The 131,039-nt window shown below is 33.7% G+C and overlaps 2 protein-coding genes and 1 long non-coding RNA gene across 3 annotated transcripts; 1 reads left to right on the forward strand and 2 right to left on the reverse strand.

The window, feature by feature from the left end:
* Nucleotides 1–826: 826 nt before the first annotated feature.
* On the reverse strand, nucleotides 827–3,759 carry LOC139501640 (G-protein coupled receptor 157-like). Its single transcript, XM_071290770.1, has 3 exons — nucleotides 3,029–3,759; nucleotides 1,869–2,074; nucleotides 827–1,251 (listed from the first exon to the last, which is right to left on the reverse strand). The coding sequence occupies exons 1-3, from the start codon at nucleotides 3,519–3,521 to the stop codon at nucleotides 892–894; spliced, it is 1,059 nt and encodes a 352-aa protein (XP_071146871.1). The 5' UTR covers nucleotides 3,522–3,759; the 3' UTR covers nucleotides 827–891.
* Nucleotides 3,760–24,939: 21,180 nt separating this feature from the next.
* On the forward strand, nucleotides 24,940–35,452 carry LOC139500627 (uncharacterized). The gene is made up of 3 exons (XR_011658322.1): nucleotides 24,940–25,858; nucleotides 31,650–31,855; nucleotides 34,009–35,452. It is a non-coding gene; the product is annotated as an uncharacterized lncRNA (long non-coding RNA).
* A 27,820-nt stretch (nucleotides 35,453–63,272) lies between these two features.
* LOC139501637 (uncharacterized) lies at nucleotides 63,273–121,099 on the reverse strand. Its single transcript, XM_071290764.1, has 14 exons — nucleotides 120,812–121,099; nucleotides 117,859–117,923; nucleotides 110,697–110,868; nucleotides 109,861–110,166; nucleotides 105,230–105,284; nucleotides 104,784–104,854; nucleotides 90,670–90,723; nucleotides 86,263–86,319; nucleotides 84,655–84,909; nucleotides 79,206–79,796; nucleotides 78,086–78,210; nucleotides 72,210–73,400; nucleotides 67,848–67,905; nucleotides 63,273–65,556 (listed from the first exon to the last, which is right to left on the reverse strand). Exons 2-14 carry the CDS (start codon nucleotides 117,889–117,891, stop codon nucleotides 64,727–64,729), a joined length of 3,798 nt encoding a protein of 1,265 aa, XP_071146865.1. The 5' UTR covers nucleotides 117,892–117,923; nucleotides 120,812–121,099; the 3' UTR covers nucleotides 63,273–64,726.
* Between the last annotated feature and the right edge of the window lie 9,940 nt (nucleotides 121,100–131,039).

Consider the following 131,039-nt stretch of genomic DNA (forward strand, 5'->3'; position numbering starts at 1 on the left):
GGTAATGCTTAATCAACAATAAAACTTAGAAATATTTATACGAATAAGACTAATTTTCAAAATTTATGTAGAAAAAAATCCAGTGTCTATGATGGGATTCGAACTCAAGACCTTCATCATATCAAACAACGATTCAAACTCCTACACCAGGACGACTGGATACGAATTTACTGTTAATTTAACTTACTTAAACATTTGTCCGGGGCTCATTAAAGGTATATAATATATAATGATATATACATATAAAAAGAAGATGTGGTATGATTGCCAATGAGACAACTATCCACAAAAGACCAAAATGACACAGACATTAACTATAGGTCACCGTACGGCCTTCAACAATGAGCAAAGCCCATACCACATAGTCAGCTATAAAAGGCCCCGATAAGACAATGTAAAACAATTCAAACGAGAAAACTAACGGCCTTATTTATATAAAAAAAAATGAACGAAAAACAAATATGTAACACATAAACAAACGACAACCACTGAATATACAGGCTGCTGACTTGGGACAGGCACATACATAAATAATGTGGCGGGGTTAAACATGTTTGCGGGATCCCAACCCTCCCCCTAACCTGGGACAGTGGTATAACAGTACAACATAAGAACGTAATTATATATTTATAAGGATTGTGTGGCGTAATAAACTCGATTTTGTGAAGTGTAAATGTTTTTTTTTACTAATCTAGAACAGCTGGGATGTAAAAAAAAACGTTTATCTGTTGTAAGTGCTTCGCAAGTCATAATATTAATGTAGTGGTATTAATCACCAATGTCAGTCGAGTCACAAAGATGGCATACTCTATTGTCTCTAAACAAATATGATGCTAAATTTTATTAATGTTTGTACCTGTCTGGTTCAAAGTAAAACTACATTTGGCAGTGTTAATTAAAAGTATTATTTGGTTCCGCATTTAAACTTTGTAGAATTTTCTCATAACCACGCCCTCTGTAGCATATTTTGTTCATTAGAATTTGTCTGGTTGTTTTGTCAGCAATGCAAAATAAAATAAATGTAAAAAATGCCTTCGAACTGTCACCCAAACTTTCTAAATGCACTAGTGCAAAATTTATGTCCGCGTAAGGTTTGACATTCGAGGAATTTCCAGTCACAAATAAAAAGAAGCGCAGCGTCCCCCATATCCTGAGAAGATATCCAATCAGCCATAAGTAGAGATAGTTTTCGTCTTCAGCCCTCAGTCGAAGAGATACGTCGTTAAATCGATGTTGATTGAATCTTCTTCTCTGAAATATAAAGCTAAATATCTGTATATTGAAAAAATATATATAAATACCGAAATAACTTTTTTGAAAGAGATAATATCCTGACCATATCAAACGAAAAAAATATTGCTCTATTCAGTTAGAAATTTTATTATCGGAACACCTTGGTTTGATTAGCCATAAAAACAATATTTGTTGCCAACAAGTAGGAGATTTGGTTTAACAATCGGACATTTTTTATTAGACGTTGTTCCATTGTTTCAATTAGTGTTCGTTTGTGCATGTTGGAAAATGTTGCCCAATTCTCTGGTATATGCATGTTTCCTTACTCGATTCAATATACGAAACTTGATTATGCGAAATGGGGATTCATCATTAAAGAAATCGTTGATATATCTAAAACGATTATCAATAGCTTCACTTATTCCTCCAAATGAATCGATTAACTATCAATAACTTAAAACCGAATAAGTTGACGGTAAATTTCAGGTGCGGATGCGGCCAATTTGAATATAGGGTTTTAACCGCAAGAACACAACGAAACGTTATCTTATTAAAAGAGTCGAAAAGGGGGATTTCCAACCCCGGAACAGCCCCGGATTCGCCAATGAATTTTGTGAACTGTTTATTATGCATACCTGACGCCACATGTATCCTTTCAGATAAAGAAACATTATACATGTCACAAAATACGAAACTAACTCCCATCCTTTACCGGAAATTATCATCCATAAAATCCGGTCGCTCCTTGACAATGACGATTTAATCCAACACCAGGTACCAGTTACTTGAGCGAAATCTTCACCTAAAACTTCACATTTGGCAGCCGCTATTGCTACGGAAACTACAATTCAAAAAAGCGAACAATGTTTAAAAAAAGGAATAGCCATATGAATTGAATTAATGAAAACAAATTAAGGTATCTAATATCGTCTTAAGCTAATGTAATGATCATGATGATTATGAAACATGAGTCTTTACCTAAATATTCAGATTTGTTGTAGCTGCTACATGTATATAAACTATAATTTAAAAAATAACTACTGCTTAATGAAGACTTGTTATAAATAAATCCGTTGAAGACCGTACAATGACTTAAAACTGCTTACCTTTACAAATTGTGACTTGGGTGGATGATTGTCTCATTGGCACTTATACCACCTTATATCTACCGACAAAATAAATAAGTGTGTGGATGTATGAATATTTTGCTTTGCCCGGTCTGTGTTTTTGTTAGACATGTTAGATATATTTCTGCTTTGTATCTATCTTAGTTGAATAAAATTGAGAATGGAAATGGGGAATGTGTCAAAGAGACAACAACCCGACCAAATAAAAAAAACAACAGCAGAAGGTCACCAACAGGTCTTCAATGTAGCGAGAAATTCCCGCACCCGGAGGCGTCCTTCAGCTGGCCCCTAAACAAATATATACTAGTTCAGTGATAATGAACGCCATACTAATTTCCAAATTGTACACAAGAAACTAAAATTAAAATAATACAAGACTAACAAAGGCCAGAGGCTCCTGACTTGGGACAGGCGCAAAACTGCGGCGGGGTTAGTTGAAGCCTTTTCCATCTAATTTTTATATTTCTTATGTACTGTTATGGGGAGAGTTTTGCACCAGTAAAAATGTTGTTAATGATGATGATGTATCGGCCAGTCTTTGCTTGTACTCCTATATGCAACTTGCATAAAAAAGAATCAGAAGCGGATCGTGCCAACGACATTTCAAACTCGACGAAATCACGCTACCACGTGACCACCAAGGCGGTTGATATCTATCATATACTTACGAGGAAGAAGCCAACAGACGGAATGACAGAATATTTTCATCTTCCGCGACCATGTGCCATGTCTACAATAAACCAAGGCAACACATAGATGTATGGCAATTGCTGTGTTCCAGAAAAATGACCACATAGATCCTGTTGCTGAAATGAAACTTTGAACAACACAAACGCTATCGCTCGCCAATTCTTCGCCCGAATTAGCATAAAACGGTTTATTGTCGTAAATAATAATAAAACGTATAGTTCCAATGAAGTTTCCAATGGCAACTACCAAATCCGAAACAGTTAAATATAAAAGCAGCCGTCTCGTTTCATTTTCAGGTCGTAAACTGTCAACGACGCAATAAGCACTAAAAATAAAAGCGGATCCTAAAAATGACAATGTGCAAGCAATGATAGTCAAAGTAATATCCGCAGCAAATACTGACAAGAGATTTATATTGTCTGTTTCATTGGATATTGGCAGAATCGTAGTAGTTATTGTCACATTCTCCATTATTCACTTTTTCTAAAGAGTTCTTTATCTTATTTCTCGTCTGCATTGAAAAATCTTGTCACGTGATTATAATTTTATGTCATGTATTGTCGTAAATATAAATGTAACATGAAATTTCATACTCCACACAAACTAAAATAAAGTTTGAAAATTTCTACTATGTAAAGTCCAATAATATTAATGAGTTTATTTATAGCTTAGTACATGTTGTTGACGTTATATATTTGAAATCATTAACGTAAGTGTATCCACTCACTTGAAGGTCAAAAGATAAATCTGAGTGTAAATATAACCTAATTTCATCATAGGACAATTTAAGGAAATACATTTTTCTAAATACTCAAGTGCCTGGCGTTAAGTGGTACACTACACACAAGGCTATTTCAGTGCAAATATGTCTCATGTTGCAAATCGTTCAACTGCGACCACTGGGTTTGACGTTTGGTTACATTGGATGGATTAATGGCTGTTTAATGTCCAGTGGCAAATTAAACGTGTACACAGGACTCGAACAAGATGATGTTACATGAATTTAAGGTGGCTAGGGGCCTATTAAAAGTTTCTATCAGAAGTGCCGTATTTTTTGTTATTTTATTCTTTACAGAAATTGAATCAAATTGGTAGAAAAAAAATAGGGGGTCAAGGACCATTTAAGCTCAAAATTTTACTTTTAACAGGTATGTAAAAGGGACCATTTTTCAATGAAAATTAATGATAGGGAAAATAGAGGTGTTGACATATTTTTATCGGATTATTAAAATAACGTTCTATGACACATGGTCCATAACTGTAATATAAAAAGCTAAAATATATCTTAAAATAATGAGCAAATAAAAAAGATAGGTCACCGATAAGGAAAAAAATATATTTTGCCCTAAAACCCAAATTTTGGCGGGAAAATGGTGAAAATGGGTGAAATGTCATTTTGACTCTTTAACAAATACGGATTATAACGAAAATATTCTATTATTCACATAACTACAATGATTTAACATTTCTAATCAATCAAAATATTTAAAAAAATCATATGAAATTAACGACAAATACTTTTTTAATTCATGCGTGAAATTATGCGCAGTCGAATAGTCCCGAGCCACCTTAAACACTGCTTTGTACTTTATCTACACTTTGAATGGGCATTTTAGTGTGTTAGTTCTCAAGGTACCAGACCGCAAAAAAAAGGGGCGTCTCCATACCCACGACACATTGTTCTTACTCAGAGCCGACCATTCGTTCTCCTAAAATAGTGGTGAGGTACAGCTACAAAAAGAGTAAAGTTAGTTCGGTTTGACCTGAAAGGTATATTAACCAAAACCATCGATATTAGAGACGAACATTTTGGGTCATCAATTATACTTCTCAACTTCGTTCTTAGATGCATGATGGTAGGAATGCGAAAATGTCTGAAGGACTTATCGTTATACAATGTTATGGTTACGTAGGGAAGTAAAAATGTCACGCAAACTCCAAAATAGCCAAAGACCTGGTCAACATTCGATGTATTAAACTGGCATGTAAAAGAATCACCAATGACACTCGAAAAAACAATAATAAAGAGCTAAATCAAGTACGAAGTCATTAATTTGGCTATAGTCGGTTAAGGAATAAATGTCTTTCTTTCCTTAGATTCATTATTAAATTTCTCCTATTTGTTTATTTTGCTTGCAATAGTATTGCCAGCTGATAAATATACAGTTTTAGGTAAAGACTTGGATTGCAAACCGTTGAAATTGGGTATCGACGAACTAAGAATAAATACAACATACACGATAGAAGTTATTAATAACAATTATAGGTCACCATATATGGCTTTCAACAATAAGCAAAGATTTTCAACATAGTTTAAGGCTTTCAACATAATCAGCTATGAAAGGCTCCGAAATGATAAATGTAAAACAATGCAATTAAGTTGAATAACAGGCTCCTGGTATGGGATAGGCACATACAGATTGTGACGAGATTAACATGTTTTCTGTTATATATCTGTATGTTGAACCCGTACTTTCCGGAAACGTTGTATTGTCTTAACCATGATTGTTGTGATGAATACATGTATCAGCCTCTTTTGGCGTTTGAATCCAAAGTAAAAGGATCACAAATTGCAAGCTCTTCGACTTCGTTTTATTTTCAATATAGATCAATATATATACTTGTCTTTAGTCCCCCAAACCTAAGTCAGGTATATTAATTGGCGGAGGACCCGGTCCCCCAAACCTAAGTCAGGTATATTACATTTCTGGCGCAAAACTCTCTACATAAGAATAGTGAACAAAAGGCAGATGAAAGGTGCTTTACTCGGATAGATACAAAGCAGAAATAACATCGAACAGGAACACAGACCGGACAGAGCAGAAAATGCATACATCCACACAATTTTATTCATTTTGTCGGTAGATATAAGACGAGGTAGTATGAGTGCCAATGAAACAACCCATCAAAGTCCCAATTTGTAAAAGTAAGCAATTATAACTCAAAGTACGGTCTTCAACAGATGTATTTGCAATGAATGAAGTTGTTGATTTATGACTTTTTGTGCTTCTTTTTTACATATTTGTTTGCATGTGTAGTGATTTGGATTAACCCAATGTTGACTGTAATATCCCTATTTTTTACATTTTAATTATTATGTCTGTTTGTTTTGTTCACGCATCGTTGTCAATGTAATGGAGTTTGATGATACTGTCAAACAAGTGAAAGGTTTAGCTAGCTATACAACCAGGTTAAATCCACCTTTTTTTCTACATAAGGAAATACATGTACCAAGTCAGGAATATAACAGATATTACCCATTCCTTTGGTGTGTTTGAGCTTTTGATTTTGCCATTTCAATTTTACTTTTTAATGACTATTCTTTATTAAGCATTAATTGCTTTTCAAATTGTAGTTTATATACATGTAGCAGCTGCAAAAAATCTGACATGCTGCAGACTTGTAAATTGTTTAAATTTCCGTAGCAATAGCGGCAGCCAAATATATGAAGTTTTAGGTGAAGACTTCGGTCAAGTAACTGGTACCTGGTGTTGGGTTAAATCGTCATTGTTAAGGAGCGATTGGATATTATGGATGATATTAACTTCCGGTAAAGGATGGGAGTTAGTTTCGTTTTTTGCGACGTGTATAATGTTTCTATGTCTGGAAGGATACATGTGGCGTCAGGTATGCATAATAAACAGTTAATATAATGCATTTGCGGATCCGGGATGTACCGCGGGTTAGACCCCCCCCCCCTATTTGGTGTAATTTTTCGTTGGGGTTGAACCACCATATTATCAAAAGGGCTGGACCCGCACCTGAAATTTACCGGCAAATTATTCGATTTGAAATAATTGATCGATATTGAAGTTTTTATATGATAATCAGCCCAAAAATTGCATTCCTTATTTTATAAGGTTCGTCAAAACCATGTGTTCTCTAGTCAACTAATTTAGCCCAGACGACAACTTTTTGCATACATTTTTTTGTAATTACTTTTATTTTGTAATTTGCATGAACAAATTGTCAAGTTTTAAGAAAATTAAATGTCATCACGCATGCGCAACGACTAGTTATCTTTAGTATATCTGGTCTCGTGAGATGAGTGACATATGCTTTCTCTGGTCTCGCGAGTTGAGTGACATATGCTGTCTCTTGCCTCGTGAGATGAGTGACATATGCTTTCTCTGGTCACGTGAGATAAGTGACACATGCTTTCTCTTATTTGAGTGTTTTGCCGTGACGTATAGAAAGTATTTCCTCATTCAATTTTAACCTTTACATTTGACTGTATAAGTATAATATATATATTCTTTTATGTATTATCTCATCCAAAATTTTAGATTTTATGCATTTTTAATGCATATTTATTTTTATGTATATTATTTTTAAACTTCTCTGTAACCTTTGTACATGCACTTGCATGGTTTTATAAGAATAAATTATCTATCTATAACTTCATTTCAATTTTGATGAAATCATTAATCAACTTTTTAAATTATGATAATTAAAATAAATCAACCTACCGAGTACATGTATATGTAATTCATTTAGCTTTTTTTTTATAAAGTCTCATAAAAAGCGAAAGTTTTAATCAGTTAAAAATCAATACAAAAGATGTCACAGCCAAGAGGACAATTTTATTATTTCTGTGAAGTGAGTGAAAATTGACAATGAGATGTTATGAATGAATGAAGCCGATTCGTCGTTAATTAAGACTTGAATTGACAAGAACTAACACACAAGGTGAAAGTTCACTTGTACGGATATACACATGTGTCCCCTTTTGAACCACGAAATGCATGTACAGAAGGATTTGTGAGGTTAGAAATTATTTCATTCGTCTAAATAATATAATTCGTCTAAATAATATAAATTTGAAAATAACATAATCATTAATATGTTAACTAATCTATCTGGGTGTGATATTGTGTAAATATGAAATATTGGTTTGTTCTTGTGTTTGCGAACATTTATCACAGTATGTAGAAAAGCAGACACAAAAATGACCTTGTGATTTACACATGTATTTATCAAATGTTTCACTTACAGTGCAAAAATAATTTACTTGATTTTTTTTAGAGAACATTTTTGTCGAGCCTGCGACTTTTTTCGCAGAAAGCTCGACATAGGGATAGTGATCCAACGGAGGCGGCGGCCTCAACTTACTTCTTAACTAAAAGCTTTATATAAGAAGGTGGAAGACCTGGATGCTTCATACTTTGTAGATAGGCGTCTTCTGCTAAAAAAATCCGTCTGTCACATGTCTATTGTCCTTGGCCTCATTTCATGGTTCAGTGACTACTTGAGAAAAGTTAAGATTTTTTGTAATGTTAATTTTTCTCTTATTATGAGTAACAGGATAACTATATTTGGTATGTGCATACCTTGCAAGGTCTTCATGCCCGACCGACAGTTTTCACTTGACCTTGACCTCATTTCATGGATCAGAAAACAAAGTTTAGTTTTGGTGGTCAAGTCCATATCTCAGATACTATAAGAAAGGTATAGTATATTTGGTGTATGTAAGGCATGTAAGGTGTACATGTCCAACTGGCAGGTGTCATCTGACCTTGACCTCATTTTTCATGGTTCTGTGGTTACAGTTAAGTTTTTGTGTTTTGATTTTTTTTTCGGATACTGTATGCAATAGGTAAACAATATTTGGTGTATGCATTGATCATAAGGTGTACGCGTCCAACTGCCAGGTGTCATCTGACCTTGACCTCATTTTCATGGTTCAGTGGTCAAAGTTAAGTTTTTGAGTTTTGATATTTTTTTTAATACTATATGCAATAGGTCAACTATATTTGATGTATGGAAATATCTTATGATGTACATGTCAGTCTCACAGGTTTAATTTGACCGTGACCTCATTTTCACGGTCCATTACTCAGTGTTAAGTTTAACTGATTGTTTTGTCTATTTTTCATAAGGTTTAAGCAAAAGGTAAACTATATGTTTTGAAGGATTTTAAGCTGTATATGTCGGTCTGGCAGGTATCGTCTGACTTTGATATTTAATGCATGATAAATTGATTGTAAGGTATTCATGAATACCTGGCATAGTTCATCTGACACCTTGTCCTCATTTTCATGGTTACAATTTACTGATAATGCTAATTGCCTTGTAATTGGTCAACGACGAACCAAAAAACAAGTCTTTAATAGGCTATTTTAATTCCCAGAATGCATCACTTTTCCGTCAATAAGTTATCAGAATACTGACCTATTTATGATGTTTAGGATGTTCTTGCGTATTTATGCAGCCCCTCCTTTTCTTAGCTTCCACAACCTCAGTACATCACCCTATTAACCAAGTTTGTAATAACATGAGCAACACGACGGGCGCCACATGTGGAGCAGAATCTACTTACCCTTACGGAGCACCTCAGATCACTCTTAGTTTTTTGGTGGGGTTCGTGTTGCTCAGTCTTTAGTTTTCTGTGTTGTTTCTTGTGCACTATTATTTGTCTGTTTGTCTTTTTAACTTTTAGCCATGGCGTTGTCGGTTTATTTTCGATTTATGAGTTTTTGACTGTTCCCCGGGTATCTTTTGTACAATTGTATTGTATTTATAATTTTGTTCTTTCTAGATTGTACTGAACTTTTGTTTCATATTTACTGTTATTTCAATTAGAAAACTGCTTGGTTTGTAAAGGGTACATCTAAAGTAAACATATTATTTCAACCAATCAGATTTGAGCAGATATACGCCGTTTGTTCCAGTGGTATGAAGATTGGATTTTCCGGGTCTATCTAGACTGAGCGTTATCTGACATTGTGTTTTAGGGACTTCCCAATTCACTCTTAAAAACAACGTTTTACAATGCTGGGCAATACTAGTAATCAAAGTTATGATTTAAAGTGTGACTGTAACTATGGAAACGACTACGTGTGTGAGCAGAGAGAATTGTTTATTCCAGCTGCATGGATAACCATCATACAGCTCTGTTTGACAGTTGAATGTCCAGTAGTCAACATATTTATCATCGCAATATTTTTACGTCCTAAAAATAGAACGCCATCAACTATTCTGTTGTCATCACTCGCCGCTTCAGACTTTTTGACAGCAATACTAGCACCAATACCATTTCTGATTGGATACGCATTTAATTTTAACGAACTTATAATTGCTGAAGATTCAATTTTGGGCGGATGGATATGGCCGGAACTATACTCGAAATGTACTATATTGATGCCTCTATCAATGGCCTCTTCTGTGTTCCATATGATGTCATGTTGTTTTACGTTTATGCTAAACATTCAAAAGGTAATTGCTCTTCAATTTCCACTCTGGACTATGAAGTATATAGGAAATAAGGCAACACTGTTAGCAATATGTCCATTCGTACTTGCCGTTCTTGGATTTAATACATGGCGTACAATTAAAGAAAATGAATATTTTTTCGAAGGGAAGAACGGTGTTTGCTGTATGGTTAAATATACGCCAAATAGCCATATAAAAGGTTGCGTAACATTTATTGGTATGTGTCTTATGATTATAACGCTTGTGATAATATTAAGCACGATATACATTTGTTGGAAGCTAAGAACTCTTGGAAAAAACATTCAGATTCCGAACGTTAGAAAAAACAGTAAAAAGATTCCGAACGTTGGGGAAAACAGCACGACGACTCCTAACGCTAGGGGAAATACTCCGAAAACTCCGAACGCTAAAAGAAACAGTATGAAGATTCAGAACCCAAAGGCCCAAGCAAAGATTCGCCGGTCTGCTTTCATAGTGATATTTATATCTGTGGTATTTTTACTTTCGGAAATGTTCACTTACTTATGGACAATAAACATATCAGGAATGCTGTCATTCAGTCACACTCTTGACCAGCTTTGTGTTCTTTAATGATATTAAGTTGGCAGTTCGGATTTTCTGTAAATTTCATTGTCTATTTTATGATGAGCGCAAAATTGAGGAAAACACTGAAGACATTTTTTAGAAAGTTATTTCGCTGTAATAAAAGAAAGAAAGATGAAAACATCTTTTCAAACACCATTACATCAACTCCTAGCTCTGCGATTATCTGATCAGGTCAGTCAACTTCCTACAATCCATTTTTGCGATGTCATCAACAGTTATAATCATGGTTACAGCTGATATAATATAGAGTGACTGTAACTATGAACAGTCTACTACCGAACCATTACACTCATTTTTTATTCTATATAATTTTTTTTTAAATGGGACCTTCCTTTATCAAGGTGACCTTACGGAGATAGACCTGGGATAAGGGAAATAACTCTTAAAATCACCATTACGTTTGTGTCCAATTTCCATTTTCATAAAAATATTCTAAACTTCTAGTCGACATAGATTATTTGCAATCTGTTTCAGATAAATGCTAAAAATACTTTGATGAAACTTGACTTTTACAAACGTGTTACTGATTTCAAGAGTTACATGTATCTGCCTGAACCAATGTCTACTTACTTAAATGGTCAGCTCATTAATAAAAAAAAAAACGTTTGAATAAAAATGAAAACAATGGCAATCTTTTGTGAATATTTTCCGTCTTCTAGCTCCGCTCCCTCGGATATGTCACTATGACTGAAACATTTGAAGTTTACAAGTTAAAATCCGTATCTTGATCTGTTTAAATGGCACTTCTCATGATAGAAGAGGGGTGAACGATACCAGAGGGACATTCAAACTCATAAATCGAAAATAACTGACAACGCCACAGCTAAAAAAGAAGAGGACAAACAGACCAACAATAGTACACACAACATAACACAAAAAAATAACGACTAAGCAACACGAACCTTATCAAAAACTGGAGTGATATCAGGTGATTCAGAATGGTAAGCAGATCCTACTTCACATGCGGCACCCGTTTCGTTGCTCATGTTAGTAATAACCTGGTAATAAGTCTAATTTGGTTGGTCACATTCGTGAAAAGGGAACGAGACTGTGGTTACGACATAACGAAATATCCGTTATCATCTGTAAAACGGATGTTTCATAACGGTCATCCAACTCGTGATGGAGTCTGTAAAATTTACGAAGCAATGATATCAAACCCAATTATAATTAAATAATTTATATAAACAGACACAAAGCACAGACATCGTCAAATGGCGAACGAAGCAATGCGACATTTGCTTTCATGTATGGTGCCAAAATTTATTTATTTTTTCAGATTAAAAAATGGTGTTTTGGGTTAGCTCCCGCCGGTCAGGATTCACCTCAAAAGCTTCTGTTACGGATGTAGATTTGATAAAAAAAAATGTAATATTACCATAGATATCTTTGATTGAAAGTTTTTATTGGCCCGAACGTGAGTTTTCCTCATCACTTAGCGTCTGTTGTAGTCGCCCGTCGTCGTCCCCTTTTACAAAAATCTTCTCCTGAAACTACCAGACAAAACTTAACCAAACTTGCACACAACAATGACCTGGCATGGCTAAAAATACAACACAGGGGGTAAAATGCAAGATTCGTCTCTTATTTTGAAAACCGTCATAAATAGAGAAAATTTTACCCCAGCAAAAATGTTCTGAATCTGGAGTTCTACGAATTGTCTATGTACGTCAAAACTGTCAGACAACTTCATATAGCTGTTACTAGAAAACACCCGCGAAATATACTTTGGTTCATAATTTTATGCATTGATCTGAAGGGGAGGGGGTTAACTTTCCAGCCTAAGTTCTGTACCCATTTTTGAACCAAATACGAAGTAATCCCCACCCTTTTCATGTTGAATCGCTGCGGTTTCACGAAATGAAAAGCTCTTGCCATCTAAAAATCTGTTGTTAAATTGCCGAGAGCGTCTAGGTAATATGTATTACAGTGTGCTTCAGTGTAATGGCAATCCTCATCTGATTGCCGAGAGCGTCTAGGTAATATGTATTACAGTGTGTTTCAGTGTAATGTCAATCCTCATCTGATTGCCGAGAGCGTCTAGGTAATATGTATTACAGTGTGTTTCAGTGTAATGTCAATCCTCATCTGATTGCCGAGAGCGTCTAGGTAATATGTATTACAGTGTGTTACAGTGTAATGTCAATCCGCATCTGATTGCCGAGAGCGTCTAGGTAATATGTATTACAGTGTGTTTCAGTGTAATGTCAATCCTCATCTGATTGCCGAGAGCGTCTAGGTAATATGTATTACAATGTGTTTCAGTGTAATGTCAATCCGCATCTGATTGCCGAGAGCGTCTAGGTAACATGTATTACAGTGTGCTTCAGTGTAATGTCAATCCTCATCTGATTGCCGAGAGCGTCTAGGTAATATGTATTACAGTGTGTTTCAGTGTAATGTCAATCCTCATCTGATTGCCGAGAGCGTCTAGGTAATATGTATTACAGTGTGTTTCAGTGTAATGTCAATCCTCATCTGATTGCCGAGAGCGTCTAGGTAATATGTATTACAGTGTGTTTCAGTGTAATGTCAATCCGCATCTGATTGCCGAGAGCGTCTAGGTAATATGTATTACAGTGTGTTTCAGTGTAATGTCAATCCTCATCTGATTGCCGAGAGCGTCTAGGTAATATGTATTACAGTGTGTTTCAGTGTAATGTCAATCCGCATCTGATTTCCGAGAGCGTCTAGGTAATATGTATTACAGTGTGTTTCAGTGTAATGTCAATCCGCATCTGATTTCCGAGAGCGTCTAGGTAATATGTATTACAGTGTGTTTCAGTGTAATGTCAATCCGCATCTGATTGCCGAGAGCGTCTAGGTAATATGTATTACAGTGTGTTTCAGTGTAATGTCAATCCTCATCTGATTGCCGAGAGCGTCTAGGTAATATGTATTACAGTGTGTTTCAGTGTAATGTCAATCCTCATCTGATTGCCGAGAGCGTCTAGGTAATATGTATTACAGTGTGTTTCAGTGTAATGTCAATCCGCATCTGATTGCCGTGAGCCTCTAGGTAATATGTATTACAGTGTGTTTCAGTGTAATGCCAATCCGCATCTGATTGCCGAGAGCGTCTAGGTAATATGTATTACAGTGTGTTTCAGTGTAATGTCAATCCTCATCTGATTGCCCATAGCGTCTAGGTAATATGTATTACAGTGTGTTTCAGTGTAATGTCAATCCTCATCTGATTGCCGAGAGCGTCTAGGTAATATGTATTACAGTGTGTTTCAGTGTAATGTCAATCCGCATCTGATTGCCGAGAGCGTCTAGGTAATATGTATTACAGTGTGTTTCAGTGTAATGTCAATCCTCATCTGATTGCCGAGAGCGTCTAGGTAATATGTATTACAATGTGTTACAGTGTAATGTCAATCCGCATCTGATTGCCGAGAGCGTCTAGGTAATATGTATTACAGTGTGTTTCAGTGTAATGTCAATCCTTATCTGATTGCCGAGAGCGTCTAGGTAATATGTATTACAGTGTGTTTCAGTGTAATGTCAATCCTCATCTGATTGCCGAGAGCGTCTAGGTAATATGTATTACAGTGTGTTTCAGTGTAATGTCAATCCTCATCTGATTGCCGAGAGCGTCTAGGTAATATGTATTACAGTGTGTTTCAGTGTAATGTCAATCCGCATCTGATTGCCGAGAGCGTCTAGGTAATATGTATTACAGTGTGTTTCAGTGTAATGTCAATCCTCATCTGATTGCCGAGAGCGTCTAGGTAATATGTATTACAGTGTGTTTCAGTGTAATGTCAATCTGCATCTGATTTCCGAGAGCGTCTAGGTAATATGTATTACAGTGTGTTTCAGTGTAATGTCAATCCGCATCTGATTGCCGAGAGCGTCTAGGTAATATGTATTACAGTGTGTTTCAGTGTAATGTCAATCCTCATCTGATTGCCGTGAGCCTCTAGGTAATATGTATTACAGTGTGTTTCAGTGTAATGTCAATCCGCATCTGATTGCCGAGAGCGTCTAGGTAATATGTATTACAGTGTGTTTCAGTGTAATGTCAATCCTCATCTGATTGCCGAGAGCGTCTAGGTAATATGTATTACAGTGTGTTTCAGTGTAATGTCAATCCTCATCTGATTGCCGAGAGCGTCTTGGTAATATGTATTACAATGTGTTTCAGTGTAATGTCAATCCTCATCTGATTGCCGAGAGCGTCTAGGTAATATGTATTACAATGTGTTTCAGTGTAATGTCAATCCTCATCTGATTGCCGAGAGCATCTAGGTAATATGTATTACAGTGTGTTTCAGTGTAATGTCAATCCGCATCTGATTGCCGAGAGCGTCTTGGTAATATGTATTACAGTGTGTTTCAGTGTAATGTCAATCCTCATCTGATTGCCGAGAGCGTCTAGGTAATATGTATTACAGTGTGTTTCAGTGTAATGTCAATCCTTATCTGATTGCCGAGAGCGTCTAGGTAATATGTATTACAATGTGTTTCAGTGTAATGTCAATCCTCATCTGATTGCCGAGAGCGTCTAGGTAATATGTATTACAGTGTGTTTCAGTAATGTCAATCCGCATCTGATTGCCATGAGCCTCTAGGTAATATGTATAACAGTGTGTTTCAGTGTAATGTCAATCAGCATCTGATTGCCGAGAGCGTCTAGGTAATATGTATTACAGTGTGTTTCAGTGTAATGTCAATCCTCATCTGATTGCCGAGAGCGTCTAGGTAATATGTATTACAATGTGTTTCAGTGTAATGTCAATCCTCATCTGATTGCCGAGAGCGTCTATGTAATATGTATTACAGTGTGTTTCAGTGTAATGTCAATCCTCATCTGATTGCCGAGAGCGTTTAGGTAATATGTATTACAATGTGTTTCAGTGTAATGTCAATCATCATCTGATTGCCGAGAGCGTCTAGGTAATATGTATTACAGTGTGTTTCAGTGTAATGTCAATCATCATCTGATTGCCGAGAGCGTCTAGGTAATATGTATTACAGTGTGTTTCAGTGTAATGTCAATCCTCATCTGATTGCCGAGAGCGTCTAGGTAATATGTATTACAGTGTGTTTCAGTGTAATGTCGATCCGCATCTGATTGCCGAGATCGTCTAGGTAATATGTATTAAAGTGTGTTTCAGTGTAATGTCAATCCTCATCTGATTGCCGAGAGCGTCTAGGTGATATGTATTACAGTGTGTTTCAGTGTAATGTCAATCCGCATCTGATTGCCGAGAGCGCCTTGGTAATATGTATTACAGTGTGTTTCAGTGTAATGTCAATCCTCATCTGATTGCCGAGAGCGTCTAGGTAATATGTATTACAATGTGTTTCAGTGTAATGTCAATCATCATCTGATTGCCGAGAGCGTCTAGGTAATATGTATTACAGTGTGTTTCAGTGTAATGTCAATCATCATCTGATTGCCGAGAGCGTCTAGGTAATATGTATTACAGTGTGTTTCAGTGTAATGTCAATCCTCATCTGATTGCCGAGAGCGTCTAGGTAATATGTATTACAATGTGTTTCAGTGTAATGTCAATCCGCATCTGATTGCCGAGAGCGTCTAGGTAATATGTATTACAGTGTGTTTCAGTGTAATGTCAATCCTCATCTGATTGCCGAGAGCGTCTAGGTAATATGTATTACAGTGTGTTTCAGTGTAATGTCAATCCTCATCTGATTGCCGAGAGCGTCTAGGTAATATGTATTACAGTGTGTTTCAGTGTAATGTCAATCCTCATCTGATTGCCGAGAGCGTCTAGGTAATATGTATTACAGTGTGTTTCAGTGTAATGTCAATCCTCATCTGATTGCCGAGAGCGTCTAGGTAATATGTATTACAGTGTGTTTCAGTGTAATGTCAATCCTCATCTGAATGCCGAGAGCGTCTAGGTAATATGTATTACAGTGTGTTTCAGTGTAATGTCAATCCTCATCTGATTGCCGAGAGCGTCTAGGTAATATGTATTCAGTGTGTTTCAGTGTAATGTCAATCCGCATCTGATTGCCGTGAGCCTCTAGGTAATATGTATTACAGTGTGTTTCAGTGTAATGTCAATCCGCATCTGATTGCCGAGAGCGTCTAGGTAATATGTATTACAGTGTGTTTCAGTGTAATGTCAATCCTCATCTGATTGCCGAGAACGTCTTGGTAATATGTATTACAATGTGTTTCAGTGTAATGTCAATCCTCATCTGATTGCCGAGAGCGTCTAGGTAATATGTATTACAGTGTGTTTCAGTGTAATGTCAATCCGCATCTGATTGCCGAGAGAGTCTAGGTAATATGTATTACAGTGTGTTTCAGTGTAATGTCAATCCTCATCTGAATGCCGAGAGCGTCTAGGTAATATGTATTACAGTGTGTTTCAGTGTAATGTCAATCCTCATCTGATTGCCGAGAGCGTCTAGGTAATATGTATTCAGTGTGTTTCAGTGTAATGTCAATCCGCATCTGATTGCCGTGAGCCTCTAGGTAATATGTATTACAGTGTGTTTCAGTGTAATGTCAATCCTCATCTGAATGCCGAGAGCGTCTAGGTAATATGTATTACAGTGTGTTTCAGTGTAATGTCAATCCTCATCTGATTGCCGAGAGCGTCTAGGTAATATGTATTCAGTGTGTTTCAGTGTAATGTCAATCCGCATCTGATTGCCGTGAGCCTCTAGGTAATATGTATTACAGTGTGTTTCAGTGTAATGTCAATCCGCATCTGATTGCCGAGAGCGTCTAGGTAATATGTATTACAGTGTGTTTCAGTGTAATGTCAATCCTCATCTGATTGCCGAGAACGTCTTGGTAATATGTATTACAATGTGTTTCAGTGTAATGTCAATCCTCATCTGATTGCCGAGAGCGTCTAGGTAATATGTATTACAGTGTGTTTCAGTGTAATGTCAATCCGCATCTGATTGCCGAGAGAGTCTAGGTACTGTGGATTCATTATTATTCGTTGGATATCAATTTTCGTGGTATTCGTGGGAACAGGTAAACCACGAAATTAAATGTTCAACGAATATCACATTTTCTATAGGCTAGTAAGCAGATTTCTGCAAAACCACGAAATCATATATCAACGAACATGCAAATTTTCCTTAATCCACGAAAATTGGTACCCACGAAAATAAATGAATCCACAGTAATATTATTACAATGTGTTTCAGTGTAATGTCAATCCTCATCTGATTGCCGAGAGCGTCTAGGTAATATGTATTACAGTGTGTTTCAGTGTAATGTCAATCCGCATCTGATTGCCGAGAGCGTCTTGGTAATATGTATTACAGTGTGTTTCAGTGTAATGTCAATCTTCATCTGATTGCCGAGAGCGTCTAGGTAATATGTATTACAATGTGTTTCAGTGTAATGTCAATCATCATCTGATTGCCGAGAGCGTCTAGGTAATATGTATTACAGTGTGTTTCAGTGTAATGTCAATCCTCATCTGATTGCCGAGAGCGTCTAGGTAATATGTATTACAATGTGTTTCAGTGTAATGTCAATCCTCATCTGATTGCCGAGAGCGTCTATGTAATATGTATTACAGTGTGTTTCAGTGTAATGTCAATCCTCATCTGATTGCCGAGAGCGTTTAGGTAATATGTATTACAATGTGTTTCAGTGTAATGTCAATCATCATCTGATTGCCGAGAGCGTCTAGGTAATATGTATTACAGTGTGTTTCAGTGTAATGTCAATCATCATCTGATTGCCGAGAGCGTCTAGGTAATATGTATTACAGTGTGTTTCAGTGTAATGTCAATCCTCATCTGATTGCCGAGAGCGTCTAGGTAATATGTATTACAGTGTGTTTCAGTGTAATGTCGATCCGCATCTGATTGCCGAGATCGTCTAGGTAATATGTATTAAAGTGTGTTTCAGTGTAATGTCAATCCTCATCTGATTGCCGAGAGCGTCTAGGTGATATGTATTACAGTGTGTTTCAGTGTAATGTCAATCCGCATCTGATTGCCGAGAGCGCCTTGGTAATATGTATTACAGTGTGTTTCAGTGTAATGTCAATCCTCATCTGATTGCCGAGAGCGTCTAGGTAATATGTATTACAATGTGTTTCAGTGTAATGTCAATCATCATCTGATTGCCGAGAGCGTCTAGGTAATATGTATTACAGTGTGTTTCAGTGTAATGTCAATCATCATCTGATTGCCGAGAGCGTCTAGGTAATATGTATTACAGTGTGTTTCAGTGTAATGTCAATCCTCATCTGATTGCCGAGAGCGTCTAGGTAATATGTATTACAATGTGTTTCAGTGTAATGTCAATCCGCATCTGATTGCCGAGAGCGTCTAGGTAATATGTATTACAGTGTGTTTCAGTGTAATGTCAATCCTCATCTGATTGCCGAGAGCGTCTAGGTAATATGTATTACAGTGTGTTTCAGTGTAATGTCAATCCTCATCTGATTGCCGAGAGCGTCTAGGTAATATGTATTACAGTGTGTTTCAGTGTAATGTCAATCCTCATCTGATTGCCGAGAGCGTCTAGGTAATATGTATTACAGTGTGTTTCAGTGTAATGTCAATCCTCATCTGATTGCCGAGAGCGTCTAGGTAATATGTATTACAGTGTGTTTCAGTGTAATGTCAATCCTCATCTGAATGCCGAGAGCGTCTAGGTAATATGTATTACAGTGTGTTTCAGTGTAATGTCAATCCTCATCTGATTGCCGAGAGCGTCTAGGTAATATGTATTCAGTGTGTTTCAGTGTAATGTCAATCCGCATCTGATTGCCGTGAGCCTCTAGGTAATATGTATTACAGTGTGTTTCAGTGTAATGTCAATCCGCATCTGATTGCCGAGAGCGTCTAGGTAATATGTATTACAGTGTGTTTCAGTGTAATGTCAATCCTCATCTGATTGCCGAGAACGTCTTGGTAATATGTATTACAATGTGTTTCAGTGTAATGTCAATCCTCATCTGATTGCCGAGAGCGTCTAGGTAATATGTATTACAGTGTGTTTCAGTGTAATGTCAATCCGCATCTGATTGCCGAGAGAGTCTAGGTAATATGTATTACAGTGTGTTTCAGTGTAATGTCAATCCTCATCTGAATGCCGAGAGCGTCTAGGTAATATGTATTACAGTGTGTTTCAGTGTAATGTCAATCCTCATCTGATTGCCGAGAGCGTCTAGGTAATATGTATTCAGTGTGTTTCAGTGTAATGTCAATCCGCATCTGATTGCCGTGAGCCTCTAGGTAATATGTATTACAGTGTGTTTCAGTGTAATGTCAATCCTCATCTGAATGCCGAGAGCGTCTAGGTAATATGTATTACAGTGTGTTTCAGTGTAATGTCAATCCTCATCTGATTGCCGAGAGCGTCTAGGTAATATGTATTCAGTGTGTTTCAGTGTAATGTCAATCCGCATCTGATTGCCGTGAGCCTCTAGGTAATATGTATTACAGTGTGTTTCAGTGTAATGTCAATCCGCATCTGATTGCCGAGAGCGTCTAGGTAATATGTATTACAGTGTGTTTCAGTGTAATGTCAATCCTCATCTGATTGCCGAGAGCGTCTAGGTAATATGTATTACAGTGTGTTTCAGTGTAATGTCAATCCTCATCTGATTGCCGAGAGCGTCTAGGTAATATGTATTACAGTGTGTTTCAGTGTAATGTCAATCCTCATCTGATTGCCGAGAGCGTCTAGGTAATATGTATTACAGTGTGTTTCAGTGTAATGTCAATCCTCATCTGATTGCCGAGAGCGTCTAGGTAATATGTATTACAGTGTGTTTCAGTGTAATGTCAATCCTCATCTGAATGCCGAGAGCGTCTAGGTAATATGTATTACAGTGTGTTTCAGTGTAATGTCAATCCTCATCTGATTGCCGAGAGCGTCTAGGTAATATGTATTCAGTGTGTTTCAGTGTAATGTCAATCCGCATCTGATTGCCGTGAGCCTCTAGGTAATATGTATTACAGTGTGTTTCAGTGTAATGTCAATCCGCATCTGATTGCCGAGAGCGTCTAGGTAATATGTATTACAGTGTGTTTCAGTGTAATGTCAATCCTCATCTGATTGCCGAGAACGTCTTGGTAATATGTATTACAATGTGTTTCAGTGTAATGTCAATCCTCATCTGATTGCCGAGAGCGTCTAGGTAATATGTATTACAGTGTGTTTCAGTGTAATGTCAATCCGCATCTGATTGCCGAGAGAGTCTAGGTAATATGTATTACAGTGTGTTTCAGTGTAATGTCAATCCTCATCTGAATGCCGAGAGCGTCTAGGTAATATGTATTACAGTGTGTTTCAGTGTAATGTCAATCCTCATCTGATTGCCGAGAGCGTCTAGGTAATATGTATTCAGTGTGTTTCAGTGTAATGTCAATCCGCATCTGATTGCCGTGAGCCTCTAGGTAATATGTATTACAGTGTGTTTCAGTGTAATGTCAATCCTCATCTGAATGCCGAGAGCGTCTAGGTAATATGTATTACAGTGTGTTTCAGTGTAATGTCAATCCTCATCTGATTGCCGAGAGCGTCTAGGTAATATGTATTCAGTGTGTTTCAGTGTAATGTCAATCCGCATCTGATTGCCGTGAGCCTCTAGGTAATATGTATTACAGTGTGTTTCAGTGTAATGTCAATCCGCATCTGATTGCCGAGAGCGTCTAGGTAATATGTATTACAGTGTGTTTCAGTGTAATGTCAATCCTCATCTGATTGCCGAGAACGTCTTGGTAATATGTATTACAATGTGTTTCAGTGTAATGTCAATCCTCATCTGATTGCCGAGAGCGTCTAGGTAATATGTATTACAGTGTGTTTCAGTGTAATGTCAATCCGCATCTGATTGCCGAGAGAGTCTAGGTACTGTGGATTCATTATTATTCGTTGGATATCAATTTTCGTGGTATTCGTGGGAACAGGTAAACCACGAAATTAAATGTTCAACGAATATCACATTTTCTATAGGCTAGTAAGCAGATTTCTGCAAAACCACGAAATCATATATCAACGAACATGCAAATTTTCCTTAATCCACGAAAATTGGTACCCACGAAAATAAATGAATCCACAGTAATATTATTACAATGTGTTTCAGTGTAATGTCAATCCTCATCTGATTGCCGAGAGCGTCTAGGTAATATGTATTACAGTGTGTTTCAGTGTAATGTCAATCCGCATCTGATTGCCGAGAGCGTCTTGGTAATATGTATTACAGTGTGTTTCAGTGTAATGTCAATCTTCATCTGATTGCCGAGAGCGTCTAGGTAATATGTATTACAATGTGTTTCAGTGTAATGTCAATCATCATCTGATTGCCGAGAGCGTCTAGGTAATATGTATTACAGTGTGTTTCAGTGTAATGTCAATCCTCATCTGATTGCCGAGAGCGTCTAGGTAATATGTATTACAATGTGTTTCAGTGTAATGTCAATCCTCATCTGATTGCCGAGAGCGTCTATGTAATATGTATTACAGTGTGTTTCAGTGTAATGTCAATCCTCATCTGATTGCCGAGAGCGTTTAGGTAATATGTATTACAATGTGTTTCAGTGTAATGTCAATCATCATCTGATTGCCGAGAGCGTCTAGGTAATATGTATTACAATGTGTTTCAGTGTAATGTCAATCCGCATCTGATTGCCGAGAGCGTCTAGGTAATATGTATTACAGTGTGTTTCAGTGTAATGTCAATCCTCATCTGATTGCCGAGAACGTCTTGGTAATATGTATTACAATGTGTTTCAGTGTAATGTCAATCCTCATCTGATTGCCGAGAGCGTCTAGGTAATATGTATTACAGTGTGTTTCAGTGTAATGTCAATCCGCATCTGATTGCCGAGAGAGTCTAGGTATTTTAGTAATATTATTACAATGTGTTTCAGTGTAATGTCAATCCTCATCTGATTGCCGAGAGCGTCTAGGTAATATGTATTACAGTGTGTTTCAGTGTAATGTCAATCCGCATCTGATTGCCGAGAGCGTCTTGGTAATATGTATTACAGTGTGTTTCAGTGTAATGTCAATCTTCATCTGATTGCCGAGAGCGTCTAGGTAATATGTATTACAATGTGTTTCAGTGTAATGTCAATCATCATCTGATTGCCGAGAGCGTCTAGGTAATATGTATTACAGTGTGTTTCAGTGTAATGTCAATCATCATCTGATTGCCGAGAGCGTCTAGGTAATATGTATTACAGTGTGTTTCAGTGTAATGTCAATCCTCATCTGATTGCCGAGAGCGTCTAGGTAATATGTATTACAGTGTGTTTCAGTGTAATGTCAATCCTCATCTGATTGCCGAGAGCGTCTAGGTAATATGTATTACAGTGTGTTTCAGTGTAATGTCAATCCGCATCTGATTTCAGGTGTTACCGTGCTCAGAACCACCCAAATATAAGAGTGGACTGAAAATGTTACCAGTATGCATTAATATATTAATGGGGGTGGGTCACATGCCAGCCGCTCTTCGGTAAAACTGAAGTAATCCCCCACCTTTCCATGTTTAATTGATGCAGGTCCCCGGAAGGAAAAACTTTTGACGTGTTTAAATATGTTGTTAAATTGCTGAGAGCGTCAAGGAAATGTGTATCACAAAGGTTTTAGTGTAAGGTCAATATCTACCGTATCTGCTACGAAATGAAATAAAATTTATCCTGGCAGACGTGCAATGACGGAAATGATGAGGCACGTAAGTTTCAGAGCCGAACGTTTTGAAGGACAGACGATCCGAACTGGCCTTTTCCCAATTTTTAACCCCCAAATACCCGCAAAAGATCTTGAAATGAACACACAATACACTACGCTGGTCATTATCTCTTTGTGGGTTAAAACAATATTCGTGGATTTTATATGAAAGAAAAAACGCGGAAGCCAATTTCAACTCTATTCATATAGTAGCATAGATTGTCCTTGAACGACAAATTTTACCATTTTTTATGTTCCTATTATCTTGAAAACTACGATGGATAGAAAGAAACTTCACATGCAAAAATAACCAAGACAAGTTCAACAAATAAATCTCAAGGTCAAAATCGTCAGGCGACTTCTTATTAGTGTTATTGTCCTTTGAAGATGATTTATGTTTTTTTTGCGTATTTGTCTTATATCTTAAAATGATAAAATATAGATGAAACTTATATAACCAAAAATTATTAACAAGGCAAGATCTACAATTAAGACAATCTGGAGAAAACCTTATAGGAGTTATTGCCCTTCAATGACATTTTTTTACCATTTTGATTGCGTTTTTGGTATATTTGAAACTAAATTAAAAGAAGATAGAGACAAAAATTAACAGACTAAATAATCAGAATGCAAAATCGACAAATCAAAGATTTTTGTCTTGAATTCTATTCTCGTCTTCACTGTTGGAGAGTGTCCATTGTTTAATATTCACATAGACCAATGTGATCGCCTCTTTAGTTTCTTAACAAATAGCCCGGAACCTTTGCTGACAATATTTAAGAATTTAATGCTTCTTTTTGTAGCTTCATTTTGGGTGTTAAAGCGTTGACCTAAGTACATTTTTTATGAAGTGCGGAAGTGCTTCATTCTAAATATGGGCACACGGTCAACGCTTTTCCAACCCTATGAAGTTACAAAAAGAAGCATTCGAATCAATACTTATAATTACATTTTTTAGCTTGAATCATGAAAACACGATTTTTATCAAGTTTTTTTTTTTAAATTATCTGTGCACTTTATTGTGGGACCTCGTGTCATCATGAATGATACATTTTATTGTGTAATGAAGTTGATTAAGGAATAACGCGAGATGTGCAGTTAGCCAATCAGAATAACGTATTATAATGAAACATACGTCTAATGTAATTATTGGTATTTATTATGTTGAAAATATCAGGGTTTCTTCCTCTTTCTTTTCCCATATATTTTATTTTCGTAATGAGAGGAGGTTTTACAATAAAAAAAAACAAAAAAAAACTGTATAGTTCTTTTTGATGATTAAGTGCTATACTAATGTTATAGCAAAACAATACATGACTGGATGGATTGTTAATCAAATCGTTTCCGTTCATTTTCGTTAATTTCCGTCATTTAATAGATGCATCTTCCTCATTGTCATCATTTTGATTTTTTGGAAATTACAACTTTTATTTTTAAACGACTTTAGAGAGCTACGCAATTTAGAAACAATTGTGCTCTCTACTTCAAACAAGCAACTTTTGTACTGAAAAACGACATTTTAAAGATGACTAGTGTTTTGATGAAGATTCTGCTTTACACAGTGGACACATAGTTCTCTCTTTTTCAACCTACGGGCACCTGACCCAGGACTAATTAAATCAATGACATGTACTCAGTCGACATTGTTTTTATTGGAATATATCAATATTATAAGATGAAAAGTACACTCTCTTCTTCGTCAATTGAATGAAGCTGGATATTGTCTAACCGGTTACATGTTACATATTCTGTAAATTTTGCCTCTGTTAGGCGCACCACCAAATTGTGTAACTTTGGATTTGATCATAATTATCATTATTACAAGTGCTTACTTCTACACCACTACTAGTACGTATTTAAAGATTCTTACCATTTGTCAGAATGGGAAATGAGAATTCTACTGTTATATATAAGAATATTTACCAGGATCCTTACGACACGCTTCCGCTCGTACTAACTCTCATATCAGCACCGTTATCGATAGTTGGAGCGTTGTTTATCTTTATTACATTTAGTTTGGTCGATGAGGCTAGGAACGAGACAAGAAAGTTACTAGTATGTTTAACTATATCTGATTTCATCATGGCGATAAGTTCCACTGTTGGCAACGTTCGGTACGCCGTAAAATACGGAAAATCAGAAATAATAGAACTTGCCTGCCCTAGTACAGAATGTGAATACCTTTGTCTGATTCATGGCAGTGTCCAAACTTGGGCAAACTTATGTTCATTTTTCTGGACTACAATCATTGCATTCCATTTGCTAACGAATGTTGTTTTCAAAACGAGGGAACATTATTTCACATTGAGGCTATGTGTTCATGGTGTAGCATGGGGAGTGCCTCGTAAGTATACTATTATGCTTTGCTCATCGTTGAAGGCCGTATGGTGACCTATATGGGTTAATTTATGTGTCATTTGGTCTTTTGTGGAGAGTTGTCAAAGTGGCAATTATACCACATCTTCTTTTTTAAATCTTCATTTTTAGCTCACCTGGCCCGAAGGGCCAAGTGAGCTATTCCCATCACTTTGCGTCCGGCGTCCGTCGTCGTCGTCCGTCGTCGTCCGTCGTCCGTCGTCGTCCGTCGTCCGTCGTCGTTAACTTTTACAAAAATCTTCTCCTCTGAAACTACTGGGCCAAATTTAACCAAACTTGACCAAAATCATCATTGGGGTATCTAGTTTAAAAAATGTGTGGCGTGACCCGGCCAACCAACCAAGATGGCCGCCACGGCTAAAAATAGAACATAGGGGTAAAATGCAGTTTTTGGCTTATAACTCAAAAACCAAAGCATTTAGAGCAAATCTGACAAGGGGTAAAAATGTTTATCAGGTCAAGATCTATCTGCCCTGAAATTTTCAGATGAATCGGTCAATCGGTTGTTGGGTTGCTGCCCCTGAATTGGTAATTTTGAGGAAATTTTGCTGTTTTTGGTTATTATCTTGAATATTATTATAGATAGAGATAAACTGTAAACAGCAATAATGTTCAGTAAAGTAAGATCTACAAATAAGTCAACATGACCAAAATGGTCAATTGACCCATTTAGGAGTTATTGCCCTTTATAGTCAATTTTTAACCATTTTTCGTTAATTAAAGTAATCTTTTACAAAAATCTTCTCCTCTGAAACTACTGGGCCAAATTAATCCAAACTTGGCCACAATCATCTTTGGGGTATCTAGTTTAAAAAATGTGTGGCGTGACCTGGTCATCCAACCAAGATGGCCGCCACGGCTAAAAATAGAACAAAGGGGTAAAATGCAGTTTTTGGCTTATAACTCAAAAACCAAAGCATTTTGAGGAAATCTGACATGGGATAAAAATGTTTATCAGGTCAAGATCTATCTGCCCTGAAATTTTCAGATGAATTGGTCAATCGGTTGTTGGGTTGCTGCCCCTGAATTGGTAATTTTGAGGAAATTTTGCTGTTTTTGGTTATTATCTTGAATATTATTATAGATAGAGATAAACTGTAAACAGCAATAATGTTCAGTAAAGTAAGATCTACAAATAAGTCAACATGACCAAAATGGTCAGTTGACCCATTTAGGAGTTATTGCCCTTTATAGTCAATTTTTAACCATTTTTCGTTAATTAAAGTAGTCTTTTACAAAAATCTTCTCCTCTGAAACTACTGGGCCAAATTAATCCAAACTTGGCCACAATCATCTTTGGGGTATCTAGTTTAAAAAATGTGTGGCGTGACCTGGTCATCCAACCAAGATGGCCGCCACGGCTAAAAATAGAACAAAGGGGTAAAATGCAGTTTTTGGCTTATAACTCAAAAACCAAAGCATTTTGAGGAAATCTGACATGGGATAAAAATGTTTATCAGGTCAAGATCTATCTGCCCTGACATTTTCAGATGAATTGGTCAATCGGTTGTTGGGTTGCTGCCCCTGAATTGGTAATTTTGAGGAAATTTTGCTGTTTTTGGTTATTATCTTGAATATTATTATAGATAGAGATAAACTGTAAACAGCAATAATGTTCAGCAAAGTAAGATCTACAAATAAGTCAACATGACCAAAATGGTTAGTTTACCCGTTTAGGAGTTATTGCCCTTTATAGTCAATTTTTAACCATTTTTCGTAAATTAAAGTAATCTTTTACAAAAATCTTCTCCTCTGAAACTACTGGGCCAAATTAATCCAAACTTGGCCACAATCATCTTTGGGGTATCTAGTTTAAAAAATGTGTGGCGTGACCTGGTCAACCAACCAAGATGGCCGCCACCGCTAAAAATAGAACATAGTGGTAAAATGCAGTTTTTGGCTTATAACTCAAAAACCAAAGCATTTTGAGGAAATCTGACATGGGATAAAAATGTTTATCAGGTCAAGATCTATCTGCCCTGAAATTTTCAGATGAATCGGTCAATCAGTTGTTGAGTTGCTGCCCCTGAATTGGTAATTTTGAGGAAATTTTGCTGTTTTTGGTTATTATCTTGAATATTATTATAGATAGAGATAAACTGTAAACAGCAATAATGTTCAGTAAAATAAGATCTACAAATAAGTCAACATGACCAAAATGGTCAGTTGACCCGTTTAGGAGTTATTGCCCTTTATAGTCAATTTTTAACCATTTTTCGTTAAAGTAATCTTTTACAAAAATGTTCTCCTCTGAAACTACTGGGCCAAATTAATCCAAACTTGGACACAATCATCTTTGGGGTATCTAGTTTAAAAAATGAGTGGCGTGACCTGGTCAACCAACCAAGATGGCCGCCACGGCTAAAAATAGAACAAAGGGGTAAAATGCAGTTTTTGGCTTATAACTATGAAACCAAAGCATCTAGAGCAAATCTGACAAGAAGTTAAATTGTTAATCAAGTCAATATCTATCTGCCCTGAATTTTTCAGATGAATTGGACAACTGGTTGTTGGGTTGCTGCCCTCCAATTGGTAATTTTTAAAGAAATTTTGCAGTTTTTGGTTATCTTGAATACTATTATAGATAGCGATAAACTGTAAACAGCAATAATGTTCAGCAAAGTAAGATCTACAAATAAGTCAACATGACCTAAATGGTCAATTGACCCCTTAAGGAGTTATTGCCCTTTATAGTCAATTTTTAACAATTTTCATTAATTTGGTAAATTTATGTAAATTTTTACCAAATATAGTTCTCTGTTACTAATGGGCAAAGTTCATTATAGATATAATTGTAAGAAGCAAAATCGTTCAGTAAAGTAAGAACTTCAAACACATCACCATCACCAAAATACAATTTTGTCATGAATCCATTTGTGTCCTTTGTTTAATATGCACATAGACCAAGGTGAGCGACACAGGCTCTTTAGAGCCTCTAGTTTTATAATTTAATCGATTTAATGACCAAAATCAAATTATTGTATTTTGATCACTTAACACTTCGGAAAACACATTTGTGCGATTTTTATTATAGAAACAGGAAGAAAACCAAAGGTCGCCGATCTATGTTACGTAGGAAATAAAAATGAACTGTATACTTTCCGATTATTAAGTAAAGATATTTGTTTTATGCATAACTCATTGGCGGTAAAAAGTTTTAGGAGAAAAGAACAGATATTGCGTATGACGCAAATATCTACATGTACAAGAGAGAAACCTATAACGCAAATGAACAACACTTTCATTGCTGTTCTTCAACACGAAGTCACAATATGGCTTTTGGCATAGATCAAAAACTTGACTCTTACCGCAAGTTATATTTTAATGCCAAGTTGTTGTCCATAATTATTAAATTGCTCTTTTTTCTACAACATTTTTGTGTTCAATGTTATAATTTACTTGCAAAACATGTTACCTACCTTGCAAACACAAAACAAAAGATTTCATCATTTTTTGTCGGTTTTCCACAAGGATGCTATTGGTTGTTCTATGTTAACAGGGAAGCAACTTGATAAATAGTCAAATTAGAATAGATTAAAAAAAATAGTAATACAACCCACAATGTAAGTTTACCATTTATATTTGAATATAACAAACCATGGGAAAAAGGTGGCCTTTGGCTGTTATCTGCTTTTTGGTCAGGTTAATTGTTGTCTCTATGACACATTCCCAATTTCCATTCTCAATTATTTAATATGCTGATATGTGAATAGATTCTTAGCGAACAAGTCTTTATTGATTTTCGTTTATTTTTCTGACTTCTGATTTCCTTTTTAGCTCACCGGGCCCGAAGGGCGAAGTGAGCTTTTCCCATCACTTGGCGTCCGGCGTCCGTCGTCCGTCGTCGTCGTCCGTCGTCGTCCTGCGTTAACTTTTACAAAAATCTTCTCCTCTAAAACTACTGGGTCAAATTTATCCAAACTTGGCCACAATCATCTTTGGGGTATCTAGTTTGAAAAATGTGTCCGGTGACCCGGCCAACCAACCGAGATGGCCGCCAAGGCTAAAAATAGAACATAGGGGTAAAATGCAGTTTTTGGCTTATAACTTAAAAATCAAAGCATTTAAAGCAAATCTGACAGGTGTAAAATTGTTTTTCAGGTCAAGATCTATCTACACTGAAATTTTCAGATGAATCTGACAACCTGTTGTTGGGTTGCTGCCCCTGAATTGGTAATTTTTAGGAAATTTTGCTGTTTTTGGTTATTATCTTGTATACTATTAAAGATAGAGATAAACTGTAAACAGCCATTATGTTCAGCAAAGTAAGATTTACAAATAAGTCAACATGACCGAAATGATCAGTTGACCCCTTTAGGAGTAATTGCCCTTTATAGTCAATTTTTAACCATTTTTCGTAAATCTTAGTAATCTTTACAAAATCTTCTCCTCTGAAACTACTTGGCCAAATTAATCCAAACTTATCCACAATCATCTTTGGGACATCTAGTTTAAAAGATGTGTCCGATGACCCGGCCATCCAACCAAGATGGCCGCCATGGCTAAAAATAGAACATAGGGGTAAAATGCAGTTTTTGGCTTATAACTCAAAAACCAAAGCGTTTAGAGCAAATCTAACAGGGGTTAAATTGTTTATAAAATCAAGATCTATCTGCCCCGAAATTGTCAGATGAATCGGACAACCCGTTGTTGGGTTGCTGCCCCTGAATTGGTAATTTTAAGGAAATTTTGCTGTTTTTGGTTATTGTCTTGAATATTATTATAGATAGAGATAAACTGTAAACAGCAATAATGTTCAGCAAAGTAAGATTTACAAATAAGTCAACATGACCGAAATGGTCAATTGACCTCCTAAGGAGTTATTGTCCTTTATAGTCAATTTTCAACAATATTTATAAAATTTGTAAATTTTTACTAACATTTTCCACTGAAACTACTGGGCCAAGTTCATAAGTAAGATGTACAAACACATCACCATCACCAAAATACAATTTTGTCATGAACCCATCTGCTTCCTTTGTTCAATAGTCACATAGACCAAGGTGAGCGACACAGGCTCTTTAGAGCCTCTAGTTTGTCTATGTTTTTACGTTCTCAGCCTAACTATCTTCCGCCCAATTATTGAATCATTTTCTAATTACAGTTTCATTAATATAATCCCGAAAAGTATAACATTCGCATATATTCCTTTTTAATAGATCTATTGTCTCAGTAGTTTTATGGTAGCATACCATGAAAGCTTACAATAGAAGCATATTATCTTCAATGCAAGAGATTGTACAAGTTAAAAAAAAACGTTAATATAAAAAAGAAGATGGGGTATGATTGCCAATGAGACAACTCTCCACACGAGACCAAAATGACACAGAAATAAACAACTATAGGTCACCGTAGGCGTACGGCCTTCAACAAGGCGCAAAGTCCATACCGCATAGTCAGCTATAAAAAGCCCCGAAATGACAATGTAAAACAATTCAAACGAGAAAACTAACAGCCTCATCTATATTTATAAATAAAAATGAACGAAAAACAAAAATTAAGACTGATATTTCTCCGTTAAAAACCCAGAGAAGAACAAAGATTGAAAGACTTGCAGTAACAAAATGTGCCTAGGACACAAAAATGGACCATTACCTTGTGAGTCAGGATGTTAAAAATTTCACTTCAGACTAATAAAAATAAAAGCACGATGTCATCATCTTGAATACGCCTGTAATGTTTGTCATTAGAAGTTAGACAGTACTGAAATTAATTTAACATCATACTCGAGTAGACCTTTTTTGATTTTCTGTTTACAGTTGTTATAGTTATACTAGCAATGCTCCATGGCGTTATAGGTGAAGACTACAGGGTCGGCAGTGGTCTGTGGTGCTGGATCTAAGCATGTCTTACTCCTTCAGAACAATTTTTCTGGATGATGGTGACGGGGAAAGGCTAGGAACTACTCTTGTACCTTCTAACTGGAGCTTCGTATATCTTGTTAAAGGGATATATGATACAGAAGGTGAAATATTAAACTCTTATTTCTTCAGTAAAAGAAATATGATTTGTTTGTACATGTATATATACTTTTGAATAATATATTATGATATGTAACTTTTTCGTCCGTTTTCCCCCTGATAAGACAATTAACATGTACTGATTACTATTTGATGGAGGGGCACTTACACACATGTTTAACCCCGCCACGAACTATAAAAATATGAGGTATGATGGCAATTGAGACAACCCTTCACAAGAGACCAGATAACATATAAATTAACTACTATAAGTCACGGTACGGCCATCAACAATGAGCAAAGCCCATACCGCGTAGTCAGATATAAAAGGCTTGGAATATCATGCTAAGACAGGCACATACATACATAATATGGCAGGTTAAACATGTAGCGGGATCCAAACAGTGCATCATAAGGACGAACTGTAAAAAATGCCTGTCCCAAGCCAAGATGAACATGCGTTTCAGTGGTTGTCGTTTATTGTTAAATGCCATATTTGCTTCATTTTTCGTTGTATTATAAGTATTAAATGGGCATTTAAAAAAAAGTAAGAATGCGAATATATATATTCGAACTTTTTTAGGTCATTTTTAGAAGCAACAAACACAAGAACTATGTCAATTGGATCTGCTTTGATACCATAACTGCCCTTGATTTTTACTAGATATCGTTTTTGTCTCTTTGACATATTCCGCATTTCCATTCTCAATTTTATTACACACTATTTAAATTACAAAAGCATGTGTAAGTTTCTATTACTGTATACAAATAAATGCTGAAAGTATCCTATAACAGATAAACAGCTACGCCATGAGCGCATGATACGGCCGCCGCCCTTTTTGAAATATTCGATAACTTCTTTATGTCATATCAGATATTTATAGAAATTGAAAGGGAGCTTCAGTTAATATATAAACAATACACCAAAGTTTCATGAGAGCTGATGAAAACATTTTTGAGTTATTGTCCGAAAACTTGAAAATACCACCTTTTTTAAATGAATAAAACCCCTTTACTCAATAACATAACAATCTAAAATTAATGAAAACAGAAAGGGCGCTTACAACAATAGGTATAAACAATTCAGCAAAGTTTTATGAGAACTGCTGAAAACGTTTTTGTGTTAATGTCCGAAAACTGGAAAATCCTCCCCTTTTAATTAGAAAAACCCCTTAACTCGAAAACGTAAAATCTATAATTTATAAAAATTGAAAGGGAGCTCATATCAATAGATATAATAAACAATTCACCAAAATTCCTTGCAAATTTGTGAAAGGATTTTTGAGATATTTATCAGAAAACTGAAAAAAACACCATTTTTATTGAATAAAGTTTAACCCCCATTTCTCAGTAACTTAATATCTGAAATTTACAAAAAAAAAAAAAAAGAACGAAGGGGAGCTCACATCAATATATATAAACAATTTCCCAAAGTTTTATGCACATTGGTTAAAGAGTGTTGAAGTTGATGTTCGACATGTTGACGACAGACGGACAACAGGATTCCATAAAACGTCCCGTAAACGATCGTATAAAAATATATTGAGTAGTAAACACATTCGAGATACATTATTTTAAAAACATGTTAATAGAAAATGGAATTCATTACAAAGGATTTTGTACAACACATTCTGCATTGTTCTTCAAACAAGAGAGACAACTCTGAATTTTATATCGTTTTTTTCAATACCATAAGAGTCCCAGAAGTCTCTCCTATCCAAGATACTGTTACTTAGATATAATGCTACGTCGTCTTATGTACATTTAAATTATAAACAAATAATTTATTTTATTGTATTGCAATATAATATTCCCCACAGAAAGTAACCAAAAGTTAGCGCGCAAAATATTCTAATATTGCACTAGTGCAATAAATCTTCAAAAATTCATGACGTCATCAACGACAAAATCTTAGTTTAAAAAAAATTTTACTTTCAAATATTATATTGCTATACAATAAATGAGTTATTGCATGAATATTGGGAAAAATTGTCCCTCGTAGAACATATATTGCACTCGCAAGGTCGTGCAGTATAAAGTTCTACTCAGGACAATATTCCCCAATATTCATGCAATAACCCTATATTGTCGTCCACTTTTTTGTATCAAAGCTTAATCAATGCATAATTTTTTATCATTCTTATTTGATGTTTTTTAGAGAAAAGAACGAAAACAAACTCGGTTGAGTTTTGTGGATTTATCCGACAACCTCAGACCATCAGATGAGAATTATTTGACACTGTGGCTAGTAATCTATGATCTGAGGATATGGGGAACAATAAAATTTGGTGTTGCAATGTATAAACACCATACCAAAGACAAACTCGAAAATTATGCAACGTTTGACAAAATCTTTTTCTATATTCAGTGCTTCGGAGATTCTTCACAGGCTTTCTTCTCATGTATTTTATTTTGCCTTTTAGATCCCGTTATTCGCAATTCATTGCTGACCTATCGTCGTCGACAAAGTTACCACAGACTTGATTCAGTTGTTGCTTGAATGAGAGGGAACAGGACCTTTTTGGGGAAGTCGGGATCGTGTGTTTTTATCTCGGGATTGATCCTTTTGGGATCCGGGAATTTTTTTTTCGAATTTAGCGATGTCGGGATTTAGATTTCTTTAAGTTCGGGACCTCGGAATTTCATGTTCTTAAGCCCGCGATTTCAGGATCAGGACGCCTCCGACACCCCTCCCCCTTTTTGAATGTTTGTTATAGTTTTGTCGTTATGTATGTTTTGTACAGTTTTATACAATATGTTTTATTGATACATGTATGTAATAATTATATTAACATTTTCCTTTTTATTTTGAGAATGAATAATGAGATGTGGTATGATTGCCAATGAGAGAACTATCCACCAAAGTTCATATGCAGTAGATGTATTAAGCAGTTATAGGCAACCGTACGAACTTCAATATTGAGAAAACCCCATACCAGTTTTAAAAAGCTCCGCCATGACACAATATAAATAATTTAATAATAGAAAACAGGCCTGATTATTGAAAAACTGTTATCACAGAGATATGTCTCGCCTTTTTGTTATTTTGATTATGCAAATGTTGAAATCAAAATAGCAATACCTTAACATTTTACACAAGTTATGCAAACATTCAAAGTCAATGAACCATGACTGAGTTACATGGCTAAACAATCAAATATTTCGAAAGAATATTTATAGAAGCCATATTTAAATTCCACAATATCATTACACTGTAAATAAAAGACTTAGTTACAGCAGATTTCATTGAGTATGTTGCCAAATGTAGTATCTTTGGTTAGCTTGCTTGTTAGCTGAACCGTGAATTCATTATCAGGTCAGGTATACTACTCTTCTTTCAAAGAAGCCTAGTCCAACATACAGATAGATCGGACTAGTCTACTCTTAAAGTAGGGTAGTTTACCTGACCTAACAATGACTTCACGGTTCAGCTAACAAGCAAGCTAACCAACGATATTACCTTTGGATACACACTCAATGAAATCTGCTGTAAAGCACAGTCTAGAGTCTCCGTTAGATGGTTGCCTCATTGGTAACCATACCATAATATATGATATTATATCTAGAATCACTAAACTTTTAGAATAAAATGTATAGAGAAAGATATGTCTCCTGTTTTTATTGTAATACTGAAAATCCTGAAATAAAAATAGCAACATGTAAACTATGTAAAACATGATTTATGTAACTATGTGCCTGTCCTTAGTCATGAGCCTGTTATTTAGTGGTTGTCGTTTGATTTGTGTTACATACTAGTTTTTCGTTCATTCTTTGTACATACATAAGGATATTAATGTCCTTTACCGTCAGGCGTCAAACGGCCAATTTCTGCCACCGTTAGCGTCAAATTGGTTAAAATTTTACCGTGATTCGTCAGGTGTCTGAAATAATTATCGTTACCGTTATATTTTTTTTGGGGGGGGGGGGGGGGGGGTTAACGTGATTCGACAAAATCAAGTCAATTTTATTATCGTCTAAAAGTGTACGTTTTATCGTCATGCATCAAAAATTACCATTAACGTCATTTGGCAAGAAATGTTACCGTTATTCATCATGAAGGTACCCCCATTACTACCCTCATGAATTAGGCCGGGATATTTCTAGTTTGTATTGTTTTACCTTTCGGGGCCTTTTATAGCGGACTATGCGGTATGGACTTTGCTCATTGTTGAAGGTCATAATGTGACCTACAGTTGTTAATTTCTGTGTCTATTTGGTCTCTTAGGAAAGTTGTCTCATTGGCAATCATACCACATCTTCTATTTCATAAAGTAAGTAAATCATGACTGAAGGTGCAGGGTCAAATACATGTACATTTACCCATCGTGGAAATTGGATGCCAATGCTTATAAAACTGAATACCCAATATTATTGGCTTATCACGAGTATAGTTCCCTGTAAACAAACCAAAACACGAATTTAAACTTTACTTGTAAACTTTGCAAAAGTTTAAAAGTCAAGAACATACATGAGGAGGCGGAGCCAAACAATTTCCGGGGAAATAAGATATTATAATTCTAATACAACTGCATACCAAATATTACTGACCAACCACTAGTGATTGTCAATTGAATGACATAATCACAAACTCTTGCATAAGTGAAGCCGACACCGGAAACAGCACACCTTAGTCTCGCCAAAAACTTTAGTATCAAAACAAGCTAGCCTAAAAGTTTTAGGCTAGCTTGTTTTGATACTAAAATTTTAAAAGTTGTGTATTTGCAACTGCCGTGGTTTATAACTTGCAAAATCTGTGTAATTGTTTATTTGTATATTAATTTGTGGCACAATAACTACTAACTGTAATATATATATAAGTTTTTGATGGTTTGCAGTTGGGTTTAACCGTTAAACCTGCTTAAACAAGAGTGCACACACTGAAATGTCTCGCCTTCAATACTAATCATTGATATTATGTTGATAGTCCTAGGTATAAAGCTAAGCTTTATTACAACTGTCACATAAACTTAACATTAACCAAGACAACTAAACAAAGACTAATGAACCTTGAAAATGAGGTCAAGGTCAGATGAACCATGCCAGGTCGACATGTACAGCTAACAATGCTTCTATACAACATATATAGTTGACCCATTACTTATAGTTTAAGAAAAATAGACCAAAACACAAAAACTTAACACTGTGCAATGAACTGTGAAAATAAGGTCACGGTCAAATATAACCTGGGCGACTGACATAAAGATAAAAAAAAATATTTCCATACACCAAATATAGTTGACCTATGGCTTATAGTATTAGATAAAAAGACTAAAACTCAAAAACTTAACTGTGACCACTGAACCATGAAAATGAGGTCAAGGTCACATGACATCTGCCCGCTAGACATGTACACCTTACAATCATTCCATACAACAAATATAGAAGACCTATTGCATATAGTTTGAGAAAAACAGACCAAAACACAAAAATTTAACTATAACCACTGAACCATGAAAATGAGGTCAAGGTCAGATGACACCTGCCAGTTGGATATGTACACCTTACAGTCCTTCCATACACCGAACATACTAGCCATATTGCTTATAGTATCTGAGATATGGACTTGACCACCAAAACTTAACCTTGTTCACTGATCCATGAAATGAGGTCGAGGTCAAGTGAAAACTGTATGACAGACATGACGACCTTGCAAGGTACGCACATATCAAATATCATTATCCTATTACTTATAATAAGAGAGAATTCAACATTACAAAAAATTTGAACTTTTTTTTCAAGTGGTCACTGAACAATGAAAATGAGGTCAAGGACATTGGACATTTGACTGACGGAAACTTCGTAACATGAAGCATCTATATACAAAGTATGAAGCATCTAGGTCTTCCACCTTCTAAAATATAAAGCTTTTAAGAAGTGAGCTAACACCGCTGCCGCCGCCGGATCACTATCCCTATGTCGAGCTTTCTGCAACAAAAGTTGCAGGCTCGACAATAAAAATGATGTTAAAAGACAAAGCACATTATTGACGTCGATCGGCAATTCTCGGGTGAACCTGCTACGCTCGAAGGTACGGAATCGACCGAGTTGTCACGAATGGGTTGATGTATGAATGATTGTATCACAGAAGACGGTAAATATTCATAAAAGATTGCCCATGTTAACATTTTTATTAATTCTTTTTATTTATCATTTCTTTATTAATGAGCCGAATACTTAAGTAAACACCTTAATATATGAAGGTCCCATTTTTTAAAAACATTTATGGAAATAAAAATTAGTGTAATAGTTCGGTATTAAACTGTCCATATAGTTATAGTCACTTTTTAAACTCAGCTGTAACCACGATTAAAACTGTTGATGACATCACAATAGTTGATTTCCGGAAGTTGACTGACCCTGCTCAGATAATCGCAGAATTAGGAGTTGATGTAATGGTGTTTGAAAAAATGTTTTCGTCTTTCTTTCTTTTATTACAGCGAAATATTTTGACAAGAAATGCATGCAGTGTTTTCCTTAATTTCGCGCTCATTATAAAATAGACAATGAAATTTACAGAAAATCCGAATTGCCAACTTAATATCATTAAAGAGTCACATAGCTGGTCTAGAGAATGACTGAATGGCAATAATCCTGATTGGTTGATTGTCCATAAGTAATTAAGCACTTCCGAAAGTATAAATACCACAGATATAAATATCACTATGAAAGCAGACCGGCGAATCTTTGCTTGAGCCTTTGGGTTCTAAATCTTCAGACTGTTTCTTTTAGCGTTAGGATCAGACTGTTTCTTTTAGCGTTAGGAATCGTCCGGCTGTTTTCCCTAACGCTCGGAGTCTTCGGGCTGTTTTTCTCTGCATTCGGAATCTTCGGAGTGTTTACCCTCGTGTTAGGAGTCGTCAGACTGTTTTCACCAACGTTCGGAATCTTCTTACTGTTTTTTCTAACGTTCGGAATTTGAATGTTTTTCCCAAGGGTTCTTAGCTTCCAACAAATGTATATTGTGCATAAGATTATCACAAGCGTTATAGTCATAAGACACATATTCATAAATAATAAGGAACCATTTATATGGCTCTTATATTTAACTATACAGCAAACACCGTTCTTCCCTTCGAAAAAATGTCCATTTCCTGTAATTGTACGCCATGTATTAAAGGCAAGGACGATAAGCACGAATGGACATATTGCTAAGAATGTTGCCTTATTTCCTATATGGGTCATTCTCAAATTTTGTCCAAATACTTGTGTACGAAAGACTCCAATAAAAATATACAATATAAACAAGTTTCATGTACTGTACTGTGAATGGTGACGCAAATTAGATTCAGAAACGGCAGTTAAATGTTTGTGGGTATGATTATAAGGAAAAAAATATTCTTCAATACCTCCAGATTGCTCTTATTTTGCATGTGATTTCGCCATTGAAAGCACTTACAGTAATGAATTCAACTTTCTTGTGAAGTAAAATGCAAAGTTTTTACTAGTTTTACATCACAAATGTTTTTGTTAATTACAAATGTGAACATATATCTCAATAAGAATTACAAAAAAATGAAAAAAATATTAAAAATCAAAGGTGCCATCTGCCATGTCCTTGTTGTTACCAAATACAATTTAGAATGTGTAAGAGTTATGTACCTTACAACAACTCTTCTTTAATGATGGATCCCTGAAGACAACTTCCTTTGCAGACATCTTGTGACAAAAGCAGACGACAATTGTGTATAATACAAAGAAATTCAGTGTTTAGGTTTGTATTGACTTCACCATAAGTATTTATTAGGTCCATGATGTTATTAAAAAAAGGTTGTCTTATAAATAAGCATAAACTAAAATGATAGACAAGTGAAATGCTTATGAAAATACGTTGCACATGAGATTTTATTTTGTGACTGGGGAGCAGTAATTTTCCAATTGGTAATGTTTTCCCGTAAATATATCCTTGGTGTTACTGTCCATTATGTTACCTAAAAATAAGTAACATAATGGACAGAATCGGTTATGTGAAGGAACAAATGTTTAATTAAACCTATGAAAAAGATGATATAAAAGAATTTTATAACATTTTTCGATTTTATATAAAACCAAAACAGACGAGTGTAAGTCATGATATATGTAAACAATACAAAACGTATGCACTATTATAAAATCAGTGAGAAAGTAACACCAGGGAAAATAATGGTAACACACTGGACACATAAACAACAATAAAGCGTCAAGAACGAAAAAAAGTACATTTATAAATAAGAAATATATTGAGTAAATAGGTAACCTAAACTCATAATTAATAACACATTTCTATACATGTTCGGTAGAGAATAATACAACCACAAACATCAAAAAGAATAGTAACACCAGGGAAAAAAACAGATTAAAAAAATAATCTTTTTGTATGTTTATTGAATTCGAAATTTGATATGATTTTACGTTTTTCTCATGATGCATTTTGTAAATTATCATTTATTTTGCATCTTATCTATCTAAATTATTTTACAGAGCATCATGCCGTTGACGAACGCAGAAAAACAACGTCGTTATAGAGAAAAGAGAGACAGTGACCCCAACAGAAGAGCAGAATTCCTTGCAAGATGTAAATCAAAATATCAAAGTGACATAGGTGTTGGAAAGCGCAAACGCATCATTGAAATGACACCACGAGAACAAAGGAAGCAGAGAAAAGAATGGAGGAAAATAAAATCAAAACAAAGAAAAAGAAAGAAAAGTAATCACACCATTCTTACACCGCCTTCTTCACCACAACCAGCTCTAGAACAAATCCCTCCAGAACATCACAGTACACGCAGGAAGAAAAGATTGATGGCAAAGTGCTACAGGGACAATGACCAGCTAAAGTTGGAAATTGCAAAGCAAAAACGACTTGCACATAGGCTTCAGATGCGCCTGTTAAGATTGAAACGGAAATCCTCTTTGAATACACCAACAGGTCAAGACACTCCAAGGTCAAAAGCCAGAAAACTTCTAAGACATTGGTCTACTGAAAAAGGTGAAGGATCCAGAGCTAAAAGGAGATTAATGAAAAATCAAGCAAAGAAAGCACTACAGTTCCAATACACATTAAATGCAGAACTAATGAATAAGTACAGATCAAAGAACAAAGGAAAGCAGGCACTATCACAGATTATACGGGGCAAGCTAATGAGAAAATACAAAATCATTACAGAAGCAGTTAATGAATTTAGATTTACAGCAGGCAGACAACGTCAAAAGAAAGGCTCACTAAGTAAAAGGTTGACAGACAGAGTCTGCTCATTCTATGAAAGAGATGACATAAGTAGAATCACACCAGGAATCAAGGATACGGTAACAAAGAATGGAATAAAGAAGCAAAGACGAGTTATGACCGAAAGTATTGAGATTATTCACGAAAGATTTATCCTTGAAAATACAGATATAAAGATCAGTTATCCAACGTTCTGCAGAATGCGCCCATTTTGGGTTCAACCACCGAAGGATTCAGATAGAGAAACATGCGCATGCAAATACCACGAAAACATGCAATTTCTTGTCAATGTTCTTCACGGTTTAAACTGTCTCCCATCGAAAAGACTACAAGAGATCGTTAAGATGTTTGCCTGTGACATTAACAAAATGGATTGCATGTACGGAAGATGTATGGAATGCAAAGATGTCATTCTTCAATCAGAAACTGATAGTACTATAAATACTGAATGGTTTCAGTGGAAAACAAAGAAGGAAACCCGACTTATAAATAATCAAGAGAAAGAAGTCACACTAACAGTTAAGGAAAAGGTAACTGACAGTATAGATTGTTTGATAGACACATTTTCGAGTGAAATGCAAAGATTCAAAGTCCACACCTTCAATATCACCAACCAATTCAATCACTACAGGAAAATGAAAGAAAACTTAAAAGAAAATGAAGTTTTAATACACATTGATTTTGCTGAGAACTTCCTTTGCAAGCTTTCAACAGAAATTCAAAGTATGCATTTCGGTGCATCCAAGCAACAAATCACTTTGCACACAGGTGTGTATTACACTAAAGGAAGAACCCAAACGTTTTGCGGAGTTTCGGATTGCCTAGACCACAATCCAAGTGCTATCTGGGCATTTCTTGATCCGATTTTAGATAGAATTATAAATGAGAACAAAAATGTAGACACACTACATTTCTTCAGTGATGGCCCATGCAGCCAGTACCGTCAGAAAGGTAACTTTTTTCTGTTATCAAAGGAAATGTCAAAACGAGGATTACAGGCTACTTGGAATTTTCATGAGAGTGGACATGGGAAAGGGGTCCCTGATGGTGTTGGTGGCACACTAAAGAGAACAGCAAACGATTTAGTTTTACGTGGAAAGGACATCACAAGTGCAAAGTCTTTTGTGGAGAGAATTCAAGAGCAAGAATCCTTGGTGATGCTGTATGAAGTTGTAAAAGAACATATTGTAGAAAAAACACATCTACTAGCATCTCAGAATCTAAAAGCTGTACCTGGAACATTCAAATTGCATCAGATAAGAACGTCAATATGTGGGGAAATTTGGTACAGAGATGTCAGCTGCACATGTGTTGAGAGTTGTTCGGAATATGGACATAATTGGAAAAAAGCAGTATTAATAGTAAATAGCAAACATGTCCAAGAAAAAGATAGAGAAGACAGCAATTTGAGAGGGCTAATTCCAGAAGAAAGTGGTTCGAAAAAGAGTGAAGAAGATAAAGAAGCTAAAACAAAATATAAAAAATCCTGTGATCATCAAGAACCTGATGAATATGTCCCTAAAGATTCAGATTCTAGTACCAGAGAAGCATTCTTCTTAAAGACTTTAAATAATTTGGCAAGTTGTACAACTTTTACTGATGTACACAAAATGTGCACCAAGATACAGAACGAGATAGAAAGACAACAGTTCAACATAGATTACAACTATTTTCCATCTATTTTGAATACAGGCATCAGTGTTGATGAGGATTCTCTTCAAATATTTCCAAGGGATATTTCTCAGAAGGAATTACTTGAATTGACTCCTGTTAGGATTGGAGCGGATGGTAATTGTCTACCTTATACAGGCAGTGTATTTGCCTTTGGTGACCAGAAAAGAGCAGAAGAGATTCGGGTCAGAATGATTATTGAACAGACTATTTTCAAGGATTGCTACCTAGACCAAGATTATCTTAAACGGGGTACAGATAATTCATATACAAACAACGCTTTGTCAAAGACTTATGCCATGTACTCAGATGAGTATATTCCAAATGAAAGACTATCTTTGCGAAAAGTGGAAATGGTATACCAAAAGGAAGTAATAAAAATTACAAAGAACAGGTCTTACATGGGAATCTGGCAACTGTTTTCACTTTCAAGTATTTTGTGCAGACCATTATTTTCTGTGTATCCTATGCTAGGCAATCCAAATGTTCGCAATGATCTTCATAGGTTAATCCTACCTAGACAAAACATAGGCCTTGAAACAGCTTATGTAATGTGGACATCAACAAGAACAGATATGAATGAGAAAAACTGGGTTCCAAATCATTTTGTAGCAGCTTTGAAAGATATTGAAATGGAGGAAAAGGATACTATTGAGAATTTTGATCCAAATGATGTAACACCCCATTACCTAGTCGATCGTTATGTTCTCGTTGAATATGACAATAAGCCATATCCTGGCAGAGTAATAGATTGTGATGAAGCTGAAGTATATGTCACTTGTATGCATAGATTAGGAAAGACTTTAAGAACGAGTACGTTTTATTGGCCACTCGCAGTTCGAGATAAATGTTGGTACGGTATGGATAAGATCATAGGAGTCATTCCTGAACCAAGACTTGTAGGACAAAAGTATTTTGTAGACAATCAATTGTGGGAAAGTGCTCTCAGAAAACTAAACATTTGACTTGGTATTGTGCATTCTTAATTTAGTCAAATTAAGCATAAAATGAGGGACCAAAAAGACATACTGATTTTCTTTATTGCAAATTTATAAATTCTTAATATTTCATTTTTTTCAAATTTCGTTTTACAAGAAAAGTATTTCATCTATTTTTGGTACGTCCTTGGAGTTACCGGTCCTACTGATATGATGTTTTAAAGTGAATAATCTTAAGAAATTTCTGACAATCATAGAATAACCAAGTTTATGTTAAAATCCTCTTTGACAGATACCTTCTTTATAACACTTTTTCTTTCCTTTTGATAAATAACGTTTTTTTAGCTGAAAATGTCATTGATGATACTATTTATGTCATTGTTGTTATATTTTGTCCTTTGTGTTACCATCCTCTTTTACTTTTAAATATTTAATTCATTGCAAATAAACTTATTCAAGAAGATTCTCAAATGATATTAGTAATAATATTTACACAATGGGATATTAAACAAATGAAATTGATCCTGCAAAGTAGATTTAAGAGAAAAATAACAAAGTTGTTTTTTACTATGCCTCTACCTAGTGTATGAAAGTGAAAAATTCACTTCTTTGGAACTTAGGATAAGGTGGACGTAATTTGATAACACATATATTGGATACTCAGGCTATTATTTTGACTTTACACATAATCTGAAATTGACCAATTTTAAATATCAGTGCTTTCTTAATCGGTAACTCCATGGACACTTGCAAGCAGCAAGGGTATGTTTTATGATATTTTTACAAAAAAGTTATTGTTCATGTTGATGTTAAGTTGTATTTTCATGTTTTGCAGAAGTTAGAGTTCTAATTAAAGTCATTTTTTATCTTAGACTTGCTTATCATTTTTATAAATCTTCTGGTTTTGAATTTGGACATTTTTTGAGAATGACCCATATACTTCATAGTCCAGAGTGGAAATTGCAGAGCAATTACTTTTTGAATGTTTAACATCAACGTAAAACAAACTGACATCATATGAAACCCTGAAGAGGTCAGGGAAAGTGGCGTCAATATAATACAATTGGAGTATAGTTGTGGCCATATCCATCCGCCCAAAATTGAAATTTCGGCAATTATGAGGTTGTTAAAGTTAAATGTGTATCCAATAAGATATGGTATTGGTGCTAAGATTGTTGTCAAACAGTCTGAAGCGGCAAGTGATGACAACAGAATAGTTGATGGCGTTCTATTTTTAGGACGTAAAAGTATTGTGATGATAAATATGTTGACCACTGCGCATTCAACTGTCAAACAGGGTTGTGTGATGGTTATCCATGCAGATGGAATAAACAATTCACTTTGCTCACAAATGTAGTCGTTTCCATGGTTACACTCACAATTTAAATCATAACTTTGATTACTTATATTGGTCAGCATGGTAAAACGTTGCTATTAAATGAATTTGGAAGTCCCTAAAACTCAATCCCCATGTACAGAATATACTCAGTCTAATCCTTGAAAATCTCAATTTCATAACACTGGAACAACCGGCGTATATTTGCTCAAATCTGATTGGTTGAAATAATCAAGAAATATAGAGAACAGGTTGTTTCTTTGCATTTACCTTTTACAAATCAAGCAGTTATTCAATTGATGACGATAAATGGTGGGCACCTGCAAAAAAAAAAATATTAAAATAAATAAAAGTATAATCTACAAAGAACACCAATGTTTTATCAATACTATAATATATTAAATGCTATTACATGTATTAACTTGTTGTTACTGTATTGGCCCTGCTATAGATTCGAGGTTACCGGTTTCGCGGTTAGTTGTATTGGACCCGAGACTCGAAGAGTCGAGGGCAATTCAGCTGACCAAGAATCTATAACAGGGCCAATACAGAAACAGCCAGTTCATGATACTTCAATACAGAAACAGCCAGTTCATAATACTTATATTAAATGATTGAAAGAAAATTAAAACCCGGAAATGAACGTCCCGTATGTTTTAATTCATAACGATACCTCCCAAATTAAATAATGGCTTAAGAAAATTGAAACCGGAAGTGAACTTACTGTATTAGCCCATAGGGCAATGTGGCTTTTTTCCGTATTGGCCCTGTTCGAAAAGCAATATTAACTCTTGGTTTATATCGACAGTGGAACGTGATCAGTATTGCACATGCCGATTAATCTGTATTTGGGGTGATTTGCTGTTATCATTTTTGATAATGAAAAAAATATCAATGGTTCCACGGAAATCTGTGGTTTCGCCTCTGATTGCTGCGGTCACTGTGGACGTGTAATAACAACTGCCCGGAGAGAACCACCGACATTCGATAGGTTATAGTTAGTTATTTAATGTTTATTTTTGTATTGTTTACATATTATAACTATGTAATTTGTAGTTCTAATGAGAAAATAAAATCCATTCATTCATTACAAAAATGACAATCTTAGTCAATTAAGAATGTATATATATATAAAAACAAGATGTGGTATGATTGCCAATGAGACAACTCTTCATAAGAGACCAAAATGACACAGAAATTGATAACTATAGCTTTACCTGAGTTTACCTGTAAAAAAATGCGCGCAAATGTAAGCAAAAACTGCGGGCAAACGTAATTATTTTTGCGCGCAAACGTAATGCGTCCAGCAGGGGCCATTTTATAGCTGACTATACGGTATGGGCTTTGCTCACTGTTGAAGGCCGTACATTGGGACGCATTACGTTTGCACGCAATATCATTACATTTGCGTGCAAAAATCATTACATTTGCGCGCAAAAATCATTACGTTTGCGCGCAGCTTTTGCTTACATTTGCGCGCATTTTTTGACAGGTAAACTCAGGTAAAATACAGGTCATAATACTGAATCATTTATTTATTTTTTTCAATTATTTACAAGTATCAGTACCCCTTCCGTTAGTCTAAGTCTCCTAAGGCACATATTTTAAAAGAATTCAATCAATAATATTTTAGGGAAAATACAGGTCATAATACTTATTTATTTATCAATTTGTTCAATTATTAACAATTATCAGTATCCCTTCCGTTAGTCTAAGTCTCTTTTTAGGCAGGGAAAAAAAGAGAGATAAAGCCGCATATTTTTTTCGATTTTCAGATACACTTCAACAAGTCAAAGGTGTAGGCAAAAGTTTAAGAAATCTGTGACATAGCTCATTTATCATAGCTTGAACTTAAGATATAACGGGGTTTTTAATTGATTTTAGAATTCAATATGAACAATATATAATTTGAATTAACAAACTATTTTCAAAATTAATAATTGATAGTCATATCTATTATGAAAATACCAATAAAGTATAGTTATTTATTATTTAATATATATGAATTACTATTTTTACCTAAGATTACCTGTAAAATGAATGCGCGCGAATGTAATCAAAAGCTGCGCGCAAACGAAAATATTTTAATCCCCAAATGCGCGCAAACGTAGTGCGCCCGTTTGAGAAACATGAGGCAGAAGATAAAAAAAAAAACAATAAAAAAGGCAAATATACAATTTATGAACTAAACCAAATAAACGTAGACATGATCACTGATTCATAATTTGTGTTATGCTGGCTTTTCTACATACTGTGATAAATGTTTGCGAACACAATAAACAACCAATTATTTTAGATTTATACAATATAATATAGATACATTAGTTTACAAATATATAACAGCTTATTTCCTATATACTTTGGTTGACTTGCTTGCTTTGTTTGTATAAACATTTTCTTATGCATTGTAATTGATATTGACATCTGCAATCAATATAACTAGGCGAAGTTACACCAGTATACATCTTATTTAGATTTGATTGAACATAATTAAATTCAACCTTTATAAAAAAAAATCCAAGCAACCAAAGTATTCATCTACACGCATTAGGAAATTAGCTGTAACGATATATTCAATGTACATTATTACCAAATTATTTAAACACATGAAATATTTTCTAACCTATAATTAAAGCTGCATCAGTCACTGATATTATGTGGTTCAAAAGTGGAAATTATTGTATATCCAAAATTAAGGCTTACATGTGAACTTTTATCTTATGTGTTAGCCGTCTAGTCAATTAAAGTCTTAATTATCAAGAGTCGGCTTCATGAAAGGATTACAAAAGATCTAATTGTCAAATATCACTCAGTTGACAGAGAAAATATAATTATTGTCCCCTTAGCTGTGACATCTTTTTCTATCGATTTTTAACTGATTAAATCTGTCACCTTTTCTGAGACTTTATAAAAAAAACATTAATTGAATTACATAATATCTGAGACTACTATAACACATAGTTATAGTAGTCTCAGATAATATACATGACTTTTTGTATCTAATTGATTGATTTAATTAACATAATTAAAAAAGTTTAATTGATAATTTCATGAAAAATTTCTAAAAATCACACGTCAAAAAACTCATTTCACGAGAGAAAGCACATATTCATGAAAAATGCAGCAAATTTTCCAAAAGACAAATAGCCTTAATATATAATAGCTTGATTTACTGAGAAGATACTAGCTTATGAAAACTTCGAAAAATTGATATTTTTCAAGTTTTTTCAGTATACATGTACATAAATTTGTGCAATTAAAGTAAAAAGATACTATATATGAGACCACTTATACGTCTTTGGACTAACAAAAGAAAAAGACAAAATACATGTAAATTGTTACTAGTCCTATAAGACGCTGCAGGTTCTTCATATCCATGTCTTATGTTATAGGACTAAATTGATACCAACAGTGTAGGCACGGAACTGTACGTTCTGGAGCCATTTTGGGTTCATTGGTCAATTTTCCGACTGGCAACTTGTTATTTCTCGAATGTAGGAGCCCTGCTTGACAGTTTTGATATCAAACACATATGAAATAAATGATTTGAACAAAGTCCAGATGTTATTTCCTTTCCCATACAAAATGAAATAAATAAAAGTATATAATATATTCATTGATTATTGTAATAATTAAGTCAAGGGGGGGGGGCAACCCTTTTAATATGTAGGCAATCAGAGACATATGATTATTGTATATATAGATAAAGGAAGATGTGGTATGAGTGCCACGTACTAAGACAACTCTCCATCCAAGTCACAATTTATAAAAGTAAACCATTAAAGGTCAAGTTACGGCCTTCATTACTGAGCCTTGGCTCAAACCGAAAGCTATAAAGGACCACAAAAATCACTAGACGTGTCAAACCATAATATGTTTTTGAGGCTGTATATGATTTTTAAGTGAAGTCAACCTTTGCCGATTCGCCACTTTAAATACAAATCTTAAGTTTTTTTTTATCCCATCAATACTTAACGGGCTAGAGGGATAGACCTTTTGGCTAAATAAATACTTTGAAGTGATAAAACAACCTGCAACAAAATTATGTATTTGCATTTTAGTTTTTTTTTAAATAGTTTATGTATTAGTAATATAATGTCTCATACGCCTATCTAGGATGGATTTTTGTTTGTATTTCTGTTTGCTTGACCCTGGGAACAGTTTTGTTGATATATATGTTCCTGTTTGACCAGTACATCAGAAGGGTAATTTTCACATCTGACACACATCTATGGTAACCAGACCGAAGTTTAAACTAAATTGGGGGCCTCGGTTGGTCAAAGGTGTCACTACTTTGACCTGAAGATCAATTTTCTGATATCTCTCTGGTTTGTCTGTTTCCACCGAGTGGCCCGGTGGTTCTCTCCGAGTACTTCGGCTTCCTCCACTATAATAACAGATTTCCCGGTGTCCTACACGCACCTTGGGCGTTGTTGGGTGGGGATTGTTCTGGTGGTGCGACAATATTGTAAAGGACAGATCTCCATTAATCCTTAGGGAGTTTACAAGGATCCACTGTACCCTTGCAGTCAATCAAGGGGTGCGTCTAAATTGGCGGAATCTCGAAGTACATACATCTAACCATAGATATATAATGCAATATAATACAATTGTATGTCTCTGATGTCACTTTGTAAACACTTTAATAAAATAAAATAAATAATTGTAATTGTTTATTGTATTGTGTGTCAATTAGATAAAAGGTATGAATTAGTCTTTAAAGGGTACCGATATCATTACTTATTTACCAAGTATATAAATACACCTATATACTTAGGTTGAATATATTTCATTTTTGTGGTTTATTTCCCAGTTAAACTGTTTGAAACGTTTGTTACAAAATGTAGTATTTCAAATGATAATGACGTCTTGAACGACTTCTTTCTATGACGCCTTCATAGCCTTATAAAACATCAAACTAATTTGGACTTTAAGATTATTATATAAGTATTTTATATACTAGTATGTTAGTATTATTGATATCTTTAAACCGAATAATAAATCGTTATATTTCGCTCCTTTACGATGGCTATACACTCATTTCTTAACATGATATGTGAGGGTGTGGATGGTTGGTTAAATAATAGAGAATAAAGGGTTAAAATATTAAGAATAGAGAAAATGGAAAATTTTTAAAGAGAATAATGGGGTGCCCATTTTATTTTGCAAATTAAACTTATAAAGGTGAAATATTTTCTATATGCACCTGTCCCAAATAAGCTGATAGTAGTTATGGACATATATGTGGTTTATAAGTAAAATTAATGCTCTCCAAGAAAAAGGGGAAAACAGAGAATATATGAATTAATGTGGTATACTTAGAATAAACAATACTACATAGAACTATACATTTAACTCGAAGACACACACTGTTCGACTTTATTTAATATTTTAATTAGTTTATTACGTATTGATTATGCAAAACATGTTTCATTTCAAACCCTTGATCACATACACTACATTTAAAATGTATTTATACACCGTGAACTGCCAATTGTCTATTTAAAGTACACTGATATCTAAATGTTTTGTTTCAAGTTTTGAGCTGCTGTGCTTCTTCACCAGTATGTTTACTCATGTGTTCCTGCAATTTTTGTGTCTGAAAAGAAAATTTTACGGACGCAATCACGAGTTGGTTGACCGTTATGGAATAACCGTTTCACAAAAGATATCGGATATGTTCCTTACGTCGTAACTACAATTCCCTTCCCTTTCATGAATGTGACCTACCGAATTAGACTATTTACCGGATTTGTTATCGCATAAGCAACACGACGGGTGCCACATGTGGAGCAGGATCTGCTTACCCTTCCAGAGCACCTGAGATCACCCCTAATTTTTTTGGTGGGGTTCGTGTTGTTTATTCTTTAGTTTTCTATGTTGTGTCATGTGTGCTGTTGTTTGTTTGTCTTTTTTCATTTTTAGCCATGGCGTTGTCAGTTTGTTTTAGATTTATGAGTTTGACTGTCCCTTTGGTATCTTTCGTCCCTCTTTCACAAAATATAGCACATGCGTTTGTTCACTGATATGTGTTCTTATATGTCCTTGCTAGTCTATTTTGATAATAACATTTTACCACAAATACATGTATAACATTCAAGAGGTCTACCCGAGTGTGTATTCACTTTTGTTTGTGTACCGTTTTCTTCGTTATGAAACCGTTATCCCCAACAGAACATTTATAAGATCTGCATGGCTCCATCGTGCCTGCTCTTGTGTCTCTTTAGAATTCCAGACCAACCAAACTCTTTACATCAAATATCACATTTAAAAGGTTTATTATATGTATTATGTGTGATTTTAAGTGATGCTTATGAAAAAGTTCTTAACTAACATGACTAATACATAAACTCATCATAGATACCAGGATTGAAATTAAGTATTTGCGACAGACGCGAGTTTCGTCTACATAAAAACTCATCCGTGTCGATCGAACCAAAACACGTTACCATAATGTTGTTCACTATTATGCATTCGCATAAGTCCTTCTAACTGTTCCTTCCCTGTTAAAACCTTTACTTCATACATCACAATCTCCATTTTGACAATAATTGGCTGCAAACTTGTAAATCCCGTAGTCAAATGGTTTCCAACTTTTGAAAGGAGAACATATATAAGTGACCCTGTTTCTATGTATTATTCACCGTTGGAAAATGAAGGATCATGTTAAAAAAGGACATGAACGAACCAACATACGATGACCTATAGTCCTTAATTTCTGTGTCATGTAGTCTCTTGTGGATTGTTGTCTCATTGACAATAATTTTATTATGACACATGATATCTCGTATGTGTATCTAAATCAAGTCTCCAAAATTTTTGTAAATTAACATTACCTCGGTTTTGAATGTATCTGTGTTATTCTATTGTTTATTTTTTTTTATCGAAATATATCATGGCCACTGTATATCAAATTCATAAACAAAATACATTATTTTTTTCTGTATCAAATCTCATAAAAGAGGGATGAAAGATATCAGAGGGACAGTCAAACTCATCAATCGAAAATAAACTGAGAACGCCATGGATAAAAAAAAAGGACAAACAGACAAACAATAGTACACACGACACAACATAGAAAACTAAATAATAAACAACACGAACCCCACCAAAAACTAGGAGTGACTAAGGTGCTTCGGAAGGGTAGGCAGATCTAGCTCCACATTTGGCACCCGTCGTGTTGCTTATTAAAATTCGATAGAGCTTTCAATAACAGTTACCACTTTTCATTTCTAAATAATGAAAGTTGGCAAAGCAGGCACTATAACAAAGTCAACCTTTCTACTATGTCGATCCATTTGTATACTGTACATACCATGCATACGACATCTGTCGAACGGAGGTTTTGAGTTTGCATTTCAAAATGCAGTTGACAACAGAAAACATTAATTTATAACATTTTTTTCTTGATAATTAGATTGTTTCATCAGTTTTCAATATTATATGTTATGGTAAAATTAACTGCGACGACTTTATGACTTTTTTTTAAAGCATCAATCCATAGTCAAAGGTACAATAACCACAAAAAAAATTATAACAGTAAATGCTGACCTAAATTTTTTTTTGGGAAAATCATATTTCGAAATGTAGAAAAAAAAAAAGCTGCAAAACTTCTGAAATTGTAATAACAGATGATAAATTCACTTGCAATTTGACTTATTTATCTATAAATGTCGTCTTCTGATTACAGTGTAACTTTTGCAGATCGGTTTACGTCGGTGAAACGAAGGGAGGCTAAACAAACGTTTGTGCGGCAACAGATCAGATATCAAGGTCAATGCCAACGACATTCTATATATACAAGTATTTTAATCAGCCTGATAATTCAATCGTTTCTATGGCAGTTTAATATCGAAAAAAAAATATACCACAAGACTAACAATCCGCAACTCGCAACGCCTGTCCGTAGACACAAAGAGGACTACTGGATTAGACAATTGGGAACTGCGACACCATATGGTTGCAATGACAAAATTGATTGTATAGGTTTTCTATCTAGTCCTTCCTATAGCTCGGTCAATGTGATAAATATTTTCAACTCTACTACTCGACGTAGACGCAGTCATGGTCGTCGTCATTATACATCACCTACTTTGCTTGATATCTCTATTAATGACTTGCTGCCATTTACTAGCATACAAAAGCCGTTAGGTATTCATCACATTCGCACGAATCTTTATTCATTACCCCTTTTAAAACTTCATTTTCTGTTTAATTTATGTTTGGGAACCACTGTTTGAATCCCTCATTCAAACCAATACAAACTTACAGCTATCATTTCGGATATTAGGCTACTTTTTGTAGATGATATTGTTTTACTAGGGAAAACTGAAGAAGAATTACAAACCCTATTAGATATTGCCAATGAATTTGTTTCTAAATTAAATCTACATTTTAATGCCAACAAATCAAAAGTCTTAGTTGTAGGGAAAATTGGGAGTTTATTTCTTAAGAACGTTAAAATTTAATCATTATATCGAGAAATACCTAAAGGAAAACTTTGAAAAGAAACTTAACTATATTATTCGCGTCTTAGGAGAACACGGCGATTTTAATCGGTTTAATTCTGGCTGTGCTCTATGGATTTCGGTTATACGTCCATCCATTGCTCATTCTTGTGATTTATGGTACCCCGCGTCAAAATTCAGAACCGAAATACCAGACAGCTGGCAGTACAAAGTCGCAAAAGTTATAATAAACTCTAAAAGGAACTTTCCAAAATGCTCTGTGTTATCGGAGTTAGGGTGAAAATATTTAACAAATTTCATGGACCGTCAAAAGATCTAATATTTTGTTAGGTTAGACTCTCTACCTGGTACAAGATATTGCAAAATGATTTTTACCGAACTTAAGTTATCGAAAAATGAATATGTTAATCATATAAATGGCATATTCCAGTCCACTGGACTGGACCATTATATACATGGAAACGTTGATATAAAAACATTTCATAGGGTTTTTGGTATTGATGCTTGTAATAAGCTGAAGTCTGAAATTCTAGAAAGGCGAAGCCTAGGTGGTTAACGTTCATTTTATGTAGCACAAACACGACAATCTTATTTATAAAACGTAGATGATTTTTGGGCCTCTCGTCTTAAATTTCTGGCTAGAACGAATTGTCTTCCATTTAATGCTGTTTTATTCCGCATGAAATTAAAAGATAGTTATGCATGAGAAACGTAATTTACTGAAGAAACCGTCTACATGTACTGTTAGAATGTCAAGCATATATTGTTATTCGAGAACGTTTCCTTTCTGATTTGCACGATTTCCTTCTTCATGCAGGTACCGGCGTATTTTTCTCAGAGTTGCCTCGCTTTGATAAACTTCAATTCATTATCGGCGATATAGCTTTTTTGTTCGGTGATGATATCGGCAAAACGGTTGATGAAATGGGAAAACAATATCTGACCAATATCATTAAAACTCGCAATGAGTTGTTGCATGTTAATGTCTAAACTCTTTAAATGTATTAAAGTTTGAAATTGTGTCAAGTTTATGTGAATATGAATGTATTTTTAGAAAAAGTCTATGTTTATATGTGTAACATTTTTAAAAATGTTCAGGATATCGCAAGGTACTTTTAAGGTTTCTTTTATTCACTTATTTAACCAAATGTTGGATTTTAAAAGAAATAGTTTTATGAATATATTGACATTTTTAATGAAAGTGATGTTTTTATTTATGTACTGTAACACTGTATTTATTGTATTTATAGTTTGTATGACGCAAACACTGATACCCTGTTGGTGTTTGCCCCCGATGTAAAGGGGTAGTTTTATCAATAAATAAATATGTATATATTACATTCATCTGTAAACCAGGGTTTATCCGTTGTAGTTTTAAATTGTTTATAATCATCAGTACATATATCACAGTAGTTCTTATGTCTAATTTCTGACTTTGTAAACTGTTTAAAAATATCAGACAAAAGTTTATTTGATTCATCCACGCAGATATAGGTGTCCCTATTTTTCTCTTTATTGGTCAACATATCCTCAAACTGCTGGGTGTTAGACAACAAATTCTCTCTGACATCATCTTCGCACTCGTTTCTTCATTTAAAAGTATTATAAACATGATTACTACATGATCATTGGTCTTTGATCAAATTTACAGTATTGTCCCTAAATTGAACTGACGATGGAGCGTAAACATTCCTACATTAAAACTCTTTACAATCTTAAACATGTTCTCAGATAATAATAAATATTCAATTACGCTACAACCATTTTTACTATCAAAAGTTATTTTACCACTATTTTCGCCAAAACGTCTGTTACAGATGCGTAACCCGGAGGATTTACATAATTGTAAAATTCTTTGTTTTGTTTAACATCACACTCCGCTGATCCCGACTCCTTCCACAATTGACCGTTAACAAATAGCTTATTGCCGAAAATATATGCCTTCTTATGATTTTTCGCTATTGTTTCATTATCGACTCCTAGGAGTCGAGATTGATTAAGAATTGAACGATGGACAGTTAGTGCGTGAATTTTCCTTGCTATCTGATTGGAAGATATTACGAGACGTGAATAATCAAAGTTTATTGATTGGTTAGGACAATCCAAACCTAGTAAATGTCCTTCAATCCCGTAGAGTATCGGATTTGTCCTCTCTATTTTAGCAAGTAGATTTTGCCTGGTCATAGTCATGCATATTGATACACAGGTAACTTTTATCTATAAATAGCCGAATCTTCTGGAGTTTCGTAAACAACAACGTTAAACGATATATAATACTACTTCAACACGTGGCTATTCTAGCGAATGAATTAATTTACAAAGCGAGAGCACTTTCCATTTTCCTTAGCTAAGAGTCGACTTTAGCCCTTTTTGAAAGGCTAATGCTTGTATATCTATAATCCTTAAACTAAATGAAATCAATACTGAACTCTACGCCAGGTCGGCTGTTGACCGCATATTTTAGTGCGTCGGCAACAAATTTTCTTGAAAGGTGAATCAATTGGAAATAAGATATAATAAGAAATAAAAGGACGACCATTTGATATTCTGGGGGGGGGGGGGATTTGTTTTTGGATCGGTTATTTATTTTTGTAAACTAAGAGGACATGTTATCTATTTTCTGCACTATTAAAGCAAGATTTTTCATTTTCATAAAACCAAGGGACTGATTGTTTATTTTCACAACTATATTTATAATATTCAAAAACATGCAATTTTTAAATTATTTGTTTATTATAAATTATAATACATGTATAAAAAATTAGTCAAGTCATTATGTACCATTAAATCAGAATTAATCATCTTACTCTGCAGAAATGAATCTTCTATAATCTGAACTGCATATACATGTATGGCATACATACACAGTTTTAAAGTTTGGTTGTTTCTAGCCCTTTTTAAAAGTATTGGCAAACATGTTTCGCCGAGCAGAGAGATGCAAAATAAATTTTGAAGGGTTTTGAAGCAACTGAACCCCAAAAAGCTATAGAACAAATGATGCAAAATCATGCTTTCTGGGTGTTCCCCAGACCCATTCTTTATCTGAAGATGCAAGTTCTGTGTTAATAATTTTTTGACAATCTTTTGGTCTCAAAGCAAAATGTATGAATTCAGTACTGTAGGACTTAAGTTTCTAGGGAAAACTTCAAAAGACCAATATGCATGATAAAGCAAAAATATAATTCACATAGTTTAGTCTGTGGCTTCTGTTTTAAGTAGAGCAAAAATATAATTCACATAGTTTAGTCTGTGGCTTCTGTTTTTAGTAGAGCAAAAATATAATTTACATAGTTTAGTCTGTGGCTTCTGTTTTTAGTAAAGCAAAAAATATAATTCACATAGTTTAGTCTGTGGCTTCTGTTTTTAGTAGAGCAAAAATATAATTCACATAGTTTAGTCTGTGGCTTCTGTTTTTAGTAGAGCAAAAATATAATTCACATAGTTTAGTCTGTGGCTTTTGTTTTTAGAAGAGCAAAATTATAATTCACATAGTTTAGTCTGTGGCTTCTGTTTTCAGTAGAGGGGCATAATGTTTTCTGGTCTGTGCGTCCGGTCGTCCGTCCGTTCGCCCGTCTGTCCCGCTTCAGGTTTAAGTTTTTGGTCAAGGTTGTTTTTGATGAAGTTGATGCCAAATTAGAGTTTTTACCCCAATTTCACAGGTCACTGAACATAGAAAATGATAGTGCAAATTTTAGGTTAATGTTTTTGGTCAAGGTAGTTTTTGATGAAGTTGGAAGTCCAATCAACTTAAAACTTCGTATACATGTTCCCTATGATATGATTCTTCTCATGTAAATGCCATATTAGAGTTTTTACCCTAATTTGACGGTCCAATAAACATAGAAAATTATAGTGCGAGTGGGGCATCCGTGTACTCTATAGACACATTCTTATTTTTATTTAAACTCATGATCAAGTTTATTTCAAAATTACTAAATTACAAAAGGAATGACACACAAACAGAATACAGAAGGGCATCAATGAACAAAAGACGAATAAATAAGAAACATTGATCCTGAAAATCAGGGGCTACGTCTGAGGGACAACATAACTTGCTTCTTGCAAGGCACTCGACGTGAACACAATTTGATATGGAGACAAGCGTTTGATTTTGAAATTTTCACATGAGGCATTTGCCTCAATGAAGTTATGGCCCTGTAATATAAAAGTGAGGTAAGGATTACTGAGACAATATAACTTATGTTAAATGATACCTCATGTTAAATGAATTCGATTTTCAGTCATTTCAAGTATATTTAAATAATATTTAATATACTTTTATAAAAGATCTGGGAAGTTTTTCCCCGGGATTTTTTTGGAAAAAAGATGAATATTTTTATGATTATAAAGACTAAGTTATTTATTTTCAAAATCATCCTCCCCCCCCCCCCCTAGAATATCAAATGGTCGTCGCCTAATGCCGGCATGACAAGCTAGCTAGGGGATCTAGGATTTTGGTAAGGGGGGGCAAAGTATAAAAAGTATTTGTTAACCTTTTTTGGCTAAAAAAACATAAAATTAGTGTATAATACACTTTTGCAACGGTACCTGACGCGGGACATGTATATTTTACAGTTAAGGTGTAAGGGTTGGACATTTGTTATGTCGTATTCTCCAAATTAATTGTCTATTATGAAATGATTGGATGGATGCTATGGATGAAAGCTATATAAATGTATTTGATGTGGGACTTACCAGTAAAAATGTACATCGGATATTTTCATTTGTTGTATGTTTAGGTAGCATAACCTCACAGAGATATAAGCCGGGCTATTCAAGTAAATTTACTATAATAAAATTGATAATGAAAATGGGGAATGTGTCAAAGTGACAACAATTCGACCATAGTGGAGACAACAGCCGTAGCCTACCAAAGGTTCTTCAAAGTAGCCTGAATCTCCCGCACACGAGAGAAAAACAAACAAGCAATGTTTATCCAACTCGAGTTAAAAAAGACAAACAAGCAATATGTATCCGACTCGAGTTAGGAAAGACAAACAAGCAATGTTTATCCAAATGTTTGACATCCATCAAGGGAAGTGAGGGGTTCCAAATCAACCAAAGGCTACAAATGAGTCTGAAATGACAACGAATTTATGAATGACGATCAACAAATGGAGACATAAAGGCCACACCCGGCACTGCCCGGCAGGTTGCAGTCGTGCCTTGAAAAAAAGTATCTAATATAGCAGTCCGGCAAAACAGACAGTCTGGTCAGATATGGAATTTGCATGCAAACCGTTAACCCAGGCCCCAAAAAAATACGCCCGTATTTTATTCATCATGTTCATTTAATGCTAGAAATGTTTGTTTCTAATAGCCAAAAAAAAACCCAAAAAAAAACGGACAAGATTATCGTTTTCATTGCAGATATATACAGCCAGAATTTTTGTTTAAGGCAAAACTCAGACTGCCTCTTTATATCAAATGGTTCTTACCTTCGAATCAAAATCTATCTAGAGCTTACTGACTGAGGATCATTATTCAGCTATGTTATTAATAGACTGGGGCGTGTTGGGTTAAACATTGCTTTCGTAGGTATATAATATTGATGTGGAACTTTTTTTTCACGAGAGTGTACTATTATAGTTTCTCTAATTTTTGTGCTATTTTCACATTTCCTGACCGGTGTGAGAAAAATGTTTCTCCTCACTAGTGAAAAATCTGTTCTCGGCAAATGATTAGTCGGAATTTGATTATGACGTCTAAATGTTTTGTTTTCTTCTGAATTTTCCTATTGTGACGTCATGAAAAAAGGCGACAATGCCTGATGACGTCGCATATAAAGAACACAAGTTTCTGAAAATCTTTGAAAAAGAAGGATAAAAGTCATTAGAGAAACAGATTCCTACACTATAACTCGTGTATTACGATATTTCTCCACACTCGACAGTTAAATTTTAGTTATTTAAAGAGCTCGGCAAGCCTCGCGCTTTAAATAATAAAATTTAACTGTCTCGAGTGGAAAAATATCGTAATACACTTGTTGCAGTGTATGAATCTATATATTTCTTTCTGTTTAGTGAAATTGTGAAATAGAAGTCACTATGTTCTTAATAAATCCTTTGTCGCTTTGATGGTGTCATGCTTTTCAACTTAGCCTTAGCAATGTGTTACTTACAGTAATTTGAATTTCAAAATGACTTGAGTAACGCTTTTTCGACGCATGGGTCAACTGCATCGTGGCGAATCACATGATTTTGACATTTCCATTATATATTACAGTAAATACGAGCGAAAATATCTTTATAAGTAAAGAATTGTCGCATACAAATTAAATACACGGGGAATAGCAAAGTTCACAGTCTAGTTTGATTAATCATTTTACACCCCCAAAAAAGTGCAAACAAAAAAGGGTGTGAACGCCCTCTCCCCCCCCCCCCCCCCTTTGGACCCGCCACTGCAAACACACATTTATAGGAAAGAAATGCTGAAACAGAAAGAAGATATCATGAGAAATGACCTTGCAATAACCTATTGAAACCAAGATATTTACATAGCAGAAATAAATTCAAATATTGTAACGTGACCGAGGGGAGGAGCAACTCCGACACAGACGGACGTACATAACTATACTATGACACGACAATGTATCCTATTACAAATTGCAGCTAGAAACGCCTGCTCTATAGTCGGGTTGTTGTCGCTTTGACACATTTTCCATTTTCATTCTCAATTTTATGATAATTCCCATGAACTAAATAATACGTTATCTATTTACAAGAATTTGTTTTTTTAGTTTTTTCACAAATTTACATTACTTCAGATGCATTGACAACGTCAGCTTCAAAGTTTAAACATATAAACTTTAAAAACCAAGTCCTTCCGTATCTTTACTGATTAAAACAATCAAGGAAAATCCTTACAGTCGTGAAAGTACCACAGCTTCTAGTATCTTGACCAACTGACCTTTATCATAGAGTTTAATTACTTTTTCTTTAGACAAAACAAATATCATAGCTAATTTCTATTACCCTACACCCAAAGACATCGTAACTTGTCTTAATCATTCTGACAGTTCAACTTTAACTGCAGATAACAAGCGATAGCCTTTCAAAAAGTGCTATATTCGACTCTTAGCTGATGAAAATGGAAATTAAGTTCTCTCGCTTTGTAGATTAATCCATTTACTAGAATAGCCACGTGCATCAATCAACAAATTTTACCACACACGTGAGGTCACAGGTTATGAATTAGTATCGTTTAACGTTGTTGTTTACTCCAGAAGATTCGTCTATTTATAGATAAAAGTTACCTGTGTAAAATCTAATTGCTAAAAAAGAGACGACAAATCCGATACTCTACGGGATTGAAGGACATTTACTAGGTTTGGATTGTTCTAACCAATCAATAAATTTTGATTATTCACGTCTCGTAATATCTTCCAATCAGGTAGCAAGAAAAATTCACGCCCTAAGTGTCCATCGTTCAATTCTTAATATCGACTCCTAGGAGTCGATAACTAGGAGTCGATAATAAAACTAGCCATTTGTCAAATAAGCCTTGCGTCATTAATTTTCTGTGTACACAAATAAACAGTAAAATATTTCTATATTAAAAAAGTATTGGTTATTTATATTTTGCAAAAAAGGCTCCTGTTTCTTTCATTTAAACTTATCAAAGTAGTGTTGAGTGGAAACCGTTTTTCAAAGAGTCCTATTCGTCCAATTTTTTTTGGGTACTTGTTGGCTAATTTTGTTTAGCCTTTTTCTAATTTTTATTCATTACTTCAATTAATAAATTAGTATACATGTCTTAATATTATAATAAACTATATAACATCTAAACCAGCAGTCAATCTTCACAGAGGTAATTTGAGGCACAGAGACTACGTGACAAAGAAACGGCGGGAATCGAAATCGGAATTTTTGATGTGAGAATTTTGAGTTTTGAATTATGAATTTTGAATGATCCTTCTCGGCTTTCGTAAAAATGTACAGTCATCTACTCTGTTTACCTATATACCACTGTGATATAAAATGTAGTCAACTACTCTGTTTACCTATTTAACATTGAAACATTATCACATTCTATAGCTGATGTTTATTATTAGAAAAATATATTTCACGGCACCTTCCCCTCCCCCTTTTTCTAAAAAGAGAATGTCAATACACAACGCAATGTAAAAGGTAAAAGAACAAAATCTCTACACGCAATACGAGACAAAATAAGCCACATCTTTCAGAGGTTAGAATACGATGTAAAAGATTTGAAAGCCTTACATAGTACACAATTTGTAAAATTTCCTCAGAGAAGGTATTGGCAAAACTCTGGTTAGTTTGTGTACGTATTATATACGTATGCAACTAGTCTCATATTTCTAGTAAGTTAAGAGGGGTGGGGAAACAAATCTTTCGTCTAATTTCTGTTACATTTTGTGAGTATCCCATGTCAGGAACGTTGTCGTACACATGTATATTATATCGACGTAATGTCCCCCCTCCATTATTCAGAGAATTAAGTGTTAACAGTTACTGTAGATCTTTGATTGCTTCTATTGTATTTATTTTTGTCTTTCATGGAATCGAGACAATTAAGAGTGAGACATATGTTTGGTCACTAGTCTATTTGTCCGCGAAGACTATATGTATGCATCACGAATTTGTTTTGTTATTTTTGTCGTTGGGCTGCTGTTCCATTGACGTATGTCCCACATCTAAATCTCCTTCTATTGTCACAAAATGGAAGTTCCTACATAATATAAGTTTCAAATGGAAAAACTATTCTGGAATATTATTTCCACTGGAATAAATATTACAGTATATGTTCCTAACGGAATAAATGGTATAGAATATTTGCTCCAACGGGAACAGATATTATGACATTGTTTATAACAAAGTTTCCGGTGGAACTTCTGTTAGGCGGAACAAATTTACGTTGACACTTAATTTTCCGTGTACACTACTGGCTGAAAAAATAATATATATATAAATCTGATAGCACTTACATGACATAATTTTTATGACACCTGTCTCAGTATTGGTGACGAATAAACACGTCGTCTACCTCTAGATGTCTTTCTGTTATTTTTGTAGCTAGATTTCTGTCTCATTGACATTGTTATTTTTGTAGTTGGATTGCTGTCTCATTGACATTTTATACTGTACACTGTACCTCATATCTCATTTATTAAAGCAGCACTTAATTTTCCTAGTGCACAAGCTAGCTGAAAAAAGTATTATAAATATCCTATTACACAACTTTGAATTTTCTTATCCCAGGAATATATCACCTTAGTCGTATTTTGCACAACTTTTTGGAATTTTTGGTCCTCAATGCTCTTTAACTTTGTACTTGTTTGGCTTCATAACTATTTTGATCTGAGCGTCACTGATGAGTCTTATGTAGACGAAACGCGCGTCTGGCGTACTAAATTATAATCCTGGTACCTTTTATAATATAAATTTGATAGCATTTCTGATAGCAATACCAGTTTTGCTTTGAATCAAACATAACGGATTGAAATTTGTTTCTCCTTAACTTTCAGTGGCAAATACTTCTTAGATATTAAACACATTGTTTCAGAAAATCTAAGGGAAACGATATGACATATGTGACTACTTTGATACTTTGCTGTGGTGTTTTCTGAGTGATTAAAGAACCAATTGTCAGGAAACGCAAACACGTACTTGCTTCAAAGGTGTTTTTGGGTGTCAAGCGAAAAACAAAAGAATTAACGCGCACATAATTTTGTGAAAATAACGCAGACGTCCTTACAAGTTCTACGTAAGTCTTACTAATTATCTTGAGACAAATAAACATGAGTGCAAACTAAAAGAACAAGAAAAAAAAAACCAAAACACAACCCTCTTTTCGTGATTATATTTTTTAAACACCATGGACAGCACAATGACGGGGTGTATAAGTACAAAGCCACGTAATACGTAACAGACGAACACAATAAGGCATATATAGACAAAGCATATTAGCAATAATAAAAGACAAAAATACAAAATGTATTATAGAACAATAACACAATGACAGGATGTTTAAGTACAGAGCCACGCCATTTTTTATAAACAAATAGGGAATAATGAGGTGCTACAATATAAATCATGATAAAGAATAGAAAATAATGAACAAACAGTATAACGAATAAAAAAAAATAAGAACCCCATCCACACCCTCATACCACACAAATGTAAGAAAAAAGAAGTATCAGTCTATAAGACAAGCAACCCGACGACACCACATAAGGTCCGAGACCACAATTATTTCGTAGTGCATTTCTTTTAAAGCATAAATGAAAATAAAAAAAATCCCACCTGCGCTTTCTCAAAGAAACTTTTACAGTATGTTGTACTACTTTTGGGACAAATTATATCAAAATTATAGAAAACTTTATCGCCTCAAACTCAAAATACGGACAATTTTATCTTTAGGGCGTCTTGAAATCTTTTGACAGCTTCCGAAGTGCTATTTTTCAACCTTTTTTTACCTACACCAAATCACTACTTTCCTTTAAATTTCTGGACCCAAACTTTTTCACAGTGTAATTTCACCCCCTTACTTGCAATTTGAGGCATAAAACATGGGAGAAATAAATTTGGAAGGGGTATAAAAATTAATGGCAAGTAACCGACTGTCAACACTAGGGACTATACAAAAAAATTTCAAGGATATGATGAAGTCTATCTTGAGTCATGGTTTTCTCTGAAACAGAAAGTGGATGTAAATCAAAGAACATTATGTCTTTGTAACATTTCTCTAAATTTATTATAAAATTGATTTGTTGTCACAGATGAAATTAAAGCGTTTATCGCCCAATATACAGCAACCCAACGACATAATACGATGTGTAATTTATTTTGAATTTATTTAGAACCTTTCATCCGTTATATGTTTCGAATAAACAAACTATTGAGGACATACATATATGACTAATATTGAAATTTCCTCTTAAACTAGTAATATATGGTTTAAAAGATATCATGAAATATATTTTTAATTTTGTTTTTGTCTTCAACTATCAAACATCAAGTGGTGTTAATCAATTAAACAACACGTCTCTGTAATATTTCATTAACTTTCCATATCAAGTTACTCTTTTGTCACACATGAAATAAAAGTGTTAATTTTCCCCTAAACATGTACATAACAAATGTGTTAATTTTGTTTTTCTGAACATAAAATGAAATTCATTTCAGTCAGATTGATAGTAAAGAAAACAAAAAAATGATACAAGTTGTTTTGAATAACTAAATGCACAAATAGATTGAGTTTGAATCAACTCATTGTCTGAAAGAATTATTTATGTTTATTTATGTCAATTTCTTTATCACGTCAAATAGAAATGCATTTCCGTCTCTTGCATTACAAACAAGCAGAATATTTTCAGTTTTGTCAAAATAAATTCCCCACGGCTTATTCAATCCATCTGATTCAGTAAGAAGTTCTCTATGATGTTTACAATCATCTGCTACAACTATTACAGTTTGTGTTCTCGTATTAATCACATAGACATTCCCCTCATTATCTGTTGTTACACGAGTTAAATCTTGAAATTCATCCCTTTTAAACTGCCAAATTAACTTTCCATCTAACGAGCAGCAGTATATTGATGATCTAGTGTCTATACAGACCAACCTGTCTCTGTCTACTGTAATGTCGTAGATACCGTCTGTAGGTACCGGTATAGTACGTATTACTTTACCTGTCAGGTCAATCACATGTATTATTCTCGTATCAATAACAACGTACAGGTTATTATCATTATATGATATTCCGCGGCAGCGACCACTGGTGTTGATTGTACTGGTGATAGAACGTGTAGATATATTTATTATCAGTATGGTACTGTCATATAAACAGGATACTGCTACATTATTACTATCTACCTCTGTTATATAATATGGTGCATAGGACAGAGGAATGTGATCGATATCAGAACCGTCTGAATTACAAATAATAAGTCGTTTATTATCACAGTCAGTAAACACTAATGTATTGCCTGTCTTGATACAGCTAGTAATGACAAGATTTTCATTCGTTAACTGTTTTATATTCAACTGTTTACGCAAATTGACAGAAACCGGAAGGTTGGTTTTAACATAAGTCTGATCCTGAACGTCTTCTTTGCTTGGTTTATTTTCTGAAATAAATAAGCAAGTATCAAATTGGTTATTTCAACAATCGATTGCTTAATTTATAATGCAGTTTACCACTAAGAGTGACTGAATGTTGTTACCTTTCTTATGTTTTGCAAACTAAATAATTTAAGTAACTTTTCACGACCTCATCTCAGATGTTATTGATTTATGTTTTTTTTTTTTCACTTACAAGATTGAAAACTCATTTAACTTTTATATCAAGCTTCGAAATATCAGACCACACAATATAAATTGATATATGAAGGTAAAATATTAAAATACAGTTCCATCATCTATTATCTATATAGTCTAACAGTGGGAAGATATATCTGTTTCATGCTACCTTTAAATCATGCGCAAGACAAAAGACAAATCTATTCATAGCCTACATTACACTAATCGCGGGTTTTTGGGCTCCTCCTTTATAAAGTTTACACAGACGTGTCGCTGAATCCCTGTTTCGTATGTCTCATATATCAATGGATTGTAGTTTTAACACGGTAAAAGTAAACTGGTCAACAATTTTGATCTTTCGATTAGATATTTTTGAATATGCTTTTAAATAAATAACTTCAATATATGAATAGAGGCGTTTTCGAAATCCCAGCTGCAGTTATCCAAATGTTTAAACACCCCTGGTCCTAATTGCCATTAACTTTATAAAGCATTTGTTTTTTTTTGTACAGAGAAGATACGAATTAAATGTTTCCTGTTTAGATCTTTTGTCCTATCCAACAAATCTTTATTTCATGAAATAATTGCCACTAAATGTTAACCTAGTACTAATTGAGTAATCAATCATATTTCCTTAAATTGATTTCTGCATGTTCTTGACGAAATCAGTTAACAGTAAATATGGGTAATTCCGGGATAGATGTCTGTTAAATTTTGACTGCAATGTATTGTGAATTGGAAAGTGACAGAATATATTGATGTGCAATAGGCAATTTTCTCACCCCGGTTAAGAGGTATTGCAAAGGTTCCAACGTAAAGAAAATATGGCATTCTCTCCATGAGGCATCGGATTCAACATTCCAAATCTGAACTTACGTGGCTGTGTACTTGTACATCACTCTCAACCAAGGGGATATCCCGCATTTTGCCAAGGTTTTATTGGCAGTCGCGGTCGGAAAAGGACCAATAGTGACCACGACGGAATGGGAACCTTAGTTTATTAGTTGTTGCACCATTGACCAACGTCGAATTTAAAACATATTTACTTTTAAATCATGATAGTTCCGAAGCACCGCATACTGAACTTGTGCATAACATGGAGTACTGGTGTCAGCCCAGTGCAAGTAAAATGAAAAATAACACTTTTGGCTTTACTATTATTTCCTAATCCTTTAATTAGCTCTTTAATGCTTAGTAGATTGTGGACTGACGGCAAGGAGCATCACTGAAAACAAATGTTAATGGCCGAAATGCATGTGGTGCAATAAAACAATACCGTTAAAGCTGTTGACGTTGTTATCAGGGGATTTAATACTATGTTGGACCGTAAGCTTTATTATTGTATAGGACAAATTCCGTCTTTGGTTGGAATCTTAATTTTGTTATTGATTTCCTAATTTATCAAAAATCATGAAATGAGAATGTTTATAATATCCTTAAATTTCCATCTTTATTTCTAAAGCCGATTAAAAGTATTAAAGACTTCATTTTTTTATATTCGCATCATAGCTTTAAACATTTTACATTTAATGCGAAACAGCACAGACTGTCAAAAAATAGTCTATTTTAGATTTTGTTATTAATCATGTTAAAATATAGTATAGAAGAAAGATATGTTTCTACTTAATATAAACATTCACATTTGGTAAGGCTGTGGCATTTGCATATACAAAGACATTAGTGTTATAAATTTACAATTTTTGCTATTGCTGGGACCAAATAACGCCATCCATCAAACCTCATTTAAATGTATGCCTTGAATATTCATGTGTTAATTGTCTTCTTACTTAACATCATGAAAAATCTGACAGAAAAAGTGACCACATCATGAAAAAATCTGACAGAAAAAGTAACCTATGTGTAAACAATAATCAAAGGAGAAATATATTTGTGGAAAACACATTAACCTGAAAAACTTTCAAAGTCAACTATCAAACTAATTCTTGTAAGTCTGAATAAAGGAACGCCCCCCTTTCATGTTGTTCCCTGGATAAAGAGTAGAATATTCGAAAGACAAGACTATTGAGTTATAACACCATTAATACATGTTGTAGTAACAAACAAAAAAACGATTAGAAGATAAAGGTTCAAAAGGAGAATATGTAAAAATTCATACTACCTGGATTTTGGTCATCCTGTGTAGTGTTAACTTTCGTTCTGTCGGGAATCTCTTTAACCTGAAAAGAACAGAAAGAAGTTTAATTGAATACTGAAACGACATAATTACAATGTAGCTTTACTTTTCATAATGTATTACTGAACATCTAACAAGTATGATAATTGGGGAGGTTATGCAAAATTGAAACTGTAAGGTATCGTATACATGTCAGTAGTCCTCTATCCGTCACTGATAGGTCAAGTTTATATCACCAATCCCTCAAACTTATAATGTGAAGACTGACTGATCGGTGATTGAACTTTACTTATTACTGCCTCTGGATTGATACGTCTGCTGGGGGACTTTTTGACCAAGATTATATCATTAGCCTAGCATTACCCTAGTAGCCAGTATTCTGATACTTGCATGAAAATACGAATATTGTTTTGATTTAAATTGCTGTTATAACATTTTGGAATAATTTTAAATAAAGGAATGTAATTCCCTAGTGCTTAGCTATGTCCAGTTTTTGCTTCACTATTATTTTTGTTTGTTTAGTCCCCTCTTTGCGTTTGTATAGTAATTTGAAAAATTGCAGTAAAATGAGTACCGTTAATGTTTATGTTATTAGTAACCACTGGATCTACACTTTAGCTGGTATCATGTGTCTAGTTCAGGCAAAGAAAACCTGATATTAACTGACATTGTCTCATTGAAGTTGCTGTTAAACAATTTTGAAATTATTTTAAGGAATGTATTATCCTCATACATAGCTCCTTGTCCGAATTTAACTGTGCATTTGGACCATTTTTGTTTTATCAGTTGTTACACTTTTGTATTCGGTTTTTAATTCTCAAATATAAATTGGGTTCGAGTATCATTGATTGCAGATCTGGTATAGTTACATTGGTGCTGTTAATGTTCACTGGATTACTACCACTGGATTGATACATCTAAACTTTTGTAGTCCCCAAAGATATCATGAGTCCACTACTTCAGATTAATTGATCGGTCGTAACAGATTTCACTCTATGTATTACTTCCACCGGCTCGATACATATGTTGTGTGACTTTATGATCACGATCGATACATCTCCTAGTGGGTTTTTAGTATCATTCGTCCTTTAGCCAATACTTTGATACTTGCATGAAGTGACGGTTATTGTTTTAAATTCATTTGGAATTAAGCACTCATGTATCTCACTATGCATAGTTCTGATTCATTGTACAAGGAATGTATCTTCCTCGTGCATAGTTCTGATTCATTGTACAAGGAATTTATCTTCCTCGTGCATAGTTCTGATTCATTGTACAAGGAATTTATCTTCCTCGTGCATAATTCTGATTCATTGTACAAGGAATGTATCTTCCTCGTGCATAGTTCTGATTCATTGTACAAGGAATGTATCTTCCTCGTGCATAGTTCTATTCTATTACAGGATGTGGCTTCCTTTTTTTGTTTTTTTTTAGTGTTATCATTTGTTCAACTTTTGTATTATGTTTTGAATTTTTTACCTTGAGCATATCCAAGAGCTTGATTGTCGAGATTAGCATCTTGTGTTGAAAAATTGGTACGTTTAATGTGACCGTTCTTAATACGTCATAGTTGAACTTTTTGCAAATTACAACTCGCATATATGTTGCCCGAAATAGGTAAGAAGAAAGTCAAGCGTGTTGACTCATACCCATCATTCCTAAACGAGATTACTATAGTTTATGCTTCTATGTATTTTCTTAACTCAATACAAAACAAATCTTAACTAATGTCAAAACGAAAAATACCAAAGTGATATTCAAAGTCATATTCAAACTCTTGCAAAGTCGAAAAGAAACTGACAATGCTATGGTAAAAGACGGCAAAAAGACAAACTACAGAACACAACCCAAAACATGAATTTTTTGGACGTTGTAACGCGAAACAAACTGAAAAACTCGGAAAGTACAAACAAATCCGATTTAGACAACCGCTTATAATAATCCATTTTCCAAGTCATTGACCTCTTATCAGTATACCAATAACTTGAATATATAAGCTCCTATGTCAAGTCTGCCTCATATCTTGACTTAAATCAAGACATTGACAATGAGGGTCGGTTGAAAACAAAACTTTACGATAAACGAGATTATTTCAGCTTCCCAATTGTTAACTTTCCATTTCTATGAAGCAACATTCTAGCAGCGCCTGCATACGGAGTATATATCGCCCGATTGAAACGATACTCCCGCGCTTGTATTTCCTATCATGGTTTCCTCTATAGAGGGTTGCTGCTTCCAAGGAAGCCATTAAACTAAGAGTTCCAAATGATGAAGTTGAAATCCTCCCTTCGTACATTTTACAGACTCCAACACGAGTCGGTTGACCGTTATGTAATACCCGTTTCACAGATGATAGCGGATATGTTTCTAACGTCATAACGTCAATCCCCTTCCCTTTTCATGATTAGACCTACCGAGTTAGACCATTTACTGGGTTTGTATTAACGTAAGCAACACAACGAGTGCTATATGTGGAGCAAGATCTGCTTACCCTTCCGGACCAGCTGAGATCACCCCCAGTTTTTAATTGGGTTCGTGTTGCTCAGTATTTAGTTTTCTATGTTGTTTCTGGTATACTATTATTTGTCTGTTTGTCTTTTTTTATTATTAGCCAAGGCGTTGTCAGTTTATTTTCGATTGATGAGTTTGATGTGGTATGTTTCGCCGCCTCTCCTAGTCATGGGAACCTCCGATCAATAGATCATACATGCTTTCATGGCAAAAACATGAGAAACTGCTGCCCCTAACGACAAATGTAAGAAAATATGCAAGATGTTCAGATAGATTTTTAACGTTGTATCGGAACCATATGCATACAGTCTTTTGGAAACCATCTTAAGGAATACACTGTATATTAGCAAAATGTTCTTAAAGAAACAGTGAATTTTTAAATTTGTCCTAAAAATGTTTGTATATGACGAATGCATTTAACGCAATTAGCGGTTTCTAAAATCTGCACAGTAGTTTGGAAAATACATCAAATGTAAGAATTTGTGACGATGAGCATAGAAACGACATATACATATAGATAATTATTATCCGGAGCATCTGTGATCACCCATGGATATGGGTTGGTTTTGTGTTGTTTTTATTTTTCTGTGATTTAGTATTTTAACTATTTATTTTTTTGGTTGTTTTTAGTTTTTTTGCCATGGATTTGTCAATATATTAGTGACATGTAAGTTTAAGAATCCTTCTGTTTGATAAAAACTTTCATTTGTGCATATATTGAAAGCTTCATACCTGAAACAGGTTTACAAAATATATGCGTAAATTAAGGATGTTGAAAAATTGTTGGTAAATAAATATATCAAGTTATTGCAAAACACATTTAAATGATAGATGGAAATACATTGATTGATGTTTTGTGTTCGCAGAATGATAAGTTTATATCAGACGTCCAGAAACAAGTATTACACGTTCATCGTTACAAATAAATAAAATTTAAAATTAAGTAACGTGCAGTTCATAACGTTATCATTGTTATCCTCTTTTTAAAATCATGTCGAGGAAACTATGAATGAGAATTGATTATACATTCACTGCAAAGTCACCAGATCCAAAATTATCAATTTGTATTTTTTGTATTTTTTATGAATGTTGTGTTATTATTCTAAAAGTATAAATTCTGTCTCTACAAATATTTAACATTCTAAATTAATCCTCATATAATTTGTATTGATATATCCTTACCATTTCTGCTTTTGTGTTAAATTATTCTTAAAACTCTGAATTTTCTAAACAAATTACCACATTTTTAATTTGTCTCGACATATTTTTTTTTTCATTCTGATGTTGTCCTCATATGTCTTTATAGTTAAGGTACCTGGCTTATAATTTCATACGCCAGACGCGCGTTTCGTCTACCTAAGACTCATCAGTGAAACTTGGATCAAAATAGTTAGAACAAAAAGCCAAAATAGTACCTACATAAACAAACACAAAATACAACAATACAAAACAAATTACCGTAGGACAATGACACAACGGCGGGATGTATAAAAACCGAGCCCCGTCAAAAGAATATTACCAAAAATAGATATTAAAATTGTTATTACCAATACCATAATCATAATCATTTTCATTATCATTACACATACCATTATAACAGATTATGCTAGTTAAAAGTTTAGCTAGTTGGACTTGACATCTGAAAATGAACTTTTGAAAGTCTGGGATTCTGATTTGTGTACTCCAGAAAACATTTAGACAGTTTAGAAGAAAGGTACCGAGACAGAGTCTAGACTATAAACAATAGGTCCAGATTATATCGAACTATGAAAAGACTGTTAAGGATTCCAAATGATAATATAACCAACTGATAATGATGCCGTTTTAAAAACATACCTCATTATTCATCCAAGGCGAAAGTATCTGGTCAGATCGATGCATTTGTTTATGCTGAATGCAGAAACACTTCTTCTCAATTATCAAATTCTCATATTCAAAGGTGTCTTTAAAATAATAGCCGTCACTGCATTTGAAATGGAGTTTAAACGATATGTTCACTTTATATCTCTCTTTTATATCTTCAATAAGTTGTGTTACTTCACTGTGTATACCGCTACACATACTTCCGAATCCCTCCTGTTCGGAAAACGACACAACCTGAAGAGCAATGGTATCAGTCGACATGGTAACCAGTATTTTTTCACAACCAGATATATCAATGTCAAACACACAGATTCCACGATATAAAGCGAATGATGTAGCATCACTATCCACTTTGCTAGGAATGTACTGTTTGATAAACCAGGCAGAGATATGGTTAAAGAATGAAGGTGGAAGAAATTTAAATTTGAAACAAAGCCAGGAAGTCCTTTTACAGTTTTTTGTTAGAATGCCAACATTTCTACATACATCTTCAAACTTGGAAGAAGGCATTTGGCTTGGCATTATATAATAACTTGAGTTCTCAATTTTGACTAGTATGTCAAGTTTTTCCATAACTTTATGTAAGTTGTTTTTCTGTCCTGAAAACTGACTTCCATCTTTTGATTTGAAAAGTTCTGTTATTAACGATTCACTTAATTTGCCTTGTCGTCTAAACAGTGTCCAGTCCTCAAGGTGATGCAAGCCGCTGTCATCAATTCTATCTGAGACTAAACATCGGAAAGCATCTGCTAACCACTGAGGTTTTAAAATGATCAAATCCGGTATATTTTCAAAGAAAATAATGTTCCCTACATTATGCTGAAATCGAAGAAACAACAGCAGTTCATCTTTTTCCAGTATATTAATATCGTGATGTTCAGCAAGTTTGAACATGTCATTTAAATTAATAATATTTTTTCCATCGTTTTTATTGATATCGATCAAATGTTCTAAAAGAATCCATTTTAATGGAAATGCATTACCCCAATTATCCATTTTCCTTGCAGTCTCGGAAATTGCGTGTCGCAACTTTACAAATTCTTCATCAGTATCTGTCAAATTTGACAAATAACATTTCTTGTGCAAGTGATGATATTTGCTTTGCAATCCAAGAACTTGGTCTAGTTGATCGTTAAGTTCCTTTTTTCTCTTCATCAAATCTGCCTACAGAAAATATACAAAGGAATAAAAAACCTTTATGTTTGATATTTTAACGATGATTATCAATGAGAAAAGTCCAATATTTATTAGCTGTATTCAAACTTATCACTATCTCTCATGAAAATTATGAAAAAAAATATGATCATTCTATGACTTTCTATGTATTTTTCGTTGTTGAAGGCTTCTTAGTTCTCAATTGTGACTTGGATGGATAGTTGTATCACATCTTCTTATATCTATTCTATTTTGTTTTACATTACTTTTTCTTGCTTTGTCTTTATTGATAGTTGTCTTAATGGAAATAAACCACGTCTTCCAATGAAACCCGTAAGAAGGCATACATTTATGGTCATGCCTTGGTCGTCTACCGACCGACAGTAAACCCCTTTGCAAAGTGGGGAATTTAGATTGACTGATTTGCCTGGTATAGAGATCCTGGTACCTTTGACAACTATATAGAGAGAATGATCAACTCTGCACAATGGAAACATTTACAACAACTCTGCACTAGGCACGTACAGTGAGCTTTTACATGGCTACACCTCATCTACATACATGACATACCCTCTTTCTTGTGGATTTCCACATTTTTCAACAATCATATCGATAAAGTCAGTATTTTTGTGATATTACTTTTTAAATCATTGTTTATGTGTTATAGTCCTGAACATTTATGAAATATATGCCAAACAAGCAACGAGCAAAAAGTAAAAAAAAAATCCGAAATTCAAAAAAAAATCAAAACGGAATATGAAAGTTAATTTTCAGAAAAAAGTAAAATCATAAAAATACTGTCATATTCCTGACTTTGTACAGGCATTTTCAAATGTAGAAAATAGTGGATTAAATCTGGTTTTATAGCGCCAACCCTCTCACTTTGATGACAGTCTCATGAAATTACGTTATATTTACACTGATGCGTGAACTTAACATACATAATTCAATTTTGTATACAAATACGGTCGTTAGTTTTCTCGTTTGAATTGTTTTACCTTGCTTTATCTGGGCCTTTTATAGCTGATTATGCGGTATGGGCTTTGCTCATTGTTGAAGGCCGTACGTTGACTGGATCTTTTAAAGTACAGAGTCACGTTATAAGAACCAAAGAAATACAAAAAGTCGCACTTACAATAGTTATCATAGTTAATAAAAATACGGCTAAGGTAATCTATGCCTGGGATAAGAACATCCTTAGTTTTTCGAAAACAAAACACACCAGCAAAAAATGAAAGACAATACAAACACATTGACGGGATGTTTAAGTACCGAGACACGTTAAATGGGTATCATATAAAACAATCCAACAGTAAAAGTAATATTAATAATTGAACATAGACAAATGAAAGAACAATAACACACATTAATAAGATGATAAACAACATCAGTACGCAGAATCTATACATCAAGACCATCATATATTATTTACGAAGTTGATACGGAATATTTATCACCAAGGTTTTGGTACCTTCCGATTATTTTTTTTAGAAAACGGACGAGACGTTCTTTGACATACCCCTGGTTTACCAATTTTCTACTCAGACACTGATGACGTTTTACAAAGATTTCAAAAGCAAAAAGCTGAAAATCATGACGCCATTTTATGCTAAATTCAGAAACCACACGTGATAAATCGTTGACAACGTCAATATTTTTAAGTAACTACTTGATTTTAGTGAATGCATCTAACAAGGAATCAGTGAGTTATGTTCCCCCATTTATGAAAAAATAATCCTTTTTTTCCTTTTATTATGTAAACGGGATTATCGTTGAAACAAACGAAACAACCGGGAAGTTTTCAGATCACAGATATATCTTCAACTTCGTTTATGTTATTCAAAAACGATACGTTTGCCAGTTATATGAAAATAAGGAGATTAAGTATAATTGCCAATGAAACAACTATCCACAAAGTTCAAATGAAGTGGATGTAAGCCATTAAAGCATTGTCTATAATAATGAAAAGAAATCCATGCCGTAAAATGGCTATTTCAGGCCCAAAATTGAAATTTTGAAACCATCAAATTAAGGAAAACTAATGGCATGATTTGTAACAAAACAATTTACGAAAAAAAAACCATGACAGACATGAACTGTTGTGAATTTGGAATATGGTGGGGGTAAATATGTTTGTGAGCGGCCATCTCGCCTTTAGACCACGGTGTAATAGTACAACATAAGAACAAGCTATAATAATCAGTTAAAAAGGGCATAACTCACCAGATCGATACAAAACGGTAAAATATCTACCAAAACCCATGGCAGGGTATTTATACATTCATAACTAAACTAAAAAAAGCGGATGTAAACGTTTAAATAATAACTTCACCCTTATCTGAAACTAAAAGTGTAGCATCACAGCATAGAAAGACACACTTTTAAATACCAATTGAAATGTCTTATTCCATCCCGTAATACCAATTTGACATGACAATGCTATAGAAATTCGACATAATGACTGTTTAACATCACGTGAGAAATTTCGCATCATGTGATGAAACGGTCATATCATGTAAAGAAGTAACCACATCACGTAATGAAGTTATTACATCATAGAAGAACTAACCACATCACGTAATGAAGTTTTCACATCATATCAAGAATTAACCACATCAACTTATGAAATTTTCACATCATAAAAACAACTAACCACATTACGTAACGAAGTTTGCACATCAGATAAGCAATCAACAACATCAGGTAATGAAGCTTTCACGTTATATGAAGAACTATCCACATCACGGAATGAAATTTTCACATCATATAAACAATAAACAACATCACGTGATGAAGTTTTCACATCAAATGAAGAAATATTCACGTCACGTTACGAAGTTTTGACATCCTATAAAGAGCTAACCACATCACGTAATGAAGTTTTAACATCATAAAAACAACAAACTACATCATGTTATGACGTTTTCGCATCATGTTAAGAACTAACCACATCACGTAATGAAATTTTGACTGTAAGGAACGAACCACATCAAGTCATAATGTATTCACATCATATAAAGAACTAACAACATCACGTAATGAAGTTGTCACATACTTTAAAAAAAAACTAATCACATTCCGAATGAAATTGTCACATCATATAAAGAATAAACAGCATCATGTAATGAAGTTTTCACATCAGGTAATGAAGTATTCCATCATGTCATAGTAGTTTCTTTTTATGAGGCATTGATGGCGTTCCGTAAATCAACTATCATATACCTGACTTGGTACAGCTTATATAGAAAATGGTTGATTAAACCAACCAATCCCTTATGAACTAACGCTATAACCCTTAATGTTGTCCCAAATGTGGAGCAGGATCTTGTTAACCTTTCGGAGCACCTGAGATCACTCCAAGTTTTTTGTGGGTTTCGTGTTGCTTAGTTTTTAGTTTTCTATGTTGTGTTTTGTATACTATTATTTGTCTGTCTTTTTCTTTTTTTAGCTATGGCGTTGTTCGATTTTTGAGTTTGAATATCCCTTTGATATCTTTCTCTCCTCTGTTGTAAACAATATCGTAACAGCAATCTCATCTAAAAACCTTTGGTTTAGGTATTGGAATATAAAATTCAGTTCTGATTTAAACGAACATGAAACAAATCACACCTTGCTGAGCCTTGACCCAAGTGTTGATATGCATGTAAATATGACTTTTGCAATATACATTGAATACCAATTTACCTTTTGGGGGGTAAAATATTATTACTTGGGATATATAGCTATCATGATATAATTAAGTACGCCAGACGCGCGTTTCGTGTACATAAGACTCATCAGTGACGCTCATATCAAAATATTTATAAAGCCAAACAAGTACAAAGTTGAAGAGCATTGAGGATCCAATATTCAAAATAGTTGTGCCAAATGCAACTGAGGTAATCTACGCCTGTGATAAGAAAAGCCTTGGTTTTTCGTGAAATTTAAAGTTTTGTAAACAGGAAATTCATACAAATGACCACATTATTGATATTCATGTCAACACCGAAATGTTGACTACTGGTCTGGTGATATCCTCGGTGACGAAACGTCCACCAGCAGTGGCATCGACCCATGCAGTGGTGTAAATAGTTATCAATGGTACCAGGATATGCGTTCGACAAAAAATCAACAACACTTAAATTATTTGATTATTAACTTTTCAAGGGGTCTTTATTTGGTCTGTAGTCTAACACACTATAACTTTTTAATCCCAAGTCCCGGCATGCAATCTTATCGTCCCATTTAGAAGAACATAATACTGCATTAATTGATTTTGTTAAATATCCATACAATAATTGATAACTGTATTTTAAACAAGCACCTATCAATCAATAAATGCACGGGATGATTTGTGTGTACATCAGTTGTTTTGTTAAGCTATTGTCCAAGGTATTGATTGGTTAAGCGCTTATAAACACGTATATCCAAAAGAAGGGGCATGTGTTACAGTTATCAGCGGTAGCTATATTCAATGATTGGTTTACGTTATTGTTGTATTATAAATAATGAGATGGGCTTTCTTTGTTTTAGTTGTTATCCTGCGCCTTTGTATAGCTTACTTTACTTGCTTTTTTTTTATTGATGTGGGATGACTATATTCTTTAAAAAAATGTTTTGACGGAGCTAAGTGGCGTGCCGGTCAAGAACGGATACTGATAACTTTGAAGACAGCTCGGATAGAGGTGAGGAACAACGTTACACAATTGTATTACCTCTTTTTCATATCTATCCTTTCCAGTAAAAACTAATACAATCGGAGGATCAAAGTGTCCATTCCTAGCTCGTTTGTCGGCCGTTCGATGACAATGGATAGAATCAAACCAAAAATCTACATACTCTGAAATGTATCAGCAATGTTTAAACAATAAGTATGCATGTCCACCTACCATACTTTTGATTTATTTACCTTAGCAGAAAAACAAAATAAAACCACGATTCATCTATAACATAACTTGCAACTATATCATGTATATAGAATGCTAAAGGAACGAATTTGTCAATTTTCATAAAAAAATATTTGTATCCTAATGTGTGTATGCATACCAATGTAGCTCTTCATTTTCACTAAATATTATGTTTTTTGTTGTGGTTGTACTATGGTATACTATGGCATCTGAATTCTTTTGTTTTATATAAATGTAATAAAAAAAATGTGCTTTGACTTTATTTTTACTGAGCTTGTGTTTGGTTATAAAATATTGTTCAGAGTGGTAGAGTTATAAAAAAAATTGACATAACACATATAACATGCATTCAAAAAACCCAAACAAGTAAATGATGGAACTATTTCGCATCAGTTTGCAATTTATTTGAATACGTTAAAGTAAAAGAAATTGATGTATTTAAACTGTTTATTTTCCTTATTTCAACGAAATAGCCCAAATGCATTTGTAATATTATTTACGAATAACTATACCATGTATATACTTACAATTTTAAATTTCGAAAAAAAGTTTTCAAACGGAGTATGTATTAGTTTAACTACTCTCAATTGATTAAGATGTAAATTACACCTATTATTTTCGTTTGTGGGTAGGGTCTTTGTCAGTCCATATCAAATCCCACACGTGGCAAATGCGCTCGACTACAATTTTGAATTGACGAGTTTTCTGACCGAAGGTCAGTGGTTCTATCCGGGCATTCCAGTTTCCTCCATCAATACAAACTGACTGCCACGAATTAGCACACTAGTGCAATCAACCAATCAATATTTTGTTGGCTCGATGAATATTTATGTAAATTGCTTATTTAGTTTTTCGTTTTATTACAGAATTTAAAATCCGTATATTAAATAATGTTATTTCATTAGATTTTCGGATAAAAAAAACATACCTCCAATGTTCTGAAAATCAGCAACACACTGCCCTAAGCCTTGTTCACTTATGTCATCCTTCATATCTGCAACTACAAGGTATACTGCACTGCTTGTCAAAAATGCTTGATGTGTAGCATAAAATTCTTTTTGTCCTGCAAAGTCCCATAATTCACATAATGCATAAAGGTTTAAAGGAGCATTTGCAGTTGACTTAGAAAACACATGCGACATCAAATCTTCAGGCATTACTAATAACGAAGACTCATTCTGTTTGTTATCCAGATTAATCTTGTCGTCGGTGGTGAAGTCCTCAGGCGTTACCAGTGATGAAGATTCATTCGTAACTTCTTTATTATCCAGATTAACTATTGCCTTGTTTATGGAATCCTCAGGCATAAACAATGATGACGACTCATTTGAATCATCACTGTTTTCCTGATGTATCTTTATATTTGTTGTAATATCTTTGTTATAAGTAGATTTTTCATCACCCTGTCGTATATTCATATTATTTGTCTCTTCTACCTGCATATTTTGAGTGTTTTTGTCGTCCTCTGCATTTGGATTAAGTGCTCTCTTAATCCGGCCCACCTTATCATCATTAATTCCTGGCAGAAAAAAAAATAAATGATTTGTTCAAGTGTCGAAACAATAATACAAGTCCAGAAGTGTAAATGATATAAATTGGTAGTAGTGATCATTAACAATATCATACATTTAGAGTACCGGTATTATATAAGTTCATTAAAGTACATTATGGTACTAAGTAGGTCAAGTTTCCTTGTAAGCAAATACCTGCATTCTTTGAAAGCAAGTACAACTCCTTACTTAAAAGTTTGAAATATACTAAGGATGTCTGGGTTATAGAAGCATGCTCATCTTAAAAGAAAACTTACACATGATGGGATTCCGTTTATTTGTTCAGGCAGTATGAATGCATTCGTAGCCATGTCCGACAAAAAGGGAACATTAATTCCAATGTCTCGAGTAGAGAGATTTCGATGTTCACTGCATGTAAAGTAAATGTTTCTTCATCTATATGACACTATATTGCTGTTACCTTCCAACTCAAAATTGTTTTTAGCTGTAGTCCAGTATTCCCGCCCGTTATCCCAGTAGTCCTGTCATTAGGTATAATGCATAACTTCCTTATAGTATTAATCGTTAATTTTCCTATTCCCTAATATGAAGGAGATCCAAAGGCAAATGGCATGAGTTTCTTGGACTTATTATTGTAAGGACATTATGAGATCGATGTGTGTAGCTAACGTTGTTATTGAAAAAGAAACCTACAAAAGTTGGAGATCAAATTGATGTGTTAAACACTTGAAAAGAGTGCAAAAAGGCTAATTTCTCCATGGATATATAAGGAAAATGGACATAATACCTCTTTGATTGGATATTCTCAGCAAATTTGTTTGTTTAAAAAAAATGACAGAAGTTGACACGTTGTTCATGTTTTCATACGGACAAGTCTTTTTTCGTAAAATTGGGGGTGTCCAGCTATAATATTTTTTTTTATATAACAGGCTCACCACGGAAACAGACTAACGTGTATTTTTCTATGTTGTGATGTTATACTATTGTTTCAGAAAAAGGGATAAGGTTTGGTACCATTAAATCATTTAATACCGCTGCAAATGTTTGCACATGTCCTAAGTCAGAATCTGATGTACAGTAGTTGTCGTTTGATTATGTAATTTATACGTGATTCTCGTTTCTCGTTTTTTATATAGATTAGACCGTTGTTTTTCCCGTTTGAATGGTTTTACACTAGTATTTTAGTGCCCTCTATAGCTTCTTTTTCGGTGTGAGCCGAGGCTCCGTGTTGAAGGTCGTACATTGACCTATAATGGCTTACTTTTATGAATTGTTATTTGGATGAAGAGTTGTCTCATTGACACTCATACCACATCTTCCTATATCTACTAACAGTAACAATTGATGAAATGCCAAACCTGATTAGTTTTTGATACTTTCGATATAATAAAAAAAAACATGAGCAAATATTTTATCTATTTTTTTTACCAGTTTTTTTTATTCTTATTATCAAATCATCTTTGAAGGCCATCTTTTACTGTAGAAAGAATAGTACTCAGAATTCATATAGCTCGCAGAATCTCTATATTTTATATAATACTTTATCACAACAAAAACACTACAGTCTGGTTTTTCCAAAAAACCCAAAGAGTAAAGCTTTTCCAATAAGATTTCTGGGCATTTGTCTACATATTCTAAACGCCTGACATTGTATCATACACATGCATTATTTAGTTGACTTTACATTATGGACATTGCTTATTGATGAACAGTCTACTAACTATAACGTCGAAAGGTAACTTGTTACAAGTTTTTGCCAATTGATTATTTTTGTTATCTATCAAAATATTTCTCATGAAAGACACCCCCCTCCTTTTCCCCTAAAAAAATCGTCATTTAAGGGCAATAATTCCATGATGAAGTCGGACAATATCCTCTAAATTGTCCTACTGAAGATCTTGTCTTGCTGTTCATGTTTGCCTATTAACGGTAACACAATACAAACATTTTATACCTCCAATTCCCTAGTATTAAAATGCTATAACTTTCTTTATTATGCTTGAAAATTTATAAAAGTAGTATTAATGGATAGCTTACAGATTACTCTTTAAAATTAATGCAATGTTAATATTATACAACAATTATGTGATCAATCATAATGTTAACCGTGAAATTCTCACTTCCAATTGATATTAGCTTCTTTATGGATACCCCGAGAGGGTTGGTTTTATTATATGTTGTTCCTAAAGCCATTATCTACAAAAGGGTGTCTCAGATTTTGGATAGAATGTATAGATCAAATTTTAAACCTTATCAAACATTATTAGAGATGATCAGAGTTAAATTCATTCAGGTGAACTGACCAAGGTTTTGCCATTGATTGTATAATAATTGATCACATAATGATTGCATAACTAAATAAAGGCAACAGTAGTATACCGCTGTTCAAACTCATAAATCCATGGACAAAAATACAAAATCGGGATAACAAACTAAAACTGAGGGAAACGCATAAAATATAAGAGGAGAACAACGACACAACACTACAATGTAACACACACAGAAACAGACCAAGCATCAGACAAAATCTCACGAGAATAACAAATATAACATCAAAACCAAATACATGAATTTGGGATAGACAAGTACCGTGACACGTCTTGTCGTAATGTGAATTTACACTATATTGCATTCATCTATCTATATATACCTCTTTTATTAATGTAAGTACAGTATTTTAAAGGTTGGAGATTTGAATTAAAAAATATTTGTTTTGTGCTACCTGAAGCTTGTCAGTTTAATTTTTAAGATAAAAGGCAAAAACGCCAAAAAAAGTAAAATCAACATAAAAAGGCAACAACTCTAAAAGGGATCATGTTTGCAATTCAATGTTTCTTTGTATCTAGTATAGTTCTCAAGATGATAACCAACATGAAAATAAATAGTAAAATTGTCATTTTAGGGTAATAACTCCTGTAAGAAGTCGTCTGACAAATTTGACGTATATGGACAATTGATAGAGTTCAACATTCTGAACAGTTTTGCTTCAGTCAGATAAAAAACAAAAACTTGTATTTTTAGCATTCGAATATTCGAGGTTTGCAAGAAGAAACAATGGAATTCCATTTGCAATAAAGCCTCCTACTTTCATGACCTTTTCTCCAAGGAACCCAAATAGTCCTCTCCTTATGGACATTAAAACACACATTTCGTCCACACATAATCGAATAAATAACCAGGAGTGCAGTACCATGAGTTAGTGTTACATGTATATTTCACTTACAAGAGGAAAGGAGTCCATTGTTTTTGGTGTTCATGGATTTTGCTCTGAAATCATTTTCGCTAATTTTATGCTAGCAAATGAATATTCAGGGGTCATGCATCACTATTTGAGCACTTATATTCATACATTTGAACGATTTGAAATTCTTACTTTACATATTTCCCCTTCTCATGTTTTGTTATATGATAGATAGATAGTTTATTCTCATAAAACCATGCAAGGACAAATGTTAACATCCATCTTTCACATATTTGCAAGTGTAAGAAAAAGGTGCAAATGCCTCATAAGCTCCAAAAATGAATATCGTTATCACTAATTGCCGATCTCCACTCAGTATTCATAAAAAACAGTTAGGATGTTCGATTATTATAAATCTTCTTTTTCTAACTTCAATACCATGATTAGTATTTCCAGAATGGAGGTTCATTTGCAACAATGGAAATTGCAACATTAAACATTTTAAAGTTATGCAATTGCAGTTTTGAATTATATAACTCTTCCTCAATGTATTTAAATAATATAGATTGTTTCATTAATCAAATGTTATGTTATTTTTATATTAGCATGACTTACAAAATCAATGCGCAACCTTTACGGCTCAAACTTATAAACCTGAACTTCCTTTATCAACAAACAACTAGGAATTGGGGAGCACGTGATATTAAATTAGTTGAGATAGAGCAATTTTGACTCAAACAATTTTTTTTATGCGTTTCTATTTGATTATTACATTTTGTCTAAGCAGATGTTAAATATTTTGGTGTATCAAAACTTTTTTTTTTTCAAAAACAACACTATTTAATTTCCTTATTTGTTAACCTTTTCTTATTTTGGGATTTTTCATCGCAAGAGCTTTGATGTTGCATAAGTACTAATGAGAGGACTCTTGGTCAAGGTCATTACGCTATCGGTGAATTCGAGAACAGGAAGACAATAACAGGACCTTTCTGAAATTTTTAAAAGAAAATGGATTTTCCATTTATATTAGTTCCCTGTTTCACGTTTTTTTAAGTTAAACTTGGCCATTCATGTATTTAAAACATATTCAACATTTTTTTTTGTATTTTGAAGTAGCATATGGATTTGAGACGCTTATGAGTATAAACACAGCTAGAACTGTTGATGGAGTGAGGATTTTAGACTTGCTTTGTCATAACTCTGTTGGAACAGTGTTTGTATAAAGAACATATAATTTTTTAAAGAAGTCAGTATTGTATGAATATTGGCAAGTGCAAATCTATAAAAATCATATATTATAATATACGTGGCCCTTCACTTAGGAGGCCATTGACATTGTCATTTGAAAAGTATATTTTTGAAAATTCTATCGCACATTCCATAATTGCATATGGCAGTATTTGCGAAAGTGGTAAATAACAACCAATGTTCTATACGATATGACTCAATGTTTATATGTCCTAATGAATGTTAGAATTAGTAAATTTTTCATAATTTTCTTTAGATCAATTATATAAGGCTAATTGGTAGAAAATAATCTAACAGTGACAACAATTACAATGTATGTGTAAGTGCAACAGATATTTCGTTATATTAAAGTAATAATAACAAGATTTTTTAGATTCATTAATAACTTTTTCTGTGAATTTATAAATCATTTTTTATCACTATTGGGTATTAAATACCTTTGCCGATTGTCCATTTCCCATCTTCTATGTTGATTTTACATCTACGAACAACAATATCAACACCATCTGTACTAGTAACATCGGTTATGTCTTCCTTCAATAATCTTCTCAAGAGGCATGTTTTACCAGCTGATTCCTTACCAACTATCATAATTCTTACGTTATACCTTTTTTCGATTTCCGAACTTTGCATAAGCGTAATATATCTTATTTTATCTTCCTCTGATAGTTGATTTATTGCGTCTGGCAAAACTGAAATAGATTTCATATATATCATATGTAATGTGTTGTGTGAAACAAAACATAAAAAATACAGCATATTATATTTTCTTAGCACAAAACTGGTGTACCACGACAAGAAGGTTCATCAGGTGAAGATCTATCTGCCCTTAAATGTTAAGACGAATCAGACAACCCGTTGTTGGATTGCTTCCCTTGAAATGGTAATTTTAAGGACATTTTGCAGTTTTTGATATTATCTTGAAAATTATTATAGATAGAGATTAACGGAAACAACAATAAAGTTGTCAAGGTTTACATTATCTTCCATTGTTAACATTTCTAACAATTAAATACAATAAAAATCAGTTGTTAATAATAAAGTAGCCATTAACGAAAACACAAGTTATATCGAATTTCTTAATTGTCTAAGAAAACCACTGACATGTCTCAATCATGGATTTTTTTTATGGCGCGATAGATCCTTGCTTGAACTTTTTCCTTACTAAATAAAAGTGTACCCGGTAGGGCGTTAGCAAGACCGGACATAAAAGTCAATGCGCTTTATAGTTAATTTTTCGTAAATATTTGTAATCTTTTACAAAAATCTTTTGAGATATGAGAACATGTTATACCCAAAGTACCCTCTCAAAAAAAATATTAGACCTTGACAAATCGATTAAATTATTAAAAATAATTGTCACAATGTTTGCTAATATTAACCTACAGTATAAGTTTTATGAAAATGTGGCAAGATATTGTACCTGTGAGGGCGTTAACAAGAACGGACATACTGACGTACACACAAACGGACGGACGGACGCCTGGTATTTTCATATTCACTGCAACGCGTTATTGTTCAATCTCTTTCCATTTAATTGTATGAATATCAAGATAATATTTACATCACAACAATACGTCACTGTTTGTGAAGTCCTGTGCTGTCGTTAATTGAAGATTTTTGTTGTTATTCTGCGGTTTACTTGTTACTAATAAACTATAATTATATTATCTATGTATGCGTTTCTTTGTGCTTAGTGTCCTTGCTTTTCTTTGTACTGTACAGTTTTCATTTTAGCGATATTTTTTAACAATGCCATATAAACGGAAAGTTTGACTAGACATAAAACCAAGGTCAACCCACCATGTTTTCTTAAAAAGATCTGTTCCAAGTCAGAAAAATTGCAGTTGTTATCAAATAGTTCGAATGTATGTATGTGGGCGTTTGTTTTTGTTGCACTTTAGTGTCTATGTTGTTATGTTGTTTTCCTCCTATAGTTGATGTGGTTCGCTCGGTTTTAGTTTGTAATCCGGATTTGTTTTCTCTCAATCGATTTATGACTTTTGAACATTGGTATACTGCTGTTGGCTTTATTACTAACTTACTATTACGAAATTGGATCCATCGTGTCATAAGTTTATGAAAAATAATACACACAGCGACTGAAAAAATAATAAAATATCATGTTTAGAATAGAAGTTCGTAAATGTGATTGTATTTCAGAAAGTACTTCATCAATTAATACTTAAAGTTGTATATACACTTTCTGAAACATAAGTTTACATACATATGGTGAAGGTAGGCAAATTGAGCGGATAGTGCGTTCGAAAAGATGCTTAGATACTCATCACATGTCGTTGAATTTGACCATCATTTTAAAAGGTCCTTACGTATTCAAGAAGTCAACCATTTTTTTATTTAAAATTTTGGGATTTGAGATTTCTTGTGACTATATGCTGTTGTGTGTACGTTAACTCATTAGAGAAGTCGTTTATTGCTGGTTAGTAAAGTCTGATGGAATGACCAATATATGTTTGTCATAATTGTTGTATCTTACATAATATAATATGCAATGCTGATTTAATTATACAGTGTTTGTTGTACTTGACTTTATAACAATTGTATCCAAGCATAAATATGTGATTATTTATTTTCTTCCATCCAAATTTCTTGTTGCGTATTGGTTATTTCGCAAGTTGTTCCTTAGATATTTGGTAAATGAAATCTAACAGTAAATGCGCAATAAAAAATGACAACGTTTTCCCGAACTTGTGTTTGATCATGTTGATCAGAGTAATCTTTATTACACTGTTTTATTGGTATCAGTACATCTTCGCAACCGTAAAAGACACTGACAAATCTATGTCCATAACTTATAACCTCTGGATTGTATGAGTTACTTATACACCCCAAATAATGGTGACTTAAAGATTTTTACTTTTAGGTAAGACAATAGAGGTCAATGTCCTGACTTTAGCTTTTTCAGAAACAGTAATAGATGCATGTATTTTTCATCAACATTCCCACTGTAACAATTTTGTCATAGGGTAATGTTCAATTTGATAGTTTTTCGCATGGAATGTTAAAATATATTTTAAGTCCAAGGTCAAATACGATTTTGACGACGATTATGACATTGGTATAACTTCGAACTTGAATATAGTATAGCCATAATGATTTTTAGTCATCAATGCTTTCATCTTTGTTTGTTTGGGTTTTTTTTGCTATTTTGACCTGAGCGTCACTGATGAGTCTTATGTAGACGAAACACGCGTCTGACGTATTAAATAACTATTACGTGTCGTAATGTTATATTGTATTGTTTGTTTGTGTGTTTCTCTGTACTGTATATTCTCCCATCTATTTGTATTGTAGTCCTTGTCATTTTATATATTTAACATTGCCATAAAAGCGGAATGTTTGGCTAGCCACAAAACCATGTTCAATCCACCATTTTTTTCTTGATATGTCCTGTACCAAGTTAGGAAAATGGCCATTGCTATATTATAGTTCGTTTCTGTGTGTGGTGCATTTTATTGTTTCTGTTTTGTCGTTGTTCTCCTCTTATATATGATGTGTTTCTCTCAATTTTAGTTTGTATCCCAGATTTGTTTTTTTCTCAATCGATTTATGCATTTCGAACAGCGGTATACTACTGATGCATTTGTTTGCATTACGATGGGATACAACTGACCACGACAAAAGTCAAACGAAAAGTAGCATTGTATTAACGAGTTGTAAATGTAACTAAAACTATATATTTCTGGAATAATTAAGAGTAACGTGTCATTTGAAACCGGAAGTAGAATTTGAAAAACTGGAAATATTGATTTATCGATTTTTTGCAAGTAGAAGTGAATAAAAACCATATGTTTTTTTAATCAGTGGAATGAAAAACATGTGTATATCTGTGAAATAAGTGACAGATTAGCTATATTCTGACACCACAAAAAACTTTTAAAACCGGAGGTCGATATTTTACAGTCAAACGATTTGCAATTAACGAAAACATTGTTAATAATTATTTTTATACAATACGATTTTGCAGAAGAGGAAGCTATTCCGTTGAAACATCACGAGAATATGCAATATATATTCACAATGTACACGAATACGTTTACACCGAAATATTAAAATTCAAATAGATTATAGTGTAAAACCAACAAATGTTAAAAAAGAAGAAATATTACAGTGCTTGAAATGATCTACTAAACAAAAACGCTGCACAATACACTACAACACAATCTTATTGCACAACAGTCTTCCTATTGAATTCAATCGTAGTTTGGATCTTTTTGTTAATGTATTTGCTGCCACTCAAACGAAAAAGATAAGTATGCTAGATATACTGACTTGAGGTGTCATCATATGATTATAGCTTGCACTTTGTAAATGCAGCTCTCTCAAACCACGCCTCATTTGGGGAGAAATATAATATTCATTGATAACTTGATTTGTTTACGTACTGGTTCCCGGATATGATCTCTATGTTTCATGTCATAGAAACATAACTTGGGACTGTTACCAGTATAAAAAAAAACATATTGTTGCGGTGAAAATTGAATTTTGAAGTAGGCACAAAATAGTTATCAAAGGTACAAAAAGATGTAGGGGTAGTACAGTATTGTAGTATAAGTTTAAACTGTACCAAGTTCAGGGCGTATACATGTTTATAAAAATATGCATACAACCCTATGTTTTGACCTTTGAACAAAACAGTAGTGCATATCAGCTTTCAATTCTAGGATATAATTTTTTACGAAACTTTTTAGCAACAGTGGCACAGTTTTAGCCGCAAAGAGAGTTCCTATGGGAAATTACATTGTCTATATTTACAGAAGTGCAACCTATAGCTATAAAATATCTACTATACAACATTTATGTACGTTTCGAAAACTAAGTTTATTGACAGGTTTTATGTATTTCTTTTGGTACCAATTAGGTCTCTCTTTAATATCAGACATGTTCCTGTGTTGTTATAAATCACAGTGTATGGCCAAACTCAGTAAATCCCATTACTATTGATTAATTCAACAACACACACTGGTTTTTTTTGTTGTTGTAAGTTAAATAATCAAGAGTTATCTTATTAAACCTTTTCATATATTCTTTCCTAGGTTTAAATATTAAGATTAGGAAGATGATGTTACTTTGGAACCATCTTACGGTCCTAGTGTGTCAACCAACACTCGTTTGGTATGGCCGTGTCTGTAATGACGTTGTGGGTTTCAATTAACGTAAGCTATGTTTGACTGTTTATAATTAAGTCAAGGATTTCATTATAAAAAAATACGATAAACATTAACTAAATTCTTTCAAAGATTTGGTTTAAAAATTTAGTCATACAATTTATTACAAACGTCTATTTTTTTAGATGATGTTGTTTACCGGATTCGTAAAAATATACATAATCTGGGAATACTTATAGATCATTCAAATAAACTATTCCAACACTTTGCAAATTTAACACTGTTATTTACTTTGCAGTACATGTTTTGCTCATTGTTGAAGTGCGTACGGTAAATTATAGTTTTTGACTTCTAAGTGTTCGGAAACTAGTGGAGAGTTGTCTCATTGACATTAATACCACATCTTCCTATATTTATATAGTATCGATGTGCGCGATGCTTTTTTAATTTTATATGTATTATGATGATTGTTTATATAGTATCGATGTGCGCGATGCTTTGTTAATTGTATATGGATTATCATGATTGTTTATATAGTATCGATGTGCGCGATGCTTTTTTAATTGTAAATGGATTATCACGATTGTTTATATAGTAACGATGTGCGCGATGCTTTTTTAATTTTATATGGATTATCACGATTGTTTATATAGTATCGATGTGCGCGATACTTTTTTTAATTTTATATGGATTATCATGATTGTTTATATTACTATGCAGCATAGACCAAACATCTTTTAGAATAATGGGCCTCATGTTTGAACTTGCTCAAATTAATTTTGTAAATGCATGTAAAGTAAGGTTTTCACATAAATCAAACAATGTATACGTTTTTTTTTTAAATTGGAATTATTGCAAGGCATTACACAGTTAATAACGCTTCAAACGCAATGCTCGACTTTTCATATTTTTAAAGGAGTATATTAACAGCATACATATAAATTAGCACAGCTTCTTCATCACAGAGATGTACTTTTTTTGTTATTCTTGAGTTCCCGGTGAATCCTGGTTATCCATTTTACCATAGTTTTAATAATTGAATCAAATTGTAACATAACAGTACGATACAAACACTAAATATTGTTTAGGACTTTGTCAAAAAAAGTTTAGTTTAAGCTTTAAAAAGTATAAGTCACAAAGCTTTTTCTCAATCTACAGATTGTAAAAAAAATTGAGAACCAAATGTGTGCTATATAGAATTTTTCATTTAAAAAGAAATCTTACAGTCACCTTCCGAACCCGTTCTAAAACATGAATGGAGAAATATACAAATGAAGTTCAGAATTCTTAAATTTATCTGTTCATATAATGTGAAATACTTACAGTATGATAATAACAATATCCCTATAGATGCGACTGCTTTGATGCGATATTTATCTACAATAATACGAGATAAAAAAATTGTTATGAAAGTGTGTTATATCTGACAACAGTTTTACTTGATGTAGTTTTATTAGTACGATTTGGTACTAACACTCAGTCTGACAGTTCTGATAATCAACTATTTTTCAATTGAATATTTAATTATGTATCTGTGTTCTACGTTGGATTCTAATTACACATGCATATCATTGAACAAAATTTTGACGGGCAACATGAACGTTTAAAATACTCATTGTTTAATGTAACCTTTCATGTGTTTTATATTCTGTAGTGTTTATTGCATTTTGCCCTAAACTGTCTGTTAACAGCAATGAAGGCATAATTAAAGATAATTCACAAAGAAGCATGTAGCATATCAAGATCAATTCATGTTTAATTCATGTTTAATGCCACTTTTTGCACTACTTTGCTATTTCGTGGCGCTTACTTTTTATTACTAAAGGAAGGGTGCCCGAGGAAAACCTCCGAGCTTCGGTATGGAAAGTAAACAGAATAGAGACGATCGCAACTACCACGTGCGGATTCGAACTCCCATCCTGAGTGTTGACAGCCTAGTGATACATTTGTTTTTACTACTTTAGAGGCTGTCCAAGTAAATATCAGGCAAATCCTATTATATGGGTTGCCCGACATATTTTTTCCCACTGAGTTTTTGGTTCCAATGCAATGTTTATACCATACAAAGGATATATATGTCAAATATATTTTTGAATCAACAGTGGATGGCTCAGAAAATGATTTTAAAAGTTCACTAACAATGCAACAAAATTGTGTAAAAGTGAAGAGTTATTCTCCCCTTTTCAATGAATTTTCAGTGCTTTCTATGTATCTTTTTTTCTCTTTATTTGTTGCAGTTAATAAAAAACAACACATTTAACTTTGAGAAAGAATGAATTTGTGATATGAAATAGATGAAAAAATTTTGAAAACAAAATATGTTATGTGCCATCCACTTCCTGGTTTTTCCATGGACACCCTCTTAAACTAACAGGTAATCGAGTTCTCTAGCATATATAGGAAGAGTAATGATGACAAAAATTGCGAAAAAACAACATTTAACAACCTTGGTTAATTAGCCATTAAATATTTCTGAATATTTTCTGGTCTTCCGTGTTTTTGGGTCATGAACAATCTTACTTTGCGAAAAAAAACACATATATTCCCGTTAAAGATACACAGATGATGATATGATCGTTATGCTGGACTTAATAGTGTATAACATACTTGTCGACTCTTTTTACTGATATTTCAGCAGACAGTCAATAAATACTAAATGTGCACTCACAACTACTTTCTGTTTTGTTTTTTGTACTCAGATGAAAATAAATTCATTAAGATCCTTCTCAAAACAAACAAAAGTGTAATGCAAATAAACTCATCATAGATACCAGGACTAAATTTTGTATATACGCCAGACGCGCGTTTCGTCTACAAAAGACTCATCAGTGACGCTCGAATCCAAAAAAGTTAAAAAGGCCAAATAAAGTACGAAATTGAAGAGCATTGAGGACCAAAATTCCTAAAAGTTTTGCCAAATCCAGCTAAGGTAATCTATGCCTAAGGTAGAAAAGCCTTAGTATTTCAAAAATTCTAAATTTTGTAAACATATAATTTATAAATATAACCATATCAATTATAATTCATGTCAGCACAAAAAGTGCTGACTACTGGGCTGGTGATACCCTCGGGGAATTAAATGCCCACCAGCAGTGGCATCGACCCAGTGGTAGTAAATAAACTTATCATAGATACCAGGACTAAATTTTGTATATACGCCAGACGCGCGTTTCGTCTACAAAAGACTCATCAGTAACGCTCGAATCCAAAAAAGTTAAAAAGACCAAATAAAGTACGAAATTGAAGAGCATTGAGGACCAAAGTTCCTAAAAGTTTTGCAAAATCCAGCTAAGGTAATCTATGCCTGAGGTAGAAAAGCTAGAACAGTTCTACCCTAGAACTAAATCAGTTCTAGGTAGAACTGTCAGGTTCAGTTCTAGGGTAGAACTGTCCAAATCAGTTCTAACCGTAGAACTGTTAGCAGAACTGACTAATTCAGTCAGGACTGTAGAACAGTTCTAAATGACGTCACTGCAGTAAGCTAGGGCACTTTAGAATTTAGAAGAAATAAATCACTTCCAATTACTTTGCTATATAAAATCAGATTTTCTATATTTTTTACTGATCAAACGTTACATGTACAAAATCGAAGTGAATACAAGGTTATCCAACTCATCGGAGAAATATTTTGTAAGATTGCGTACGGAAACATCATTGTTTACGTTTCTTCGTTACCGGTTTTTAACGGTCTCTTCCTAAATATAACTCTGCATTTAATTCATGGAATTTTAATCGTATATTTACCTTGTTTGCCTTGAATTTACATTCATTTAAGATTCTGTTTTGACAAATGTTTAAACGAAAATTGTACAGTGGATGAATTATGGGATATTAATGAAAAAAGTGTTGCATAACGTAAAAAAACTACATACATTTGCACCATCTCGTCAATTTAGAAAGACTTATCCATAACGATTATAAATGATATCTGGGAGTCTGAAACTCAGAAAAATATACTCGATCTGAACATGAGTGAAACATTTGCCCCTGGACGTTCGGCTACAAACAAAATCATGCATTTTTCTTTGCCTTCGGATTATAATATTCCAAGAAGAGAACTTCCCATACATGTACTTTTTATTTTAAAATCAAGTATATGAATCAGTCATCTGAGTGTTGGATGATGCCATAAAATAGTTTTGTTTAAAAAAAAACTATCACAAACTACTGACTTAAAAAGTCACTTTAGTGACGGTTCATTATTATGGATACAGAGAGGAAATAACGGCGCGCTAAATTTTTAGATATGGTATAAATACACCTTATCGCAATTTGTCTGCCATTACTGGATATCACACAGGTTCACGTAAAATGTTTACGTCATCAAACTAAATATCTTGACGCCACAATGGAAAAGTGATTGTTGTATGCTTCAAAAGTTCAAGAGGCCGGGTCAGCCAGGATTAGCAATAAGGTGTATTGTGTTCCAAAGTTGGTGTCATTTTTAACCGGATTTTTGTAACAAAAATGTCGGTTATTGATTTGGGGATGTACGTCGGGCGGGCGGGCGATCGGCAATCAAACAGTATTGTCAACAGTATCAACATATTAAAATTTGAAAAGCTTAGATTGAATGTTCATGAGTAAATGCAACAACGTGAATGGAAACGCCATTTTACGATCTTTCAAGAACCATAACTCCTGAACGGTAAAAGTCAAAATCGTCACTATTGAACTTGACCTCTATTTTGTCATCAGTAACAACATTTAAAAATTTCAAAAGCTTTGGTTGAATGGTTCATAAGAAAATGCACGAACACGACTGGAAACACCATTTTTCAATCTTTCAAGAACCATAACTCCTAAACAGTAAAACTCAAAATCGTCATTATTGAACTTGACCTGCATTTTGTCTGCATATACTTTAAATTGACGTGGAAATTTTTTTTTAGCCAATGTGTTCCAATATTGCTGTCATTGGAATTATACAATCCATCATGATATGTAACTATAAGTGATTTACTATGCGGCTATATATATATTAAGATTCACATAATAAAGTGTAAATATGGTCAGTTTTGGTTGATGCTGTCACATATGGTCAGTTTTTGTTGATGCTGTCAAATATAGTCAGTTTTCATGGTTTTGGTTGATGCGGACAACTAATTTTGTTATATTCATAAGTCTGAGATATCAAAACTACTGAAAACAGTTTATGATTCAAAATTTGATTAAAAAAGTGCCCATACTGGCACTATAAACTGATGCGAGCATAATTTTGTTTTCCAATATTGCTTTCTTTTATATTAAACATGTTAAACAATCCATCCTGATATAAGAATATAAGTGATTCACTTTGCGGCTATTAAGATTGACATTATGTACATAATAAAGGGCAAATATGGTCAGTTTTGGTTGATGCGGACAAATAATTTTGTTATACCAGTCAGTCTGAGGTATAAAAAGTACTCGTAAACAGATATTACATTTGGTTAATGAGGTCCGATAATTTTCTTATGTGATAATGAGCCATCCTGAATCCCAGAATAACAAATGTAAAATAGTTCAAGTAATAATGCCCTCCCCCCTCCACATAATACTAACGGCCTAATTTATATACAAAAAAATGAAAGAAAAACAAATAATTTATGTTACACATGAACAAAATAAAATCAACGAATTACATGCTCCTGACTTGGAACAGGCACATACATGTTCTCTTGCCGATTATAAATCTGAAATAAAACCGGCAAACTAGCAAAACTCTATATAATTTAAACCGCTATTTTACCCAAGCCTTTGTATTAAGGCAAAGAGTTCTTAAAACTTATAAATCAACTCTAGCCGTAGAATTTATAAATCAATTTTAGCCGTAGAATTTATAAATCAATTCTGGCCGTAGAATTTATAAAAATCAATTCTAGCCGTAGAATTAGAAATCAATTATAACCGTAGAACTGTTCTAGAAGTAGAATTGACTAAAGATTTGGTCAGTTCTAGCTAGAACTGTCTAAAACTGTTCTAGGGTAGAACTGTCAGGATCATTTCTAGGTAGAACTGTCCAAATCAGTTCTAGGTAGAACTGATCAAATCAGTTCTAGGTTAAAACTGTTCTAGCTAGAACTGACTAAAAGGTGTTAGGCTGACAGTTCTACGTACTGTCCAAAAACAGTTCTCCTGACAGATTTAATGAGAGGTTAGAAGTGATATCCACTGTATCAATGATAATTCATGTCAGCACAAAAAGTGCTGACTACTGGGCTGGTGATACTCTCGGGGGAAATAAATCTCCACCAGCAGTGGCATCGACCCAGTGGTTGTAAATAAACTCATCATATATAAATATCAGGCCTAAATTTTGTATAAACGCCAGACGCGCGATTCGTCTACAAAAAACTCCTCAGTGAAGCTCGAATCCAAAATAGTTAAAAAGGCCAAATAAAGTACTAGTACGAAATTGAAGAGCATTGAGGACCAAAATTCCTAAAGTTTTTGCCAAATCCAGCTAAGGTAATCTATGCCTGAGGTAGAAAAGCATTAGTATTTCAAAAATTCTAAGTTTTGTAAACATATAATTTATAAATATAACCATATCAATGATAATTCATGTCAGCACAAAAAGTGTTGACTACTGAGCTGGTGATACCCTCGGGGTAATAAATCTCCACCAGCAGTGGCATCGACCCAGTGGTAGTAAATAAACTCACCATAGAAACCAGGACTAAATTTTGTATATACGCCAGACGCGCTTTTCGTCTACAAAAGACTCATCAGTGACGCTCGAATCCAAAAAAGTTAAAAAGGCCAAATAAAGTACGAAATTGAAGAGCATTTAGGACCAAAATTCCTAAAAGTTTTGCCAAATCCAGCTAAGGTAATCTATGCCTGAGGTAGAAAAGCCTTAGTATTTCAAAAATTCTTTTTTTATTTTCACAACTAAATATATCGATGAAGTCTTGTCATTCAATTTTGTACTTTAAGCAGTATTGGTACACAATTATTTTCAAAGTATTTCAGTTTTAATTTAAAGTGCCAGCTGTTCCTCTAGTTATTAAAAAAACCAATATGTGGTTTTGATGTTTGTCTGCTTCAATCAACACTGACCATATTTGTTCTTTGTATGATCATTAAATGTCAGTTTCATAAATACACATATTTAGTAATTAAGGATATATTATGACTGCAAAGTTTTATCGACTTTATTTTATTTAAGTGCCAACATTTTCTCTTCTTCTCAAAATAATCCGTTAAAATTGTAGTCGTGATATTAATGCATACCTTGTAGTTCTTTATTTTTGTAATTAGGATGGTGTATATAAAAACAAGAATGTGTCCAAAGTACACGGATGCCCCACTCGCACTATCCTTTTCCATGTTCCATGGACCGTGAAATTGGGTAATAATCTAATTTGGTATTAAAATTAGCAAGATTATACTATAGGGAACATATGTACTAAGTTTCAAGTTGATTTGACTTCAAATTTTATCAAAAACTACCTTGACCAAAAACTTTAACCTGAAACTCCCACCTTCATTTTCTATGTTCAGTGGACCGACCGTGAAGTTGGGGACAAAAGTCTAATTTGGCTTTAAAATTAGAAAGATCATATCATAAGCAACAAGTCTACTAAGTTTCAAGTTGATTGGACTTCAGCTTCATCAAAAACTACCTTGACCAAAAACTTTAACCTGAACGGACGGACGGACGGACGGACGGACGAACGGAGCCACAGACCAGAAAACATAATGCCCCTCTACTATCGTAGGTGGGGCATTAAAAGTTTGCAAAAATCAATCAACACTGGCCATATCATTCTGTATATTGGAAAATACCCTTGTAGCATAAATGATGTGATTTGGTATCTCAGGATAGATCGAATAATAAAAATGACAACAATATTGATATACATTACTTTATATGTTTGGCGCTATTTAATTCAGAGTGCCAACATTTCTTCTTTTTATTGAAAATACTGAATTGATCATTAGTCGTACTTTCATGAGGACCGATACAGTCGACTGAGAATCAATACAGGCTCAATTCAGAATCAGCAAGTTCGTAACACTTTTACTAAATAATTAAAACCGTATGGCAGGTCTGTATGATCAGTCCGTATGACAGAAAGTATATACAGCTGGTCCGTATCGAAAACTTATTAAAGCTGGTCAAACAGACGTATTAAACGTATGGTTAATATTAGTTAAGATGATATATTTAGATCTAAATTTACAACAAATAGACGGTATAGTTTTCAAAGAAGTAATTCAAAATCACGAATAGCTTATATTTGTGTGTACCAAATCTCTTAGTTGCGAAATTTCTAAAACGCGTATATTCACATTTCCTTTTAGTGTACATGACATGGTGACTTCAAAAATAAAATTAGATGATATCGAAAGAGGACCGGGCATGTGGATCATCAATCTAAATACAATTAAGACAGATGAATTTTAAAATGTATTTAAAACTTTTTGGGAACATTACGTTACATGTAAAGATTTAATAGCATTCAAGAGTGGTGGAATGTAACAAAATCTCAAAGATTAAATTTTTGACCATGGAAATTAGTCAAACACTAAAGCGTTTACCTTAGCTGTATTTGGCAACACTTTTAGGAATTTTGGATCACAATGCTCTTCAACTTCGTACTTTATTTGGCTTTTTGTTCTTAACTTTTTTGGTTTCGAGCGTCACTGATGAGTCTTTTGTAGCAAACGCGCGTCTGGCGTATATATAAAATTTAGTTCTGGTATCTATGATAAGTTTATTTATTAACAAAGCAAAACTATGTCACTGCTTTAGAAAAACATCTTGGAAAATTAAAACTTCAATCGAACGAATCAAATAAATCAAGCGACAAAACTTTAGATATAGAAAATAAAATTAAGGAATATTATACAAATAAAACAGTTTCTGAAAAAAAATAATATCAAGGACTAAATGGGCAGAGAAGTCGACCAAATACTTGTTCAATTTAGAAAAGAAAAATGAACAGAACAAATTATAATAACGTGTAAAAACAAAAAAACGGTGAGTATAATTACGACATTGATTCTATATTGAAAGAACACATACAATTGTATACTAACATTTTTGCCACGAAGGGTTGGGACAAAGAGCGGGCGAAAACTTTGTCAGTTCATAATAGATAAGGTAAGTAAGGAAGACTTAGGAATGTTAAATATAAATATAGATATATGTGAAGGAGAAAAGGTACTTATATTACTTAAACAGAACAAATCACCTGGTAAAGATGGTATAATATCAGAATTTTATATTTCATACTAGACATACTTAAAGACGAATTTCTTTAGTTTACTACAAGACATTTTCAATGATACCATATTGAATAATTATCAACATAAGTTAACTTAACCATACTATATAAAGGATGAGAAAGGGAAAATATAAAAAATTTGCGACCACCACCTTTACTAAATTGTGATTACAAAACTATTGCAAATATTCTATCTGCAAGACTTACGATAGTATTGCCTAAAATTATTCATACAGATCAGAAATGGTTTGTTAAAGGTAGAAATATAAGCGAGTCTAACCAAATGATTCAGGACATTATAGAATATATTGACAACGAAGATGAAGAACAAAATATGTTATTTTTGGAGCAACAAAAAGCGTTTGACAGTGTTAAATGGGAATGGATAACTTTTGTACTGGATAAATTTGAAATTAGAGGGACATGTAGAGAAAGGATAAACATGCTTTTGTACAATGCTACTTCGTGTATTTAAACCGATGGATTTGTATCCAGATACTTTTCGATTACTCGTACCGATAGGCAAGGGTGTCTAATAGCACCTCTTCTAAATATCATACAGGCTTAACCTATTACATGTGCGAAATAGAAAGATTAAAATTATAAGGAGAGAGAGGGAACTTTATTGAAACTTAATTGTGTATGTTTGCAGATGACACCCAGATATTCAATAAAAATAAAAATCTTTAGAAATTATAATTTACAGAGTTTGTCTTTGAACGAAAAAGCTTCTGGTTCTAGAATAAGCTAAGACACATAAAAAGGCTTACGTTTAGGTGCTTCTAAAATAAAATAATTCAAATTTGATAAAATCAAATGGATTACATGTAATGTTAAAACATTAGGGGTATGCCATGGTTATGAAATATAGTATTCACGTTTGGAGAAGTAGGAAACTTACATTTACAGGTGAAACACTTACAGTTAAAAATATGATACTTTTTTTCTGTTCTTGCGAGATCGAAATACGAGGAATTCCTGATTATTATACTAAAGAGCTAAAAAAATATATAATTTGGAATTGTATATGGGACAAACAAGTGAATCAGGAAGATAGAAGATGTCGGAAGTTTGCATAAAATAAAAAGTGGATGGGCAAATATATCAAATGACCTTTAGATTATGAACTTAAGCAACCAATCAATAAAATCTCAAGTTTAAACTCAAATATATTAGTACGCTATCAAATAAAGATATATCTCCAAAATGTCAAATTAAGTTATAGATATTTAGCATATTTTAAGGTGTCATGATTGATCAAATGAAAGACCGACCGTAGGAAGGTCTTTCTTTGGGCAATCTGATAACCCGTGAAAAACCTTAAAATATGCATTATCTGAGTTACATAACGTAACAAAAAAATCATTAATATTTTAAAATATAGCATCCAATTTTACCGACTATACTAAAGTGGGATATCCCTTGCTAATCGTTCAGGTTTTAATACGCCCTCATTTAGAATGTGAAATAAACTCACTAGTGAATCTTGACACAGACCTTATAAATTATTATCCATACATAACACACATATTTACTGTAACTGCATGAAGAAAGACACAAATGAATTGTTACCATTCGTTAACGGTGTATGACAAATACTAGACACATTGCATAGCCAGAAATTAGTAGTGGTTTTGCTAATTAATATTCATAATATGTAAATGAGAATTGTACCACGTGATAGTAGTTTGAACTGGACTGGTTTTATATCATTAAAATCATTAAAATCTTTAAAACACGGATATTATAAGTTGCCCGTCACAGATTCTTTATTTACAATCACTTTGATATTTCCGTAAAGTTGTCAGGCGGTCAAAATCAAAACAATGAACGCGAATTTAGTGAATTTTTCGTGCTTTCGTGAGTTTATTCTTCTTGAAATAGTGACATTTTAACCTTACGTGGGAACCTAGAGTTCAACGACTACACATACAAGATTTGGACTTGCTTATTCTTTGGAAATTCAAGTTTCAAATTTCACCCCGGCAACCTGTTTTTGTAATGACCTTAGTAGCCAATTTTCAACACGAAGTCTGCAAATTTGACGTTTCAGCCATTTTAGCCTGTATTTTACACTGCAATATTAAAAGCCTCTCGCTTCGATTTTTAAAATGGCTCAGGAACCTGTATTTTTGCAACAACAGTCATTATGTTTCGTTTAAATGGTGTATATTGTTGTGTATATTCATTTTCTGCCCAGGCAACCTGTCTATCACTTAATTTAAAATTAAAACAGACATTTTTTCAAAATTCCCTATTATTTTAATGTAATTTCCGTGACCCGTATCCGATTTCTTTAGTATCATATTCAAATAAGCAAAGTGGCGTTGTTTTCTGGATATGGTAAGTAATTTATTGTACCAACTTAGTTTATGGAAAGGGGGGCTTTGTTTTTTTCCATTTGTTATGACATTTCTTCTGCGGAAAAGTAGTTATTTTTTATCAATCTTAATTGAATCGAATGAAATATTCAGAAATATTTTGTTTTGAATAGCAATACATTTTTGAAACAGAAATTCAGTATATAATTATATACCCTCCCTACCCTCCCCTTTTGTGAGTTTCGTGAATGTTATTATTTTATTAGTTGCGTATTTGATAGAGTAAATGGTATACATAAATTTAAAAAAGTTAAGAACTGACATGAAGACAAATATAAATACAAATAGGTCACAGAATTATGTCCTTTTTAGTTTGTATCGCCCTTACTATGCATGAAATATTTGCCACTGGACGTTTAGCAACCAACAATCAATCAACCTAGTCAGTATGACTCAATAAGATTTTAAAAATCATACACACGGAAATGCTAAATCTAGCTTTATTTCATGAAAGTCTCCACTAGAATTCAACTCAGATATATGATAATGTTTCTGTATTGTAGCGATAAATTAACAAAACTTCACGTTTTCTAAAATTAAAATGTGAGCAGTGACGATTTTCTTTCACCTATCATTGATTAAACAAAAAAAAATAAATTCCCAAATCAACAACAGAAAACCATCAAACGAATATAATTTTGAAGTAAATTATAGATTGCATTTTTATCAAGGAATATAAAGACCTCACACATGTCATTATTGTATGCCTTGAAGCATATTCCATTAAAACATGGTATCGTCCGGATAGTTTCTGAGAAATAATGACCTATAGTTTGAAAGAAAATAACTCCATATAGGTATAACAGTGGGAAGAAGTATGTGGAGACAATATACCTTGGGAAAATTTGTGGTCGGGATTAAAACAAATGAAAATTGAAAATAAAGTAAAATAATTTCAATGGAGATCTATTCATAATATTTCATATACCGAAGAAAAATTAACCATTAAGATATCAAATGAAAAATGCAACAATTTCAAAATAACAACAACATAGAAACCCTCAACACTTTTTTTTAGTTGTAGTACATCACTTATAATCTTAAACCAGCTCCTAGAAATCTAACATAGAAATAATAAATCATATTTTTGAAAAGGACATACTGTTAGGTAATTACACAGGAATATTCAATGTATGCATACGCTCGAAAATATGTCATAAATAATAGTTTATACTGTGTATTTTAATAAATGTGCATCTTTGTGTGGGTATCCTAAAAATTTATCTAATATATTGAAATTAAGAGATAGAATTGTTAGATGGTTCTAACATAACGTGGATATATTTTTAAACAAATTGTAAATCCAAGGTGTAAAGTGAACAAAATGTTAAGCATTCTATTGCCTCTGGATAGATGGTTAATTTTGTAAACAGGGACACTAAGTCTGTTACCTGGACGACTAAGGTAATTGTATACAGAAAATATGTAGGAATAATTATGAAAAACATAATGGTTTCGTGTTGTTTGTTCTTTAGTTTTCCATGTTGTGTCTTGTGTACTATTGTTTGTCTGTTTGTCCTTTTCATTTTTAGGCATGGCGGTGTCAGTTTATTTTCGATTTGAGAGTTTGACTGTCCCTCTGGTATCTTTCGTCCCTCTTTTATGAAAAAGATAAATTGACTTAATTTTGTTAAATCATATTAATCATGCAGATTTTAGAATCTAAGGTCAATTCAAACATAGTGTTTAATAAATGAACGTTTCTATGTATTTTTTTTCATCGAAAATTGATAATCATTATTATGTATAATTTGCTGTACTTGGAAATAAAACAAACGGTTCCATGTATATAATGAAAGGTCAGCTATGATATAAGAAACGCATTAAACGACGATCTGTGGAGGTGTAGATCACTTTTGTCAACAGAACTTATAAACCATTGGAAAGACAAAATGTCTGAGAATTTCTAAAAATGACAGAGATACATCAAGTTAACTTGCTTATCTCCTCTAAATTTTTTAAGTTAATTTAAAAAGCAGCCAGTCAACAATAAATCAGTCAATATGTCTGCTGAGGTTTAACTTTTGTACGTACACGTAAGGGTAGTACGAATCTGTGTATTTTTTTTTTAAATAACGGTCGACATTTAAACTTATGATCTGTTCCAATTGATTCAAAAGCATAAAAGGAGTTGTTATACATCAACTGTTTTAGTTGCCTGCAATTAATGGTGATTGAACTGATTTCATAAATTAAGAGAATGTAACAGTCATTCACTCTGATTCAAACAAAAAATTCTCTGAAACTGATATTATCAAGATGCTTGATTTCTTGATTGACAACATATTTGTTACGTTCGGAGGACGCGTTTTTCAACAGACTGTCGGCATTCCAATGAGAAACAAACTGTGCCCCTCTACTCGCCGACTTGTTTCTTTATTATTATGAGGCTGACTTCATGCAGGAACTTCTTAGGAAGAAAGACAAGAAGTTAGCAATATCCTTTAACTCTACTTTCCGCTATATAGATGATGTTCTTTCACTAAACAATTCAAAATTTGGTGACTATGTGGAACGCATCTATCCAATCGAACTAGAGATAAAGGATACTACAGATACAATTAAGTCGGCTTCATATCTTGACTTACATCTAGAAATTGACAATGAGGGTCGGTTGAAAACAAAACTTTACGACAAAAGAGATGATTTCAGCTTTCCAATTGTGAACTTTCCATTTCTAAGTAGCAACATTCCAGCAGCACCTGCATACGGGGTATATATCTCCCAAGTGATACGATATTCCCGTGCTTGCATTTCCTATCATGATTTTCTTGATAGAGGTTTGCTGCTTACAAGGAAGCTATTAAACCAAGAGTTCCAAATAGTGAAGTTGAAATCATCCCTTCGTAAATTTTACGGACGCCATCACGAGTTGGTTGACCGTTATGGAATAACCGTTTCACAAATGATATCGGATATGTTCCTTACGTCGTAACTACAATCCCCTTCCCTTTCATGAATATGACCTACCGAATTAGACTATTTACCGGATTTGTAATCACATAAGCAACACGACGGGTGCCACATGTGGAGCAGGATCTGCTTACTCTTCCGGAGCACCTGAGATCACCCCTAGTTTTTGGTGGGGTTCGTGTTGTTTATTCTTTAGTTTTCTATGTTGTGTCGTGTGTACTATTGTTTTTCTGTTTGTCTTTTTCATTTTTAGCCATGGAGTTGTCAGTTTGTTTTAGATTTATGAGTTTGACTGTCCCTTTGGTATCTTTCGTCCCTCTTTCATTCAATTTCGAAATCCTGTCTCCATATTAAATCAAACAAACATGTTTTTATGCTAAGAAATGAAAATAAGAAGTGTTTTATTTTTATTTTGACATGTTTTAAATTGTGAAAAACAAATTTAAACAAACATGAACAAACTATTACTTATTTATCGAAAGTATGTTGATGGTTATTTTTCCTTGAATCTTATGTAATGCTGATTGATTTACTAGTATGTCCAATGTATCAGTTGGGTATCAACTATTTGCAATATTTTATTCACTTGGTTATTACTAAATCATTTAGACAGAATCATAATTCATTATTCTGAAATTCACTAAATTTTGGCAAAATTCGTATTTACCATTTATGCATTTTGAAAACTTTGAACGACTGATTCGTATGTATTATTACCATTTTATACCTCATCCAAGGGCTATTCATCATTGTGTATCAAAGGTTTTGCATCAATTGCCCTAATAAGGCTTACAGATATTTGTTCAATTGTTATGTTGATTTTCCCACAAAATGCAACACAAAACGATAACAAATATATTGTCTTCAAAATACAATGTACTTCATTATTGTGTATTAATCATTCATATATCAGGTTTAAACATACTTGTAGGATAGTTAAGGTTGTATTTGAAGTTGTCAAACTCGATGATCTTTATTGTCCGTGAATTATTGAACCTGAAAAAAAAACATATACATTATTTTATACATATTAAATAAAAAACATAAAACCAAATTGCGATTTCAATAATAACGAAGTGTTCAACTATCTAAATCAAAGTAACTGCTAGCAGAATCTGTCATTATTTAAATGCATTATACAGAAGTATTTTTTTTTACTTCATGATCTATTTGTCGTTAGCATAGTGATTCACCTTCATCTATTTGGTATTGTTATATAGCACATAAACTTTTGAATACACATTCAGTCGAGAATCCGCAAAACTTAGATGTAAAGAGACACAATATGTGTAGGTATATTCAAATTAATTTACAGACCAAAAAAATGACAAAACAAGTGAATATAATGTGAGAAATAAACAAAAAACTTACATATCTCTCAAGTAAGAATTTCTTGTGAATTTCACGTCATCATAACATTTGATATCTGAAAAATATAATTGACACGTCTGGTTATCTTAAAAATAAAACTCCCTACAAATCGTCTACGTCAGTTTAAATGGCCGGAATCTCGATTACCAGCATGTATGCAGAATTGTTCAAATATTTTCCTTACACTATTAAAGTGTGTTGGTTTCCCTCAGTTTTAGTTTGTTACTCCAATTTTGTTTTTTGTTTATAGATTTACGAGTTTTGAACAGCGGTATACTACTGTTGCCTTTATCTATAAACATACAAGAGAATTACTTTAGTTTAAGATGTTATTCATTTCACATTTTTCATAGATAACTGTGTAAATGTTAATGAGGCTTAAACCAGACGACAGAAATATCAAAAAGACCGTTGGAAGTCAACCTGCACACAATACACAGGTAGCTGTACCTGGGTCCAATATTTTTTTCGCCACCTCTTTTGCCAAAACAAGATATTTTTCGCCACTTTCTTATTTTTTTCGCCAAGTAACATAATAAAATTGAGAATGGGAATGGGGAATGTGTCAAAGAGACAACAACCCGACCATAGAAAAAACAACAGCAGAAAGTCACCAACAGGTCTTCAATGTAGCGAGAAATTCCCGCACCCGGAGGCGTCCTTCAGCTGGCCCCTAACAAACATATACTAGTTCATGATAATGAACGCCATACTAATTTCCAAATTGTACACAAGAAACTGAAATTAAAATAATACAAGACTAACAAAGGCCAGAGGCTCCTGACTTGGACAAAAATGCGGTGGGGTTAAACATGTTTATGAGATCTCAACCCTCCCCCTATACCTCTAGCCAATGTAGAAAAATACACGCATACCAATACGCACATTTAAAATTGAGTTCAAGAGAAGTTCGAGTCTGATGTCAGAAGATGTAACCAAAGAAAATAAACAAATTGACAATAATACATAAATAACAACAGACTACTAGCAGTTAACTGACACGCCAGCTCCAGACCTCAATTAAACTGATTGAAAGATTATGATTTCATTATATGAATATCAGGCAAAATCCTTCCTTTAGTATCATACCATCATCACATATATGAGAAGAACATAACCCGTGTCATGCCAACAACTGTTTTTTTAATAAATGTGTTTAGTTCCGATGCAAAGACCCTATAAGTGAATCAATATTGCAAACTCCAAAATATGCAATCTTTAATGACCTGACAACAGTATCGTAACTATATCCCTTCTTAATAAGTCTGTTTAAAGGTTTTGTTAGTTTGTTAGGTGAATACTGACATTTTTGTGCTTTATAAAGAATATTTCCATAAAAATTGGATGTGAAATACCTGAACGTATAAGAAGTCTGCATGTGGAGCTATATTTACGAATGATGTCCTTATACCGGTGATAGAATATAGTAAATATTTTGACTAGTTTGTGATATAGAAAACCCTGGTGTAATAGTTTTCAGTAATACATACATTTCTTTCGTTAAAATCTAAAACATTGCTACATACACGAGCGAATCGTACAATTTGAGATATATAAACACCATAAGATGTTGACAAGGGAACGTCACCGTCTAAAAATGGATAATTAACGATAGGAAATGAAAATTCATCTCTTTTATCATAAATTTTAGTATTAAGCTTTCCGTTAGTGATCTAGATATCAAGATCGAGGAAAGGGCAGAGGTCATTGTTAACAGGGCCAGCTGAAGGACGCCTCCGGGTGCGGGAATTTCTCGCTACATTGAAGACCTGTTGGTGACCCTCTGCTGTTGTTTTTTATTTGGTCGGGTTGTTGTCTCTTTGACACATTCCCCATTTCCATTCTCAATTTTATTAGTATTAGCTTTATTTAAAGTAAATTTAACAGGATAAATTTCTTTAGTATACATACTGAAGTCATTATTGAGAGCCAAAATATCATCCAAATATCTAGAAATATTATTAAATTTGTTTATCAGATGTTGTTTTGATGGGTCTTTGTTGATTTTTGTCATAAATTGCAACTCATAGCAATACAAAAACAGGTCCGCAATAAGTGGTGCACAGTAAGTCCCTATTGGAATTCCGGTAACCTGACGATATACGGAATCTCCAAAGCAAACAAAAATGTTATCTAGTAAAAATTCAAGGGCATATATAGTATCAAAGCATGTCCAATTGACATAGTTTTTTGTTTATTGCTACTAAAAAATGACCTAAAAGAGTTTGAACATATATATTAACATTCTGACTTTTTAATTGCCCATTTAATTAGGTATGTGATTTTTTTCTTAATGAGAATGTGAGGCAATGTGGTAAACAGGGTAGAAAAATCAAAACTTTGAACAGATTTAAAATCACCAATATAAGCATGCAATTTATTAAGTACTTCCAACGAGTTCTTGACACTCCAAAAATAATTAATTCCACTATTTTCAAAGGCCTTATTTGAACAATTTATTATCAGGTTTTAAATTGTACCAAGTGTACTGGTAAGACGAATAGACAATTTAGTGGTGGAATAATGGCTTAAAGACGAAATAAATCTATATTTGTAAGGTGTTTTGTGTAGCTTCGGAAGCCAATACATAGTTGGGACTTTCATTGTATTTGGTTCTGCTTGTAAAGTGGTAGCTAATAGTTTATGTTTGTTACAAATGTCGTTTTCTGAAAATGGAGTCAGTTGGAATGTTGGTGAATTGGTGATTTCTTTTTTCAGAACCTCAATGTAAAATTTACGTCAAACAATAATAATATTATTAGCAGCTTTATCGGACGGAACAAAAACAAATTCCTTGACTAGTTCTTTTAGTTTATGTTTGATACGAGAAATAGGTTTATTGTGGTTATTGTTAATAGTAAAATTTTCTTTAGAATGTTGAATACGTATATCAACTATGTTCTTTACTGAATTAAAAAAAGAGTCCAAAGATTCTTTGTCAGATTTTCCCCGTTTTATCCATTTCAAACAGTAAGTACTGAGTGAGTCGCGGATGCTATTACGACACTCATTCCAATTAATAATTGACGGGGGACGATATTTAGGTCCTTAACTGAGGAATGATTTTAACTCTCGGTCTTGAACGATGTTAAGATCTCCTGTTATAACATGGGAAATGGGTCCATAAATGTATTCGAAATTACTATAATTACATGAGGTAGGTGTATTTTCAATGATATTAGAAATTGGTTATTATTAAACACAAATTTCCGGGTAGATTTCTTGTAAATATAACAAATAAGAGGGAGCTCAGCATTGTCAAAATATCCAGGAATTTGTTCTTTAACAGAATGTTCGTTAAATATACAGGCAATATTTACAAAATCAAAACCTTTATTGACATACTTTATTTTAATAAAATATTTTTATGATCTTCAATTTATATATTTTTCGTTTTAATTTTTTGTTTTTTCTACCCTCCCCCCCCCCTTTTTTTGTACTAACATGTGTTATAAAAACAAAACAATTTTTTTATCAATTTAAATTGTTCCCTCATTTAAGGTGTAGTAGTCGAAGGGTTACTCTCATTTGAGGTGTTGTTCCCAACCTTTTGAATACATTTCTTCAGAACGACAGTTTATTTTTCGTGATAAAATGCTGATGTAAAACTATGCGTGAAACACGTGTGTCACTCAACCGAATTTAAAGAACCTTTGAAATCAATTATATGTACCACAGTCAAAGAAATCGTCAAAGGATAAAGTTTTTAATCGGAAATTTTTCTTGCTTCTGAACATGTTTCGTCATAACAAAAGTTTTCCTTTCAGGACTCAACAGAAGAAGAGGATACATAAAAAGTTTGCTTCAAACACGTGCGTCGCAAAGTGATTAATAAATACTTTATGTGACATGTGACGGACGCCATTTAGCCATATCATTTTGTCAAAAAATACAATCAAGACCATTATTAATTAGTCATGTGTTGCCTACAGCTATAAAATACAATCAGCTGATCATTGATTTCCTGTCAAAATCTTTACGAGTTCAAGGTGAATTCCGAGTAATGTCTGATCAGTTGGAGTCCGCGAAACCCGAAACAATAAAATAAACAAGATTGATGAAAACAAATTGCTATATATATTTCTTTCGCCAAATTTTTTCGTAAATGACGAAATTTAATCGCCACAATTACTATTTTTGACCGCCAGCGGAAACCCTGGTCTGTACATTGTGTGAAGCTTTAAAGCGTCCCAAGCCAGTAGGGGTTTTGTATAAATTCCATAGAAATAATCGGAGCCATTTCATTTTTTTTTATAATGACATTAAAATATTTGGCATATACCGACGTGGAAACTGATCATTGATACATGACAAATTGGGTCATCAAAGATACTTGACTTTAAACCTGACATATGTTTCTCTAAAAATTATAAATATGTAATGAAAATTAAATAGCCTATAAGTAACAAATCAATGATTATTGATGGTGCACAAAAGTGATGACTTTGAGGCTGAGTATATCACAGGGGACTAAATGTTCATCGGTACCACCAATGGAATAGACCCATTAGATCTCAAGTAACCCGTTTTCTAAAAAGAACCATATCTTAAGCACTTTAAACGATTTGCATTATAAAAAACAAGCGAAATACAGTTTTGATAGAACTTATTTCTTACAAAAAGATTATTACCTTTCAGTCCATTCGTTTTGTTGGATTGGTTTATTCTAAGATAGCAGGAACAATCTTCAGTTAAAGGGTTACAATAACATTGTTGTTTTGAGCTGCTGACAAACGAATATCCTCTATCAGTATTACAAGTACATAATCGGTCGACCGTAGTGTTGCCGTCTTCATACGTCTCCTGACCTAAGCTGCTGCAAAATGATTTGTGATAGGTGCAGTCACTGTACCCATTTGTGTCAAAAATAAAAGGCTGATATCTAGTTTCACTGCATGTTGCTCTGTTTAAGTTTGGCTGAAAGACGTATTTATAACCTGCAAATATTAAATAACGAAAGTGCTTAATACTTGATCATACATTATACGTTATATTTCGCTGCATTTATCACTTCCTAATTAATTGGGACATGTAATTAAATAAGTTCAAAGCAACTTTATTTCTTTATTAACATTGCAATACAGTTATTAACAAGAACGAATACCTTTTATTGAGGATAATTTCTTTCTAATTGGTTATCAAACTTTTTTATTATCATTTATGAAATAATATTTGAACTTTTTACTCTAATAAATTAAAATTGAGAATGGAAATGGGAAATGTGCCAAAGAGACAACAACCCGACGATAGAGCAGACAACAGCAAAAGGTCACCAACAGGTCTTCAATGCAACGAGAAATTCCCGCACCCGGAAGCGTCCTTCAGCTGGCCCCTAAACAAATATATACTAGTTCAGTGATAATGAACGCCATACTAAACTCAAAATTGTACACAAGAAAGCTCAACACTAAATATATTTACATTATGTTATTAACAGACAAATATTTAAATATTTAAAAAGGCAAACCTTCAGCTAAAATTCTAGGTCTGCTACATCTTTCTCTGTATACATTTACTCTATAAGTTACGTCAAATAAGCAAGTATAATTTCTTGGTGGGTCACACTTGGATTTTGCCCGAATTTTCCAGTGTGCTGATGATGGACAGGTGAAGTTGTATGCTACATTTGAGCATACAATCTACAAAAAAAAAGCATATTCATCATTAATTCAAGCAACAATTCTATTAAAATTGTATTTTGTCAACACAAACGCACATAGCCGATGGTGTGTGCGCACGTAAAACTCATCAATAACATATCAGACTTAAAACTGTACATCAAGACGCGTGCTGAAACTAGATAGCACTCGACAATAAAGTTGGTAGGCCAAATTAAACTGTATATTGAGACGTACGCTGAGTCTAGATAGCACCCGACAATAATGTTGGTAGGCCAAATTAAACTTTAATTCAAAACGCACGCTGAGTCTAGATAGCACCCGACAATAATGTTGGTAGGCCAAATTAAACTTTCATTCAAAACGCACGCTGAATCTAGATAGCACCCGACAATAATGTTGGTAGGCCAAATTAAACTTTAATTCAAAACGCACGCTGAGTCTAGATAGCACTCGACAATAATGTTGGTAGGTCAAATTAAACTGTATATTGAGACGTACGCTGAGTCTAGATAACACTCGACAATAATGTTGTCAGGCCAATTCAAACTGTATATTGAGACGCGTGCTGAGCTAGATAGCACTCGTAAATAATTTCGGTAGGCCAAATCAAATTGTATATTAAGCCGTGCGTTGAGTCTAGAGAGCACTCGACAATAATGTTGGTAGGCCAAATCAAACTGTATATTAAGACGTACGCTGAGTCTAGATAGCACTCGACAATAATGTTGGTAGGTCAAATTAAACTGTATATTAAGACTTACGCTGAGTCTCGATAGCACTCGACAATAATGTTGATAGGCCAAATTAAACTGTATATTAAGACGCACACTGCTTCTAGATAGCACTCGATAATAATGTTGGTAGACCAAATTAAACTGTATATAAAGATGGACGTTGAGTATGGATAGCACTCGACAATAATGTTGGTAGGCCAAATTAAACTGTATATTAAGACGCACACTGCGTCTAGATAGCACTCGACAATAGTGTTGTCAGGCCAACTCAAACTGCATATTAAGACGCATGCTGAGTATAGATAGCACTCGACAATAATGTTGGTTCGCCAAATGAAACTGTATATTAAGACGCACGCTGAGTCTAGATACATGTAGCACTCGATAATATTGTTAGTAGGCCAAATCAAATACAAAATTGTACAGATAGTGTTTTATAAAACTTTGCTGTGACATCATTATGGAAAGTATTTTACATATATATATATATATATAACAAGTCTAAAAGGGTACAACATCACCAAAAACACAATAAAACGAACAATATGTAAGATATTTCGGATAACAGATATCCTTCCCCAGTAATTGCATGATGACAAATGAATCATGTCAATTCAAATTAAGACTCTATCTAAATCTTGAAATTTAAACAATTTGAGCGAACGCTGGAACAATTTTAAAATTTCCAAACATGGCGCAAAGACTACAAAGATATGCCAAAATAAAAATAGTTATTTACGATGTCAACTGGCACAACTCTAAATTCCCAAAGGTGGTGACAGTTGAGATGTTAAACAACTGCGTGGAAATACAATCCCAATAAACAGTCCTGACCGATCTGGTATAATATTTAAAATATGACAACGGTAGAGCAATTACAACAAAGACTGCGTATTTAAATATCCCAAAAATATAGTAATTAGATGACAAGAAAAATGAGTAAGACATTTTTACTAAGTTTAAGTAATAGAACGTGGCTGCGTATTTACACATCCCTGCCAACTGTTATTAAAACTAGTATAATTCAAAAATTCCTGAAAAGTGTAAGAGTCAAGTACGGAAGCCGGAGTTACTGGACACAAGTGATGGCAGGAAATTAGTGATGGTAGGGAAAATGAGTGACTCTTCTATGTTTTTTCATTAATGACCTCTGGGGAAACTGTCCTGAGCTTTCTTATCCAAAAACTTTCCCGAGCAAGTCTGTCGTCCTTTGACCAGTCCTCGTTGTGAACTATGATGGTGATGGTAAGTTTTTTAAGATCAGCTTAGGCGTGCCCATGTGATCTTAAATGACGACTTACGGGGAGGTCGGGCTTGCAGGTGTAGTCACTACGATGACCACTCATGCGTTTGTTGAATGGCTGTTCTGTCTCGCTAACATACTGCATGCCACATCGACACTGAAGAATGTATACAACATTCTGGGTTTTGCAAGTTACATTACAAAATATTGTGACCCAGTGGAGTGGCAAGTAAATGTTTGAGTATTCAGTATTTGTTGGTAAGTCAGACATCGTTAGTTACCACATGACTTGCACCATCCTGTAGTTGAACAGCTTTTATAAGAGGAGACGGCAGCTTTCACAAATAAGTCTTTTAGACTTGCTAGTCTCCGAAAAGCTAAGACAGGAGGATCGGGAAAGATTTTGGATAATTTTGGGTGATTGGCAATACTATGCCAATTGGCACGGATCAAACGTGAAAGGTAAGTAAAGGCGGGATTGTATGTTAAAACAAATGTAACTATTTTCCTGCGCCACTTTTTTTTGTACTGTAACAGGTCATTGCGGCTGTTATTGTTAGCACGCGCAAACCCCTTATCTATGTCCCATTTCTTATAACCTCGTTTGATTAAAAATCCGCGAAGGTCTTGTAACCGCTGGGTGACAGCCTCCTCAGAGGAGCAAATCCGCTTTACTCTGAGAGCTTGACTGTACGGGATACTTTTTGTACAATGTTTTGATTGACAGCTTTGGGGAGAAAGGTACTGATGTTTATCTGTAGGTTTACAGTAGAGGTCTTTTGATATGACACCGTCCTTTATAGATGTAGTTGTGTCTACGAAAGAGATCTTAGAGTCGGATATTTCATATGTACATGTACTTGACTGGTGGGCGTTGTTTGCATGTCTGATAAAAGCATCCAATTTTTGTTGGGATTCAATCCATGTTATGTCAACATCATCGATGAAACGGAACCAAGACAGAGGTTTGGATAAAGATGTTGAAATAATTTGTTTCTCTAATTTGCCCATGAAAATATTGGGGTAAGACGGTGCCATTTTCGTCCCCATCGCTGTCCCGTTTATTTGAAGGTAATTCTCACCATTAAAGGTAAAATTGTTGCATTTCAGGACCATAGTAAGCAGTTGGACTAAACATTCGGTAGGTGGTTCTAAAGTGTTGCGCGAGTCCCATATTTCCCTACACGATTGTATGCCGTCATCATGAGGTATGTTGGTATACAATGAGGTGACATCTAAAGTGACAAGGAGGGTTTCCGGAGGAAGAGGGTTCATTGATTCCATTTTCGAAGATAATCTATAGTGTCTTGAATGTGAGAAGGAAGATTTTCTACATAAGATCTTAAATGAAAGTCTACAAATTCCGAGATTTTCTCAGTCGGGTGGCCGTTGGCGGATACAATGGGTCTACCAGGGTTGTTAACCTTTTGTATTTTAGGAAGAAGATACAATCGACCAGGCTTGACGTTCTCTGGTTTTAAACATCAAATTGTATCCTCATCTATGTGACCGTCATTGTGCATGGTTTGTAACGCAGTAATAATTTTGGAACTAAACTCGGAAGTAGGGTCATAGTCAAGTTTCTTATAAAATCTCTCATCAGAGAGCTTCCGCGATGTAGTTGGCTTTGTCCATTATCACAACGGCACTTCCCTTGTCTGCTGGTTTTATAACAATATCATCTCGGTTTTTCAGCGATTGTATGGCTTTTTCTCGTCAGAAGAGGTGTTATAAAACGACGAGTACTTGTTGCTGGCTAGATGAACAACATACGATTTGATTTTGCCAATAACATCTTCCAGTGTAGCAGATTTGCTGGGCTGTGAAATCCATGAACTCTTCTTTTTAAAATGCGGAATTATGATTTCGTCCTCCGAGTTGGACGTGTCTTCCTCATTATCCTCCTCTTTATCCTTGTTACCAAAGTATTCTTTAATTCCGAGGGTTCTGGCAAAGTTATTGAGGTCATCCTTCAGTTTCATATTATCTATGTTACTTGGAGAATTGGGATTGGCTGTAAAATGATTTTTTTTTCAAAATCTACGGTTGCGAGGCTTTTTACAAGAATATTTTGAAGGTCTGTTTAAAAGGTGGGTAACTTTCACACCATCCCGTTTAAATTTGTTTATCTGCTTGACGTGAAACTTATGTGATTCAATACGTTTGATATCGCTAAACCGTACTTGAATTTCGTCAAGTTCAAGACCAGATAATTGGTCACGAGATCGGCAGTGCAAGTTATCACTAAGTTTGTATAGATTATTACCTTGATGAATTGCTTCTTGGCGTAAAAGATCTATCAGGCTAAAGGAACTGTTGTGTAGAATATTTTTCCATGTATGTAAAAATCTGTTTGACTTTTCGCCTGTTGTAAGTTGCGAAGCTTTTAAAACTAACCCTTTTGGAATAATTCCTTGATCAATGTACGTTTCTAAATTTGAAATATGATGTTCTGTTTTGATAGTAAAAGATCTAAATTTCTTAAAATAAAATTGCAAATGAATGATGGAATAAGCAGTAAGAAATACGGATCGAGTGAGCACACAACATTGCACAATGCAAACTACAAAAAAGGTAAATATATTAAATGACTGAATAAATAGTGAACGATAAATCTTACGGGGCGATGGATCATATAAACGTGATTCAGTACACTACAAAATATAATAAAATTATTATATTTTTAGTGTACTGAATCATGTTTATATGAAAATTATTATATTTTAGTGTACTGAATCATGTTTATATGATCATTCGCCTCGTAAGATTTATCGTTCACTATTCATTCAGTCATTTCTAAACATCAACCCAACAATGTTAGATCTGTAAATTTGCTTTCGCAATTTTTTTGTTCTTCCCTCGCCGGGATTCGAACCCATGCTACTGAGATATCGTGACACCAAATTGCCTGCACTGTAGCCGTCTCGCTAGACCACACGACCACCTGGGCTTCACAATAATAAAGCTTTCGGTGGTCGTGTGTTACCTTTCCTCGTCAGTTTTTAATCTAGCGTCGTACTACAGTACATGATATATAAGGCATGGAGATGTTATTGTTGAAGATCAGCTCAATTATCTATAGTGAAGGATCCTACAAATTAATGCAAGATACAGTCACAGAAAATAATTATATGTATAAGTACGTCTGAGTCAGTGACAGCTCTACAACAGATTTTTCCATCGGATCACCAGCAATGATTGTGATACATGGCTGTGTACATTATGTTGTATATACAACTCGTCTAAACATCAACCCAACAATGTTAGATCTGTACATTTGCTTTCGCAAATGTTTTGTTCTTCCCTCGCCGGGATTCGATACCAAGCTTCTGAGATATCGTGACACCAAATCGCCTGCACTGTAGACGTCCCGCTAGACCACACGACCACCTGGGCTTCACAATAATACAGCTTTCGGTGGCCGTGTGTTACCTTTCCTCGTCAGTTTTTAATCTAGCGTCGTACTACAGTACATGATATATGAGGCATGGAGATGTTATTGTTACAGATCAGCTCAATTATCTATAGTAAAGGATCCTACAAATTAATGCAACATACAGTCACAGAAAATAATTATATTTATAAGTACGTCTGAGTCAGTGACAACTCTACAACAGATTTATCCATCGGATCACCAGCAGCGATTGTGATACATGGCTCTGTACATTATGTATATACAACTCGTCTAAACATCAACCCAACAATGTTAGATCTGTAAATTTGCTTTTGCAATTTTTTTGTTCTCCCCTCGCTGGGATTCGAACCCATGCTACTGAGATATCGAGACACCAAATCGCATATATATATATATATACATATAGATATCTTCCATGCAAGATCTGATTCTTGGCTTGGCTTTCGGTCATACTTTAAAAGAGAGGTGGAAGATATCAGAGGGATAGCAATAGTACACAAAACGCAACATATAAAACAAAAGACTGAGCAACATGAACCCTACAAACAATTGGGATGATCTCATGAGTTCCAGACGGGTTAGCAGATCATTTGTGAACCGGATAATTCAATACGGTCAACCAACTTGTGATTGTTTTCGTTAAATTGACAAAAGAATGAATTCAATTTTACCACTTGAAACTGTTGTTTTTATAGCTTCATTGTGAGCAGCAACCCTTTATTAAGTAAATCGTGATATTTATACAAGCCCTGAAATATTGTATTAACTGGGAAATATATACTCCGCATGTAGACGATGCTGGAATGTTGCTATATAGAAAAGTTTTTTTCAACCGACCCTGATTGTCAATGTCTATATGTAAGTAAAGATTTGAGATATAGCTTACTGTATCTGTTGTATCATTTATCTCAAGTTCGATGATATGGAATAGATACGTTTAACATAGTCACCAAATTTTGAATTATTTAGTAATAGAACATCACCTATAAAGCAGAAGGTAAAGTTAAGAATAATTCCAACTTCTTTGGATACTCTCTTTTATGAACAAATTAGGACCAATCCTTTCAATTGGTCTTTTAGTTTGGAATGGGGAACAGTTGTATAAATTTTGGAAAGTTAAAAAAGTTCTAATACTATTGCAAGATAAAAGATGTATATTGCAAGTACTCTATAAGATCTTTGGATTTGTTGATTATCCTTATATGATTCACGACACCTCTAAAGGATTATGTCGCAATACCGATCTGGTGATCGTCAGTTTACCAAAAAATCCCTTATTACTATTGCTAGGGGCGTCTCAAATGGGCATTGAAGTGAAAGTATTTTTGCTTTTGCTTCATTGAAAGACCTCACTGTGACTTGGAGACGAACAACAATAAAGGCGATGTTCGATTGTTTTTTTGTTTTGTTTTTTACTGTGTATTTACGGATTGGGTGTCTTCAGAGAATCGTGGGTAACCCCATATCCTTTCTTTTTCTACTTCATTAAAATTACTGTTTCTACAAAGTTCAAAATTAATGTCACAATTGTGTGGTCAACTTCCTTAACCACACTTCCTAAGCCGAAACAAGACGAAGAAAATTAAACATATGTGTCAGATATAAATGATACACACCTGAAGGAGAGTCAGTAGGATCAACATGTTCATGATGTTTGTTCTTCATTTATAATATATGCCATCTAAAAAGAAAAACAATAAACACATCTAAGTTAACTAAATAAATTTCTTTTCGTTATAAGGCTTAACGAATACCGTTATGCGTAGTAATTTGCACGGGTGGATTCACCCGTGCATACCTAAGCGGGAATTAAATCATTCGACGGTTTGCACACGTATTAAGAGTATTCTTATAGAATTGTACAATTCAATAGATGCACATGTATACTGTCCAAAGTTACAGTATTTAATCAATTTCTCTTTTCATTCATTTAAATGTAGTTGCGAATTGTTTTTTAATTTTTGTAATTATATTTTGTAGATTGTTCAGGCTGTTGATCATACTTCTAGTGAAGAGAATGTGATAAGGACCGTTTTTTTGGCGTAACACCTGCCATTCTAATTTTTTTTCCACATGTTATTATGTTCCGAATGTATTATTAAAAGACTAGATGCTGCAAACCTACATCCCATAGTATATTTGTGTTTTGTGTTTTTAAGCCTTGTATAGAAAAGAAATGTTTTATGTTCGGTTGAACCCGTGAAAAAGAACCTAATTGACCATAAACTGTGCATTACAATACTTAATGATTCAACCTTTGGTTTTATAATATTGTATATATTTGATGCATCGTTGGTCAATGTCAGGTTGTTTGTTTTATTATTTCTTTTTCTAGTAAACATATCTGCAAGTTATTAATTTAAAAAGACAGATATCCTAAATTCTTAAAAGAGGGACGAAAAATACCAAAGGGACAGTCAAACTCATAAATCTAAAACAAACTGACAACGCCATAGCTAAATATGAAAAAGACAAACAGAAAAAAACAATAGTACACATGACACAACATAGAACAAACAACACGAACCCCACCAAAAACTAGGGTTGATCTCAGGTGCTCCGGAAGGGTAAGCAGATCCTGCTCCACATGTGGCACCCGTCGTGTTGCTTATGTGATTACAAATCTGGTAAATAGTCTAATTCGGTAGGTCACATTCATGAAAGGGAAGGGGATTGTAGTTTCGACGTAAGAAACATGTCCGATATCATTTGTGAAACGGTTATTCAATAACGGTCAACCAACTCGTGATGGCGTCCGTAAACATGCATGTCCATATGAGTTAACGATGAGATGATTAGAAAGTATTTTGTAAAACTACCGATTGATGAAAATTGAACAATCATAAATACATAGGGAGACATCGATAACACTATTGTGTAAAATAGTTTTAGTTTGATTCGACATTACATACAGAGGACACACAAATAATAAAACTTCTGACTTGTGTTTAGAATTTCAATTTTACAAACCTTGATTTTGCAGGTGACCAATGGACACAGTAAAACACGCTCACATTTGTGTTAATACATACACGGTAACAAAGGGAGTGAATGCATTCACCGGATTGAATAGGGTTGATAACTTGTAGATTAAGGCTAGGAACATCAGATAACATTTTAAACGATTTGATGAACAACACTTGAGATATAACGTTTCTATTGCTCACTATTCTTATATATATATATAAATGAAACAAAAATAAACAGATGATCCTGAAACTCACTAAATGATGTTATCATCATTACTAAACATGTTATTGTCCCCTTTCTTGTTTTTTTTTTCGATTTTGTATAAAACGTAAGATGAAAATCTTGTTTCTTCGTACTAAAACATAACCGGATCATATAGGTTTTCTTTTACAATACGTGTTCTACCATTCGTTTAACACTAACCTGTCTGGAGAGTTATTTAATAGTTCATCTTATACATTTTGTTAAATAGTACATTTTGTATATTTTGATTATTTTCCAAATAAATCTTGTTTGGTATTTAAGTTTTCTGACTTGTATGTGTTTCTTTCAAATTATCATTTGACCTTTAATGCCAACCTGAAAGATTATAATTATGAAAATCATGATATTTATTGTTCATTTTTCAATAAGTTGCTTACCCGTCATACTGTTAACGTGGACTCATTTCCAACAATCTATATATTTGGTGTATTTGGAAACGTGACAAAGACGGATTGACAATAGACGCTATATACATTTCAATTGTTTACGAAGTATGACGAACATTACGGGTTTAATAATACACAGTTAAAACTATTTACCATGATAGTATTATTAACTCATATCCTATAACATTTACAACACCACTATTTATAGATATATGAATGGCAAAGATCGTTGCTATAATCGATTCTCATATATAACCAATAATTATTTTCAACGGTTACAACTTGTATTACAAATATAGATATGTATTGTGGAAATATATTCACAAATGTAGAATTTCATCTACCTTTTGTTTAATTGTTAAGTAATCAATGTAATCAATATGTAATCACTTGTATGAAATTGAACTTAATTGTATTGCTCAAATTATTGGGCGTCATGATTGACAATTAACCGTGTTATTACGGTTTTACATGTAAACATGGTATACTATTTATTTAATAGACCTGTCACGGAACAGAAGTTCCTTCATAATATAATTTCCAAATGGAACAAATATTCTGGAATATTATTTCCACAGGAATAAATATTACAGTAGATGTTCGAAATTCCTAACGGAATAAATAGTATAGAATATTTGTTCCATCAGGTACAGGTATTATGACATTGTTTATAACAAAGTTTCCACTGGAACTTCTGTTAGGTGGAACAAATATACGTTGACAGACCTACCGAATTATATTTAAATACTGATCCAACAGAGTTATTAGAAAGAACGACTGAAATGTTACGTCACAAATATGAATTAGATCATAGATCATTTTAGCAAGTTTAGTTCATATGTTGTAAAATTGTCTTTTGTTTGTAATTACTTTCAAACGATATTAAAATAATGTTTTTAAAATATACACAACGTGGAATTCCCATGTTTATACAACTGAATATGCTTACCTGAAACTACTCCATCCAAAGTCAAATAAGACAAAGATGATGACCTAAATGTTTAATGTTTTCCATTATAACACTTTAAAGTATATAATTTCCATAGTGCAATATCATCACATATTCGGCATTGTAGTAACATGATATTTCCTTTAAACAGTACGGAATCCACATTTGATCTTATAAAATGCTATGTTGTGATTCATTTGGACAAACACAAAAAAATTATAAGTAAACGCTGTACAATTCATCGTGACTGATTCATAATAACTCGTTGTATCTTAAATCAGAATTCTAAACAGGATACCTGATATTTTTCAAAAGAAAGTTAATAGACCATGCAAATGTGAAGTCTAGTATTTAACATTGACCTAAATAAGAATTGCAAACATGGATTTAAAATTCGTCCGACAATATATTTTCTTTTTTAATTTAAAGAAACTTTTGAACAAATGTATAAGGAACAGTATAGTTTATTATTTATAATCCAAACACATGAGTTATAACCTTTCTGTTGAAACAGATCATGTTCTGCATGTTCTAGTTTGTGTAAAATAAATGAATTTCTTTTGAAATTATTTTAAAATTACCCCGAGCAGTGATGCGATGTTGTACAGACATGTATTTTAGGTTGAAAATCGGTTGTAACGTTGACGACCTGAATTCAAAGTCGGCTTACAAACGCCAGTCTGACGTTAAAGAGAGACGTCTACATAAACTTGCTTTAAGAGTGCGACCTTAAACAACGCCAACACAACGTCGGATACCTTATATCGGTCGAACGTCTAAACTAATCTAAATATTGAAATCACACGTACACAAAAAAAATGAAATTATAAATTATCCTTTCATAACAATATTTCTAGAATACTAAGTCGAAGATTTCAAATAAAGAAAATAATCAACGAGTGATCAAACAACACTGTTAAGAATTGCACATGAGGTGTTCCCGCTACCGCTCTCCATGTACACGACGTCAACGTTGTTGTGACGTTAGCTTTTCAGAGTTCAATACATGTATCATTGCAAGCAGACGTTCTTATTTACTAAGCCTTAATTTGTGTCCGATACAACCACTCTACGATATTGGTACCGAGACCAGGATGAATCTGAAGCTACGTTCGATACAAGCAGGACATAGAAGTGCAGTTTACAGACTGATAAAGAAATTTGAAGACGTTCAACAAGAAGAAGATGGAACCGTGGACACGGAGGATTTGTCAAACATATTGGATAGTCTGAAACGGAAGCGAGAAATATTACGCAAGTTAGATGAGGACATAGTACAGGAACTGGACGACGGAGATATTGAAACAGAGATCGTTGAAGCAGATGAGTATGCATTTAACTTATAAGGTAAAATTCGCCAAGTCAACAAATTTATCTTAGTCAAAACTACATCGTTGAATACACACGCAGAAAGTTTTACTCCACGCATAGAAACTACTCAACCCGTTCATACTATAAACTCTTCATATACAGAACATCAGAACAATTCAAATTACTGTTTGTCAGATGTTCGCCCATCCTTTAGCTCAACTAGTGAATACAACAAACTACCCAAGTTGAATCTCCCTACTTTCGATGGAGATATACTTCAATGGCAATCATTTTGGGACTCATTTGAGACAGCCGTGCATACGAACCCAACCTTAAGCAACGTCCAAAAATTCAATTATTTGAAATCGTTACTTCACGATGAAGCTCTAAAATCAGTGACAGGTTTTGCGCCCACTAATGCAAACTATGAAAAGGCAATTTCCCTATTACAAGAAAGATATGGTCAGCAACATAAAATTACACAGAGGTATATGCAGGAACTTATTGATATTACGTCGCCTAGGTACACACTTTTCAACCTCCGACATTTTTATGACAACATTGAAATTTACATATTAAGAGGTTTAGAATCACTAGGACAAACTAGCGCATGAGTTAATTTTCAGTGTTGTTCGGTCACGAGTATTATATTTTTGGATATTTGAATTCTTTGATTATATATTCTTTTTATTGCATTGACAAATGGCTTTTTAAATGAAATAATAGAAGAAAATGTATGACACTGTTTCTTTTTCTATGCATACATATTTTTTTTATATGACATTATCGACGTCTTGACAACGTTTTTTGTTATTGTCCGAGGAGTGAAATAACCAAGTTTATTTCACATGAGTGTGATATTATCGGTTTTTATTGCACTGTGAAATCAATATAGTTCATTGCAAGCAATGTAATACATATATACATATATATATACGTATCATAAAAAAGTTAATGAACATGAAAGTGAACAGATTCAGTGTATGTAAAGTGCGGATCCTAAAATATCATTTTCACTGTATATGCCATAAATTTCTGATGTAGAATGATAAATAAACAGACGATTTATTTTTTATTTTTGAAGAAAATGAAGAAAATGAGTTAAAATGTATATGTTTAGAAATAAATAATACTAGTAAGACAATGTAAGAGATGCGAACGGGGTTTTATCGCGCCTAAAGCCATCCAGCTGTTAAAATATATACCGAAATAGGTGAAAAGTTAGGACATTTCACGAACAGATCGTGCAGGTGATTTTAAACGAGCAGGTAAGATGTTGTTGCAGAAAACAATTCATTTCAACACAATTATTAAAGTTGTATAACGTAGAATAGGTTTTGTCATTCAGTTTCTATATATTGAACTAAATTCCACTATGATGCTTTCGTTATGCGAGTCATGTTTACTGTCGAATAATGATATTACACTTTCATTTTCACTGTAGAGCGATTCATTAGTATTGTATATGCGGTGCATTTTCACTATGTGATTAATTTGTACATCTTGATATAGATTAAAAACGTTGGTGTTCCCGTTTGAAAGGTTTTGAACTGGGGCCCTTTATAACTTGCTGTTCTGTGTGAGTCAAGACTCCATGTTGAAGACCGTATTCTGACCTTTTTTTTTTGGTTCTACTTTTATAAATTGTGACTCGGATGGAGAGTTGTCTCATCGTCACATATGACATCTTCTTATATCTCAGTATCTATGGCTCAAACCGAAACGGAACGAAAAAAAAACAACATATATATATATATATATATATATATATATACTACTTTTCTAATATATTTATAATGGGCTTAATATGAGTGTTGTCAAATCGTACAATTTTGCCTAACCGGTTACTCGGATAGTCGTTCGACCGATTAACCGGATAAACGGTAGTTTTAGTTCATGTTTGAGTGCCTTAACTTTAGTACACTACAAAATTCGTTTTCATAATACGATGAATTTAAAAAAGATAGAGAATGGAAATGGGGATTATGTCAAAAAGACAACAACCCAACCAAAGAGCAGATAACAGCCACCCACGAGTCTTCAATGATGTTTGTCCTTTACACATTATACATGTTATAAGAATTGTCTGTGAGGAATTACTGGCGAAGTTTGACTTTTAATAATCCAATACTACCGTATATGCTATGGCGTTTGTAATATCTTCATATTGAAAAAATAAAAAAAAACTTTTTGATCTCGTTGAATTACAACGATTCTTTCTCTTTCTCTAGATGTCTCAGAAAATGATATGGGGTGTTTAAATTTGAAATTATTAAGCCAGTTGCATCAAGTATGCATTAATTACATTCACTTTAATTTAAGTACAATTTTTTTAGTTGACATTTCGCTTATAGTATGACAAAGCCTTGCACATTCAGATGTAGGTTACGCAATATTAGATCAAAAATAAAATAATGAAGAAAATCCTGAAAAAAGTGCACTTAACCTCCGCCATATCAATCTTTAACTGCAAAACAATAAGAGAGATCTTTCAAATTTTTGTTAAAATCAAGGAAAAACGTAATTTTAAGAATACAATATGACATTTTGAGAAGCGTTTCTGTTACAATTTTGAATAGCTATATATTTGATGAAGAACGAATGAGGAGTTTGTATTTGAATTTGAAAATATCATAAATATTAACGTCATCAACTAAGTTTTTCATTTGTTGCAAGTCCATTTATCACATAAATCTACAATAAAAATTGCTCGCATCTTCGAAAATTCCACATCAGAGATGATTGCACTAATAGTGATAATTCTTTGCATCTATCATGTCTATAGTTCAAATGGATCGCTTTCAATAATTGATATGCTATAGTATGTTGCTTTTATAACACTTATTTGAACTTTAATGCTATGTTTGTACATTAAAAAGATATATCACAATGAAAATATGTTGAAAATTAACTTCAAATCAATTATTTTGGTATTTTCGAAACGTAAACAAATACAGTTTTTCCATGATCCTTTATTCTACAATAGACATACTCGCATATGATAGTGAAAATGAACTAGCTGGATTCGCACTTTATATACACTGAGATTTATATAGCCATCTCCTAAGAAAAATGACGTCGATCATGCCTTACTCCAGTGTTTATTTCATATTCATATTACCACCAACCTCTCTTTTTCAAAATACATTCTGCGGACGCAATATAATCAATATGCTCTTTAGATTATTTAGTTGATAATTTTGAATGCTATATTTTGATTGGTTTATTCGGGGTTTTTTTTGTGCCAATAAATAAATAAGACGCCTACGAGTGCGGGAGTTTCTCGCTACATTGAAGTCCCATTGGTGTCCTTTGGCTTTTGTCTGCTCTATGGTCGGGTTGTTGTCGCTTTGACACATTCCCCTTTGCCTTTCTCAATTTTATAGTCGAATGTGATGTATTTACACAGATAATTGATTAATATTTATTTATGCGTGAGGGGTAGTGACTTATTTTGCTGTATTTTTATTTTGTACTCACGTTGCTCACTTATTTAAGGAACTAACATTTAACTGCATTTGAAACTTAGGCGAGAAAAGTAAGGAATATCATCATCAAGAGTAATTAAACCAGCTTGAGTAGAATAAATCTCATAGTTTCATTTCAGTTAATAGTTTTCTTAAAATAACTTACAAAATGTTTGAAATATCCACGAATTCAGACTTTGGTGAATTTAAAAAATATATATGACTGCAGATTATCCACTAAGTAGCGATATCAGATATATTTAAAAACAAATTGCAAATACAGACAACAAAGTCGTACAAGAAGATTAAGGGCTGTCCCTGATTGGAATTAATCAAATATAATTCATTAACTCTAACATAGAACAACCCATGTATTATACATGTACACTAAACTATACTCTAAAAAGAGGAGGCATGATTCAAGTAAAAGATGGCCGAAATGGGGGAGGGTAAAAAATACTAAGGAGGAAAATTATTTAACACAGTTCTTGGGGATGACTTTTGACCCTAAAATAATATTCTCTTGCTTGTTGAAATTGTCCCAAGTTGTCTCCCGGTAAGCAATGTAACACAGTTTGGCAACTTAACTTATCTTGGCTGAGTAATACTATAACAAATGTTAACAATCCCACACCACCTACATTTAAAAAAATGTATAAGCCAAAACGATAAGATAACTTAGACAATATATTAAGATCCATTTTGTTACATCTCGTGATTAATTTTATTCATCAATCGCCAATGGCAGTCAGCAGGGTTAAAGAACATCAGATGTTCAACCTGTTTGTCAAATGCGTTTTGTTTAAATATACTTTTTCACTTTTTTGGTCATTTGGAAAATGTTGTTTGTGCTGTATTTAGTCGTCCATTCTTCAACGAAATTTCTTTTATATGCACATGTATAAAAATTGCGGTTTTTATCCAACGCAATCATAGGTTTGAACGTAGTTTTTAATTTAGACTTATTTATATATTTTTTTCGTTGGGGCTTGTATCATATTTTCCCTCAGTTTTATATGATCCGTTCATCCTATATTGACTCTTAAAATTCAAGAGTCTTATCTTAAATTGAGGGTAAATTATATGACCTTCCAAATATTCACCTTGATTTGTTTATTTAAGGTTGTATAAGGTATAAATAAAAGATGGTAGAATGGTTTCAATACCTAGCTAGAATGTAGCTTTTATCGTTGTATTTATTTAATTATATATCAAATATAGGTTATAAGTCTTATAAAAAAAGCTACAACATGTCAAAGTTGACATACTTTTAAAAAAGCATATAGGGGGTAAAGCATCATGATGTGTACTGAAAAATGTTTATCAATCTAAAATTCGATTATTCCATAATAAAGAGAAATAAATCTTATGAAAGAAGTAAAATCACAAAAAAACAAACTGCACTCCGAGAAAAATTCAAAACGGAAAGTCACTAAGGGGTCATCCATAATTGTCAACCATTTTCCAAAGTGTACAAAACGTACACTTTTTCAGACCCCCCACCCTCCCTTAAAAAGTGTACATCAACCATTTTCAGATTTCTAGAGAAGAATCAGTCATTCTTAATAAAAAGAAGATCCTATCTATTATATTTTAGTTTAATATAGAAATTTGAATTGAAAAAAACCTAAAACATATCTGACTGTTTTATTTGATGACATCTATGATGCTTGTGTTTTGTCAGAATAAAGAGTACAAAAAATAGTGTTTCCCCTATCACACAGTGGGAATGGTAACTCCAATAAAAAAGGGGCACCTATACATGCAAAAGATTATCAAAAGAGCACATAAATTATGCTAAGAATCAAAGAAAGGGAAATGCATGGTTATATTGCATTTGTAAAGTATGAACTGACAGTTGTTGATGGAATCAGAGCTCAAGACAGTAATCAATAAAAGTGTAATGTTTTAAAACATTTTGAGTTTTTAATTTTCCCGCCTGTAATTCTATTTAAAAGGTCCAGTTTACTTCCGGTTTACTGGTTTACTATTTTGGAATGCATTACAAGGAAATTAATCGAAGGACCAGTTTAAAATCTTTTCACAAAAAATGACGTCTTGTCAAAATCAAAACATTCAAAGAATTTAGCATGTTAGTGTTTCCATCAATTTTGTTTATTAAACAGAGTAAAACGATATCAATCAATAATAGAGCAGGTGAAATTGACAATCAGGGGTACTGAGAAATGCTTGCAAACTTTTTGTTTAAATAATTTTTGAAAGATTTAGTTTTCATATGATTTGATCTTGTAATCGTTCAATCCCGATTGAGTAGAATTATGATATCGAAATCAATATCATCAAGTGAAAATAATAAAGACGAAATAAGAAGAGAAACACACCCAAGCCAATTCTCGATTTTATAAATCGACTTTCCTTACGGAAACGATATAAATTCCAGAAATAAAAAAAAGCGTACGGTAAAAATGTTGATTTTTTAACCCCCTCCCCCCAAGTGTACGTTTTGTACACTTTGGAAAATGGTTGACAATTATGGATGACCCCTAATCAAATGGCAATATCAAAAGCTTAATCACATCAAACGAATGGATAACACCTGTCATATTCCTAACTTGGTAAATGCATTTTCTTATGTAGAAAATGGTGGATTAAAATGCTTTTAGGACTTTTGATTTTGATTTATAACAGAATGGAATTATTACCCTTATCTCTTCTATAAAATGTATCTCTACTGATAAAACAAAGTTTTAAATGATTTTAATTATAGTCTATATCTGTTTTTTGAATATCCAAAGCTAAACAAAAATATGAAGATCGGACAAGGAATTATAGTTCTGCGTGAGGGAGATATATATTTTCTTAATTCAAAACTATACATATGCTTAAGCTATGTCTTATTTTTATATATAATGACAGGAAAGATGATGCTGTACCTTGCTGTGGTGTTCATTTTGGATTTTAATGGTAAAGTATTCACCTTCACTTTTGGTACATGCTTAAAGAAAAAAAAACACCATAACAGCTTCAATTAAAAAGGCACATAGAATAAACACATGGAAAGGTTTAATTAGCAAAACTATCCCAAATAAGGAAAAAAATCTAAGGTCATGGTTAGGTCTTCAAACTAAACGCAATACTTCCGCTATTAGTCATTCAAAATAAAACTGTAAAAATTGTTGTTTAAGGAACTAAATAAATATAATTATATATTAACTTGTTATCTAATGAATAGTATACTAGATAATATTTGATGGATAAATTGCTTAAGAAAAGTCGATGAAAAAGAAAATAAAAGATATCGGTATATCAAACAAAAAATGTATAATTCAGTGCGTTTTAACTTTTAAAAATAAACCTTTACATATGTATTCAGTCTAAAATTCTGAAAACTTATTGTCTTCCTTTTTAAAGTACATCTTGGAAATGGTTATTTTTAATCACTTGCATCAAGCGGTCCATCGAAGATTTTGACAGTATATATTCTACATGGCATAAATAATTAAACAAAATGTGAGAATGATAAACAACGCCCTTAGGAAAATGAAAATACAACTGAACAACATATGTCCACATAGTACTAAACAGAATATTATAGATTATCACCAGCCCAGTAGTCAACACTTCGGTTTTGACATGAATATCAATAATGTGGTCATTTTAATAAATTTTCTGTTTACACAACTTTGAATTTTTCGAAAGACTTAGGATTTTCTTATCCCAGGTATAGATTACCTAAGCCGTATTTGGCACAACTTTTTTGAATTTTGGATTCTCAATGCTCTTCAACTTTGTACTCAAGTAATTCATTTTTCCAGTACTGGCAGGAAAATTCGAATATTGTAAAACTACGGATATCTTTTGAAATTAAGGAATCCATCTTCCTCATGTTTTTTGTCAAGGTTAAGCTATGCTTTTATAGTTTTTTTTTCGATTATATCAGTTTTTAATGATTCTAATAGGTTTTGGTTTTAAAATGATTGTCAAAATGTTCATCTGGTGCATTAATATTTGTAGTGTACTTGGCATTAAATTAACAACAATACAACATTTAAACAAAACTAACGATTGAACCACACAAACCCTTCAAAATACTGGAGGGATCGCATGTGCTCCGGAAGGGTACGCAGATCCTGTTTCACATGTGGTATCCGTCATGTTGTTCATATAAACACAAGATGATAAGTCGAATTCATTCACATTCGGAGGAAAGGAGGCCCGATTGTGGTTAAGACAATTGGTTTGGTATTTTTGTTATTTTACCTTTTTTCTATATCAATCGTCATCCGTGAAACATATATTCCATAACAGTCAACCAACTCGTGATGGCGTCCGTAATTTTTTCCAAAGGATGATTTTAACTAGACCACTTGGTTTTATAGCTTCGTGAGTAGAAATCATTTATCAAGGAAATCATGATAGCGAATACAAGCCCTGAAATATCAAGTCAACTAGGAGATATTACTCCATATGAAGGTGCTCCTGGAATGTTGATACATAGGAATACAAAGCTCACAATTGGAAAGTTGAAATCATTTGTTGTAATGCTGGTTTTTTTTCAATCGATCCTTATTATCAGTTTCTAGTTGTCAGCTAATATATAAGCAGACTTTACTGTATATGTTGTATTCCTTCATTCAAAATGGTGTATTAAAACAGTTTCATTACCGAAACGAAAAATGCTTAGCATGTGACAATTTCAAAATATTTATTACACTTATTTAGATCAAATAGACGATTAATATAAAAAAAGAAGATGTGGTATGATTGCCAATGAGACAACTATCCACAAAAAAAACAAAATAACACAGACATTAACAACTATAGGTCACCGTACGGCCTTCAACAATGAGCAAAGCCCATACCACATAGTCAGCTATGAAAGGCCCCGATAAGACAATGTAAAACAATTCAAACGAGAAAACTAACGGCCTTATCTATGTAAAAAAAATTAACGAAAAACAAATATGTAACCCATAGACGACAAACACTGAATTACAGGCTCCTGAAGTCCGAATTCTTCTTATACTGTCTATCTGATGGGGTCTTATAACAATACTTAGTCCGTTCCTATTCCATTTTGATTTATTAGAATGAATGTTTAAAAGTTATGATTGTAGTTTAACCTTATTTCATTACACATGTTACAGTATATCAAGTTACAAATGCTTCTGCTTCTAATCAGTACTGGAACGCAACATCTGATGTATCTCTACAATGTCAGGTGGAAAGTTTGACTGTCGTATATGTTGAATGGTTCCATGTACTTCATGGTAACATTTTGCAAACTCTATCAGGAATCCGTTTACTAAATGGAACTTCATTGACAATAAAGCACTGCAACTATGAAGATATCGGTCAATATGTGTGTGTATTATCAACAGATACCGAGATGTTCTCCGTTGCAACTAACGTAACTAGTATTCAAGGTACATAACGAATATCTGGGGGTTTTTTTGCAGAGTTATTTTTTGGTTTGTTTGTCATAATTG

This window comes from Mytilus edulis, chromosome 13 (assembly GCF_963676685.1).
Source record: "Mytilus edulis chromosome 13, xbMytEdul2.2, whole genome shotgun sequence".
Taxonomy (NCBI): Eukaryota; Metazoa; Mollusca; class Bivalvia; order Mytilida; family Mytilidae; genus Mytilus; species Mytilus edulis.

Excerpts from the sequence above, each read along its gene's own strand:
- LOC139501640 (XM_071290770.1), bottom strand. The coding sequence starts at position 3,521 with ATGGAGAATGTGACAATAACTACTACGATTCTGCCAATATCCAATGAA. Across the intron at positions 2,075-3,028 it reads CGTCTGTTGGCTTCTTCCTC|TTTCCGTAGCAATAGCGGCT; the intron begins GTAAGTATATGA and ends TTTGAATTGTAG. Across the intron at positions 1,252-1,868 it reads AAGGATACATGTGGCGTCAG|AGAAGAAGATTCAATCAACA; the intron begins GTATGCATAATA and ends TTTATATTTCAG.
- LOC139501637 (XM_071290764.1), bottom strand. The coding sequence starts at position 117,891 with ATGAACATGTTGATCCTACTGACTCTCCTTCAG. Across the intron at positions 110,167-110,696 it reads ACCTAGAATTTTAGCTGAAG|GTTATAAATACGTCTTTCAG; the intron begins GTTTGCCTTTTT and ends TAATATTTGCAG. Across the intron at positions 90,724-104,783 it reads CAACCTTAACTATCCTACAA|ATAAATATCGCATCAAAGCA; the intron begins GTATGTTTAAAC and ends GTATTATTGTAG.